This window comes from Psittacula echo (genome assembly GCF_963264785.1).
Source record: "Psittacula echo genome assembly, chromosome: 2".
NCBI lineage: Eukaryota > Metazoa > Chordata > Aves > Psittaciformes > Psittacidae > Psittacula > Psittacula echo.
Genome location: NC_137737.1, coordinates 42,589,509 through 42,733,687, shown reverse-complemented (window position 1 = coordinate 42,733,687; position 144,179 = coordinate 42,589,509). Strand labels below are relative to the sequence as shown.

The following is a 144,179-nucleotide window of genomic DNA, read 5'->3' as shown; positions in this document are numbered from 1 at the left end:
TATGGAAGAGACTGATAACTTAAATCCTGTATTATGCACACATTGCTGGTACCTGCATTTATATGCGCCATTATTAAAGAATGAAGAAACTACCATGGAGGTACAAGTGAGCATTACTACAGCTAAGAGAGGTTTCAGAGAATGAATTTTTCAGCGTAGTAAATCTTCGCAGAGGATTCTGGGGAGAGTGCCTGTAATTACCTTTAAATTCAGAGTAGATTTTTAGATGCACAGTATTTTGCATCCATCTGGTGGTGATAATGCAGGTAATGCATCTAATGCTGTTTCGCTAATGTCATCTGTGAAAAGGTATTCACATAATTAAAAAAGGTCTATTAAATATGTAGTAATTGCAACTTACAGCAACTGTAGCCTTATTTCAAGCAAGAAAAGGCTGATCATTTGAGCCTCTTCTACGTCTCTCCCTTTTGGAAAATCAAAAAAGCCTGAATCTATGGTTCAGGCCACTCACTGACCTTGGTTGTAGCAACATGCATTTGGAGGGAGTGTGTTGAAGTCAGTGTGGATTTATGATAGCCTAATTAACGTCATAGTTTGTAGCCTTTGTGTCTATGAAAATGATATATATTGCCTCATACCATGCAACATTGAGTGGTGCACTATGATCCTAAATGAGATAAAGTTCAAGAGGAATCATATAATGTACAATGAAAGCTACTTTTATGGCACTTATCCCATTTACAGTAATAAATTGCATGTTTTATTGACAGGTATATCTTACTAATTATATTTACAACTTTTGAACTTCTGTATTTTTTTAATATGTTTTCTTTCTATTAGCACAATATAGTACTGTGAAGTATGGAATTAATTTAAAAACTTTCATTTTGTATCTTTTGATACCATCTTCATGAATATGGTTAAAATAGCTGGAGACAGTCTCTGCAGTCCTTTCTGCCAGACAGTGTTTCCAATTGAGGTATTCATCAAGTAATAGAGTAGGTATGAGGCTGGCAGAATCTAACTGTACAGAGAGTTTAAGTTAGTAAGTACATCCAAGAAGGCAGGTGGTTGTTTCACTAATGTTATGCACATAATAGGAAACAGGTTGTTCTAGAAAACTTGACCATTACAGAAGGAAAATAATTTAGGTTGTATAGTACTGCTCATGCAACAGGAAAAAGGATTTGGCTTACGAAAACCTGCATTGTTTTGTATCGTGAAACGTTTTGCAAATTCAAAGATTTTACCTGGGTGTTTTCTGTTACCTATGCAAATTTTTTATGCTATGAAGTCAAAAATGGGCAGAATATGTTAAGTCTGTTCTCATATTGTGGATGCTTCCTCTGTTCTGTGGTCTCTGCAGATTGCAGTGCACTGTGAAAACTACACTAGTTTCAAGTGGTGCTTTTTTATGAAATTTCCTACTTTGAAATATTACCTTGTTTTAAAAACATTATTCTTAATTTGCCTCTGTTAATATTATATTGTAATATGTTTTAAATAACGACTGAAATAAATAAAGCAATAAGTCTTCATTGGTGTTTTTGTTCCGTTTTGAGTAAGACTAATTGTGGCTCTTGTGATTTTTTCCACTGGCTTCCCTGGGGCCAGGATTTCACAGTTGTTATCTGAATTAGTTACCTGTGTTTGCTGAAGGGGCAAACTAAGCAAGAACGGTAATAGTACACCTTTCTAGAGCTCATCTAGTCTATCTGTTTTCTGTTCCTGTAGTTATAACTGTAGATCTGAGAAAATAGAAATTGCATTTAATGCTACTATACTAATAAATACTTGGGTCAAAAGAGCAGTACAGTTTATCTTAGTTGCTACCACCCTAGTAATACAGAGAAGAAAAATGAGAATACATTTGCTTAAAAGAAGAAATTTGTCCTGCTTTGGTGCTTCATAAAGCCTCTGCTGTAGGTGGAAATTCTGATGTTGTTGTTGTGGATACTGATCAGACCTTTGCAGTAGCACAGCTATGCTTTTGTCAGGGTTTGTGCAAGTTAAAGATCATGTGCTCTCAGTAGATAATTTTTGATTATTTTTAGTTATAAAACTGTTTCTTTTTTTCAGAGATGTTATTGTTCTTTGTATCTGAATGAAAGAAAGGTGCTGTCAAATGACCTCCATTTAGAAATAATTTTGAAATGGATTCCTCCAAAAACCAAAATGAGACCAAATTGGTTTTACTTCAGCCTTTTTCATTGAAAGCAAAAAAGAGAAATTTCATTCGATACCTTTTTCATCAATTGCGTTTGTACTGATTCGAAAGGCTCAAATGAATAATTACTGTAAGAAGGGGATTACAGATGTCATTAACATAGCCTAAATTAGCCAAGGAAGGTCAGAGGAAGGTCAGGAGAAGTATTGGTGAAATACCTGTGAAAACAATAGCATTGTCCTTGGATGGGCCTGGTTGCCCTTCTTCAGCTTGGAGGGTCTGCCTTAAAATAAGGCTCCAAACATAGTAACTGTGGTAGTGGCACTGCCTGTGCTAGTGTGATAGCAGAAAAATAGGTAGGGGGTGGGTTCTAAAATAGCTCTATACATGTCTTTCACTGTCTGGCTGTGGATGAAGGAAAGCCAAATGTCTGCAAAAGGGGGATCCAAGAAACTTGTTTGCATTAAGTAATTGAATTGTTATTGCTAAAACAGTTTCTTGGCCAGTTGCAGTTTGTGTAGTTTTCTTCAGACCTTCTTTGGAGCTCTGCGAGCATATGTGACCTGCAGGATTGTATCATTTGTTTTTAGGCTCTTCAGAAGAGAAACTAGCTGCTCTCCAGACAGTCTAGTGCAATCTTGTTAAATGGCATTGCTTGAAAGTAGCCTTAAAAGGCTGGATGTAATTTCCTTGCTAGAAGGGTGTTAATGCCTAGCTTTTGAAGAAGCTTGAAGTAAAAGCCTGTCAAAAATATATATATATATAACCTTGGGTTAAATAGCATTTTTTCTAAAAGGAGAACTGTAGAAAAAGGATTTTCGAAAGTTTTCACATATTTTTTTGAAGACAATTTCTCTGCCTTTCCTATTTGCCATTTTTCTACTGGAAAGGTAAAGGAAAAGAGGAACATAAGAAAGCGAAGGTAGGGGGAATGGATGTAGAAGGGGAAAAAGGCAGGAGAAGGAAAAAGCAATCTCTAGTGTTTCAGTAATTTAATGTATGAGATTTTAAGCTAGTTTTCTGCAGAAATTTCTGAAAGAAATTCTTGGAGGTTTTTTTCTAACCAGTTGTAATTGTAAATTTGTTCAACTGAAAATAATGTCTGTTGGATTTGGCTTCATTTCTATGTCTTCATCAAAGCGCTTCCCATCCACCAACTTCTGTAAACTTCAGTAACATTAGAGTGTCCTGAATATGCTTAAGTATTTTGTTGAACTGCAACATTAAGTTGGATAATTGGGTTAATTAAGTGCCAACTTATATCAGGAAACCTCTTATACTTGTGAGTTCTGGCATGCAAACCTCAGTTTTCATCATTGCCTCTTAACTATGTTTATTTTGGGAACTGCTTCTCATTAGATAAATGAGCCTTCTCGGAGCTCCAAGTCAGCACTTGACTGCTAACGGTACCTTAACATTGCTCGTTTAAGTCTCCTTTGGGTATTTTTCTATTATACTGCAGTCAATAATGTAGATATGTACTGAGTGTCTTCCGGACCTCTGTATATGTGGGATGTTGACAGAATGTTCTTGTCACAGTTAGTTTTTCCTCACTTGCTTCATTGTTTTAAATTGTAGGTTGAAATTGGTTCAGGAATCCATCTGATACTGGCTTTCAAAGCAAATGTGACCTGGTGAGTGATTTAGACTAGTAATCACATCTGAGTTGCATGATTGCGGCCTTCTCTTGCAGAGTATAAAAACTTCTGAGAATATTCATAGATTAAATGCAGGTGTCTCAAGTAAAGAGCTGGAGATGTTTTGCATCAAACTCAAATAAAAGCCTCATACTCTACTCAGAAGGTCAAAAAAGTAAAAAGATTTAGTATATACTGTAAAATATGCTGTTCGTTGAAGAAGTGTGTTTGTTGGTTTTATTAGGAGAGGAGAATGAAAATGTGTGCCTTATGCCAAGCAGACAAGACAAATTGCTTAAGATGCCTTCATGCCTCAAAATGCTCTGTACTTCACTTTTCCTTGAACACGTACTTAGATTTGTTTAAACCTTTGCTTCAAACTGCTGCCATATCAATGACTTACTGCAGTCTTGATTTGTGCTAAAACCTCTTCGAACCACCTATATGCCAGGTGAACACAATACACTTTGAGTACATCTGATTAATGCTTGGACAACAGTGTACAATACTGCAAGTCTCCTGAGAGGCTTGCACGCTGTGGTCCTGGCTGAGGCAGCAAGCTGTTATCCTCAACTGCTTCAGCCTCCTGAAGCCTTTGTCCTAAGGTGATCAGGCTTTCCCCTACCTTTTGGTATGCTAGAGGGGTGCACTGACAGTTGTCTTCCTGGGAAGCTGCAAATATTTGTTTTGGATTTGCCATGAATGACTTTTTCCCCCCAGTTTTTGTCTTTCTGCCTTCCACTCTCCTTTCATGGTTAGCCATGAGGCTGAGAATCCACTGTTCCCACATCTTTACCCCTGATGTGCACCTTTACTTCTGCTCTCTCATGTTTTGGTGTGTGACTGTGATTTGAATTGTTGTTTTGTTTGCTGTAGGCTTCCCTCTCATGCTAATCCGTGAAGGACCACATACGCTTAAGCGCCAGATTCCTTTGAGAGGCTTAGACACGTGCACAGCCAGAGATGTTTTGTCCCATTTGGACCTGCCTACATCCTTGGGAGACTAGAGTAGTGACATTCTGCAGGAATGGTGGGAGTCATAACAACAGCATTTGTGAAGAGCACAAGATAGTTAAAGAGTGTAACACCCGTCCTCCAGTCAAGACTGGGTTTTGAGATTCTGTATTTTGACTGTGCTCAGGAGTTTCTTTCTTTTGTTGAAAAAGGAGATAAAAGCTCTGATAATTCTGAGAATAAATATGTTTTGTGTGGTTGGTTTGGGTTTTTTTTGTTTTTTTTTTTTTTCATGCCCACCTTTTCTCCCTGTTACTTGTGTGTTTCAAGCTAAGGCAGCAAACAGCCTGCTTGCCTTTTGTAGAGTGTCATTGTGCTTCATGCTGCAAGCTTTGAGAACAAGTCTCTTTTTGAGAACAACTTTGACAAGTCCGATCCTGCCAGTCTGCTGTGTGCCTTGAAGGAATACTTCATAGCCAGAATAAGTAAGCCAGAGCCCAAAGTGAAATGGATGAAAATCAAGTGCACAATTTCAGGTTATCCATCAGCAGCATACAACTTTGCTCCTAAGAATAGTAACTCCTTATGAAAACACCATAAAGATCAATCCAGAGCCTACAATGCACTTGCTACCGTGACAAGTACACAGTCATTTCTGTTCCATAGCTTGGGCTAAGATTCAGGGTGGACTTGGTGCACCATTCACCCATAGGCCCTGTTCTCAGCAGAGGTTTTAATTTCCTCAGTTCCCACTTCTGGAAATAGATAAATTCACTTACAAATTCCTATAATTCTGCTTTTCATACCTAGCAATCACCTGTTTCTGTAACAGTGCTCTTGCAGCATTTTACACCTCTTGGTCTAGGTAAGGCTGTTGAAACACCAAAAGCTTCTTTCAGATCTGTGTGTATGCACGTGCACTTGAGAATTCACTTATGTACTGGGGAAGATGGAATACCTCTCTTTCAATTGCTCCCAAAGTCAGCTGTATAGAAAAGATCTACTTTCATCCAGTTTTCCTGGTACTTGATTTCTGGAGACTAAAATACAAAGCAGTGTGTTTCCTATTCTGCATATAACATATTGATAAGTAGCTACAATGTTATTGGTGTGCTACTGATAAAATCTATTTCAGAACTGATAATCTTAAACTTCAAGGTAATCCAAATCATCAGATGCTTCAGCTGCTTTAATTATGACTATAAGGTTAATACTCCAAATGTTCTACTACTAATGTTAATGTTCTGACTAATAAGAAACTTAAGTTCTTTAAGAACCATGGCAGGGGGTTTGGAACTAGATGATCTTAAGGTCCTTTCCAACCCTAACTGTTCTACGATTCTATGATTCTAAGATTTGCCATACTTGGCTGGGGAAATAGATGTTTTAGGTCGTGGTCACAAACATTTTTTATTAAAGTTATTTTGGTGAAGACTATCATAAAGCTGCTTTTTCTCCCAACCCCACTTATTTAGATGTGGTCTCTTGGGTTATGGCAGCTACAACATGTAGAACATTTTATGGCCTTTTTGAAGTTACGCCAGAAGCCATTTTATTTCCAGTTGCTCTTAGGGCCATAAAAGAGCACAATTGGATTAAAATTTTCCTTCTACCAAGCTGCTCTGCTCCACACAGCTCATCTGGTATAGATCTGGCAGCACTATCAGGTTCTGAATTGGATTTATAAACATTTAGATTGCCAGTGGGCAAAATAAATGGAACAGTCCTTCATACCTGGTAACAGTGGTTGGATAGTTATTTCACATGAAATATTCCTCAGCAAAGTCCCTTCAAGTGAGCTTTATATGATGAAGAAAATATTAAATGCATACCTTGATGCTGCAAGGAGTTTATTTGTATAAAAGGTGTGTGTAAGTGTAAAAGTCTAAGTCCTAGAAGTAACTGGCATACTCACGTGTGCAATAAATGTGGCTGATGGTTAGGATCTGGAGAACTTGAGCAGTACATGTTAGCATTTTATTTACTTAAGGCAGATGTGGGAGGTATATGATGCTCAGTGACTGGTGTGTGACCTTTGATCTGCTGGCTTGACACTGTTGTTTGCTAAAAGGCACCAAAGTGTTAAAGCTCCTTCTGTAACTTTGCCCATGGACACAAGGGATAGTGAGTTTGCTCAGCTCTTCAGCCAGTACTTAAATCACAAGGCAGTATCAAATTCTTTCAAGTTTTGTTTCTATTTAATCTGGGCACAATATTTTTTGACCAGAAGCAGGTCAGAAAGCCTCCAGGATACGCTAAGCTTTCGATATGGTTGGGGGGTGTTTTGGGCTATTTTGCTGTTGTAACATTTTTGTTGCTGACTGCTATACTCCTAAGGGCAAATAATGCTTTACTTGGAAGGTTGCCCATATTCAGTGCTGTATCTAACTGCAACTTGAAGAGAAATTTGTCCCAGGAGCCCAACCTGGTTTGAATATCTGAGCAAAATGCCTAAAAATTAAGATGCTGTAGCACAGAGATCTTGCTGAAGTGGGATGAGTTTTCACAAGTCAGTAGGGACACAGGGCACATCACTTGACAACAGGGAGACTTAGTCTGGAACTCTAACATATACACTTAATTTTTGTACTGTAAAAAATGCCACTGGCAGGTTCAGCGTGGCATGTTAAACTATGCAAGTATCCAGTCTGAGGTCTGTATTAGAGACTAATACAGAGCTAATTAGGGACTAATACAGAGACTAATACTTATTGGGGGTAATGTTGTGGGTAGTCCTTGATCAAGAAATAAAAAGTGGTTCTGATGTAACTCAAAGAAGACCATTAATTCTGTCTGTGCTGTAGTTCACCACATCTGTAGCGTGTGCTACATACCACAGTACCTCTGAGGAAATCAGCAGATATAAATTCACTGGACTTGACTCTGATGGCAAAGTGTTGAGGGCTCCTAGTCACATGCAAATCACATGCATCTAAACTTACGGAGTAAAACTTATGCATTTTCTTCTGCAATCATTGTTTCCAGCTATCTAAAAGATCCACATAGATCTGCTCTCTTCTAATAACTAACCACTTTGAAATAGGTATTTGAATTGCAGTATTTTTGGTAAATTGAAAATCCTTACTTCAGTAGCATTGCTGTTATTAACTGAGCAGCTACATCACTGAGGTCTGGATCCTTGCTTCAGGTGACAGCTACTCAATCCATATTCAAGGTTTCAGTCCAGACTTCAAAACTAAAATGTGCGGTGCCCCCACTAAAAGCAGAAACTCACACACCTGACACCAGAATTTCCTCTGCCCCAGCCGGTGTGCAGAAACATCTCTCCAGACTTCATGTCCTTGCAGCCAGCCATGCGGAGGAGGAAGCCAAGCTGGGCACTGCCCACTGCAGCATGTTGCCATGCAGTGTGGTTCCCTGTCAGCCAGGGAAGGCTGTGGATGGGGGGCTGAAGCAGCCTGTTGTAAAACAGAGCCAGGAAAGAAGTCTTCTGTTTTCAGGGCTGCTAAGTGCTGATGGCGCTTCTGTGCCCACCAAGGCTGCCAGCAGCACATTTGACTATGTCGTGGTTTAAGCTAGGGAAGATTTTGTTTCATTACAGTGAAAAGCTCTGAGCAGGGGAAGGTATTATTTATCACCGCCTTGTCTTAGCAGTCATAAAAGTGGCAATAATAGTTAGCTGATAAGTACAGTAAAAAGGCAGGTCTTCAGCCTTGGAGAAGGTTTTGACAAATGGCTGCTCTCTAGGTTGGAGTTGTTGCTGGCCTGGAGACAAATGGGCTCATCAGATGAATGTAGGTAATGCAACAGGTAAATGATAGAGAAATTACTGTAGGCATACTTGAGGTAGTTAGAACAATCTCTTTATCTACTGTTGGCATCTTTTGCCTTCATAGTTACCCATTTTTCTTTTAAAGAGACCTTCAGAGACCGGAGAGTGAGGGATGAGTGAGCTCTTTTCTCACAAAGAAAAGGATGTCTTTTGCTTTTGGTGCCATACATTAAACAGCTGTGTTTGCAACAAGTCTTCGCCTCAAATTGTTTTGTTACAAGTTACATGGGCTTTTGATTTTTAATCAGTTCATGATGTATTTTCATTTTGGTCTTTGCTCTTACAATTTTTTTCTTTTCTGCTTCCTAATGTGTATCACAATATACATCAGCTGATATTCACTGTGACCATTTGTTATAAATTTCTGTACAGGCTGAGATAAGTAGTAATTGGATGTTAAAGCCCATGCACATTTTCAAAATGGGAAGGAATATGCAGTCTGCAGCTTGCCTTGTACAATGCTTTGAGCAATACAGATTTTGTTATATTTCTCCTTGCATCTTTCTGAATGATCAAATCATTGTAAAAATTATGCATTGTAAATGTTATGCTTCAGGTAGCTTTTCTCTTGGGCTTGAGTCTGTTTCTGAATGTGAACATCCATGATGACTGGCTTTGGGTGCCCTGAGATCAGCAATGAAGTCTTCAAAGACTGGATTAATCTGATATAAGAAAATACTCAGATACAGAGGATGTAAGAATGAAAACAGAGGAGGTCACAGTCACTTCATTCCCTCAATTTCTATAGATTCCAACTAAACACTTAACTCATTTGATACAACAGGATGTGTTGGCCTGCTTTATTAGAAAGAAAAAGGGTGTGTGGGCTAAGAAATCTGGGTATTTCTACATCACAGGCCTTGAAACCCTTTTGAGGCTTAAACTTTTATGGCAGAAGTACATAAGAGTGTTTCTAAAGGCAAATTAGATAGGATCCTGTATACTCTTGACACTCATTTTTATTTGTCTTTTTGCAGCTTGTTCATATTTTAAATTTGGAAAAATATCTGAAAAAAAAAATTCTCATGGGCAGATGTTCCTTAAGTTCCTTAAACAAAAGTAGACAGTAGACATCTTCAAAGATGGTTTTAGGACACAGGTATTTTCACTTTGTGAGGACTACTGAAGTCAGGTTCAGGTCTGTATTAAGAATGTCAAAAGTGAATTAATAGTTACCTATTTGTCCAGATAAGACAGTCTAAAAGGAAACAGTACTTTTGACAAACTAAGCAAAGACAGGCAGAAAGGACATGCCATTCCTCTTTTCCATAGCTCACGTTCTGAGACTTGAGCCACAGCTTAGAGAACTCCTCTGTTTTGAAGAAAGGATGTTGCCAAGCTTTTGAAGCAGGTTTTCAGAACAGGCTCTGACACACAGAGCTCATAACAGCGACTCTGAACCAGATGTACATCCTGAAATCGCTATGGACTTCTCTATTCACTGAGGACCATTTTTCTGGTGCTCTTGTTACTTATCTCTAGATTTCTTAAAAGGGCCTGAACGCCTGTTACCATGGCCTGTGTTTTCAGCGCTATCGCCTGTCAGCCACAGCTTACCCTGAGAGCCCTGCACTGTTCCTTCTTCACTAGGAATCTAAAAAATGCATGTCTCAGCATACCAATTGCTATTATATGAATAATGAGAAATAATGATTGCTTTAATTGTTTCTTTGTTCTAATAAGAACAAAGTTTGCTGGGCATGTGATAGACTGAAAAATAAAATTAAAGTGTAAGGAAAATGCAGCCTGAACATTGGGTAGCATATCAGATGCTCTAATTGCCTATGACTGGGGCTTTACCTTCATCCTCCCTAAATAGGGAAGCCTTCCCACCCCTTCTTCTCTTTCAAGCTTACAGGCAGTTGATGCTGGTTTGAAAGCAGAACTGAATGCAGCATGATAAATGTTGGAATTTGATGGGTAATGTCTGCTCATTGCCATATCTCCAGCTTTCCTTTGATATGTTAAATACATTTACCAGTATGTTTATGAAAAGAGATTTTTCCTCCACCTTTATGTGGTTCTGAAGTACAGAGCCCCAAACCATACCCATGTTCCCATGCTTCATTCCAGGAAGAAAGCGTCACAAATCTTTGGAAATGAATTTGGCACCATTGGCAATGGTCTGATGGCCGGTATGAGGAGGTGGATTTTTGCTATCTTTGTGTTCTTTCTTAGTAATTTACTGTTGGCCCATATCAAAGTCATGACACTGGCTGGATCACGGGTACAATTGCTGTGTTCTTGTTTAGATTTTGGAGGCCTGGGCTGAAATATGCTGGTATGTGGTGGTATGACTGGGCAGCTGGCTCTGTCTATTTGCTTTTGTTCCTTTAACATAGGATAAACTGTCACTATACTACAGGGGTGTTACAAGGGTAAAATTCATTATTAAGGACTGTGAGGTATTCAGATGCAGTGCTAATGAGGCTATATGAATGTCTGGAGTATGTGCTTCACTGCACATCTGAAGCAAAACATGTCTGTTTCCTTGACAACCCCTCTGCATCTGTGCTGTTGTAGCTGCTCTCCACCGTATGTGCAAATATCAAGCATCATTACTAAAGCTTGCTCACATTTTGCTCCATCCATATTCAGCTATCAAAAGAAAATCTCTTTGTTGCGTTGGCAGTGTGCTGCTCTGAATGGTGCAGGTCCATTCCTCCCTGTTGCTTCCTGTTTTCCTCCCTCTGCCTTCCTAGTAGTGCAGACCTCACCCTCTTTCTTTGCCATCAGAATCCATCCTCACCCCTTCAGGAGGTTGATTCAGTTCAGTTGACTTATGCAAAAATGAAATAAAGGAATAGTTTTCTGCTCAGCTGCGTATCACCAGGGTCAGCCCAGCATTTGGTGCTGTGGGGATAGCAGGGGCCAAGCAAGAGCAAAGAGAGGCAAGAGAGAGGGGAGCCATGAGAGCTCATTTAACCCTCTTGTCTGCTTACAGCAGAAGCCTCAGGGTCACCCCACCAAAGGTGGGAACCAGCAGCACTTCTCTAAGTGGTGCACAAATGTGGTAATATAGAAACACATCATGTACATGTCCATGCATCACCCTTGAAAAAATTAAAACAAAATGAACTTTCTGAACAACAATTAGTGCTGCCATCTGTTACTGTCAGCAGATGTATGTGATAACCCTGTGTTCATTTCCTTGGGAAAAGCTGTATGCGTTTCACTTGTGTTATCCGTAAGTGTTTTCCTTACAGCAATGTAGAGATACGTGATATTATCTAACAGTTTTATCTTGACATATGTCATGGTTATATGAATGCCTTTACACAAAACCAAATGTCAAAGTGATCTGCAGTTCTGAGCTGCCTACGAAAACTGTTAATAGATAGGTGAGAGTTTATAGGCCTAAGAACTGCTCATGTGAGAAAGTGCTCACTACAGCACGGAAACTTTGTGCAGCCTCATCCTCCTAATGCAGCCAGTGTCTGTGTCCTCCTTTGAACTCCTGTGTGTTAAGATGATTTGTGGCACCTAAGTGAACTTCTGACACTCTGATTGTCCCCAGCACCTATGTTTCTCTAGCATGATTCCGCAGGGGTTCATTGCACCGACCGGTACTTCACTTGCTTGCACCTCTGTTCATGAACAGGTTTGCAGCTCTGTGCATTTGCACTGGATGATGTCCCAGAAAAAAAGTGCCAAAGGAGAAGGTCAAGGTGCTGAAAAACTGAACATGAAAATCTATTTCTGGTTAAGAAACACTTTTTAAAGGAAAAGGGAGCACAGAACGCGGGCCATAAATTCTTGCCCTGTAAATCTTCCCATTCATTCAGTATTTATGTATGTATGAAATTATCACAATCAAATTTTTAGTGCAAGTGAAACCTCCACCATTATGTAAAGCCTGGAATGTGAAAGATGGAAAAAAAGGAGAAAGTTGTTTATTTTGGGCTAGCACAGGAGGCAGTTAGAGGAGACTTTTTACATGAGATCTAGAAAGATTAACCTAACAGTTCCTCCTTACAGTGTAAGTTCTGACTCTTTCAAGTTTATACATCTTATTTTGCCTAAAATAGGTTAGTCCCTGCTAAGACCCATTTCTTAGAGTAGCACTTGTAGCAAATTAAGACGTAAGGAATTGCTCTACGGTACCCTGGGAGACCATTTTCCATTTTAAAATCAATGCTAATTAAGTGTACATACTTTAATGTTAACATAAATCAGTACCAAATTTACATGTTACCAATACTTTACCAGACAGTTTTCTTTGATTCTAATGAGGTCTTCTCTCGGTGTGGGTTTTTTTTTTTCACTCGAGTTAATTAAGCACCTTTGTTTTTACATAAACATAAACACACAGAGGCACACATATAGTATCTACACATGAAATTGATGGGGATTTAGCTTTTTTTTGGCAGATTTGGTAGAAATTCCACTTGGGTATAGGACCCCACTGAAACCAAATCTTCTAAAAGATCCTAAGTAGGCTGTTGGGAGAAATGACAAATCTTATATGTGTTTGTGAGAAAGCACTGACACAGATGTCTAATTCCAGGGCAGGGCTCATGGTTGCAGAACCAAACCGAAAATAGTCACCTTCTACGGCATTCACGTAGGAATTAAAATGCTTGTAAGAGATGGAACTTCTCCCTGTATCTTGCTGACTGTTTCATTCAAATCCCCAGTCTCCAGGGATACTAACTTTTGTTAGGAATGTTCAATTTCTCGGAAAGTTATGAACGGACTTGAGCATTTTCATGCCCAGCAGGTATTTTATACAGCTGAGCATGGGCACAGCAGCAGAGCTGCTCTATAGGAAGCATACAGAGAATGGCAGAATGTTCTTTGCAATTGACATACATACCAAGAAAACCTTGGCTACATGAGAGAGAGATCTTATGGTACACATGTTTACTTTAATGAAGGGCAGGGTAGGAGAACATATATATGCATGTCTACAGGCAAAAATATACTCCAGAAATGTGGAAGCCATATGAGGAAACACAGCAATTCCCTGTACTGGGAAAAAGATTCAAATGTGACAGACCTCAGTGAAAATGAACTTCAGGATTCAGTAGATGCTTCTGCAAGGGATTAATGAAGCAAACGTGGCCTTGCCTTTAACAAGAAACAGAGTCCTAACTTCAATGCAGACCAATTAGCCCATTGCATTTGGGTCATGGCAAAACTGTGAGAAGCAGGGAAGTGCACTCTCCTTCATATTATAGATTGCTGTAGGTGTGCATCACGTTTCACACTGACTGGACTTCTAGATTGCGCCCAATCAGTAAAAAGCCCAAGACTCGCACTTTGCAGTGCCTAATGGATGGTATTTCTGTAGGGAATCAAGTCAAGCCCGTGTGCTCACTCCAGGTGGAAGCTGGTTTAAGAAGCTACTTCTCTTCTGCATAACAGCCATGAACAAGTGTTGCAATGCTATGCTGAAATTTACTGCCTCTAAGTTGTGAAGTTATGGCTAGTTTTGAGGCCATGGTGTAAAACAGGTCACTGAAATGTTTAAAATAGTCACCAGAGGCTCCAGGGCAGATACTTCAGAAGCCAACTTTGGCATCAGAGCCAGCACTGCATAATCACACAGTAATTGTCATAGCTGAGTGCAAGTCCATGGAAGAAGCATGGAAATCCTTGAAAGAACATGAAGAATGAAAAATGCAGCCTACCTGTGCCTGCCAGTCATACGATAAACAGCTACTGGCCACAGCGGCAAAAAGGAAATGGAGCAGCATCCAGACCGTGGTTTAGTTATTTACTGCACATCTGATCACATCACATTATTGGCAGCTACAGATTTGTTAGAATCTGCAGTTGTTTCACAATTTTGTCTTGACTGCTGGTGGGAAAACCCCTACATGATTATCCTCAGGATGCTCTTTTTCTGGCTATTCCTGAATGAAATGGTTTCATTTTATTAAAATTGATTATTTCGATTTATTCAAAATTAAGAAGAACCAGAAACCTTAAAATGCCCCTGCATATAAAAAGGTGTTTCATTTCATCCCAGCTCATCCCCACCCTTCTGCTGATAAACTTTCAAAACTATTTGGAGAAAGAGGGGCTTAAAAACAGATGTAAAATCCCTCTTGTATAGAGATCAATTCTCTTTCTTTCAGAAAGCTGCCTTCTTGCAAAACTAGCAGTGATCCTTAATACATTGGCTTACACTTCTGACCTATGATTTCAGGATCTCCTAAATAATAAATCTGGAATAGCAACCTTGTTGGCTGACTTCAAATGCTTCTGTAGGATTAAGGAGTAAGGAATGTAGTCATAGTGTCCACAGGTCTGATTTTGCAGGCAAATCTGCCAAACTCCTAGAAATGTACTGGAGGCAGCTCTGGGGCACTCTCATTTGAGTTTCTGTCTCTACAAGCAGATCTGGAGGAGCACAAAAGTAATAAACCTTGATCATCCTTCAGAGTAGGAATCAGCACAAATTTAGTGTGGATATGCCGTAAGACATAACCTCTGGAAATGGACATTACATTGAACCAGAATGGGCTGCTTGATACAAAGGATATGAGGATGTTGTGTTGCTCACTAGCTGTCCACAAAACTCTACATCTCAGACAACTCTTGATCTGCTTTAATTTATATGAACTGTATGAATAGTCCATGACAGCTCAGTGTTAGAAGGCTGCAGAGGTGACTTAAATCTCATATGCCTGCCATGCTTGGTGGTTAATGATTAGAATTACTTTAAATACATGCAATCATACAGTGATAACACAAGTCCTTTGCTGCTGCTGGGGCTTTCATGTCTCAAAGAGATTTTAGTGGGTATGATGGAAGCAAGGTATGGGATGTTTAGGTCACTTTCCATGAGTGTGCCCAATTACAATGTTGGGTCATCACAGATGCTGAGAATGGAAATTTAATCATGTACCAAGAGGTATTGCCTTCAGGTTATGTTTTCCTTAATTTCCTATTCTTTTAAAGTGACTGTCAAGGGTAATAATCCATTAACTTGAAAAATATTACTCTTTTGAGTCTATCTTTAAAGAGGACTCATCCATTCCAGCAGGCTGAAAGAGTTTACCATTGTCAGCTGCTCTATTTCTGGATCACTATGTATGTATAATTGCCTGGAATCCCAGGCTTTCCCATCTGTTTTCACTAAAGGACAGCACTTTTCTGCCTTAAAGAGATTAAAACCAGACCTTCTAGTTTTTTGGGCTGTGACCATCAGGCATCAGAAGGAGATGACACTAAAATTTTGTTTGAAACAAATTAAGTGTAACAGGAGCTATCTTAGGAAGAACTGCAGTGTCTGTATGTATTTAATATGAAAATGATGCTTTATGCTTCACCAAAGCCAGAAATATCCATAGTATTTGCAGTGTTTGAAAATGTCTCTGAAGGGATACTCTAAAAACTGGGGGGATGGCCTACATCTTCATTTTCTAGTTTAAGGATAAAGACAGAGCTTTCTTGGGGACAAGTCTAAAAATATACAGTTATGAAATTCGGAAGCATTTCTGTTAGGGTGTTTCTTCAATTCACTTGTCTAAAATCAGCATTGAGTAATAACGAGGCTAAATGCCCAGTCAGGTAGAGTCTGTACCAATACAGGACATGATGTTTTGCAGGCACACACTGAGCCCTTAAGTAGTAACAGGAAAGAAAGCAAAACACATGTAGCAAGTACTTGCTGAATCACTTGGTGCACCACTAGAAGATGTTCAGATTCTTTGTATTATAGGAATACACAGAAAACAACACATGATTGTAACTTTTCTGGTTTTCATAACAGAAGTTACATTTTCTCATTTTATAGGTTTGAGTTTATCCTCTGTAATCTAATTCTTCTTGACTTAACATCGAAGCAACCGTGTTCACTTGCCCAAAGAGCAACTGCATTAGGGCACATATAATACATAGATGAATTATTGAAATCTCTGAGCCTGAAGACTTGTATTGTGGACCAGTCCAGCTTTTCCATCTGTCTGCTTCTGGTTGGTCCTTTTCAGTCTAACCTCCAGAAGTTTCACATGCCTCAGAGACCCAGCTGTGTGTTTCCCACCATTCTCCTTCCACTTGCATTTTCTGCTTCCTAAAGCAGCCTCAGGGTATCTTTGTAAAACAGTGGTGATATTCATGACAGCAATAGTTGCATAGATTTTTCAAATATTGTGATGAAAGGTTTGGGTTTGTGGAAAAAAGATTTTCTTGGTCTTCAACAAGCTTTGAGAGAGGTGCTGACACAAATTGATAGCTTAGTCATTCACAGATAAGATTGTGCAACACATAAAAGCTTGATTCTGCTTCCGACAGAATCAGTGATGAAGTCCCCATTAAACTGACTGGGGTAGAATCTGGTTTTGGGTACTTGATCTTGCGTCTTATAAAGGCAAGAAGTTTTGTACTGAATACAACAAACACACAAATAGCCACTAGAGTAACTTTACAACTTTCAAGAACTAAGAAATTCAATAATCCTTGTACTTAGTTAAAGAACTAACAAGAAAAAATTTAGACGTCGTTTGCTCTGCTTAAAATAAATCAGATTTGTGTTTTCTTCAAGATTTTTTCTTTTTTAAATAACGATTTAAATATCATTATTCAATGGAATTTTAAACATTAATGATCTACATTTTTAATGCAACATTTTGGCCTCCCCTTGGAGCACACCTACCATGGAACAGCTCTGGTATTTGGCAGGAACACTGCCGAGAGCACGGTGTAGCAGCCACCTCTTTTATAACACTGTTCACAATGTAATATTTTTATATTGGTTATATTCAAGCATATAGTACTGATGTAAAATCAATACTGCTGCTATTTCTATTTGTTGTGCTGCAAAGGGTGACGTGGGTAAGCAAATTTGAGAATGCTGTCAATACATTTATATATTCAATACAGTGCAAGCTATATGTGCAGATTGTGTATAGATAGATAACGTGGTATATACATACATTAAAATAACATCTGAATGAAAAGACAAGGCCTTAGTTTTATAGGCATGTGTGAATTATTTTTAGGAAATATGCACAGTCATACTAATCACTTTGAGTTAGAGGAAATGTGTGTTACCCTCAAATAAATACACGTTTCTGGAGCGAGATTCACTTACCATCTTTTCCTGAAAATCTACACATTTTTATCATCAATAAAAAACCAAAAAGAACAGTCCAACAAAAAGCACCTTACAATAATTTATAGCACAAAGTACTTTTCCTTGAGGTGTGAGATTAAAGCTGTTCAAGCAATGAAATATCATTGTCCCATCTCTGACCATAAAGGACAGAGCAGCGTCTCCATGGGTATGTGCTGAACCCCATCTAGTTTTTGTACATGAGGGAAATCTGCAGAAGGAGTCTATGGAATAAGATGGGACAAATCCAGTTTGTAGTCTAGAAATACACTGAGTTGGACACACACCTGATTAGCTACACCGCTGTATTATATACATCAAGTGTAGGTCTTTAAAGAAATTATTTTCTGGACACCACTTAATAGGCTTCTACAGACTGACCATAGTGAGAATGTGTGCCTCAAAATTTCTTATGTTTCAAGGTGAGGTTGCAGATTTTGAGGCTTTAGTAAGTGATTAGATCTAGTTGATTTTGTCCCATGTTTCAGTCCAAAATAAGCCTCTAGCTTGCAATGCTCATTGGCCACAGAAGTATTTCTGCTAACCAATCTACACATTAGGGATCACACTGATGTTCTGAGATCATATATTTCAAATGCTAATTGTTGTTACAACCATAAAGTGTACAAATATCACTGTCACTTTTTCACAAAAAAACCCCACTGCTTAAAGCTCATATCATGCCATAAATATCTGGGTATGAGAAGTTCTGCTTTATAAACAGGAAGAACAATATGGTTCTGCAGTGATGACCCAAGATGCCTTCTTGAAGGAAAGCACTGATCAAGCAGCTATTGATGGCAGGATTGTGCCTACCTCGCTGACATACAGAGCCCCTGGAAAGCCACCTGAATAAGGGTAGCTTAATACAGCTTCTAAAGTGCAGTTTTTTATGTTGTCCTTTCTCATTACCTTTTCTTACTGTACATTCTTTTTACAGGTGAGAATTTGTTGGTGCCCCTATGACTCCATCCTTCTGTTGAAGCAGCACAGGAATGTAAGCAGCGATGCCCTCCTTACATGCACCTATAACAACTTACAAGATGAAAAATCCCAGCCCAAAATATCATTTTCGTAATAGTGTAATTTAGAAGGATTTGCAATGAATAGTCACCTTGGAGTTTTGTATAGTTTTGGACTGATTTTTTAATGAAGTGAAATTTGCTACTTGCAAAATTTTCTAAAACACAAACCATCATATTTTTCCCACCTAATTCTTCTTGTTGGTAGAAATATATCATTACCTTTGGCAGAGCCTGAGTGTGTTCACACTTGCGTTTGCACAGCTAGCTACTTGAGCTTTCCACAGCAATAGCAGGTAAGATGAGGGTCAGTAACCAGAAATTGGGGTCAGTTTTTCAGATATCGCATTACATATCTCAATCACTAGCTCTTTCTGGAATGTTTCATCTAAAGACATTAAAATTTAGCTGCCTTTTAAAGCAAGGTCATTCAGTTTTTCCCAATTAAATCACCATCCTTTGGCTTTTTAAACAAAGACCCAAATAAGATCTGCTCACAGCTGTTTCTTACCATATGAGTGGGCTCAGTTTGCTGGGAAGCAATTTGAATATTGACAGAAGGCTGAAACAATGCTGAGTTAGTGCTCCAGTCCAGTGCCTTCTTAATTTAAAGGAAATGGAATTGAACCTGAAGAAAAGCCACACTATCACAGCACTATTTCAGCTGTGGGAATTTTGCATACAAGTCACAATAAATGTGTGCAATTCAGAAAACAGAATTTCCTGCTGTCACATTGGAGGGATCAGTGCATGAAGTAATTGGATTATGAATAGAGCAACAGCAATGAAACACTTGTTCACAGTGTGTGAAACTGCGGGGAGAACAGAAGTTTCCCTGCTGTGCTGTAATGTTTGACTTTCCCACTGGGAAAATCCCTAGCCTCAGCCCCTGGTCCCCACAGAGGAGCACAGAAGGCTCCATAGGGAGCTGCTGCGCAGGGAGCTGCTGCAGCCAGCCAGGAGTGAAGGGCACAGGCAAAGGCAGGGATGAAATATCTGACATGACTCAGAGGAGACTCATGTAGCCAGCTCCTGTTTGTTTGCATGCCAGTCCTCAAACTAGTTGGTATTTTTCACAAAAGTTATATGATGACAAAGCCTTGAAATATAGTAATTTGGTGACATCAGAGCAGTGAGATATGGCTCCTCGCAATTGCTGTCCAGATGATTTGTGCTTTTCATTACAGCAATATGATAATAAAATCAGGGCCCGGAGAAGGAAAATGACAGACAAAATCGGATGCTTGCCAGTAGCATGGTATAACAATGTCTCTTGCTCTGTCTGGAAATATAAGCCTTTTACATCTGTAGAAAGCTATTTAGTTCATTCTCATTAAATTTATTGGTAGGGTGACTTTTTATAGGTTTGACACAATGATTTGGTGAAGCTGGCCACTGCATTTTTTTAGTGTCTTTTTTTTCAAACACTGAAATGGCCCATCAAGCATTAAACCTGGCTTTAGAGAGAAAATGGTCAGAAGATGCTGAGGTTTGTAAAGTGATTCCTTTGCCTATTTTTAATCACAGCTTTCTGGAGAGACACTGAAAATCTGAGAACATGCTACCAAAGAATTCAAGCTCCAACACTCCTCTCTGTATGTGTTAGCAGCTGTACTAGGGAAAAAAACCCCAAAATGTTGCATAATCAAATGGTTTGGATGAAGTAGGAAGGCTTGACCTTAAAGCAGAATAGTAAAAAATTTAAATTAAAAAAGGGTCAATCTTTTTTCAGTGGAAAAAAGCTGATGCCCAGCTCACAGCAACCTGTCACATTCTTTTGCAGCAAAGATACAGGAATTAAAATCATCATAGGGGTAAAACTGCAAGGAAGATCAGATAGTGCTTGAGAGAGATGCTTAGTGAAAGGGAGCATCTTTAGAGGCAGAAACAGAAGATAAGCTCCTTGGGTAAACATTTGTAATACAATGACATGGTAATTGGGGCCCAGAAGTTTGCCAGGGCCAGAGTGACAGAAGTTTTATGTTACACATGATGGAAACACATCTTAGAACAGCATGAGGATGAGTTATGTAGGGTAGAGCTGTCTGCCTTTGTTCTATATCTCCTGTGGCTTTGTTAAGTGGACTGTAGCAGATTCTCCCTCCACAAGGGAACCCCCAGGGGGTGGGGACCCAAACCCTTGGTACAGAGGAGGAAACAAGACCGTGCCTTACTGCTGCTCTAGCCTCGTGGTGCTCCAGACCCAGAAGGATCATGCTCCAGAGAGTAGTGGGATGGTCCAGCCTCACCTCTCTCCAGCCCTTGGTTCTTACCTCATAGTACTTTTCTTGCTCACTAGTCCATGTCTGTGCCCAGACCTTGAGGGACTGAGCCTGCAATACATCTATCTCTCAGTAGGGCCTGACTTTTCAAAGAACTGTCAAACTGGTATTTTTAGCTCCACATCTGTCACTACACTGTATTTTAGTTGACATGGCATTTTTCAGACTGATTTCAGTAGCTGCCTGAAATTATGAGCATTTGTTTCAACAGGAAAGCCTGCACTTGTGAGAAGAAATAGCTTTTCTGATTGGTATCCTGAAAAGAGCAATAGGGCTGATGATGGTGCTGGCTGAGAAAGGAAACGCACACCTGAGCATGGGCCACAGTGAGATCCTTTAGAGCTCCCAGAGATAATCCAGGAGTATCCAGAATAACCTCCAGGATACTCAAAAGCAGTAAGTGAGCTGAGTTAATGCTGGACAATATTAAAATGTCCCACTTAATTGGATGTTCAGTGTGTTGTTGTTTTAATGTTTGGCAAAGGAAAGCTGGGAAAAGTACTCACAGTGTTTTGCTGTAAGGTGGGTTATGTTACCGATTTAATTTAAACAGCCATTTGTACCTTAAGGAAAGCAAAGATCATCTACTTCCTATTTGTAGGAGAATATCAAAGACCATCAAGCACCAGATAGAAAATGAGGGCTGGTGAGCATTCCTAACATGTTAAGCATTATAGGAAAAATTGCTGTACATGCTGTGCCTGCACACTTGCTGTGGGCGTCAATTATATGCATAGAGTATCTATCCTCAGTAGTCAATTGTGGTAAATAAGTGTCCATTTGACTACACTGATGGCCACATGGTTGCTCAAGTGTTGAGTTTTGCAAGCAGATTTTGCTTCTGGCTCTTTATCCAAATAAGGAGGACAAAAAATATACAGTAGGCTTTTGTTGTAAAATAGGGGATGAATCTGAAAATAACTATATCTCATGCACCATTTCTCAATACTTTAATTTACGAAGCAGATTAAACAACCTGAAATCTATTAAAAATCCCCAAAAATACGTCTGAGACAGTAATTTCCCTTACTAAAATCAGACTAATGCAACAGTTTCCATTTAAAGCTATATATGCAGCCAAATTCTCATATTTTTCTTAGAATTCTACAAACTAACTCATGACCACTTCAGAAATATCCTTGTCTTCACTGTGTTTACAGAAGTGATTTCTTTGTAGTCTTAGCAGCTCATAAAGACAAAGAAATGTATAGTGTATTTGAAAGTATTTTCCAAGTTATGTCTATAAAGTTATAGAAAAAGTAGCAGGTTAGTCACTAGCCATGAAATGCAGCTGACTTAATGGAGTTTGTGTAAATGCTAACAAGCATTAATGCCTGTTGAATAATAAGTCATACATCTGTAATCTACTCATTTTGTGTCCAGAAAGGCAGAGAGGTCCAAGGTTTTCCTCATCCTATTTAATCTTGTTTTGACTCGTGTTCTTCTGCTAAAAAAGTCCCAGACGCATTCCCCCTAAAGCTCTTCTAATAGGAAACATCAGCTTAGGATAAAGACTATGATAGAATTACTTTACTTTCATTTTTCAACAAATCCTTGATTTCCATATATATTTTGTGTATCTATATCTTAGACTCCGAGCAGAGCTGATACCCATTCATGATACGTTTTCAGAACTCTTCTGTTATTCCTTGCAGTATGGAATTTTGTAGAAAGCAAACCAGGCTTCAGAATTAACAGAGAATGTAATCCTGCCACGGAGGTCTGTAGTATGCTTCAAAAAACATGTGCAAGCCCTTGCACTCTCCTTTGAATGTTCCAGTATCTATTTATTTATACAGCAATGCAGTGCTTCTGTATACTGTATTTGCCAAGTTTTCCAAATACCTTTTCAAACAGTATAGAGTCATCATTTTATAAGTATTTTAAAGCCATTGCATGCATTCTGCTCATATTCAGATGAAACACCTTGCTTAATTTTTAACAAAGAGTTGTTTTGTCATCCCACGGTCCACCCAGAATAAGGGACAACAACTCACTGTGGTGTCCAGGAGCTAGATAAACTTACATAGTTTAAATTCTTCTTTCTCCTTTATTTCCTTGGGGTGCAAATCAGCATGCATGTTTTTGGAGGGTGACTGGCAGCTCTCTCTCACCCTTAGTCCTGGACGATGGACCCCCAGTCTGCCTATCTCTGTGCTAGCCTTCAGTTTTCTGCCCATCACTCTGCCTGGAAGCAGCAATTTGGAAGCAGCTGATTTTACAATCTCAGATCCTCAGCCCAGGGTGGCTTTACAGTTTAGCTGTAAAAAGGCTAAATTGTCTATCTGTGCCAGTCTTGTCTTGAGAAGCGCAGGGTCTGGAGAGGGTACCACCTTACCTATGGTGAAATGCAGTCCCTCTGTCACTGTGGCTTGTCATCACACAAAAAATCACCGTCAAACCCAACCACCTCTGGTGGGAGCAGCAAAGACGGCCAGTGTGTTCCTGGGACCACTGGAGTCAGCAGTGCTTTTATCTCTGACTTCAGAATGGTCAGGATTTTAGGCACCAACTGAAATTAGGCAGGTTGTAGGAACTGGAATTAGCTCAGAAGCACCTCCAGTACTAGCAACTTCTTTTATAACATAAACTTCTGACATACACTCTCTTGATCTAGAGGAAAGCATTACCCCAATGCTCAGCTTTGTGGTGTGCTTTGCTGCACATGGTACTTGCAACAGCAGACTTGGCTGGAGGTGGTAAGACAGCATTCAGACATCATCCCCTCATCTGAGCACAGCATCCTCACATCTACTTGTTTTGACTTTTAAAAAACCTTCCCAGGGTTAATTTGTATTGAAGCAGAATTGTGAAATAAAAGCACCAGGAAGCTCTCTGCTCTTTATTAGTGCTCACCAAAATCAACCCTCCCATGCTTCAGCTGTTCCTTCTTAGTGGCCAGTGAATGCCTGAAATGTGAAAGCATCTGTGCCTTGCTGTATCACAGTATCACAGTATGCTAGAGATTGGAGGGAACCTCAAAAGATCATCTAGTCCAATCCCCCTGCCAGAGCAGGAACACCTAGATGAGGTTACACAGGAATGTGTCCAGGCGGGTTTTGAATGTCTCCAGAGAAGGAGACTCCACAACCCCCCTGGGCAGCCTGTTCCAGTGTTCCGTCACCCTCACTGAGAAGAAGTTTCTTCTCAAGTTTAAGTGGAACCTCTTGTGTTCCAGTTTGTACCCATTACCCCTTGTCCTATCATTGTTTGCCACTGAGAAGAGCCTGGCTCCATCCTCGTGACACTCCCCCTTTATATATTTATATACACTAATAAGGTCCCCCCGCAGTCTCCTCTTCTCCAAACTATAGAGACCCAGCTCCCTCAGCCTTTCCTCATAAGGGAGATGCTCCACTCCCTTAATCATCTTTGTCGCCCTGCGCTGGACTCTCTCCAGCAGGTCCCTGTCCTTCTTGAACTGAGGGGCCCAGAACTGGACACAATATTCCAGGTGCGGTCTCACCAGGGCAGAGTAGAGGGGAAGGAGGACCTCTCTCGACCTACTGACCACCCCCCTTCTAATACACCCTAGGATGCCATTGGCCTTCTTGGCCACAAGGGCACAGTGCTGGCTCATGGTCATCCTGCCATCCACTAGGACCCCCAGGTCCCTCTCCCCTACACTACTCTCTAACAGGTCGTTCCCCAACCTATACTGGAACCTGGGGTTGTTCCTGCCCAGATGCAGGACTCTACACTTTCCCTTGTTATATTTCATCAAGTTTCTCCCTGCCCAACTCTCCAGCCTGTCCAGCCTGTAATCTCCCTGACTCACTCTTCCCCAAACCAGTTGAGGTACCTTTGCTTTAAGCTTCTCTCTTTTAAGCTACATTATGTGAAATATCCTCTACAGAAAAGTAAATGTTACTGGGCAGAAAGTTAACTACATACAAAGTACAACTAAGGTTTCTTTTATTCACAGCTTAGTAGGTTTAATTCCACGCTGCTATTCATCTCCAATGTGTGCCTCATTGATAAAAACATTATCTTTATAGACATATGGCGGTAAAATTTGGATTAAGACAAAGTATGCTATAGGTATAAACATGAGAGGAAAAAGAAATAAAAGAAAATTAGGTACTGAGGAGAGACACAGATTCATGCATTAGAAACACATAAGAAAATAAGATAAGAGGAAGTTTCATCTAATGAATTTATAAAGGTTGGTTATCAAAATACCTAGCTGAAAAATATGTGACTAGGAAAAAAATTAGGAATCGCTGTAATTTTATATAAAACACTGTTTAATTGTACCAGCAGCTTTCTCCAGATACCAATGTATTATTAGTCTGTTTACAGATTGAACAACTTAATTGCACAGTCCTGATTCAGCTTGTCTCTTTCTAAAAATAATGACATCCAAGGTGAGAATGAAACAAAACATTTCAGGCTGTTAAATTAGTCACCAGGGGAAAAACTATAAGGTCTCCTGAATACAGCTGAGGGACAGAGAAATTACAGGAACACTAACAAAGAAATCCATCTACTTAATGATGACAGTCACATGCACATGAAATGGCCTCCCTGCAAGGGTACCAGTGTGTCAGGTAAATCCTTCAGCTCTTCTAGGTTAGTGGAGCTCTGCGTTATTGCTATCTGATGTCTACAGCAGCTTTCTGTCCCTTCCTCTGTCAAATTCAGGTTTCCATTAAGCAGTCAAACCTGCTGCTCACTGGAGGTCTGATTCTTGTAAGAACAACCAGATTGCAAATGTGTGATGTAGAAAATTAAGTGCCTACTCTAGAAACATCATCCTTTTTACAGAGAAAACCCAATCAAGTTCAGAATGCTGCAAGGATATCAGAGAAATCCCACAATCCTTATAATAGATGGGAGTTTCACTGCTGGCTGCTGCAAGGCTGAGGTTTCATCTAGCATCTGGACTGCAGAATCCCTTCCCATAGCAAGGGTGCTACAACTTGGAATATTGTAATTTCTCATGTAAAAGACAGCTCTTAGCTTGGCATCTCTTTCCTCCCCTTCTAAATTAAATCTCTTGCAGTCTATAAGAATTGCTCATTTTCTGTGTCACAGAGCTTCAATTTATATGTTTAAAGTATCCAGTCTACTGTAAGGGCTGCACCTTCACTCTTCCTGTACAAATGTAAGTTGTCCTTGGCTGCAGGAAAGCTGAAAATTTACACTTGTATGAAATACCTTTCTGTGTACCTAACTCTTCTCTGTCCCTCTAACGTGGCTCCCAGTCTGAAGCAAGAGGGTCTTTCCTGAGGCCTTGAAGAGGCACCTACCTTTCTTCATGAGTTATAAGAGCAACTTGGGCACTTAGGGAGTAAAATTAAAAAAAGCTGGAATTGTTACATCAGAGTGGTCAAACCACATGGCTGTTTGGTATTTTGCTGTTCTACCCTGAAAACACTGCTTGCAGGCAGAAGACTCTTAGAAGGCATTAGATATATGGCTGGGATAGGGCATCTGGCTCCAAATTAATGACCCTGTGCTCTTTCTCATGCTACTCAGAAGCAGAGACAGCATCGCACTGGCTTCTTCACTGTTTCACAGCACTGTGAGGGGGGGAAAATGTCCCCAGAAAGACAACTGCTGGACTCCATAGCATGGGGTAGGCATCTCAGCCAGCTGAAGAGGCTATCACAAGCCCCAATGTGATGTGAAAAACAGGCCAGCTCTGAAACACAGGCACTTGCCAAAGCATGTATCACGTTTTATTTCCTTCCACACCCAAGTGCTGCAAACACCCTCACATGGCAATTGCTATCATTTGTCCCAGTACACAGTTTAAAACTACTTTACAGTCTGCATTGTGAGGGGAGAATGTTTTCCTTGGTAAATGAGTGTTCTCAACATAATGTGGCATTGCAGCATTTTTTATGTGATATGAGCTCTTCCTCCTTCTACTTCTTTGATCAAATTCTTGAAAACACTCCCAGTGGAAGACGCTTGAAGAAAATCATAAACTTCTCCCACCTGCCCTTTTCCCCATTTAGTAGAAAAAAAAAAGTAAAGTTAAGAACAAATTAACAAGCAACAGTACCCACAGGAGCATCTGCTGCCCTTCGAGCCACTCTGTCTTCTGCCAGTGGCTGTGTCTGTGCTGTGCATTTCAGCTTTTACCTCTGATCTCTTACACTGTCTGATAAGTTTTTGACATTAACCAGCAGCATTTTGTTAGTTTCCTCTCATTTGTTTTCAGCCTCAAAGGGCTGGGTCCAGTACCCAGTGATCTGAGCGGAGAGAAGGCTGCATGGTCATGCGATGCTTCAGTGGTTCACAAAATCCACCATTTCATGTGGGAGGCAGCCAGGCTGCCTCCACCTCTACAAATACACCTTTGAAGCAAGGCAATTGCTTCAAGAAACAGATTTATGACTTGGTGAGAGTGGAAGGAGTGAATTTACACACACGGTAACTCTGCTTTGGTGGAAGTTTATATTGAAGGCCCATGTCTCCAGACTGAGGGCATGCATGAGGAAAATCCATATCTGGTACTGAGTACTCCAGACCCATTCCTCGTCACTGTGCGGTGCGTGGTTGATTTTAAGCTGCTTCTTCTCACCACACCTTTGCCCTTACCTTACCATCACAGGCAATATGATACAGAGAGAGTTGATTCATTTACTGTAATTAACGCACAAATATGGTCCTGTCGGGAGGTAGTGCAAGGCCACATCTGTCACCAGCCACTTCATGGTGGGCTTGGTAACTCCACCTCCCAAGGGCTTGGTAACTGTGTGCGGTGAAGCAAAAACTCCTCCAGAAATGAAGTGAGGTCTGGGGAGAAAAAGGGGCCAGGTGGGCTTCAAATGTAAGTTGGATCAAACCAGTCTTGATCAATCACTCAGTTACTCTGGCCAGAAGTGTAGTTAACAGTTTGAACATGTTTGAAGTACGCAAGTTCTGCATTTTTAAGCAGAAAATGAGACATTAATTTTGAAATAACATTTTTTTTGTTGAAAACCTCACCTGTGTTGAAAAATATATCAAGTTTAAAAGGCTAAATTATCCCCAAAGGGAGCATGAGATTGGTTTTAACATCATTTGGTAGACCAGAAATTAAACTGTGGAGAGGAACACATGTATTTTTTTCTACAACAAAAATTCATTTCAGGTTAACTTGAATAGATTTTTTAAGAAATCTTTTTTTACCACTGATCTGAAAAATCCATTATTCCTCCTCCAAGTCTCTTAGTTCATATTTCTTAATTTTTCCCTTTTAATTTTTTAAGGTAAATATGCTTTCTTAGCTGGATTTCCTGAGTATAATAGCTGTTATCCAGTTTCACAGAATCACAGAATCCCAAGGGTTGGAAGGGACCTCAAAAGATCATCTAGTCCAACCCCCCTGCAAGAGCAGGGTAACCTAGAGTACATTACACAGGAACTTGTCCAGCCGGGCCTTGAATATCTCCAACGTAGGAGACTCCACAGCCCCCCTGGGCAACCTGTTCCAGCGCTCTGTCACTCTCACAGTAAAGAAGTTTTTCCTGATGTTCACATGGAACCTCTTATGCTCCAGTTTACACCCATTACCCCTTGTCCTATCACTGGACATCACTGAGAAAAGCCTAGCTCCATCATCCTGACACTCACCCTTTACACATTTGTAAACATTGATGAGGTCACCCCTCAGTTTCTGGTGCCTGTTACAATTCCCTCACACATACAAACTGAATATTTACCTCCAAAAATATGTGCAGGTCAGGAACCAGGTAGTTTTCATCCTGTAGACCTTTGTGATGGTTTGGCAACACGTCATATGTCCTGAAAGCAGATGAACACCCATCACTGGCCACTGCCTGTGAAGGGGCACAGAGACCCATCGGGGCAATGTGAAGATGGGCAATCAGCTGCTTCCTCCCATTCCAGTTGACCCTAAAGGCACATTCAATTGCTTGGGTAATGCCTCGGCTGAGGTTGGAGAGCAAGTGAGTGAGCACTGTGCCAGGGAAGGCTCCCTGAGAAATGGCTATGTCCGAGGAGCTGCTTTGCAGTTGCAGTGACAATCCAGGTTTCCATTTCCTGTGACATGCCGTGCCTCGCCCCGGCCTCAACCGATTTGTTAGGTGTCGTAAATGGCATTGAAACAGACGGACACCAGTTCAGGCAGCCAAGACATCCTGTAAATTATGTGGCTCATAAACTCGGTCCAAGTCCATTTGCAGTCAGTGGGAATTTTGTCACGAACTCAGGCAGGGGCTAGATCAAACTCAGCTTATGTGGATGTAGAGGAGTGGGATTTATGGCTACCTTCCTCCAACACATATCTGTCAGTAACTAAGGATACAGGGATATTTTATCACCTACTCACCACTGCACTAGGTTAATTTTCAAGGCGAGTCAGGGTGAGAGAGTATCCAAGATCACCCAGCTGGAAAGATGAATTAAAGAGGAGTCACCACCAGCTGGATCTAGTTTCTGCATTTCATCTGGGACTAGACTACAACAGTCCTGTGATGTGCAGCATCAGCACCTGTCGTCCTTCTCCAGACCCCAGGGAAGGTCAGCCACCTTGCAACTACACCCATCTCTCCCTTCTCCTTCCCTGTGCCCTGAAGGCATAGCCCAGTGTAGGAGGGCTGTCAGTTTATTTACTTCAAATCTTGTAATATCTGTATAAACAAATGGTTAATATGCCAGTGCATAGTGAGGTGAGAATGCACAGGCAAAACAAGCTGACAAGTTTGAAACAAATGCAGAAAACTGAGTTTGTTTCCTCCCTGATCCTGATTGTAAGGAGTCAAGATGAGCACCCAGACTGCTCCTCCAGCAGAGCTGGTGAGAGCAAATCTGAACTCATCCCTTCTCTCTCTCTGTGTGTTTTTACTTTGTTAGGTTCAAAACCCAGTCACAAGAGTCACCTGGGTTTCTTGTTCTGCCTCTCTTACAGTGTGCAGATTTGAGAATATTTTAAAGGAATTTTCTGATGTGTTTTGCAACAGTTAATAGTTTAGGAGAAGACAACTAACTCCTATCCTGTAGGATAGCAGCAGTCTAGGGAGCTGGCAGCTCAGAAGGTTTTGCCAGAGGAGGATGATCAGTACAGTTTTTACATCTGTTATGACACTGATTGCCTGAGAGCTCTAAAGTTCTCCTGCAACAGTGGATTTCCTAGAAATTAACTCCATGCTGATCCACAGCACTGACATGGTCTTGAAAAGTGTCATTGAAAAGAGCTACAGATCGTCTCAGCTTAATCCATGGCTGCTGCCCTGAGTCACAGAAAAATACAGCAGGAAGGACCTAAGGAGGGTCCCTGGTCCATCCCTTTGCTGAATGCAGGATCAGCTGCTCCTTGCTTAACATTCATCCACTCTGCTCTATAGACCTCCAGCATCCTATGTCTCCCAAGGTAAGCTGTTTTGAAGCTTTATTAACTTTATCACTGGAAAGCTTTTTCTAGTATTAAATTGAATCTCTTCCGCTGGAGTTTGAACACATTATTTTTTTGTCTGAGCTTTCCTTACCCCAGAGAAAAAGAAAATCCTTTCCTCTCTATAGCAAACTTTTAGGTATTAGAGGACTTTCATCATAAATTTTGACATGTTTTTTAGGCAGACAGTTCAGCTTTCAGTATTTCCTTGTAGACTGCATGTTTTTAGATCACTAATAGTTATTGTTGCTGTCATCTTAACGTCTTCCTGGAAACATGATGCCTAAAACTGAGTATTATGTCCCCATTAAGGCTGTACTTGTCATCGCTGGTGACCAGATTAGAGGGATGACTCAGCTTGTGATGCAGGCCATTTTACCAGCCATATATCCCAGAATGACTAAATCCTTTTTCTCTGTTAGGGCATTGTTCACTAATAATTGAGCCCCTTTCTTGAAAGGCTGCTGCATAACCCACCCCTCCAATCTGTGACTGTGATCAGTCCTGCTTGAAATGACACCCTTCACTTGCCTTTACTGAACATTAACTTATTTTTTTTCAAACTATTTTTCCAGGTTGTCAGGATGGATTTGAATTCAGCCATCGTCCTTCCCCTGTTCTTTCCAGACTTCAGCACCTCCTTGCACCATACCATCTAGGCACTTGATAGACATAATCTGTATTTCACTGTCCAGATCATTTGTGAGAAGCTGAACACAATCAGGTCTGGGACAGGCTCCTACAGAACCACTCTCTGTGTAACCCACAAAAAACTCTCTGGGCACATTTATTACGCAGTTTTGTACCAAACCCATCATAGCTTCATCCAGACCACATGTCAGCAGAAGGGATTAAGAGCATTTCTTGCCCCTATAAACACCAATGAGCGTTTTGTTGGAGTGTGCTGGTGTGGATTCAGATCCTGTTAGAAAAAATTAGTTTGAACCTGAGACTTCATGGTTTGTTTTTGAAGGTCCCAACCACCGAATCACTGAACAGGATGGGAAGCCTCCTCTTCTCTGAGTCTATCTTGATCTTCAGCCTATTTCATCTGCTGCTTGTTGCCCTTCCTGTGCAAGTCCTTCAAGTTTGAGTTAGTTCACGTTCAATGACTATGTAGTAATACAGCAAAGCATGATGGACAACAGCAGCTAACAGCTCGTGCATGGTCTTGGACATTGAAGCTAGGGATGGGTGGCCAGAAATGAGGATCCTCCCTTTGTTTTCTAAACTTCTGCTTATGGAACTACTGTGGACAGTAAGGGGCTCAAGGGACGGTTGTATCAGGTGAAGCAATAACAGAGGTCTTTGCCTCCTCACTGTTACTTACTGTGTAATACTCTATAACACAGTTGTTTCTGTTTGATTATTTTACGGCGCTGATCTAAATCCTTCAGCCAATGACTGTATACATCCATCTTCCTACATAAGGGGCAAAAGACAACAAAGAATCAAAGTTCTGGAGTTCTTGCTCTATGGAGAAGTTCTGCCTTAAGCAGCAACACAGTAGTCTTGTAAGAAATACGCTACCAGTGAGAGCCCTTCAGAGAGGCCATTGCTACCCCGAGGACAATTCATTCCCCATTTTTGAGGATCTTCTTCCTGTTAGTCCCAAGACAGCCAGAGATAAAATCAAAACACTCACCATCTTACTGTAGTAGTACCTTTTTGGATACACTCGAACAAAGATATCCTGGCATATCCTAACCCCTGCTATGTGGTGTTTTTCTGGAGCGCTCAGATTCCTTTAATGCATTGATCCCATCACTATGCCTGTCATACCTCTGTGGATTGACCCCAAAGACTCCCTGAGTCAGCTGGATACGCTGATTTGTATCAACCCTGCTGAGGGCCAGCATGTTGCCTGCATCCACATTGCACAGCACTTTGACCAGGTCTCTTCAGGGTACCATAGGGTAGTCCTGAGCCATAATTATTACTTTTTTATCACTTGAAAGATGTGTAAATATCAGTTAGGGAAATAGTTTAGTGGTGGACTTGGCAGTGTTAGGTTTACAGTTGGGCTCAATGATATTAAATGTCTTTTCCAACCAAAAGGATTCTGTGATTGTATGAGTTCTTAGATTGCTCTGTTACAGCCTGCAGAATGATGTCTTTATGCATGACACTAGGGTATTTTTTGTGTCCTTGAGAGAGAGCAGGGATATTTCTGAAATTGCAACGTCCCCTATGATGCAGAAGTTAAACTTGGTGAGGTCTGCATCTATGCTGTCTGCTTGGATCAGACCCTGTGTTGACCTATCCTGTCAAATGTGCCCAGTTTCCTGTAGTAAAGGATTAGTTAGTTCACTCTAAAAACAAGCCTGGGAGCAAGTGAGGCTGCCTAAAATGTGAAAAAATAGCCAGACTTTCTGAGTGAAAATATGAAAGCAAGTGATCAATAGCTACAATTTAGTTGAGATTCCTACCAAAGTTACTGCAAGAAAATTGCTTCCAAGAACTGTAATACATCAGTAATTTCAGCTGCATTGCAATTGAGGCATCTACAATCAGATCCAATCACTGGAAGGTTTTGAGTTCGATTATTTTTATCTCTTTTTTTCATAGTGACTGTAGACGAACTAGCAGAAGAAAAGGAGAAAAGTGACTGCAAGTTGTCATCTGTAGAAGACAAAGTCTATCACAGTGGTAGATAAAAGGCTCACTATTTCAGAAGCAGTGGCAAAGTAGTGAGATGATCCGTGCACACCTCTTGGGTTGCCAGTGTCATATCAACAATACGTGCTTTGCTTGTAGATTTTCCTGCGGCACCAGCTCATAAAAACATGACACTGTGAATTAAGAGAAATGGCAAAGAGAGAAATGAATCAACACAAATTGAACCATATTATGCACAAACAGGGCACTGAGTGTGTGCATCAGCTGACATTTTTGAGCACTACTGTTAATTGTACGTATTTTGTATTTCACTCTAATGTGATTATTTTTTCAACTACTGACATCTACTGAAATTTTAGTAAATGTGACATGTAAATAGGCAGATCTCTGTTCAGTTAAGCATGGAAAACACGTCTGTAGTAAACAGTATCGCAACTCATTTATATTGAAGGTAAAAGGACAGAGTGAGATATAGAGACACTTGCACTACTTTATAACCCTGCCATTTATCATTCTCCTGTTGGATACTAATTCCAGAGGCATCTTGTTGGGTCTGTAGACTGCAAGCAGGAAATAATTATATTTTTTATCCAAAGTTATTACAGGAAAAAACCTAACAATAATCTTGCTGTCTAAAAATTTGTATTGAAGCATCTATTCAGAACTGACACAAATCTCATTGAGTAGAAGGAGCTTACTTGAGGCACTCTGCATTTTATTAATATCACCATTGCCAACTGTCACTGATATCGTTATTAATGGAGTTTAATTCTCTATCTCCCAAATTTAATATGGACAGGCTTGTCTGGAGTAGCAGCCCAAACTGCTGATGCAAGAGCCGAAGCCACAGAATAAGGGATGGTAAATGTATGTGGAAATGAATCTATTGCAGGAGATTCATAACTCATCTAGATGTGTTCTGCTCCTGGGTGGGACCTTGGTGCCTGCTGCAGGAGGAAGGTGCACTATCACACCTCCCCCAGCAAGGACAGCTTTATTGGCCCACTCTGTGGGAGTCTTTGCCGGCACTGTGCGGAGGTGTTGTCCTGGTTTCTTTGAGCTTTCTGCAGCCAGAAGGATTTATCAAACATGCTGTTGGAAGTCATGCATCTGAGAACTGCTGAAAGGAAATGGAGCAGCTCTGAATACCCTGTGTCCCACAGTCAAGTCCATTGAAAGATGAATCCAAACAGAATTGCCTGAAAGCTTCATATTTTATTTCCACGGTCTCTCTTGATCATAAAGAGAGATAAATAAAAGAGAAAAATCATCATGTCAGACAAAGTCCTCAGGCAAGCTCTGTGCACCAAGTCTCTTCCATGCTTTCAGATCTCGAGCTGACAGTGTTACAGCTTTTACTGCTACAAGGCTTGGGCTTCAGCTGGTTGCCAACGTAATATAAACAGCAGTGGCTCATCTGAATGAGGAAATCAGCTAGATTAGTGTTAGCTGAGTAAGCTGTTTGGCAGGGACTGTTGCGGAGTCGTTTCCCATGGTGGGCATTGCCTCTCAGCACAGGAGCACCTGGGGAGCTCTGCCTGGCAGTCCTGGCATGTGTGCTGTCCTCAACCACACTGCCTCATCACTCTTTATAGACCATCTTTAAAAAGCTGCAATCTGTAGCTAACTATTTTAACACAAGACATTTCCTTTTAGTTTTTCAGAGCAGCAAAAACATGTTTACATCAAATCCCAAACATCTGTTCTTTCTTCCAGAACCACTTTCATTACCAGCACAGAGGAGGATGTGTAGGAAACCAGAAGTCCATCATGCAGGCAGTGCAGAAGTGTGAGAAAATGGAAATTTACTGATACAGAATTGTAAAAAATAAAGTTTCTAGGATAAAGGGGCAAATTCTATATACCTGTTTATTTGCTGTCCTGTGTGTTAGTTTAATGCTTGTGCAGAGCATATCTTTTGACTGATATGTAATTAAAATCTTGTATGACTGTAGTGCCCTGCGCTGGTCAGATGCCAGCGGTACGCTAGACCTTGTTACTTGTAATGCAAAATGAAGTGGTTCAGAAAAAAATGTTGCTGAGTTGTTTTCCAGCTCTTTTGAGTTGTGAGCCTCTACAATCTGCCCTTGGAAGGTGAAGACCCCTTTAGAAAATTCACGTAATGTGGAGCAGTGACTGGTCACAGACCTCTGGGAAATTATCCTTAGGGATTTATGGGTCACAGGCTGAAAGAAAGGAGTCTAGAGGACTGGGATTAAGCAATCTGAGTTCACATCATGGAAGTTAAGTACCAAAATGCCTTTGGAAAACTCAGCACCATGGGTCAGCTGGAGCAAAAACACACAGAGGGGCAGCTCTTGCAGAGCAGTGAGAGGTTTCCACCCTTTCTTGGCTTATGACTTTTCTGTGCCCTGACAAAATAGCCTTTGCTCTGTTCATGCAATGTGAATTTATAGAACAGGTTTTCTCATTTCTTTGTAATGCAATGATTCTGCAGCAACACACATAGGCTTTTATTCTCATATGAAAAAGGTGCATATTCCATTGACTCTAATCTCAGAGTCTGTACTGCTCTGAAGTACAGTGTCACATCTCTAAACCCACATCCTACAGTGCTGTCATGAACAGCCCCAATGACATGCAGCCGTTCTGTCTTCTCAGTGAAGAGCAAAATCAGGTCTGTAATTCTTCCAGCTGCAGCACTTGGCTTTCACTTAATGACTGAATTACTCCCTTTAGTTAGACTGGTCAGGTAGAAAGCTGATAGTTCAGACATTATAAATCCAAGACATTAGCACATTAAAGACAGTATCCTGTGGCTTTCTATGGGTCCTGCTTTCTACCTAGAAGGATTTTCCACTTGGCAGATAGCCTGGTGTGACAGTTTAAGCCCAGCTGGCAACTAAGTACTTTGCAGCTGCACACTCCCCCTCCCACTCCCCCCACCCCCCAGTGGGATGGAGAGGAGAATCGGAAAAAAAGGTAAAAACTCGTGGGTTGATATAACAGCAGTTTAATAATGGAAACAAAAGCAAAATATAATAGGAATAGGAAATAGAGAGGGAGAGGAAGGAATAAATCCCACCCACTAAAACCCCCAAGAGATGCAGAGTACGATTGCTCACCACCTGCTGACCAGTACCCAGCCTGACCAGAGCAGCAGTTTGCCCTTCTGGGAGTTTGTATACTGGGCATGACATGCTGTGATATGGAATACCCTTTTGTCTAGTTTGGGTTAGGTGTCCTGTCTCTGCGTCCTCCAGGCTTCTTGTGCCCCTCCTCACTGACAGAGCATGAGAGACTGAAAAGTTCTTGATCAGAGTAAGTATTACTGAGCAACAACTAAACCATCAGTGTGTTATCAGTATTGTTCTCAGACTAAAGCTGAAACGCAGTGCTGCACCAGCTACCAGGAAGAAAATTAACTCTATCTCAGTCAAAACTAGGACAGCTGGCTGAGTTAGATAAAAGATGTGCATTTCCTTGAGCTCTGTCTTGCTTTGTTCCTTCCTTAACCAAGTTGGAACATGAGTTTAATACAACTATCTTGATATTTCAACTTGCTATGGGAGCAACTTGCATGGAGCTATGGGCTGTAGTATAGGTGAGGGCTTCTCTCTCGATCTCTGCTGGAGGCCATTTGCAGAGAAGCAAGCAGCATCCTTGAATAGCCAAAATGGTTGAGACCCAGCCACCTCATCAGCCATGTCTTTGGGTGGTACAATTTGTGTTGTCAGGCCAGTTGGCCTGAGAACTTCTGCTGCCTCTCATCTGCCCCTAAGCTGCTCCGATGCTCTGACCAACATGGCCCCAGGGAAGAGGATTTGCAAAAGCTGCAGAAGAGCACAGCTACACTGTTGCTTCTGCATTAACCACCTCAACAGCTATTAACTACTCAGTATCAAGGCAAACGTCATGTCAAGAAATTGCTTTTACATATTGTCCTGCTGTTTCTTATAGCTATGGACTTCAAAATCATGTGCCATTGTTTGTTGTCCTTCCTACTCCCCCAGAAAATCCAAACCAACCCCCCCAGGGTTTATGTAATTTGAGATGTGGCTTGTTTTGGTGCAAACACAGTTCTCAAGTTTCAATTCTGCTGTAGTTGGATAGTGCCAGAATTAGCTGTTTCAAAAGCTGAATCTGTTTCCTGGTTTCTCATAGCACATAGGCATCATCAGTAAAATATTCTTCTGCATTTTATTAACGTTATACAGTTTTGCACTCTGTCCACTTCCCAACACAGCATCCATTTAGGTAAGAATGGATATCTGCAGTAGTGGGAGCAGTGTGTCTCTGGGTGAAATTATGCACCACTGAGTGAAATCCCAGAGGATGCCATATGCCGGTATGTCAAAGCTGCACAAAGCCATGTGCAGGCACTGTTACTTTTGCTCATTCAGCCATTCTCTGCTTTATAGAACTTGGTTTATCTAAGCTTTATTAAACCATATTTTATTAAATCCAGATATAAGAAGTGAACTGTGAAACAATTTATCAAGAGCACTAACCACAATTGGTGGATTGTGGTCAGTTGGGATGGCTCCAGGCAGGTTTTGAGACCTCCCTGTGGGGGTCTTCCTTGGCACTCTGCCTCATTTTGCAGCAGACCAACCTGAGGATGGGGTTATCCATTGATACTGTGCTTCTCATGGGGTTAGCTTGGACCATGATAAAGGAAAGAACGTGAGCTTGCCATGCTGGTATGCTGCTGCAACAAATGATGTAATCTCCTCTAGATTCACTACTGCACCTGTGCAGGGTGTTTTTTAGGGGTTTTGTGGTAAAGAGCAGAGAAAGCAAACCAGAGCTTTTGTTCTCCTAGGACTATGCCAAAGGAGCCAGCCCTTGTGAAAAGCAGACGCTCGGGCTGCTGTGCGAACTCCCTCTAGCTTGGCAATTTTATTTTGCCTTCTTTGAGCACAGCCAGAACGCTGTGCTCAACTCAGTTAGGCAAATCCATTCCGGCCCCCCATCTCTCATGGAGACTCCATGCAGCTCTGGGTGCAGCACGTCTTCAGCAAAGCCCAAGCTTCATGTGCTCCCATGGGGCTAATACTCCAAAATGCTAAACCAGTAGCTCTTTTCCGAGTGCCAAATGAAGACCTTTATTGGAGTGGGATAGTATCTTAATCCCCACATCTTCCCCCTCTCTGCAATTCCTTCCAGAGCTCCTCGCTGAGCTCTGTGCGGGTACTCGGCATAGGCATTCAGCTCCAATCTGTTGCAGACTTAAAGAAATGATACAGAAAATCTCACTTCAGGCATAAGCTTTCTGACCACTGCTGCTCCGATGGCATCATTTTTTTTTCTATCTCTGCTGCTGGCATCATGCTGGGTAGCACTTAAGAGGGTGGAAGGAAAATACAGTAGACAGGTGGCAGATTTTGGAGGAATGAGGCCCTGGACCAGGGGAGACATGAGGATTAAAACCTTTTTTGTATCAGCTGTTTTGTCTTTTTTACTTCATGACCTTTTCAAATTGTTGCCATCGTCTAGTCTGTGTTGTCCTGGAAAGTGCCCTGGCTGCTTTCACTGCTGTGCCAGAGGCTGTTTAGAGCCTATGGTTAATTTGAGGATAACTGCTTGTGGAATAAAAAGACGAAACAAAACATAAAAAAATATTGAGCCTGTATGAGGAGAATAAAGCAACTATATCTGTCTGTGAAGATAAGGTAAAGGAATACCAGATGGCAGATTTACACTTGTAAGCTGGTGCTGAACATTGCCTCAAAAAGGGTCTGGTGATGGAATTGATTTTTTTATGTTACAATAGTTAGCAGAATGCATCTCGCCATGAAAAAATCCAGCAGGAACGATAGAAAGTTACAATTAAACATTCTCTTTATTGAGGCCTTGCTCTGAAATGGCACAAGTGATAAATGCTCAAAGTGCCTATCAGTGCTGCTAATGAAAAGACCCAGAGTCATGTTTTACACTTTTATTTGGATTTAGATAAACACCACAGATAAGATATTTTGGTCAAACACAAGAACAGATTGCTATGCCGCTCTTTCCTGGCTGCAGTAAATACAGTAAGGTGGAAAAAAAGTGCTGGTTCTCCTGGAACACTGAATGTAAATCTTGGATTGGCACATACAGCTAATAAATGTTGTTTGCATTTAGCACTTTTAAATGGAATTGCACATGCAAGATGTAACCAGGCTACTGATCACTTCATCACTGTCCCTGTACTAGTTTTACTTTTTAAGCTCTTTGCTTGCCTTTTTCCCAGCAAGAAAAAAGGAATCTAATTTGTGGCTCTAAGAATTTCAGTGATTAGTCTGCTGATTTTGACACATTTAGCAAAGGTCACATGGAAGGCCTTCCTCATGGAATTGGTATCTCCTCTAGAGCTTGACTTGCAACACTAGGCATCGCAGGTAGCAATGGAAGTCCACCAAAGCGAGGTGAGAAGTCTACCCAAAAGCTGACGAGGAGAAGTTAATACCAAGCAAAGATATAGTAAAAGGACCGGCGTGAATGCAGTTCTTACGATATCAAGAGTCAATACTACTACCACACAAATAATGACATATCAATAATATATTGTACAAGCTTATACAGCAACACATGTTGATTTGCAACATTGTACAGTTTAAATCTAAAGTGCACAGCCTCAATCTGAGGTGACAAAACAGTACTATCAATATAATAAAGGCAACACAATTACAGACACGATTTATTTCCTCTTACTTCATGTCCTCTTGATATTACATTGACTCAATACTCCATTTATCTATTTTAAATGAAATTAAAACCACACTGCACTTCATTATTTTTTTTTCTTTTTTCTCTTCAAATATTTTAGAGACAGCAGAACAATATTGCTTTACAAACAAAAGTTGGCTGCTCAGGCAAAGTTAAAACCAAAACTTTAATAGGGTTATAAGTACACAGACCTGAGCTGCAGAACTCTTACCAACACTTCCAGATGTTAGAGGAAAGAGGATAAATTTCAGTTTTCATGCCAGAGACACCTCTAATATTAAAGAACGATGCAGCACATGAATTCTTAAGTAGCTGTGCCCATGGTTTCTGAAAAGGCTGTGAGGCTCCTCATGGGCAGTTTCAGGCAGATGCAGCCTTATCTCATTTTTTTTTGGCAATTTCAAAAGCCATTGCAGACAAGGACGGAGGCCAGCAGTGGGAAAAACCTTTGACAAAGCAGTTTGTTACTTAGACCCCATCCCTGTCACTCAGAGTAGTTACATTTAATTTAGGCCTTGTCTTGCAGACCTGTACATCTGTAAGAAGCCTTTGCCTTCTTAATGCAGCTGTGAGGTTTCATTAGTAAGAATCTATTTCTTTAGTAAGAATTTCAGCCAGTTTTAATTTTCAGTGTCATTTTGGACTGCTCATAGCAAAATGGCTATGAGGTGAGCATTAATTCAGACATATGACTTTTTTCTGAATAGGCTTTTTTATTACGGAACACAGAAACCATCCAAATACAACCTTATTTCAGTCTTGGTTAGCACTGTATATTGATTGTGTGTCTGCTTGTTAGGCCAAGTGGGAAACATAAGTAAGAATAATAGCATCCTATTATTGTACTGTAACTGATCTTATTAGGTGGTATTAACAGCTGCAGTACTCTTGAGGTTTTTCAGTAATCAACCCTGGAGATGTACAATCCATATGATATGAAGAAATGAGGTATTGGTACCTCTTAAGAATGTAGTATGTGGGCTTATATTTTAAAACAAACAGTAATAAATATTTGAGGCACCTCCATCAAAAAAAAAAAAATCCTAGTTAATTTTCAGTTTCTGTCCTCACAGTTTTATAACCCATATAAAATAAAAATATATAGTTTACAAAATAGGATTTTTATATATATATATATATTTCCTTTTGTAAAACTATACCTATTTAAATACATTTGAAATGCTGCTTTAGGTAAATTAGAAATTCTGTTCTAGTACTATGAAAAAGGCAAAACATTTTCACTTTTAAACACACAGAATTTATACTCTGCTTCTCACTGTCCCCTCCCACTTCCCCAATTTGATTTTGTCGTCATTTTGGGCAAATTTACATCATTCAGTCCAATTGCTTTTAATTTAAAGTAGTTGCTGTGTTAAAATTGGGAGAAAAAATTTCAGTATCTTCTGTTCTTCCTTATTTGTTTCAATGCAGCTTTTTATGTAGCTAATTATTAAGGAGGTTTTCTAAAATTCAGAAAAGGACTTTAAAGGAGCCATGTTTCTTGATTTTAAACTGTACTCTACTCCAACGCCACAATATAGAAATAGATTTACTTTGGAACAAACTACAAATACATTCGCACAGTTTGTGACAACTTAATTGTCTACTTGGAGGTCCAGGAACAGACTTTCACACCCAATTATTATAAATCTTGTCCCAGGCGTTCTATTTCATCAATCAGGAAATCAATGTCTTGGTGAGTTGCTGCAGGGTTTGAGATGACCATACGGAAGAAGTTCACTTTGTCTCCCAGGGGCTGATAGCTCACCATGGTTGTGCCATACTCCATCATCCTGGCTTTTATCACTGGTGCCACCTGCAGTGTAACAAAAAGCAGGGGCTTTTGACGATGTTTATTATTATTATTTTCATTATTACCATCATCCTTATTATTATTACAACAAAACACAGAGCATGTTTTCTTTTTTTTAAAAAAAAGATGAAGAGCTACAATAAGTAGTTAAAATGAAATTATTTCCAATATTGATAAAACCATCAAACTCCGTTACGGAATTAATGTCTCACTGAAAAGACATTTGGTTTATCCCGCTTCTTTGCCCTGCTCTTAAAATCACTGGGGAATTTACTCTCCTACTTTCTCAATATTGCTGACAGGGACACAGTGGCTCTTTTTTTCTAGTGCTCAAAACACCATTACAGTAATTTTCCATCTTCTTTTTGTATGTGAGATTACCATGGTATTACTAAGCTCTTGTTGCATTTGTTGGGTTTAGTGACCGCAGTTCACAGTAACTCCAGTAAATATACGCACAGCAAGTAAGTGCTCTACAGATGAGGCAAACCTGGGGAATACAAACTTTGAGATCAGAGTAAGATGGTGCCAGACTAACCTGCTGTAAAATGACCGCGGAGGTGTCATTTGCCAGAATATCATGAGGTGACCTTGCCCTGTGCCCTGGGAGATCATTTCAGGGGCTGCCTGCCTTCAAGGGTTTCACTGTTCCCTGCATGATGTCCTGGAGGATGCTGCTTACCTTCATAAGGCGGCTCATTCTTTCTTCATTGTCTTCCATACTGCGCAAACTGGGAGGTATGTACCAGAAGCAGACGTTTGTGTGCTGAGGCTAAAAACAGAATAATAATGGTTTACACTGTAAGAAATGCTCATAATATCTCAATTGCAATTAAGTTCATGCCTTCTTTCCCTCTCATACATCACGCTGTTGACAGCAGTCAATGGTTTTCATTATTGTGGTCCATTGAGAGTCATCATCATTATTAATGCAGGAAAAATAATTTTAGGCAATTTATTCCCAGGGCGTCAGATGCAGAAACAGATCACCCTGCTGAGCAAATGCATTTATGCCCTACTGCGAGGCATCTAGTTTTCATAGGTGCTGTCCCATCCAGAGACAGAAGAGATCGTGCAGCTAAGGCGACTGTCTCATTTAGAGGTAAGGACTGTGTCATTTGCTTTTATTACATGAGAGAAAAATACAGAATGTGGTGCTGTAAACAGGAGCCACAGGTGGTGCAAGAGACAGTCTAAGATTGTCTTGCATTGAATAAAATTTTTTACTTCTCAGTTTGATTCAGCTAGCTGCACTATTAATATGCATGCACCATAGCATCTTAGCTAGTTTAACTTACATGGGAGCACCAAGTAGGAAGGCATAAAACCTAGCTGACATTTTGTGTATTTTCGCAATGTCCCAACAGTTGCTTGCCTTGCTTTGTTCCTCTTTGCTGGATGCTAAATATATGAGCTACAGCAACCTCTGTTGCTGTTCTCTGCTGCCAGTTCCTTTACTCATCCTTAGACCCAGTGGACCAAATTCAGTGATGATGTGTGAGGCAAGGGAAATAAATCACATAGTGGCATACAGGTATGAATGAGCCTGTGATCTCTGTTTGAAGAAACCTAGTGACTTTATCCTTGTGCTGCAGAGCACTTAGGCATGCACTAAGTGATCGCTACCAGGGAGCAATGTTCTGAGTAACAAAACCTTCCAGGGCAAGTACAGAGAGCAAAAGCTGGCACAAGTACAAGGAAAAAAGCTAAAATGGGATCTTTTTTTTTCTGTTTTACAGCAAAACACCAGTTATCTTTGTAACAAAGGTCTCCACCAGGCCTGTCCCCACCCAGAGAGGGTTGCCCACAAAGAGATGGCCTAACACCAATCTGATGCAGTTCCCGGGTACAGCCATGCAACCCAGGCTGCACTACCTTGCCCTGGACACTGTGCTCCAGATGAGTACCTGGCACCTACGGTCCCATCTGAGCTTTCCACCCCACATTAAAAACACGCCTAGAGATATTTACACTCTCCACAGTGGTGTCACTTCTGCCATATGAGCCAGCCAGGCTTCCGAGCAACACTAGCCACTCTGCTGCATCCCATCACTGCAGGGACTGCAGTGCAAGTGGTCCCTACAGGTCACACCAGGTCCTTGCAGGTCCCCTGCAGCTGCCCAACTGGAGAAGGCTGATAAAAGCACTTCGCACAACTGTCCATTCAGAGTTGTGTGGGGCACTGTAACCCCCATTCATAACAGACTCTACTATTACGAACTGCAACTTCTATTCATTACTTAAGAGCTGGTTCCAATTGTGTGTGTGCTGTGTTAGCCTTGGATGCCAGTGTTCAGTTTCATCAGGGTGAAACTGAGCAAACTGAAAACGTGTGCACAGCTGCCTCAAATTCCTTGTCCCTGGATCACACAAGGCAGAGAGATGTGGAAATGGTGAGATTTGTTACAAGGGACACTGCTTTCTGTCATAAGCTATTTGGTTTGAGGTGTTGGTAGCATCCCAATAGGTTGGCTAAGGCAAGTGCTGTTGCCCAAACGGGAAAAAGAAGTTGCAATACGTACCTTTCCGTCAAACACCATTTCATACCCTTCTCTGTTCTTTATTTTATTGTATAGGTATTCAGCAAGTTCCAAGCACTTATCAATGTGTGCTTCAAATCCTGTGGTTCCCTTTAGAAAGAGAGGGAGAAAACAAAGCTGCATAACTGTTCTGTAAACCAAAAGAGTGAAAGCACCATGCAGCACTTGCAGAAGCATCAGCACAAGTCACCTGTCAGAAGTCCCTCTGGAACAGATGAAGGATCTGATTCTGTGAGATGAATGACTTTGCTAAGCAGAGCTCTTTTATCTCTGTCTCTTGCCACCGACTTCTCTATAGCCACCTCTACAAAACAAGCACCAGGTACTAGCTTGGTTCTTAGCAAAATATTACTGACACCTTCAATGAAGGGCATCCTTGGTAGATTTTGCAGAGAGCCTGAGCACAGTTTTGGATAGCCTGGACTGGCACAGAAGAGCGTGTCTAGAGGTGCTGAGTTTCAGACATGTGGAGTCTCCTGCTATTTTGAAAGTAAGGGATTTTAATCTTCCAGGGGTGATGTGCTGGGGGCTTTTCAAGAATAATGTTTCTTTCCCATTAAATGCAGAATGGGCAGATGGGCTTTTAAAGCCTGGCCTGATACCTCTGAAAATGCACATTTTGTTTAGATACTGCCTCTGTAATGTTTTGTCTCTCTTCTACTAAACTCAGAGGCTGTGGTTTTAAGATGTGCAGCAAATCTTGGGTTTTCTTCTCTGGCAGAAATCCATAATCCTTTCCCTGTAACATCATAATTGTTCCTGCAATCACAAGCTGTGATGCCACAAAGAAAGGCTCCAGCTTCATGAGGCAGGAAGGGGAATAAACAGCTGGAATAGACAAACTGTTTAAGAAAAACACATCCTATTTCGTATCATTAATATTACAAGCAGGGTGTGAGAAGAGAAAAAGCAGTACAAGGCATATTGAAAAATCAGGGTTTAGAAGAAGAAATGTCAGAATAATAGATGCACATCCCTGCTAAATCTGTTCTGGCAGTGCAGAACTGACTTAAAAGGCCACGTCATTATCCCTCTGTGTATTGAGATTCCAAAACAGGGTAAAGCCAGCACAGCCCCAGGAGAAAGGCTTGGAGTGAAGGAGAGACATGTGGCTAAAATTGGCTGCCTCTCTGGAGACCCCAGTTAGCACAACAGTTATCGAGACCACAGAAGCTTCCACCCTTCTTTACCCTTACACCCTCCAGCAACATTTGATGTCTGCCTCAGAGCTGCTTTCAGAGTTTTAATGAAGCAAATGAGGATCTTTCAGGCTTTCTGGAAATTAAAACAGTGATGTCATCTCCTCTGAAAAAACTTGAGGCAATTTGACATAACAGACTGGATAAATACACTGAAGAACTTATTTAGCAACATTCTACAAATACAGATGAATTAATCAGATTTCTCAGAACAGAATTTGATGAGTTTTCCTCCACTCCTTCAAAAGATGACTTTGTATCTTCTGCCTGCACTGAAATGGGTATTCCAGTCTTGATTTGCCATGTTTAATTTCTGAGTGTTGTTAAAAGAATCTTTTTATTTCCAGAATTTTTCATAGCAACATTCCTAGGTATATGATTTATGTTGTTAAGACTCCTATAGTTACACAAAGCAAATGCTGTGCAAAGCCATGGAGTTCAAGTTTCAAAATCGTGTGTGCTGCTTTGAAGCTAAATCGTTAAAAGTGAAATCCCAGAAAATAATAATGTTCTTTCTTTCATGTTATATATGGGAGATTCAGGTCAGATATTTTCTAAAATGGTGATTACAGAAAAAAACCCCTGTATCTGGTGTGCATTATTTTAATGCAAACAAATATACTGCAGGCAGTCCTACCTTTGCCCTCCACATCAACCATAGCTTGAAGACATCGACATGCCGTCCACACTGCAAAGCCTTGTCTCCAGTGTCATAAGACAGGTCGTAGTGCTTGTCTTGTTGAAAAAGGTAGGAAGCATGCATTTGATTGCAACTCTGCATCAATCCCTTGTAGAAACAAAGACACAAAAATGGGATGTTGGCACAGATGTGACTACTGTTTTTAGAATTGCTTTGAGCAAGAGATTACAAACACCCAAATTCAGTGGAATATGTGTCCAATGCAAAAGGAAGACCAAAAAAAAAGAACAAAAAGCAGACTTAGTTGGTCAGTACTGGACTAAGTTTGTCACATCCCATTCAGGGCCCAGGACATTTCGGTAATGTGTAATGCAGTCCCAGAGCCAAGACATTTTTTTTATTAAAAAGCTGGACACGGTGCTTCTTAACGTCATTACACATTAGTTTATTTTTGGATCTTGCCTTTATTCTTTTCCTCCTCCTTTCCTCGGAAGGCATCTTTTCTGGTTGAGTCAGACAAAGCCAATTTGGTGACTAATCTAAGTAGTATTACACTACTTTTCTAATTGCTTTGGACTCTGAAATTCTGATTTTCATTGTTTCCTTTCTTTGTAGGCACAGCTCTTTTCTGCAAAGCCCTCAGCTGCAGATTGGATGCTTAAGTGGTATAGAAAGCTTTGAACAGACCGAAGAGCATATGGACTTTAAACAGCCAGCTAGAGCTATTTCTGGGTTTCAAGACGCCATTCTGAGAGGCAGCTTTGTGGGAGGGCCAAAGCCAACAAGGTGAAGAAACCTGGCTCAGGACAGCATGAGGTTTCCTTTTTAGCTTTTTAAGTGAAATGCAGAGAGCCACATTCTGGCTCTAGTTTAACCAAGTTTAAGGTGTACCTTAGAGCTGTTGCCTAAAACTGCAGTTTCCAGTCCAAGAAGAATCAAAATATGGCCGTTTATCGTCAACTCTAACCTTTATGTGTAACTCAAAACTGAGATAGCAAAATTAGAGGGGAAAAAAATTGACTTTCTCCTAATCTGAGCCATGTGTTCTCACTAGAGGTCAAGGATGGTACTTACTTCAACCAGGCTGGATTTGTCTTGGGGAACTGACCCAGAGGGCAAACAAAAGCCAGCTTCTCTCTTCCTAAGTGCAATCACTTTGTGTACAATCTGTTGTACAGCTGTTAGCAAAAAAGCAACCAGCTTTTTGATAGCCGGTCTAGTAAGTGATGGTTGTATAGCAGCTGTCCCAGTAACTGATGGTTAATATGAGGATTACAAGCTTGGAGAGTAATTTGAATTCAAGTACTAAATGAAATGTCTACTTTTTATTCCAAATGAACTTAGTGTTCCATTTTTACTTCCACGTGCCCCAAAGTGGATATCTGGATCAGAGCTGGGCAGAAATATCTATCATAAAAGTCTAGAAAGTGTAATGATGCCTAAATCCTGAACCAAATGTTCTGCACATATACCGTACCATTCACCCCAAGAGGACTTGAATTTGCCTACAGTTACATTTTATGTTACACAGCAACTAGTGGGGTTACCCAGCAACTAGTGGGGTTACACAGTTATGCACTCAGTATTTAACTATGGACATTTTGAACGGAAAGCCACAAAACTCTGTAAAGGTTTTGCCATGGATTAGGTCTATTATTTCTGGTAGACAGCTGCTTTAATTCCTTTTGCAGTCATAGCCTGAGTACTAGAAGCCTATTTCTCAGTTTCTTTCATAACCCTCCTCGCATTAGCTAATATTAGCTATGGCACAGTTATGAAGAAAACATCCAGGATATTTAGAAGTAAAAAGTCAGAAAAGATCAGAGAAGCAGGGATCCTGGGACATACCTCTTCTCTTACTAGCAAGGCTGAACACTGCAGCGGGACGCCCATCATCTTGTGAGGGTTCCAGGTCACTGAATTGGCCCTGGGAGAGTAAACCACATGAAACTCAGACACTGTACTATGGTTGTGAAATTATGGAGACATTTAGAAATAATTAGAATAATAATGAACAATGTGCACCTTTATCCGAGCAAGCAAAGCTGAAAATAATCATGGCTGATTATTAGGAAAGCAATGCCTTCATAAGGGACCTAATCCACATCAGTTGGTTTTTGGATGACAAACCTGGCAACTTACCACAGGGTAATTGCTCTGTTCACTGAACTTAATCAGTATTAAACTTTCTGGGGAGTCACCTATACTTTATAAACATTGGGCAAACTTCCTGAAAACACCCACTTGACTGATGGAATTTCTGAAGTCACACAGCTGATTAAAGATGCAGATAAGAAGCTGGCAAACGAGCAGATTCATGTTGGTTCCAGTTTCAGCACGATTTTAGTAAGTAGCTGACATAGGCATTTTTTAAAATGCCTTTAAACGCTTCTGTGTGTGTCTAAGTCTCTGTGTAACTCAGAAAACCTGGCCCAAAGTAATTTTTATCATTGCTCTGCTGATGGTAAACTTTCACAGCTGCTCAATTTTAGCTTGGCTATGGTAATTCACACAATGGGAGGACTGGGTCCAAAATTACCACAGTAATAAACATAGAATTGATCCACCCTTTCACAAGAGTCTGATCCTGCCTCCCTTCAGGACACATTCATTTCAAAAAGAGCTGTCAGCCTAGGTTTTGTGAACAAACAGGGTGCTGTTGCAACATAGCCTAGGGAAGAGATATTAGGGACTGTGGCAAGGGCTGAATGGAAGATTGTCCAGTTGTTTATTATTTTAGTTTTGTGTTATGCTTGACTGGCTGTTTTTAAATTACTATTATTACATATGATGATTAGCTGATAGATGTATACATTTGCATCCTATTTGGCAGGCTGTCAAGGATTCATAGTACACAGGATTTCATGTAGTGCAGTTTTGATCATGTAAGTTGGTATAAATCAGTCAACTGGTACATAAAAAAACTTAAAGGACCAGGATACACTTGCAGGTAACATTTATGTGAACAGAGTTGAGCATGTTAGAATCTGGCAGTATTTTCCTTTGTAGGACTTGGAAACAGTGCTGTAGGTTTATGCATATCTTTATCATTTCCTGCCAAATTGTTTCCACTCCTTCAAAGCAAGCAACTCCAATATTCACATAGACAGCGGGCAGCACTTCTGTGTTTTCTTCTTTGCTATTTAAATGGAACTGTGCAAGTGCCTGATGCAAACTCTGTAGGGAACCATCTTCCACAGGCAACATCTGGACACTTGGCTCCGCTTTTCGAGTATTTGGCAGCTTTTAATCAGCTCAGAGTCAGTCATCTGATTACAACACCAAAGCTAACGATTCCGAACATGCATCCAGGTCTGTGAATTTCCTTTGATATGTTACTGTTTAATTTTTATCTGTGCCAATGCAGAATCAGGCAGAAAATCTTTTAAGACTTCTAGGTAATAGTCGTGGTATGGGTTTTCTCAAGTAAAAGGATTATCAACAGCAACCAGATGTTAATTATCTGCCTAAAACATTTGATTTACCCTCAGGTCGCTCATTTCCCCAATTACATCCCAAATGCACACAGGAAAAAGAAAAACTAAAATAAAAATCCACCATTTTTCATTTGTTATCACCTATTCTGGGCTTCAATCATCACAAATTGCTGACTGAGACAAACAGTGAAGTAAAAAATTACAGGGATCTACAGATGGTTTTTTTTAAAGCATCTCATGTACTAAAGCGTGCTTGGTACTAAATAACTGAGCACCAAGTTTCTGTGTGATTTTCTGGCTGTGGGTCACAGAAAATAAAGAAGAAATTTTTTTCCTTTAGAGATTTCAAATGGATGAAGGAGAGATTCATGACTGGCCTCATACATCATTAAAACCAGACTGAGATGCATTCACTGACCAGCTGCAGCCCCAGGAAGGCTTCCCAGAGCCTGCATGGGACCACTCATTCAGCTGCAGACATGCTTTTCTCAGGTAGCTGTCATACCCTGCCTGCGACTCTCAGAGACTCGCAGAGAGGGACACCGGACTGAAACCCCTGATGGTGGCCAGACCTATCTGCTGCACAAACCAGGGAACGTGCTTCCTTCAAGGTGGCTTGGAGCAGCTTGAAATCTGCTCCGTGGGGACTCCAGAGCACAGAAAGAATGGTTCTGCAACTCCTCCTGCCTTTTATAGGAGTATTTTTGCTGGACTGCCTGTTACCAGAAGGATGTAAGTACTTCTGAGCACAGAGCGTTCCATTTTATGATCTCTCCTTGTACCTTGCTTCCCTATCAAACACAAGTACCGGCTCCAGTTCTCTTCTATTCCCATCTGTAATGACTGGGTTGTACTTGAATATCTACCATGAAACAGGAATGTCCATAAAAGTTGTTAGTCTTGTTCTTGTTAGTTTGCTCTAAAGGTATCCACATTTGAGATTTGGACAAACTGAAACAAGCCGTGTCCATCAAGCAGAGGAACAGCACTGGAAATGACAAATTTCATTAATTCATTGCCAAACATATGGAGATGGTGCCTATCAAAACACTAGATAAAATCCAGTGGAATTCTGGGTCTAAAGCATATTATTTGGAAAATCCTCCAATACAGATTCAACCTGAACTTCTCATTCCAGCAGCACAGCAATTTGGGAGGCAAACTTTTGTTCTCATACTCTGTGCTCATCGGCAACTGGGTAAATTTTTTAACTTGCTGGGTATTCTGATGTCCTTTTAATGCACAATATGTAAGTTTTGAGTGTTGGAGGCAGTCTTAATTATATCATATTCATAGAACCATTGGCTGCTTTCCAGATTTTGCATGTGAGATGTATGAGAAAGGAGCTGAATTATCAAGGTATCCTCATAATCTTCAGGAATAGGATAAGGAAGTTGTTATTTTAATTGGCAAGGAACAGCAGTTCATTTTAGAGATAAAAAAGGCAGAAGGGAGTAATAATTTACTCTCAAACAGCATGAGCTTTGGAAAACACACAAATGTGAGAGTGACTCCATCTAGCCCAGTATACTGTCTCTAGCAAGTGGCCTAAATAGGTGCTTTGGAAGAATACAAAACAGGGCAAGCACATGCAAGCTTTCTCTAAATACTCTCCGAGCTCCCACTTATTTGTGGCTCACAGAATTCCTGAATGTTTTTTTTTTCTGTTTCTCCTAAATCTTAACATCCTACAGCAAAGAGTTCTACATCTTAACTGAAAGTGTCTGAATAAGCAGCTGGTTTTAAGATTAAGATAAGTCCTTCCAGACTTTGAACTGGATTGCCATAATTTCTGTTCATCTGTGGCAGTGCTAGGTTAACATTGGACTTTCTGATCTTAAAGGTGTTTTCCAACCTAAACGATTCTATGATTCTATATCACGTTCATGAGCTCATGACTACAACTGTGTATATATCCAGGCACACATTTACTGAGAAGATGTCATGTACAGCTTGGAGAGGGGGTATTCTCTCCAGATATGCCAGAGTAGTGGTCACTGACTGCCAGGACACTTATCCAAACTGCATCCACCTTTATACTTAAGACCACCATATGAAACCTCTAAGATTAATTTCTTAGAGAAATGCAGTTGCTAATTCATGCTGGATGCTGAATCAGAGAACGTTGCAGAAACCACTCTGGGCCTGCGAACAGATCCTGGAAGGAATAGAAAAGCAAACAAGAAATGTCTCCTGTTTTTACTATAAAACAGCTTGGTAGCTGCACTACTGTAGCACTGAACAAAGGCATTCAGCAATGCTCCTTCAACTGGAAGGACAGTTTGCATAATTTCTTCATACTGTATCTTGGAGATAACATTGATTTTTGTTTTTATTTATAGACATTGCTATGGTAATCACAAGTGGGTTAAAATGCACTTAATAAAAGTGTTTAATTAACATTAATAAATCATACCTTTCAACACCATTTAACTTCCATTTGTGTTTTCTTGACATCAGGAGCCCACCTCCCCATGCTCCCTAGAAGGCAAGACACATTATCTTAATGAGAACTCTGCTTTTCTCCATGATGACATCTGTGTGTTCAGATCAGTTTGGGCTCCTTTCCTTTTTCTTGCTGATGTGGGATGTTCCAAAATGATGAGGCAAATGGGGCCTGAGACATTAACTGTGCTAACAATTTTCTTCCAGTAGCTTGGAAGCAGCAGTTTATAGCCCATAATCTGAGTGCCCATCCTTATCATCCTGCTATTCCCTACCTCACCACCTCCTCTGACTCACACACACACACACTGGGCTTCCCCACATTGCAATTAATGATGTGCAGAGCTGCCCCAGGGTGAGCTGCTTTTTCTCCTTTAGTGACGAAGTGATGATAACAAACCAGACTGGGATTTCAGCAGCTCTGGTGAGTTTTCATCGCACTTCTGACCACTACTGCTTACTGCTTGCCTCTTACTCATTTGCTTTTGCTCACACAGATCTGAGACAAACAGGCCTTTCACATGACTCAAAGTAATTTAAAGTACATACAAATTCTTCTTTTGAATTGGACTGATTTTGGCTGAGACAGTAATCCAAAAGCAAGATGCTCAGCCCTATGGAAATTCAATTACCAAGCCGTTTTTGGGAGAGAATTTGCAAAAATGACACAAAAGCCATTAGAGGACTGAAAGATGATCCTTCAGAAAGATTTATTGGCAAGAGCTCAGATGAAGCTAAGTAGCCATCTGATAAATTTCTCTAGCATTTGCATTAACCTGTTCAGCAATTTGTGGTACTTTATTCCAGACAAATGTAGGCTTTTCTTATGTATTTATTTTGCAGCTGCTGCAGAAATGGAGCCAGTGGTCAGTATGTTTCTTATGTATTTCTTGTACTAATAGCATTTAGAGGTAAAGCTGAAGGCCAAAACCATTCAAACTTGGTCATCTTCAGTGTCCCAGTTGCTTAAAAGTACTGCACAGCCACAGCTCCTAAAATGTCCCCATGCTCTGAGCCTTTCTGAGTGGGAAGTCAGTGCTTGGGTGTTAGGCTTAATTACAGAAACCAAATACAACTGATTTTGTACAAGCTAACACTGTCCAAAATGCAAATTAATTAATTAATGCTAATACACCTTGTAATCCAGCCCCCCTCATAAAATGATACTTACATCCACATGCATCCAGATTTTGTACTTCTTGCAGATGTCTGCAATAGCTATGAGAGGATCAAATGCCCCATACACTGTTGTCCCAGCTGTGGCACTCACCAGAAAAGGAACAAATCCCTGCAAGAAAGCGCAGAGGCATTTGGTAAAGTCAGAGTGCTGCACTCTCCTCAGTCTGCAGTAGCCCCAGCTCCTGCGTGCTGTCTCCACAGTGAGCCCACAAGTGTCTCCTAGAGGACATCCCTGCTACAATTACACTGGTCTACTCTGACTTTAGCTGCTGGTGGTACTACAGTTTCTACCTTAAGGTGGCAGCAAACCTCCAAACCAGCATCCTTCATTTGTTACGGCGCATGAGACAGATAAGGGCTTAGAACAATTCTGCTCCACACCACCCGCCTGAAACAAACAGGTCTGCTCTTCATGATGTCGCGTAAAACAAACCTCACCCAAGCACCACAGTGCAAGAAGTATCTCTGATGGACTGTGTGCTGGGCTGCATTATTAGCTATCCCAGCGAGTGTCTGAACACATGGCAGTCCAGTCCTGTCAGTGGGAGCACCATGTCTAGGGGAAGCACCCAGGGGAGGTGTGGAGCTCACCTCTAGCTCCATTCCTTGTGCAGAGAAAGGAGACAGATCTTTTTGAAGAGAAGATAGCAAGCTCTGTGAGGGCCAGGAACCATGTCTTGCATTCTCTCTGCTAAAGCCTGTGTCTCACAGAGGAGCACTCACTGGTTTTGCACTATGATGTCTTTGGTCTGCCATTTTTATACCAGTGTTTCATTCTAAATTCCTTTGTACTTATATTGATTTCATAAACAGTACTCTGAGCAACAAAGGTGAAGTGTTTAGGATTTAAACTATCAAAATGTCTAAACTTCCTTCTGTGACTGTCAGAAGGTTTGAGTGGCACTCGTCATTTTGCCTTATTTTTTATCGACTGTATTGCCTTTCTTAGAAAGAGCTTTTAATGAAGATTTGTGTTATTAATTTGGTAAGTCTATGAGCAATATTTTTCATGTGTTAAAATATATACAAATTCCTCAGACGATTACTCTGGTCTTGTCAATAGCTGAGTAACTGCGTCACAGGCTAATATAAAACAGGAAGATGTTATGCAGAACAACATATTTAAATAAAGCCAAATAGCTCATGGAGATTATAAAGAGGCTCTAAACCTATTTTCTCAGCAATGCTTGCCTCACTAATTGCCAGTCTATGTTAATAGACAAGCCGGTGTTATTTTACCAGGGAAAACAAAACAACTAGCTGTATCATTCATGCTTGGTTTTGTTTGTTTGATTTTTAATTTTTTGGAAGCAGAAAAGCCAGTAAACTTACTTTTTGTTTGGCTTCAAGAATTCTTCTTTCAAGGTCTGATGGGATCATTTTCCCTCTGGAGCAAGAGAGAGTTGTATTAATAATTTGATCTTGAAATCAGCTCTTGCTGTTACTTCTTCACTTAATAGGAAGCTCAGATAGAAACAAAGTGACTTTTTTGCCCAAAGGTTATATGGGTTTGAAGGGCACAGAAAGACTCTGTGCGTTAGTTTCTACCCTAATTATTTTGTCAATTAATTTGCATCAATAGGTGATGGTAACTGAGAGAAGTTATCTTGTGGCCACCCCCATTAAAGACTGATGTTACTCCATGGAACCTCCTGTTCCTGAAACTACAGTCCCATGAATATGCTCCAGGCTCCTAAGGAGAGGCTGAGCCCAAGAAGCTCACTGGGTGTCAAATCCCATAGTTCCCTTCCAGCAGGCACAGAAAATGCCAACTGAGTTGCATGGCCTTGAGCAGTGCAACTCAGCTTTGGTGTAAGCAGTCACCTCTGTGTTTCCATCCCGGGGATGAACTAGTTTCAGGCAACTATTCCACATTTTGGTGCATTACATCTTCGCATTTGCTTGCACCAGGATAGGAGAAGAAGCCACGAGTACAGATGCATTAAATGCACTGTCTGGCCCGTTATATTGACTGTATTTGCAACACCTTTATTATGAACCATTTACCTGAGATTCAGACTCAGTGGTATAAGGCTTGAAGGCTAATTTATGAACTCCTGTAAATGGATTAGGTGCAAGATAGAACAGTGCTGATACTGAATATGGAGGTTAATATTTTCTTTGCTTTAGCCACAAGCAAGACTATTTAAGAAGAGAGTATGTGTAATGGCAATACAAACATTACAGCTGCCAACATTCGAGCATTAATGTCTTCACTGGTTTGGATGTTGTCCATTTAGATTAACACTATTTTTTTAAAGACTTGTTCAGATTTTTTTTTCACTAAGCATTGATTTCCTATTGCTATAAAAAAAGAGCAATCTGTACTAAAACTCAAAATAGTAGTTTCAGGGAAAGTAATAAAAACCCATTAGTTTTCATTTTGATTTTGTATAAAAAAACCTGAAATGTTTTCATGACATTTGGATGGATGGAAATTAAAAAAAAGAAAAAAAATTCTTGTAATAATAAAATTGTATACAATAAATACATATTATTATATACAATATTATATATAATACATATTAGTATATGTATAATACATATATGTATATACCTATATATACATAATACATATATATAATACATATTATTATATACAATAAATACATACTATTTATTGTAATAATAATAAAAAAATTCTTGTAATAAAACCTAGCAGTTTTTCTAAGTGTTCATCCTTACACAGCTCACAGTAAGGCAGTAATATTTTGGTAGAAATAATAGGTTTGTACTGCTGAGTTTTCTGCAAAATCTGTTCTGCATTTCACTTATTCAAAATACTAAAGAATATCTGAAAATATTCTGAAAATATAATAAACTTTTAGAGAAGCTCTGAAAGCCTAGAAATCCCTAATTTTTCTTGCAGAAGTTCAAGGAAGGTCTAAAGACTATTCAGCTCATTGTGAGTTTCCCCCAGTTAGTTACATGCACATGTTCAGAGAAAAGCAGCAGTTGTCTTATAATCGAAAACTGTTTCTGGCATCATTAGAGGAATAAAAAAAACCCCAACAAACAACAAGCAAAACACAAACAAACAAAAATATGAAACAACAAAACAACCAAAAACCCACCAAAAAAGAAAAAAACCAAAAAAACAACAACAACAAAAAAAAACCAAAACCAAAAAAAACCCAACAAAAACAAAACCTCAAAAGGAAGGCAACGGGCTCTTCCTCCAAACACAGATGTTGGTCTTTTAGCAGTTTCTAATTGATTGAGCTTGTGCATAGAAAAACAAGGTGCTGGGCAGATCCCTCCATTGCCCAAATTGTCACCAAGATAAGTGATTATAGAATCACAGAATAGTTAGAGTTGGAAAGGACCTTAAGATCATCTAGTTCCAACCCCCCTGCCATGGGCAGGGACACCTCACACTAAACCATGCCACCCAAGGCCTCATCCAACCTGGCCTTGAACACCTCCAAGGATGGAGCATTCACAACCTCCCTGGGCAACCCATTCCAGTGCCTCACCACCCTCACAGTAAAGAATTTCTTCCTTATATCCAATCTAAACTTCCCCTGTTTAAGTTTGAACCCGTTACCCTTTGTTCTGTCACTACAGTCCCTGATGAAGAGTCCATCCCCAGCATCCTTATAGGCCCCCTTCAGATACTGGAAGGCTGCTATGAGGTCTCCACGCAGCCTTCTCTTCTCCAGGCTGAACAGCCCCAACTTTCTCAGCCTGTCTTCATACAGGAGGTGCTCCAGTGCCCTGATCATCCTCGTGGCCCTCCTCTGGACTTGTTCCAACAGTTCCATGTCCTTTTTCTGTTGAGGACACCAGAACTGCACACAGTACTCCAAGTGAGGTCTCACGAGAGCAGAGTAGAGGGGCAGGATCACCTCCTTCAACCTGCTGGTCACACTCCTCTTGATGCAGCCCAGGATACGGTTGGCTTTCTGGGCTGCGAGCACACACTGAAGCCAGCTCATGTTCATTTTCTCATTGACCAACACCCCCAAGTCCTTCTCCGCAGGGCTGCTCTGAATCTCTTCTCTGCCCAACCTGTAGCTGTGCCTGGGATTGCTCCGACCCAGGTGCAGGACCTTGCACTTGGCATGGTTAAACTTCATAAGGTTGACATCAGCCCACCTCACAAGTGTGTTGAGGTCCCTCTGGATGGCAAACCCTTCCCTCTGGTGTATCAACCGAACCACACAGCTTGGTGTCATCCAGCCCTTGGTCACATTGAGCATGTGCAGAAATTCATAGCCAGAAGAGTACCATGTCCAACCAGCATCAAGCTTTATCAAGGAGCAAGCAGTAGGTTGGCTTTGAGTATAGTTCAAACACATGCTGCAGCACACAACACCCTCCGGCTCCAAATCTAGCAAGCTAGCCAACAGCATTGCTTACTTGCACAGCATTTTCATGTGTTATCACCTGAGCTCAGATGACCTGCAACGCTTAAAATACACTGCAAAATAATAGGTTTGTCCTTTCATGAATCTTACCCAGACAATGTGGCAGGGAGTTGCATGAGATGTGCTAGATGGTAAATGTTTAGAGGCAGGAGGGCTACTGGGTGAGGCAGAAGAGGTTCAGAAGCAAAAGGATGCTGAGGACAGAATGAGTGTTGGTGTCAAGGTGTTCTATTATCCACGTATGTACACACTCTTCACTGCTGCCACACCAGACTGAAGTGTTTTGACCCTTCCCAGCTTTCCAATATCGGAAGGGGGCCTGCAAGGATGCTGGAGAGGGACTCTTCATCAGGGACTGTAGTGACAAGACAAGGGATAATGGGTTCAAACTGAAACAGGGGAAGTTTAAGTTAGATAAAAGGAAGAAGTTCTTTACTGTGAGGGTGGTGAGGCACTGGAACAGGTTGCCCAAAGAAGTGACCTCATAGCAGCCTTCCAGTACCTGAAAGGGGGCCTACAAGGATGCTGGGGAGGGGCTATTCATCAGGGACTGTAGTGACAGGACAAGGGGTAACGGGTTAAAACTTGAACAGGGGAAGTTTAGATTGGATATAAGAAAGAAATTCTTTACTGTGAGGGTGCTGAGGCACTGGAATGGGTTGCCCAGGGAGGTTGTGAATGCTCCATCCTTGGCGGTGTTCAAGGCCAGGTTGGATGAGGCCTTGGGTGACATGGTTTAGTGTGGGGTGTCCCTGCCCATGGCAGAGGGGTTGGAGCTGGATGATCTTAAGGTCCTTTCCAACCCTAACTATTCTGTGATTCTATGATTCTATGTAGTAAATGCTCCATCCCTGGCAGTGTTCAAGTCCAGGCTGGATGTGGCCTTGAGCAACCTGGTCTAGTGGGAGGTGTTCCTGCGCAAGGCAACAGGGTTGGAACTAGATGACCTTAAAGTCCTTTACAACACAAACCATTCTGTGATTCTACGATTCTATGACCCCAAAGCTGCAGGTAATGCACTATTGCTACCAGTATGTCTCCATGGTAGTAAAAGAGGGAACAGAAATGCATGATTGTCCAGCCTGGGGTATGAGCAAGAATATGATTTTCTGCACATTTTTCTGGCTTAAAATTCATCACACATTTACACTATACAGCAAAACCAGGCAAATTTTGTGGGTGCAGGTCAGGATGAGGAAGAGCCAACAGGAAGCATTCCTGGTTGTGCTGGAAACATCAAAACGATGTAATGGTGCTCCTTCACTCTCCCGCAGGTCCGTATCTTCATGGAGGGTTGTCTCCACCACACCAGCTCAGTATCCTGTGCAAACAGCCTTTGTCCTGGTGACATCTGTTGGGATTTTGTGAGACATGCAGTAATCCTGCTGTTTACTTCAGGGTGGGCAGGGTAAGCATTGTGGTCTTCAAAGAAAATCATCATATTGAATTTGCACAAGAAGAAAAGGAAGATACCACTTCATTGATCCATGTCTGTCTTTAGTGAATAGAAACAACTGGATGTTTATTTTGATGTGTGTTGGTTGTATTGATGCTGTCATTAATTCCTCTTCACGGTGTGCTTAGTCTTTTGTTAATAAATAAGTCAATATGCAGACACAACGCTTAGCACTGTGAATTGCTTAGTTGGTGCTCTTCTTTTAATGTGGGAGAAGAATATTTTGATAGCAGTAAAATCTTCCATTATGCTAAAACCATAGATAATTCAGTGCCTTATAACAGTGATACTTAGCATTTTGTATTGAAAATATTCTCAGTATAATCAATAAAGATTCATTCTATTAATTTTTGTCCCATAGAAAGTTTTTCCCTAAAACTGAAATTCTTCATCATAACATGATTTTGTTAATATATCCTTGTTTTCTCAAAATGGGTTTTCACAGTGAATCAAAACTTTTTAGTCAGGTGAGTTAAGCAAGAAGTTATCTACCACTGATTTTGTAGAGCCTATGGGACCTGTAGGTTAGGTGCCTGCTGCACTACTCCTTTACATGGGCCATCATCCTCCTCTTGACCACAATGCTGCCAAGACACTTCTTTCTACATCCCATCACAAGGGTGTCTCCTTCAAGGGCAATGCAGGAAATGTTGTCCAGCTGAGTAAGATGGTGGGGGCATGAATTAATAGAATTACATTTGCCCCTCAATATTTGACTCCTATAAAAGGCCCATTTCAACTCATTTTAATGGATCAAAATGTGAGAAATTCTAAACACTCTAGTTTGACCAAAACGTGGTTCTTCCTGGTTTCTTAGCTGAACATGTGAGGAATGATTTCTAGTTTGGTATTTTGTTTCATTTCAGGATGAAAGAAAAAGAAGTATCAGAAATCCCTGAGGAAGGCAACTTTTTTGATGAGATCCAAAACCTGACTTGTAAAGAAGCTACTGACAGAGCCGGTTCCTCAAATGAGGTTCGTCAGTTTAAGGTTGGTGGAGATGACAGTGCTACAATGAATTATACCAACTGCTGACCGCATCCTATATGCTCTCTTTGAGCTGAGCATCTGATGATCCTCTTCCAATAAAATGAGATGTATCTGGCGTCCCTACTTACCTTTCATCACATCTAATCAAAATCACACTATCTGTACCAATACCCAAGGCCGCAGCTCCTTTCTTCACAGAAAAGTGACTCTGAAAAAGAACATTTATTATTATGTATAATTTTTGCTATTATTTCCTGTCTCATTTAATATGAAACACTACAGTCTTGCAAGCCCTTCAGCAACTAGCCCCACACAGGCAGTAATTCTATTCATATTCATTTTGGAAACCTATCACTGTAATTTGAGGCTTCATATCATGTCACTACAGTCAATTAGAGAAACAGCAACCACTCTATAATCTAGATTTACTCCTGGAATATTAAATCCGTAACTGTGACTGATAATGGACTCAGATTCTGTCCTTGATGCATACCTGCAGCTTCTATTGCTTGTATGGATTCAGCTATGAGCTTGATTTACTGAAACAAAAAATTCTTCCCTTGGGACATCATTTAGTTTGTGACATCCAGAGTGATGTGCTTCTGCTGTGTAACTTCTGGCCAAATAATATACTCAGAGAAATTAAAATAGGAAGCCTAATTGTGATCTCATGCCAGTGAAACCTAGTTAAACTCCAATTAATAAACAGAGCTACAGCAGTTTAAAGCCAGAACTGGGCTATTAGTAAGACTATTAGTTAATCTGCATGTACCAAATAAAATGTGGACATCATATGCTGGAGTACAAGTCAGCCTAATTTTCTCTAGCTCATAGGACTTAACTCCTGAGCCAGCCCCAGTTTGTAATTTTAAACCCTAGGGATTATGATAATTAAATAGTTTTAGATCAAATTATACCTGCAAGAATCTGATTTTGCATTAACTTTTTCCCAGTTGTAACAATATTGTCCAAAGTAATTTTAGCTACAGATTATTAAACTTTAAAAAAATGGCAGTTCTTTACGTGTACTATAGTACCATCAGCTTAGGATGTAACACTATTAAAAAGATCACTGAGATAAAAATCTAACAGGGCTTTTTAGGTGCCCATGACATTAAAGAAGAAAGGAAGACGTACTCTGCAGAAGACCACAAAGCAGAGAAGTAACCACTATTGCTTTGCTAAGGGAGTATTTGGCTTCAACGGTAATGTGAGCAGCAGAGAGTTGTAGAGAGAGATGGACGTGATGATTACATGTCTGCTTCACCTTAAGGCTTTCCCTTAAGAAGGGGATTTCAATGCATGCTAAAGGGCTCTGTACATAATGAACACTTTGAGAAATGAAAATCAATTCTGAGCCAACTTGATGAGAGAGGAAGAAGTCTCTTCCCAGCCGTATGGGTGTCCCCCTGAGCCCCACGATGCAGCAGTGCAGATTTATGAGAGCAGGGAGGAGAAGAGGCTACTGGCAGGAGAAGGTTTATAAAAAATTCTCAAGTTTAGGAAGATATCTTTGAACTCTGCAAAAACCAAAGAAGAGCTAGAATATTGCCACCATAAGGACCGTTCACTGATATGCCGTGTGAAGCTGGAATTGGATTTCTATACTTTAAAAAAATAAGGTTTTTTATTTGTGTATTACACAAACTGATGTGCACATACTATGTAGTGTAATATATAAATACAGATAGAGATGTAGGAATGAAGAATCACAGATACATTTCACTGGGTTTTGAGTCAATGACATTATACTGATTAATTTTGTTTCTTATTCCATATTAGTTAAAATAGATTTACTATTGTAATTTGTTTTTCTAATAGAAAATAGAACTACGTAAAGTGCCTTAAAAAAAAAATAAATACATATTTGAGTAGTTTACTATGAGAAAGAATATTAAGCCCATGTTCTCAAAGACATCATCCACTGGAATATGGCCAGGCTCAGCTGCCTCATTGAGAAGTCTCATGGCACTGCTAAAGCATCACTGAGGGAAAAAAGTTAATGTAATGCTGATAGCTTGGCTGCCTGGAGGCTTTTTATAGACTGAAGAGAATACAGCAGTCAGGAATCAAAACAGGCTTAGGGATAAATTGGGAAGAAAAATAGAAATCTGTGCACAGAAGGACAAATGCAATTACAATTTCTAAACAAACTTTGAACATGATATTGTCAATCTGTATATACAGTCACAGACATATGACTGCTGTTCTGTTTTTTATGTCTTAAGTTAACATCAGAGGAATTAGTCCAACTGCCTGAGAGGCTCTAAAAGAGCTAGGCTGAAGGTGAAAATGGAAAAGATATAGTTTTAAAAGCAAAGAAAACTTTGCTCATGATGATGAATGTTAAATTTTGGGTTAATATTCCTGGGATGGTGCTGGAAATCTGGTTGCCTGTGTAATATAAATGTAAACATAGAAAAATATTAAGGTCAAAGGGAAGGAAAGGTTTGCACAAATAAGCCTGATTAGGCAGAACTAACAGGGAAAGAAGACATTAATCTTGACCCCTTTGGGAATACAGGACTACAGACTGTTTGGTGACACAAGGAAGTGGGCTTGAGCACCATTTTTCACAATACAGCCCTGTAGGAGTTATGCAGGTCTGAAGTCTTCAAGTGGGAAAACCAGGGTCAAAGAGGGAGGATGGGTCAGACTGCCTGACGCTGGTCCTGAAGGAAAAACCAGCCTAGGAGAAGCTGGCAAGTCCAGGATTTCACCACTGTCCTGTGCTTGCCAGAGACAGGAGGACACGAGGTGGGACCAAGCTGTCACAGCATCTTTCTCCCTCCCTCCCTTCATGCACTGCAAAAGGGTGCATGGAAGACTAGAAATACAACCCCAATAGAGCGGGACCTCAATTTTTCTCTGAAAAGAAATATGGTTAAATTTCAGTGGTTCTCAGAAAATTCTCAGAAGGAGAATATATAAAGAATTAGCCAATATTACTGACAAAAACTTATTATTGATCAGAAAATAAACTGGTGATTTTGAGCCACTGGAATTTGCCCTTTGTCTAATATTTCAAATGCTGTTAAGAATAGGTCTGCTTGCCTGATAGTAATTTTTTTAATAGTTAGCTTTGTAAGTAAAAACACAAGGCTTTTTTACTTACAAAACACAGTGCAAATTTATTACAGGTGCAATAATGAATAGGCCTATTGGAAAAAGGAGGAACTAGAATAATTAAAAATGTTATGATGAAAATACTGCTTTTCTATCTTAAATGAATAATCCTTCAATAAACAGATGCTTCTATTTTTGTAGCTTGCTAAATTACTTGCTGATAACCTGGCATGGTTGAAGCTGTCAGGAAGAACCATCCTAATGCCACGAGCTGGTTTTTCAGATTGCTGTTTCTCCTTGCTCACATAAATCCGGAGTGGCACAAGTTTTGTGGAGGGCTTATGAGGGGCAGTAAGTTCCCAGACGCTGTTCAACCTGAGCCATCCAGCACCTGAATCCTCTGCTGGCAGCCTGATGCCTGGCAGACCTGGACCCCCAGTCTCACCCCGTCAGCCACTCACCAGCAAAGGAGGCGAGCACACTTCCTGCTCCACGTCTCCTAGGCTTTAAACAATGTGGGATCCCTGGGTGTGTAGGCTGAGCTCCTCCTATCTTAATTTTAATCATCTAAACATGTGTGGCTGGTCTAGGCTTGGTGTCAGGGCTCCTGCAATAGTGGGGAAGAAAAAGCACCTCCAGAAGGCACCTCATTCCCAAGGCTTTGGCACCCATTTTAGAGCAGGATGAGGTGTCTTCTGCAGATCTTGCTCTCTTTTTTGTCGGCTATAAAAAGTGTATAGACTAATTCAGATTAAATGTTTACACTTCAGGTGATTAAAGTTAAGTGACATGAGTCTTTAACATGTAATTGTAAGTTGTAGCTTTTCCTTCAATTATTTACAAAAAGAGTAGACTGTGTTCCATCACATTTTTAAACACATTGTAATGACATATGTTTCCTGTTGTTTCCTGTAGCTACCGCTATTCAGTTTTCAAAGCTATTGGCTAAAGTCAGGAGAGAAATGAATATATTAATGTTTCTGCACAACATACTAATACTTTGCATTTTTTAAATGTATGACTTCATCCTGCTTTTCTAACACACTTTTTTTTCCAGTAAGGGTAATTTTACAGCATTATCTGTGGATAAGAAATGTTGCACTGAGTTCAGGAGGATCCTGTAGCAGTGTAAAAGTCACAAGATATCGACCAGCTGAAGGATTAGACCGAAATGACTCCTTCAGGATAGGCTGCCCTAAAGCACTGTTTTTCTGGATGATGGTTTTAGTTTTATTTGAACAGTGTTATTTGAATTAAGTGGCTCCTCAAATACGACCAAATTTTCACTGTGTCCCCCTTGCTTCAAATATCAACAAAAATTACTTTTCTAGTTATTATGCGCTAGGTAATTCAAAGAAAGAATGTGTGTATCCATGAGTTTGATTCTTAGTTTCCTAGGGTGGAAACAAAACTACTTCCTACTTGCTCTGTATGCTCTGAAATATAACTTACAGCTTCATCATTTATGTTACCAAATGGAAAACATGATTTCCAGGCTTCTCAAATCCTTCCCTGGAAGCCCGGCCATACAGGTCATGCCTCAGGCTGCTTCTTTCATGTCGCAGTCCTGCAAACTCCCTCCTAAATTACCAGCCAGAGGGCAATGCTACCTGCCATGGAAGCAATGGGACTAGAGATCAGCTTTTCATTCTACGCAGAAACCTACCTAAAATCTTCTGTGGGCTGTGTGAAATGGAGGTCTATTGAGCTGTCTGATTTGAAACAGAAGTCACTCTTAATTTCCTTCTGCCTCAAGTGCCAAGAACCTCCACATTAGGTTTCAGAGACTGTTCAGACAACAACTTTTCCAAAGCCATTCTTCTCCCACAGCTATCAGTGTAGTTTGCTGTATTGCCTGCAAGTAATGGGGCTTATCCACAAGGGAAAATCAGCATGCACAAAGCTGAAGTGGTGATTTATTGCTGTCTCCTTTGATCTAGTTGCTGTGTAGATGCTGCGTGCACTATTGCTGTGAAGGTGCTCCCCTACCACCACGGACAAGCCACCTCACACAGGCGCTCCCTGTGCTCCCTGAGATGAGGTCTCTCCAAGTATGTGTGGCTGCATAGAATGTGACACCTTATACCTCAGCAGCCAACAGACCCTTCCTTCACATGGATACCGGAGCTGTACTCCCAGTGAACCTCAGGCAGGAACTAGGTCACCCCAAGAGCAGTGCAAAGGGGATGCCAGAAGCAGACAGAGCTTCTCTGTGTCCCCTTGGGTCTCTGAGTCCGTGAAGAGGTCCCTTATTGTCAGATCAGGCTCAATCACCTGCTAGTTCTTATTCTGCATTTTCTTTTCCAGGACTACAACAGGAGTTATATTGCTATTTCTTTGGTGAGCACCCAACCATGCATTCTTCCCCGGGGGAGTGCTAAAGGGTTGGGAAATAAGGAAAGCTGATGTGGACAACATAAGCACTATTGTAAGCCTTGCTGAGTTGGAGAACAGAGGAGATGAAGAAATTTCTCTGTCTTTCCAATTATGCCCAACTTTTTTCTCATTCTCCGAACTGTGGATTAAGTCTGTATAGCCTCTAATTAAATATCAAATCCGTGGAAAAACTGAAAGTTTCTTAAGCTACTTTTATACTATAAATAAAAAGACCAAAGGCTGATTAGCAACCTGACTTCTTCTCTACAGCTGAACTTTCCTTATCTACACCCATTTCCTTATCAGGGTAAGATGACTTTGTCCTTTTTGCCTGCTAGGGGTTATCCCTGCCCCATACTATTCCCAGCTACTGTTGGATTATTGTTGTTTGAGGGTGCTAGTTGGCCAGGTCAAAATCACAAGAGGGAATGGCTTAATGAATTCAGCAGGACTTAGCTTATAGACAAATGGATCAATAAAAATATTCTGAGAAGGCAGCTCTCCCTTTCAGCCACTTGCTCCACACTGATAAAGGGATGTGCTCAGCCGAACACACAACAACCTAAAGCTAATGTGCTGGGACACAGGAGGAGGCCTTCATGTTACAGTTTTCACTGTGTTTGAAACGATCGACAAAAGTAGGTTTTTATGACTGACATCCATCACTTTTACCCCTCTGAGTCAAGGTCTCTTCTATCATATGCAGTCCAGAACAGCTTCCCTGAAGGTCATCAATTTGCACCTGCACTGGTGCAGATCAAAGCAGTGCACTGATGATGCACTACAGAGGATTGAATTACGTCCTGAGCACAAGTGCATCTCAGTGAAATTATACGTGGGCCAAGACCAACCCAAGCAGTTCTGGTGTATTTCACTGTCACTGGTGAAACAAAACCAAACAGAATCAGAGCGACAGGTAAATCACAGTCCTACTGAACAGATCAGGGAAGATCTGCTTGCTGGGAGTGTACAGCGCTGGAATAGCCACATAACCTGATTTAGGTGCCTAATATAGGTTGAGTATATTAGGAGGCTGATCTCTGTGTGGTAAACACACAGAAGTAGGTGAACACCTCCCCACCCCACTCCCTCACCTCCCCGAAGGTGATCTAGAGCACCTAAATTAAGGAATGTTTAGTCTCCTAATTTGGATGCTCTGGGTTTCTCTCCAGAGATGCCTCTCTTTGCTGGTCGTGCAGAGAGTGAGGCTCCTAATTTAGGAACATGATGCGTTCCTAAATTAGGAAGGGAATTACTTAGGAGCTGTGAATTACTCCTCCCTTCCCTTCTCCCCCACTAGCAGCTGAACCTGTCGCGGTATCAGACTGAGGCCAGATTCTGATTACAGTAATACTGGCAGCAATTGTGGCATAACTTAATTCATTTATAATAACGGAAGCTCTAGACTGGTAGAAATGAAAATAAAGTCTGGTCTGTGATGCTGAAACTCTTATCTGAGGCCTGCTGATACCGAATCTTTGCTTCTGACTGAAAATTTTGAGAGCAAAATCTCCAGGTTTCAAAACACATGCAATAGCTTTAAGCTTTGTTTACTATCATGCCACATGTACAAAGCAAATGGGAATTGATAGTATCTCACTTACAGTCTGCTTGTTCCATGGCTATCATCTTACAAGAGCATGTAACTGTGACAGAAACCAAAATCAGGTTGGGGAGTCTAAACTTCACGTAGATTGTCAGCATGCTATGATAAATAAGATAAATGACATTCTCCTACCTTAGTGTCTATTCAGGTTCTACACTACATTTCCTATCTAAAATGGGACTGTACTTCTAGGCCTCTGCAATTCCTGTGAAAGAGCCTCTGCTGTTTTGAGGGTTAAATCCTGACCCTAAATCCTCTGGGCAATTAAGGGTTAAAGGGCTCTGTCTTCACATTGTGTGGTTTCTTAACTTTCCTAGAAGATGTGCCATTACATACTTTATAAAAAACTTGGTAGAAGAAAGGACAAACCTGTAATTTCAAGATACTTCTAAAATTTAACAATTTCAGATGCTGTTATATGGATTTTCCAGTATATTTGATTTTGGAATGTTTAATTTGCTAAGGGAACTGCTTCTTCCCTGGCATGAAAACACAACTATTAAAGCTCATTTCATTATTTTGAGACTGATAGCACAATTTGGTTCATTGTTTAACATTCCATCACTATGAACACAATGACATTCTCTAACGATTAATAGGATTTGTTATTTTAAATAATCATGCTGAACCTTATTTGCAAGACTTATTAGGTCTGTAACTTCCATATGAATAATGCATCTCTAGCTGTACAGCCAGCTTTGGAGAATTGCTACTCATCTGTAGAATACTCTTCTCTTTGACTGCTTTGGGGACAACTGTTCTGCAACACGGCGCCCGCAGTTGTGTTATTACATCTCATCCTAATGCCAGGAAAGGCATCCTCAAAGGGATTTCCTTTTAGATATTCCTGATTTTAGACTTCTTGGGACTCTTTGCTCTTCATACTTGCACGGAATGGAAACAGGTTCTCCGATAAGTCAAAAAAGGCAGCCAGGAGACTGTTGTTACCTCAGATGGAGAATATCCTGCTGAGCCTCAGCCATGGAAGAGTCCTTTCTGGCTGAGCTCTTACAGCTAGAGAGAAATTTTGAAAGGAACTATGAAGCCCGAAGAGAGCTCACCAGCCATCCTGGGAATAATCCTTCCTCTTCCTCTTCCCCTTCCCCTTGCACATGCATTCTCCACTCTAAGCTGCAAGGATTTTTATATGGTCATAGAGCCAAAATAAACTCCCCAATAAGTATGACTTCTGTATGGCTGTTCAAAGAGCAAAACACTTTGTACCTCTCCTTTATCAGACCACTCCAATATCTCTTTTGTCCACTTCCTCTCTCCGCTTGCACTGCCAGCTCTCATTAATGCCTGTGCTGAAGCTTTTGCTCACAGGCAGAAACCCACATCGAAGTCCAGTTCCCCACTGTACACCACAGCTGCTCTGCTGTACACACATAGAGCATTTCCATACTACTGTCTTCATGTATGTTATCACCTTCTCATTAAATAACACCAGGAGTGGTTTCAGCTAGAAACATTTTGACTCAAAGTGATTTTCTGTTCCCCCAGAGTGACCTGAACAAAAGACATTCCTTGCAAAAATTGCTGAAGCCCGACGATGAGCTCTCTTCCTCTAATGTGGTCCTTACCATTCACATTGATATTTATACAGGCACAAGTGAGAGCAAAAAATGACAGTGGTTTGTTCAGACACAGATAACAGCACAGATCATCCCTGTACATATAAAAAAGCCAGCCCCTTCCATTTTTTTATTCCCAGTGAAGGAATAACAGAAATGAGGACAGTCGGCTACAAATTCCCATTCAGTTATTAATCATAAATTAATACAAGCAGATGCAACAGATAGGAAAAAACAGAAACACATACATGTTCTGATGTGAAGGCAACCAGTCTGGGAATAGCTGCCATTCCTTTTTCTTTAACTTCTGGGAACATCTTGAAACGTGCAATCAACATAGCATACATGTTAGATATGGCACCACCTGGAGTCCACAGTAATATACTGTTACTTTTTCTATGCATTGTAATATCATTGCAGAACAAATGACAAGTCTTACTACAGATTTTCTAACTCTTATGCTAATGTTTCTGCTGCATGGCAGAAACATGGATTCCTCTTCCTGATGCTCCTCACAGCTGGGTTGCGCAATAACAGGATTTACTACTCCCAAATAGCAATTCAGGCAAAAATACTACTGCAAAAAAGTGACTGGGGCTTCCTTTCATCCTAACTTTTTCTGCCCTTTCTCTTTTAGTCCCTAATCTTATATTTTCATATGCCATGAACACATAGTCCCCACTCCATTCCACCTCCCAAGCAGATACTTTACAAGGCAACTTCCTAAGGGGCTTCCAAGTGAAACCTAATCTGAAACCCTCCCAAATCAGGGTTGCATTTCATGTCCTGGCTCTGAGGAAACCCACACAGTGAGTCCCAGTAGATAATCTTCTGGATAAGTGGAGTTTGGGGAGGGAAGAAAAAAGAAAAGGGTCATTCTAACACATACTTTTCTTTTTATTTGTCTTCTGATGGGAGCAAGGAAAAAAAGCTGGATGTCGTAACACCAGCCTTAAAATCTCTGGCATACATTCACTTAAAATGCCTATTTTAAGATGGATACTTTGCCCACTTCAAGATGGGTATTGGTTGACAGCTCTGCAATACTTTTTTCCCTTATTTCAATTGTCAGTGCATAAATCAGAAGTGAGCACTTTCCTTTTCCTTTAAGACACTTTTACAAACTTAGCCTTTGTGCCCACAGTGGAACAATGTTTGGTTATACATTAACGCTGCATGAGCACTATGGGAATATAATGCAGAACCTGAGGCAGACTCTGAGTACTTTTATGTATGTATGCACACAAACACACTCTCGCACATACACACACACACAAAATCCACCACTTTTATCCTGTATATATACTATATATATACAGAATGATTATATATTGATATGTTTATTTATATAAAGTAAAGGTGAACACTGATAGTGGTTTTAGGGTTTTAAATGAACAAGTCGGACTACAGCTGAGGTAGAATTCAACTAACCCAACTTTTAACTATCTAAAAATGGAGTAAAGAGCACAAGACATGCACTTTCAGAAGATGGCTCAACTCATCCTAAGGTAGCTGTTTGTGGTAGGTGGGATGACTCGCCCTGCGGACATATACACACCTCTCCCTTGAATACATGGCAGGAGTTGTAACAAGCCCTAGGTAGCCCTAGTGCTTGGATAGCCAAGTGAGATAAGAACAACTCCACCCTTCAAGCAGATCAACATAGCTCTGCTGAAAGCAGTGACATTACACAATGTTACACCAGCAGGTGCCGGGAAATTTAACACTGTTTTGATTTTTGTAAGATTTGTATTTATCCCACTGGAGATATATACTGTTCCACAGCCCAGAGCCCACTGTTTCTATTCAGTGTCCTAGCTCTGCTCTTGTAGTGAGGCTACCCCTGCTCTGGGCTTTCCCTGACCTCCCTGGCCCTCCTGTGAGAAGGAGGAGACCTCCTCCTAGTTTCTCATTTTCCAAGGGAAAACGCCACAAAGGGATGGCTTCGCTGGCATGGGGGTCAGTACGAATCAGGCTTTTTCTTCCTCTTTCAACTATCTTCAGAGGTATGAACATATCCTCACACCTCTTTTCACAAATGACAGAAGAAGAAAAGGAGAGATTAAGAGGAAATGCTTAGGTACCTGTCCCAAAAAAAATGCAGATGTCATGTAACGGCTGCTGTTGATGACTTAGGTGACTGAACTAAGGTGACCAAGTTGAAGAAATTTGGCCTAACTTGTCCAAAGTCATTGGCTCAGTGTCAAAAGAATCAAGACTGAATTGTTAAGTTTCCTCAGTAACAGGCTTTTCTATTAGTATTTATTACCTTGCTGTTTAACCTTAAGCATATTAATAAGCCTGCATTCTGCCTTTAATTTTGCAGCTGTGTTTACACCCACAGTTAATTGCAGGCAACAAAACACACCTACAGAATCTGGAGAACCTAATCAGGCCTTTAAGCTTTGCATGTATTGATACTGTATATTTCATTCCAGAGAAGGCAAAGACTGAGAATATTTTCAACAGTAAGGTCTTCACCTGAAGCCATGACAGCTTGAAATGAGAAGACTGCATAGAGATGATTTTGATTATTGCCTAAAAAAGCAGAACCTGAACACTGGGTACTCCTGAAGAGTGAATTAGAAATATGCACTTAGCACAAACCAGACATTACAGAGAAAGAAAGGATGAGAGGGGGCAGCACTGCAAACGCCAGCACAGGCACACACCTGCCAGAGAGCCCGAGCCCATGCAGGTTTCAGCTAGATGAAGTGAGCTCCCACATCTGACACTCTAATGACAACCTGGTCCCCCCCGTCAGGCAGGGACCTCTTGCAGACCTGGGAGGAATGGCAGTTCCTCCTGAGGCATATATCTTTCCTGACTCACACTATCCTGAGCACAGCTTGCCACACTTGGGCAGATCTGGTGCATGGACTGAGCCTCTCACCCTCCCTGCCACCCATACACGGCCCCTGCCCACCAGGTCTGGCTGAGCAGCATTGCTACTGCTCTGCTCTTTCCTCTTAGGTCCCTGACAAACCTGGCTGGGCTATTGCAGCCCAAGCCTGCACAGCAAGGAACTTGCGAGTTCCTTACAATTACAGCAAGACCAGCTGTACTGAGTCAGGCCAGGGACTACACAGTAACCAACCACTGTCTGGTTTCCAGAGGCTTTGACTTAGGTCCTGGGCTCGTGATACACATTTAGGTGCTGCCCTGTGTAATGGAGGCCACAGTTTTGGTCAGGAGCAAAGTAAAAGCTGTCAGAGCTTTTGCTCTCAGTGCTTTTTAAATAAGGACTCAACAAAAAGTAGTGTAAATTCTTCTCATCTTTTTCTCCACCTCTCTGCAAAGGCCCACAAAAAAACTCTTGCACCACTACCCACATGTGCATTCACATGCGAAAAGTTGAAGATTGAACCTTGCCCGATCCTCTGCACAGCATGAGCATTACCCTTCATGTCTTTGGAGAGCTAAACATACCATACCGTTATCAGTGAGGCTTTTCCTTTGCTCAACAGTCCAAACACTTCCCCTCTCCATAAGGTCAATGAACTTTCTTTCCAGAAGGGCTCCCTTCCCATCAGCTATCAGTCTGTTCTCTTTTGACAAGCCAACATTCTATGCCCAATGTCAGTTTTTTTAAATGTTTTGCAATTTGGTGAGATAGATAGGCCAAAATTTTTAGCAATGAAATTCCAGACTAAGACAGGAGGTGACAGAGTATAAATCAAAAAACTAAGTGGAATGATTGAAATAAAAACATGTCTTAACAATGTAGTGTTTATCAGAGTCAGTGATTTCTCTACAGTTAACCATGCTCATTTTTCGCCTCACTGACTTGCCCTGAAGGAACCAGTTTCAAGCCTTTAAGCACTCAGGTTAGCTAGCCACTTCCTGGCCTCAACAGGCCAGCTCACACATGGAAAGCTAACCACATACTGTAATGTTGGCAGGATCTTGCCGACCCCACTAAAATTACTCTGAAAGGGATGCTATGTCTTTCCCTCTTTGCTCTAATTTCCCCTGGAGAAATGGAGGGCATTCCTGTGTTTCTTCCCTCCATTATGAACACAATGGGTTTTCTATTTCATGTAATCCATAAAAAGTGGGGGCAAAGCAAAACTGCAAGGCAAATGTCTTTTCTGATTATGTTTCCCATGTGCCATTACAGCTGCTCATAATGCAGTGCAATTTGCTCAAACAGACCCTCATAATCACATCCCTGAAATTCATAAACATGCAATAACTTTATCTCAAAGAGGCCACTGGTGGTTATTAGCAAGTGTCCTCTCAAACATGCATATTTAATTATGTTTACTCTTTAACTACAGGGGATGTCACATAGCATAGTTTGAGAAATATAGAAAGCTTGAAATGTCATGTACCAGGTGAAAATATCCCATCGCCACAGCCCCCTGGCCAGCCAACCATCTCTCTCATTTTCCTTAGTGTGACATATTCCAAAAGTACAAACACTGGCGCAATTTCATAGGTGAACCTGAAATGTAGTAATGTCCATATTTAATGCTTCATCTACAATACTAATACATCTTTTTTCCAATATTACATTACATTATATCCATAATATACTCTATCTTGCACTGGTAGAGTTCTGTTTTACAATACTTCTGATAACCTTCCTTATGATTTGACGTCAAATGTCGAAAAGTAGAAATGCTGAGAGTGCTTTCCATTTCCACCCTTTTCAGTGAAACCAATCTGGTGCGGCTCTTCCAGGCTCACGGCTTTGTCCTATATTCAAGAGCTGCTGAGCAGTGCCAGACCTTTGCCTTGCAAAAACTTGTGTGCATGTCTAGAAGCATACACGTCAGCAGCCCTATTCATGACAAGGCACTGCATGAAGCTAAGCAAATGCACAAAAATGCTTCCTAGCCCCAAAGTGAAAAGAAACCCCACGCTTTAAATTCTGTACCTCTTTCTTACAAAAAGCAATGGCTCTAACTGCTCTGAGTAAGGATTGTACGTAACTCCTCTACATGAACGCAACTGTTCACTTAGCACGCCTTTCATTTTACATATTTATGCATGCAAAAAGCTAAAATATTTTTTCTGTATATTTTAGGGGGAGAGCAAAACCAACATCATATCAGTAGGATGAAATTTTATAAGAGACAGACTACAGGACAATGTTGAAAGTCTCCATGTAAATAGCTGTAGCAACCATTTAAAAAGCAGACAACTGTTTTTCCAGCAACCTTTCTTTCTTTCTTTCTTTCTTTCTTTCTTTCAGCTACAGCAGCCACTATTTTAGAGTATAGCTGTAAAATTATGTTAAATATTATTATGGAAAAAAAAAATCTGCTACTTACATATTAGTATTTGCTGTTGATGTCAGCCAGTCTGCTGCCAATCCAACCATGTCCAATCCAGTTGAAAGTTGATTAAAATATCTAGGGTGCCCTGCATAAGATGGAAATTGTTACTGAAGGGCTGATGATTCTGAATGAAACTATTCAGTGCCAAGCGGTGTATTTACCTCCTGATTTCTATAGAGAAGGAAGTGCTTTCAAGGTACGAAACAAAGCAAATAGCAATAAATACATTTCTTGGAAAAGGCAGGATTTCTCCTCTTTCTCATTGGAAACTCAGTAAAATCAGAATAATTACATTGAACACAGAATAATGAATTCCAACATTCCTTATTATCCTCTCAATATGCCTTGAAAATTAGCATAACGCTGCCTCACAAAAATAGCTGTTTGCTCCTGTTAGTGTGTCACATGTTGTCACTGGATGTGGTTTTGCCTGGCTAGGTTTGAAAGGCATGCACGAGACACCATCTGAAGAGGTTGCCAGTACATATAACATCAGTGATGAATGGCTAATGATTATAATAGACAGGGCGAAATGAGAAAATGGAACATTTTGGTGACTGCTTTGCACATGACTCAATGGCTGATGATCGTACAAAGATGGCAGGGAAGGTGAAGGTCCTTGTCATTTCTTCCCTGTCAGAGTGCAATTACAAATAGCCTGGCTGCTCGCAGTTGTGATTTTAAACAAACCCCATGAAAACCAGCACTGCTGCCTCAGCAGAATGATGCATAAGAATATACTCAATGAGCTGACAGTCCATTTACCTGGTTAATCTAATTGGCTCCTAATTTTTTTCTAAAATTCTGCTAGAGATTTTTCTTAAAAATGTGCCTGGACCCATTAAACCCAGGCACCATCAAAGCTGTGCTTTTACTGGTTGCTCCACAAGCCGCTGTTAAGTGGCGTAATTATCAGTACAAATTACGGATGATTCACAATTACTTAAACACCATCCGACTCAAAGGAAGGCAGACTCTGCTTGGAAAACACCTGTCCTGACCCACAGACAACATGCTGTATTGCCATCACAGAAAACAAAAGATAGAGCAAGATGATCGACGAAATGCAGACCCAGCACCAAGAGAGAACTTATCTTCGGTCTCCAGTGGCCTCTTATCAGGCACGGACACATGGCTGGCAGAACAGCGTAGGGAATTGCTCCCCAGCTCCCACCTTGCAGCACACAAAGGCAGAGTAATTGGGCTGCGTGGGCAGACCAGAGCAGAGGATAAGGACTGGGGGTGCACATATGCAAAATACAGTTCCCTTTGCCCTTAACCTGAGATGAGCCTCATGCCATTGCCATCCAGCCTGACTGTGCTCTGCACCGAGCCCTCCCCACCAGAGATACGAACTGCCACCTTCCCCTGGTCCACACAGCCCAGGACAGGTGGCCAAAGTCCCTCAGGTACAGAGGGACTATCCCAAGATCCAGCAGGATGAACAGGATCTGGCCCCTGCTCTCCATGCTCTCTAGTGGAGTAGGTGGCCCTGGGGCACATGTGCACCCTATCACCACCACCAAAGCCACAGCAATCCCAGGGGCTCTGCCTGCAGAGGACTGCATCTCCCCTGATGATGGGATTTTGAGAGAGATTTCAATATTTGCAGCTCAGGTTCAGTCTCTCAGCCAGACTCTAAGCAGGGTCCCAGATTCTAACAGAAAGCAACAGAAAATTAGAAGCTGAAAATCTTCGGTGAATCTGCGCCACAGGAAAGCTTAAAGATGCCAGAAAAACTCCTGCTTTGGAAATAAATCCACACTGAAAAACTGGGGAATAGCAGAATCCATATTTGCAGCTGCAGTGTCTCAGCAGCTCTCCGTCAGCTCTGTACCCAGCCCCAGGCGACAGCCCTGTTGTCACTGCTTGTTTCTTCAAGGAACCTCACAGCACACCTCTTGCTTTGGGAACTGCGGGAGGAACAGGGCTGGCTGCACACAGGGGTCAGGGCAGCTGCACCCTGGAGCAAGCGAGGTGGGGGGAACAGCACTGTGCTCATAAATTCAGGGTGAGCAGGAGCTGCTTCTGCTGGCAGAGCTGCTGGCAGAGCCCCCTGCGCCTACACCTGTAACACGGTCCCCTCCACTCAGCATCGCTCCCTTCTGCAGCATGGCTTTAACATGCAATGGCAGAAAACACAATGCCTCAATCTGACCCCAGCCTCAGCCGAAAGGGTTTGTCCATTCATGTGACACCCTAATATATAAGCGAGCTCTTTTCCCTTGGCTAGATGGCCACAGAAAATTGTGGCTTTCCATTAAAATACAGGCTCCACTGCCAGGTAAGTAGAATTTGTGAGAGATGCTCAAAAACTGCTACTCGGGTGCTGTCTGCCTGAAATGCACATCCTTTGTCATGGCTGTCACTGAACAAAGAGGTGCCTGGAAAAGAGACCAACAGGGTGTGAGGAAAGGGATGAGACGTGAAAATAGGCAATTACTGCTTACTGATTGGTTTAGCAGTACACAGTGTATTTACAGATAATCCAGAGTAAATGGGCAGATGATGGGCATGAAGCAGAGCTGAGGCACTGGGGCACCCAGAGCTGCACTCCCCATGCCAAGGTTGTTGCTTTGCACTACGCACCCGCTCTCAAATATGCTTCTGCCTACGCTTGATTTCAGGCACAGACATCTTCTAGCATGAAGATGAAGCCTCCACAGCCTCAACAAGGAAGAAATGAGAAGGTCTGGGCACAGCTGGACAGCATGGATAAAGGTATGGCCAGCAGCACTGTCTTTGGCCTTGTTCACAGCCCCCCTGTGCATGGCCTTCTGCCAGCATCAGGGCTTGCCAGGGATCAAGGCTGGACCAGCACGGGTTCCTCTCACCCTTCCCGGGGTTTCCAGGCCATGGTTAAATGCTCACATTTCAATTCCCCTGCTGAGCATCACACAGGAACTGAATTCCACATCCATCTTTCCCTGCATTTGTAAACTGCCTTTTACATTCTCACAGACAAAATTCTTGCTGGGGATGGATGCTGGTAGTTGGTAAGGGGCAGAAAGCCCTGTGTGACCCCCCCTTCCCCCCCCCCAGAACCCCACTGAGCCGTGGCACACAGGCAGCACCTGGAAGCATCCCACATCTGCCCCTTGGCCAAAAAATCAGCCAGCCAGTTCCTCCAGTCCCAACCAGGGATTGGTGCTTGGACTTGGGGATCCAGCTGTGAGGCTCTAATTTAAGCAATGCAATTTATTTTCCAATCAGCCTCCCGGGTCCCTTCAGCCAAACACAGCCCAGGCTTCCCCCCAGCTCAGGAGGGGCCATGTCTGAATGGCTCCCGCAAGCAGGAGCTGAGGCAGAACCTTGCCACCAGAAACCTAAGTGCGCTGCCCTTCCTCTGAGGGCAAAAGTGAAAGGGCTTTGGGTGTAAATCCCGAGGATGCTGAGGAGCAGCGGCAGCCAAATGATGTGGCTCTGCACCCCTCAGCTGAACCCCACCACACCACCACGTCTCACACACACCCCCCTCAGCATCATTCCTTGGACTCTGAATACATTATTTTCATTAAAACAAATTCAAAAAATGCCAAGAAGAGAAAGCCTCACATGTTTTCAGGGAGGGAGACAAATTGTAACGTTCTTTTAAAGGGTCTGCTTTGGATGCACAAAATGAAATGGGTCTATTACGTGAAACAGTCTTTAACAAAAAACGATTAACGAAAATCACTGAAGAAACCCTATTGTTTGATTTCCCAGATCCACAGATCCTGTGTTTCACAGCATTCCGTGAAAATACCTTTCCTATGCCCTGCCCAGACATATCACATGGATCACTGGACTGATCGACTTTGTTCCAGTGGACATCATTTATCTAACTATTTATTCCAATATTTTACAGGCGTTTTGACAGCACCTAACTCCTACATCCAAAACATTCAGCTAGACATTTCCACATCTAAACAGGAAGGATTATACAGATCCCCCACAACCTTTACTGAGATCAGTCTGTTCTGTCCCCAGAAGTGACAAAACCTGTTTCCTGTTTCCCCTAAACCTCCATTCACAAATCAGCCTTTTGCCTGCTTCAGTAATTGCTACACATTTATTTCTAAGCAATTTCTCAGTAATTAAAATCCCCACTAAGAGCTCCCCTCTCTCCACATTATTTCTCAATCATAGCTACGAGTTTTGTCCGCTCTGCCACAGTTTATTTTAGGTGGCCTCGGGTACTGAGACGGGGGGAGACCCCTGCTGACCCCCCCCTCCGCTACGAAGCCCACACGGCAGCACAGCTGAACGGGAGATGAGGGGGCCCAGAAAGCAGGAATCAGCCCAGCCTTGCCCCCTCAGAGAAAATATACACCAACAAAAGGCTATTAAACCATTTCGGGCTTTGTTTATATTGCTTCAGCCTAAAGGGGGGGAGGGGGGGAGGGGGAAGCCCTCAATACCCTTGTGCACAGTTTCGCCAAATTCTCCTATTTTTATGTCCTGCAGGTAACGGGAGACACACGGCAAATGGCCGCTGCGAGCTCCCGTTTACAGGATGTTTATTGCGATTTTGGCTGTTAAATGGGCCGGTCCCTGCTGCCCCCCTGCAGGTACACACACACACCTCTCACACCCTCACCGCCAGTTCCCGCTGCCTCTGGGCTCCGATCTGCAGGGAGCGAGAGGCAAGCCCCGGGCTATCGCACGTCAGATGGGTGCAAAGGGAAGGAGGAAAGTAGCAAAGGCAGTGAAAAGGCGGCTCTGTGTCACACGCGGCAACTCCGTCTCACAGACGCATTAATTTTAAACGAGAAAGGGTGCGCGGAGCTGCACGGCCAGCAACCGAGATTCCATCACCCGGGAAAACCACTCCTGCCTCTGCTAGGAATTGCTTGGAAGTGACAAAACACAGTCGCTGCTTCAGTCTCTAACGTTTAAAGAGAAAATGAAATGACACCTTTAAACAATGCAGGAGACCACAGAAGGTAGAAAACGAGAGTGGCCATTACCTGTTTTAATTGCGTACTTCAGAGTTGTTCTGCAATTCAATAAAATCTCTTCCAAGGTTTGTGGCTGGTCTGCCAGTTCCCAGTTATACTCCTGGAGCAGCTCATTTGGGTAATGGAAATCAATAACTTTCGTTGATCTATCAAAACTTTTCACCACATACTGAAGTAAAATGTCCACAACGTCTTGTAGGAAAGACATAGTTGTTATTTCTCCATCACATGCTGGCAAAAGATCTGGGAAAGGAGAAATTAAAAGTTAACTTCGTTTTACAACCTTATACACAGGTTTTGGACAAGGGCTTCTCCAGTTTGTGTTTAGAAAATCGTTTAATCGTGTTGAATACAGAGAGACTTTGTTTTCATTTAATAAGCCAATTGGTAAGACTATTTTAAGGAGTGTCCTGAGAGATGATGTCTAGGTTTTAATATCCTACCTAAAATAGCAGTTTTCCCACACAGTATATTTCAGATCAATTTTTTATACAATGGGAATGGGAAACAAGAAAAAAAAAGGGAAAACGAATCTCAGGAAAAATAAGTATTGGGAAACAAACGCTACGAGAAGCCCTCTAAAACCTGCCATCTGCCTTACAATAAAACACCTCCACTGTGACTCTCCGATGCGAGTAACTTGTTGATAATTTAAAGCCTTTTTCTGAGGCGATGTTGCACGGTGTCTCGGTGAGAACACCGACATCTTTTGTTTAAGTGCAATGGCTCAGGCGGAGCCGAGCTGTGGCAGAACCCCACCATTTGGGTATCCCGGGAACGCTGGGGCTCAGCGGCAGCAGCACGGGGTTTGCAGCCGCCCTCCCTCCCCTCTTCTCTCCCTGCTCAGCGGGGCCGGTCGCCCGCGCTGCCCTGCTCCGCCGTGCGAACGGGAACGTTCCTGGACAGCGGGTTTCCGCTCGGAGCAGGCGTCTGTGTAGTAGCGGGGACGCTACCTCTAAGGTCAGGAAAGATGAAACGCAAAAATAATTTTTTGAATTAAATCACCAAGAGAGCGCTCTTTCTCCCCCCTTCCCTCAAACCTTAATTACAGGGGACTTCAGCGAGAAGGTCGCTGCTGTTAGCACTCCATAGAAAGAGCAACCTGCAGGCTCCAGCGCGACGGGATTTTATTGCCCTTTTATTTCTTTCCCCGGAATCTTTTGTCTTTTGACTTATTTTTCGGCGGGTTTGGGAACTGCCCAGCTCCCGCGGAGGCGCAGGAACGGGCCCGGTCGGGGGCGCGGAGCCCCGCGGAGCAGCCGCCGCGCACCGTCGGACTCTCCTCAGACCTCCGAGCACGGCGGGAGGAGGCGATTTCCCTACCGAACCGCTGTTTTAATTTGTTAGTTTTAGAGATGCAGCGTGGCCAGGGAGCGCTGTTACCTGTTGAGTGCAGAAAGGCGTAATTCACCTCCGCTTTCTGGCAGCCGCAGGGCTTTTTGTCGCAGGTACAGGCCGGCCGCGTCTCCGCTGCCCCCGGGGCTGCCCTGGCTCCGGTTTCCACAGGCTTCTCGGCATCTCCGTAGAGCAGGGCTTGACAGCGACACGAACACATGGCCTCAGCCCTGAGGCCTCACCCCTGCCCAGTCCCCTCGCCCCCCCGCCCCGGGTCAGGGCCCTCAGGCGCTCCGCGGGCACGCAGCCGGGGCTCCGCCGCGGGCTGCCGGGGCCTCTCTCCCCTTACCGCAGAGTTTGTTTCCGATCCCTCCCGTGAACTTCTGGGCGACCTGACACCAGGCTCTGGCTGCAAGAGAAAATGGAGCGGAGGGTCCGTGGGGACGGGCGCGGGCCGAGGGCATCTCGCTCGACACCCGGCACTGCCCCCCAAGAACCCCCTGCCTCGCCGAGCCTAGCCGCTCAGAGCCCGGCTAGAGCCGCTGCCGGTTCCCGCCGCTCCGTCCCGCCGGTCCAGCTGCCACAAAGGGGTCTCCCGTGACCGGGCAGCGCTGCCGCGGCGGCTCCGCGGCTCCGTCGGGCCGGTCCCTCCCGGCTGCTCGGCGCTCCCCTACCTGTGCCGGGGCTCTCTGAGGCGGCGGAGCCCTCCTCGGCCCCGAAGGGCCAGAAGCCGGAGCCGGGGCTTGCCATGGCGGAGGCGAACCGGCGGGGCGGGCGCGGAGCGGCGAACTGCAGCCCCGGCGGCCCGAGCGACTGCGCGTGAGCGCGGCGGGCGGGTGGGTAAGTGCGCGCGTCTGCGCCGGGCGGCGGCAGGAGGGGCGGGGGCGCCCCGGGCACGAGTGGGTGGGAGCGTCTCCCGTGGGCGCCCCCGGGGTGCGCTCCGTTGCGCTGCCGCCGCGCTCTGCCCCCCGACCGCGACGGGGCGGGCGGCGCAGCGAAGGATCCCCCGCGCCCTGCGCCTAGGGGGACGCTCGGAGCAGAGCCGAGCCATGGAGGCAGCGTGATGTGGGGCTGCAGCTGTCACAGCCGGGGTGGAGGGGAGCGAGGTGCCCTGTGCCGCCTCCAACACAACGACTGTCCTGCGGTCCCTGCGGCCGCAGCCCGGCGGGGTGGGAGTGGGGAGCCGAGACCCCCTCGGCGCCGCCGAGCTCTGAGTGGAGGGGAAGAGTGATTTTCTGGGCCTTAGCGCGGTAGATAGCGACGATCCAGCCCGGTGCCCCGAGGGGAGGGCTGGGACACGGATCACTGGGGCAACGGGGAAGCCACCGCAACCCTGTGAGCTACAAAGCACAGAGAAATGCCCCCCTCTCTCCCAACCCTTCACTCCCTGCACGGGGGCATACCCGCGGCTGCGAGCAGGGGACTCCCGGGCAGCAGCGCAGAGGCGGGGGAGTCCCGGGGCGGGGAAGGGACAACCTCCCGCGTCCCTGCCGCCCCCCTGACTCGTCGGCCCTGGCTGCTGCGGGGAAGGCGCAGGTGGAGAGGCGTGTGCGGGGCTGGGAAGACTCCGTTCCTCGCTCTTGCCCCTGAACTGGACAGAGGGGTCCCTGCTGCGCTCCCGCGGAGGTGGCGGGTAGAGCCCAGCGCGATGCCGTGTGCCTGGGCAGGTTCCTGAGTCCTCCACCTGCCCACAGGGCACCGCTCCCGGCGTCCCCAGGCTGCTCCCAGGGTCTCCCCGCAATCCCCGGGGATGGGTAGCCCGGCAGAGCTCTGTCTCGGAAGCGAGACTGGAAGAGAAGGAAAACCGCTCCCTTTCCCTCCCCGACGTCGTTTCTGAGGGCAACCAAACCTCTCCTTCCACCCAGACGGTTCCCCACTCCGTGCGACCCCGAAGCACTTCCTTGCCGGGACTGCCTCTCCTGCAGCACAGGAAGGCTTTTAAGCCCTAACCCTTGAAGGGAGGCATGCCAGGATTCGGCCCTGCCGGGAGCCCTTGTGAGGCAGCCCCCCGGGTCCTCACAGCCGAGCCCGGGGGCTCCCAGGCTGTGGTCAGCCGAGGGAATCTCTCTTAGCACGCACCCACATGGTTGTCCCCCTGTGAGAGCTCACTGAAATGTTTTGATGCTTTAAACCAGCATCCTGATGGGAAGGTAAAACGAAACCAGCCTGGGCATCTCTATGTGAAATTACAGGTATATTCCAGTTTCCGAATCACATCAGCTTTAAGCTGAAATAGAGGGCAACTCTGGCTTTCCATGGCAAGAGGCTGCTGTCAGGTCTTCCCGCCTTGGCTTGCTCATGCCCCAGTCCACAGTGTTTCGTTAGCTCGGGGTGTAATTCAGACACAGCCAACCATATCACTGCTTTGTGCATTTTTTATTTACTTTACTATTTTACTAGTACATGAGAAAGCAACTTTAAAACAGATGTTGATATTTAAACAGTTTGCCACAAATTTTACATTGCAGCAATTTTTAATCCAGCACCTAGCCTTATAACTAGTTAGAGACGAGGAAGCAATGATTACCTGTCTCTAGGGAAAGAAAGGGCCAAGTGTGTGTGGGGAACAGACAAAGCCCAGCCCCTGTGGCTGGCTGCTGCTGCCAATTGTGGGATTTAGGAGAGCTAAGCTAGGGAGCAGGATCAGGCCTGTATCCTGGCATCCTGAAATTTGCTGTCACTTGCTTTGCAGCTGGGAACACGCAATTATGAATCCTGAAAGGAAGCACAGCAATTATCTGTGTGGTTTCTGTGAAACAAGGTCTTTTGAATAAGGAATCGGGGGGGGGGGAAATTTGAACACGGTGGCTATCGCTTTTATTTCCACTTTATTTCCAGCGGAACTGATTAAGAATGATCATTAAATTTTGACAGCAATCAACCAGAGAGTGTATTTCTATTCCTTCTATTCCTCTCTTGGCACCCCAGAGATTAAGATTTGTAAAAATCTAATGCAAAGGAGAACAAAGCAAACACGATTTAAAAGTTCATCACTTAGTCACAAAGCTCAGAGGCAGAGGAGAGGGCTGGACACACTCCCCATAAATGGACATTGCCAACATAAAGATTATACACACAATATTGACCTTTAAAACTGGCTACTAGCTTTACAGTAAAGTCAATAATGAAATAAACTGACATAATATGCTATCCAATTAATCATTTATATTTATTTTCATTAAAGGGATGCTTGCCACAAACAGTTCATCCCAAAACTCAGGCATGGTAAACCTAAAATGAGCAGAAATTCCCCTATGGTGTTCTTGTCATTTCCCCCCGCCCTGTAAAACAATTTATTAGAAACAATAACTAAGGTTTTTTGAAGGTGCATGTGGGAATTTGAAAGCTTAACTAGGGAACTAAATAAACTAAATGATCTACTTTAATTGGATGAGACTGATGAAATGCCAAAAAGAACTACACATTGAGGAATGTAAACTAGATTTAAGCTGCTTAATGTCTAATAATTTTAAGATGTAGCAGTCATATCCGAAAGAAAGACGATTTTTATATTAGTTTTTTTTAAAAGGATATGATGCGACTGACAGTGTCCCTTTGCAATGGTGTGGGGCTGTAAACCACAGTAATTCACATTCACATGAACACACATGTTGTAAACTTGAAACATTGGAGATTTAAAAAAAAAGAAAAAAATAAGGAAGCACATGGTATAAAATGATAAAAAAGATTATGCTAATAAAAGCCAAATGGCAGCAGGAACAGCAGCAGCAGCTAGAACTGCTGGATAAGGCGCCGGCGCTGTGAGGTCTTCCGCAGCAGTCGTCTGTAGTCATAGGGATTATCTTCGGTTTTACTCTCTTCCAGGGGGCTTTCTGCAACCCTCGACCTAGGAATTCAGTACAGAAGTGGTTTAGAAATTGAAGTCAAAACATTTACCTTGGCAAACACTCCTAATCGACTGCTTCACCTCCTCCCTCAGAAGGTAGAAATAAAAGGAGAACGAAAAAAACCAACTGACTTTGCTAGGCCTCTTCCTGTGCTGCATAAAGCAGGCACCTCGGAACAAACACGCTATAGACTAAAAGCAGATGAACACAGAAGAACAACATGTTCTTCTACAAAGGGGACATAATAAAAGGACACAAAACCCTTGAGAACACAGGGGTGCTTTGCAGTAGCGTTTGCCTGATGGTTATGGAATCAGATTTTCAGTCAATTTGTTTGCTCTGTTTCTAACCTGCCTGTGGAGCACAATGTAAATGTCCATCTCATCCTATTTATTTGGTTTTTTCAGACGGCAAGATGCACCTTGGAAGCCGCCTCTGACAGGCTGGAATGGTGACCTGGCACCAGGTGTTACCGTGAAGCAAGATTAAAAATAAAACCCCATTATTTTGCAAGGTATTACTTTGAAATAATTACAAACATTTCTAGTGTTCTACATTAGAGGTGTACCCCATCAGTGGTCCTACAACAGCATCGGAGCTAAACTGCCAAAAAAAAAAAAAATACCTAGTGCTTCACTTCTGTAGTCTGAAAAGATTGTGTTGTCTTTAGATATAGGTAACCTCATTTGAGAGATGCTGAAGGGCAGAAGTATTTATTAATTGCATTCATCTGCTCTCAGAGATAACAGTGTAAATTTAAAAGCTACATAGATATTTTCACTGTGGGTAATTAGGATGCAGCCAGAGCAGCACCTGGTAAAAGGTAAGAAATTCCTTTTAGTAAGCTCAGTGGCAAAATTCTCATTCATCTAAACCAAACCCCAAGGTAACAGATTTGATGTATTTAAGCACCTTAGAAATGCAACATTTTCCAAGGGATGTAAGTTATATGGTAACTCCCTGATATTGTTATTTGTAATTCCATGCCTCCATAATACCTTTCTAAAACTAATTTAGATTCTACCTGAAAAAATCTACACTCCCCCCCAAAAAAAAAAAAAAAAAAAAAAAAAAAGGAAGTGGCACAACATCTTCTATAAACATTTTCTTTATTACTATAGGTACATTTTCAAATTCATTGATCATCCCAGGTTTACTGTTTCCCTTAAGCTTTTGACCTTTATACTTCCCAAGTTTTTCTTCTATATCTGAAGATGCAAGAAGATATAAATATATCAAAACATATAAATATGTGTTTGAATGTGCAATGTGTGTGGGTACATTGGCCAGAGTCAGAATACGAATTCCCTTAGCCCAGCAGAGGTCACCCTCTATGAAGTCTATGTGGGAAGAGAGGAGGTAGAGTAAACCCTCCCTTTAGGGTTCCCCTCCTGGCTGTCCACCTTGGTGGAGTCCACCATAGGCTAGAAACATGAGTGCTGCTATAGAACAGTAGGAAAAGGAGGCAGTCAAGCTGGTGTCTTATCTGTAGAAAGCAGGCAGAAAGTTGGCACGCATCCACCCTATTTAAAACCTAGATCAGAAATACAACTTTGAGGTTTTCCTTCAGTTTAATCTGATTTCAGAACAGATATACAGCAGGTTGTCTGGCCATCTCATCTGGCACTTGGGAAGCCAAAAACTAGCAGGTAGGCTGAACACCAATCATACCACCATTTGTCCTTGCTGCATAAAGATGGGAATTTTTCAGCTACACATTTTACAAGTTAATTTGGCAAGATTGTGTGAATAAAAACATAGGTTTGAAAGCCTATCTTTCTTTTTGTGAATCTTTTGAATACCTCAACAAGGTTATACAACACTTATTTTTTTCCTACGATTATTTTGTCTGAATTACCTTTCAGCGGCTCTTAATATTGAAGTCTTGCGCTCAGCTGGGTGTCTCTTCTTTCTTGTGGTAGAACTGCTGTCCTTTGAGGTGGGATCAGTAGATGAAATTTCTTGGTAGTAGATATCTAAATCTAGCACTTTGCTCAGACTGTCAATAAATAAGTACACTAGGTTAACAGTTAAACTTTTGGATATTACATTCAACATTCAAAACCAAGGCAACCAAATATCATGAGTTGTGTTAATCCACTGAGGTTCTAAGGAAAAGCATATGTAAGGGCCATAAATGACTCTCTGAAATATGACTACTGTATGACGCAGATAGATACTGAGAAGTTTGAAATACTAAATACTTTTATATGTTCATAAAGCAGACATATATGACTGAAATTGTTTGGGTTTGCCATTATACTCAATGGAGAGGCATTTTTAGGGTATAGTTCATCTGACCTATTTTAGATATCTCTTTGAGGAACAGATGAATTATATTGCTGAAAATGACCATTTTTGTCTCTCAGTACAAGAAGAGAGTCTAAGGCAACTAGTTCAGATATCAGTGTCAATAATGCAGATGTCTCATATTTTGTTAGATGAATGCTATCCAAGGTATCATATGTACAGAAAAAAACAATCCCAACATTCAGCTTAGAATGACCAGGGAAAAAATAATCTCCTAAAAGCAACCTGAAAAAAGAAGTTCAGAGTTCAATTCTCACATTGGTAGCAACCAGAAATAACTCATTGATTTCGGTTGCTATTGTTCTACTAATACAGAGTCAGCACATGAAAGAAGATGCAGTCATGGAACTGATTTAAGATGGAACTAGATTTAAGATGAGTAAATCCTAACTAAGGTCAAACGAGAGAAAACACTAGATTTGGATTTATTTTATTTTTTTTTTGTTTTGGCTGGCTAAGCAGAAGACAATAACAGGTGTGATTTTTTTTCTTTCCTTTTTTATTTTTTTTTTTTTTTTTTTTCCCCTGCGATGCAACTGACATCAGAAAAAGAGCTGTAACAGACCAGGCATGGGGGACACGGACAGTAAGTGGATCCTTTAAGCAGTGGCATAATCAAGTGAAATTTAAACTGTGACTAAATGAAGCTAGATGCTCTGAGCACATATTGTGCGCATGTAATGCCATTTAGCTTCCTTTAAGGTATGTATTTTAGATACGGAGTTTGTATTCCGCAACTTCAGCCAAGGATAGTGCTAAAAGCTCATTTGTCTTGCATGTGTGACCTGGCTACCATAGCAAACATACTGTGGTACCACAGCAGTGTCACTGGGGAGCAGCAGAAAAGTACAGAAACACCAATAAAATAAAGCTATGATATATGTCAAATGCTGTGAACCATGTCTACAACACACATAAGGATCTAAGATACAGAAAGGCAGAATATATCTGTTGCTTGCTTTATTTCTGCAGAGCTCCATCAAAATGGGTTAGTTACACTGTAAAGACTTCTAGTTGAAATTTCAAGGACTATTCTTCTTTACCTTTTATTAATAATTATTGTTTTATTTTTTTATGATCTATTTCCAGTCACATATTTTTAGGTGAGAATTTTAAGAGTCTTTGTATTTTTGCTAACAAAAAAGAACTGGTTGCTCATTTGCTTTGACTGGAATTTTAAGCACCTTCAATTATTTTCTGTGTCAGAACTATCTTTGATGTGGACCTTATCTTAACTTATTATTATGCTTGTGTTGCCATGGTAAAGGGCCATGCTGTGGTAAAAACTGAACGACTGAATTGTATAATGGGTTTTTGTGGCTGAAAATTGCCTATTTTAACTTTGTATATGATGTCGTTCCTGTGAATCACCAAATTACCACGCTTTTTTTTTTCATGCTTTATTCTCCTGGTTGAAGTACAGCTAAGAACTGTTCTAGAGTACTAAAATGACAATAGCGAGATAATGAAAAAGATTACCTTTCTTTCCTTGGTTTCCGTTTTTCGTCTTGTATGGATTTCTAAGAAAATACAAAATAATTTAAACAATACTAAAAGAAAAGTTTATGCAAAGATAAAATTCATCAGCATGTTAGGTAGGAGGGTGTTGTACATCAGAAGAAAAAGGATATCAAAAACTTTCAAGTATCTATAGTTGTTTCAATGAATGTTTTAATGACAACACTGTCTCACTGAGAGTGATCAGTGTCTCACTGTGATGCCATGATAATTTCCATGAATACAGGCAACTCAGTGGAAGCAGGCATAATCCTGTTCTCATTAATGTCCGTGCAGTCTTGTCACTTCTTGTGGCACATCAGGTTTTAGTAAAATAAAATGGACACAGGCCTCATTTAAAACGCAGGTGGCAAGAGTGCCCTTTAGGATACAAGACATCTCAAAATGCAGAGAAGATTCATAGGGAATGTGAGTAATTTCTTGCCTCTAATAGATTTCTGTCCCTACAGGAAAAACAATGCTATATTGCAGCATCTAATGCACCACTCTTCAAAGCAGTATTTTTAAGTGCAGATGGTCTTAATTTTGGTCTTGTGCTTCTTACAAATGAGTGAAAACTCACTAGGATTAGTAACTGTAAAGTCACTGAGAATCAGAAAACCTGATGGACTTCAGAATGCAGGCAAATTGACAAGACATCTAATTTCAAAATGATAGGCTGATTTAAAGAAATATACCACAAAATAAACTTCTAGTGCCTTGTATGAACAATATTGTCAGGCTTCATTTGTACCTGTGTATCCTTTTAGCTCATTTGATATGCAAGGAAATGAGTGAGAATGGAAGGTGTCGAATTAATATCTGTGACATGATGTGAGACAAATTCTGTTTTTCACAGAAGATAGAGAAAAAATGTCAAAAAATGCCCTCATATTGTGCGCTTCCACTTTCATGTGATCTGGACTTGATAATCATCTGGGAATACCTGCAGGTCACAGTGAATTTAATAAGGTAAAAAATTCATGATAGCTGGAAAAGCTGACTACCCTCAAGGACCTCAGGTTACAGCTCAATGACTTACCCAAGGTCTACAGATTTAAGAACTAGTAAGTCCCCTTTCTAAGCTTCAGTGTACAGATGTTTATGCTGAACCTTTCCCTTACCAGTGAACTTTCGGTCAAGAAGATGGGATTCTCTTTTTCACACCTTCTTGAAAAATATGACTAATTATAGGTAATACTGATTAATACCTTGAAAAACTGCTGCTAAAAATTAGTTTAAAAGTTCCATAGTGCTACTGCAGGTTTTGTTTGCACTGTTGCGATGGCTGTTTTCTGATATGGAGCTGGCTGTGTAACAAATCACCTCTCAGAAAATACTATATTCCTGACTGTATAGTATCGTTTTTCTAAATATGCATTTACTTCAGAATTCCTCTTCTCCTCAGAAATTTCCTAATACAGAATTCAGTGTCATGCCTTTCATTTCAGTCCTTTAAGTCACCAGTCTTGCTTTCACAAACCAAAATCTTATTCTTACGTGTGATTTTATTCTTAAGAATATAATTTCTTTTCAGAATATCACTGTTCCAAAGCCGTGCTATTTCAAAGCCCCCATAAAAAAATATAGTCGTATTTGCCCTTTTTGGTATGCCAGACACAACTATCCCTAAAGGCCCTGGTGACACCTTCTGTTGAAAGGAGAAGCAATTGCTACGGTTAGTTTATTAGCTGGGCTCTCACCGGCTGTTAAAATAGGTCACTAAGATACAGGCACCTCGAGCAAATGAGTTTAATTGCTTTTTTGTTGGAACTGCTTTCTGAGCTGCTTTTCCATTTTCTCTCCTGCTTACTTTCTTGCCTTTTTTTCTATATTTAAGGGCACTGGAGTCAAGAGTGGAAAGCAGCGCTTCGTATCTGAACTTGGACCAAAGGCTATATATAGAGACACTCAAATCCATTAGTCTCCTGAGCTGCTGGTGTTTGCCAATTCCTTCATAATCACAATCTGACACATTTGTAAAGGAAGTTACAGTGTGCATACTAATACAGCCTGTTTTAATATTTCCTCTCTCTGCAAGATCAAGCGCTAATTTAGATGCTCAAAATAGCTCTCCAAACAAACCCCTTTCTCTCCCATGACTTACAAAGAAACTATGGAGACTGGGCACTTAATTTGGGTCTTGAAAGTGCAAATGCTGCTTATGCATATAATGGATGTACGTACATTTAAGTACATACAAAAAAATTGGTCTGACTTAGGTCCCCCCAGTCAGGGTAAGTGAAACTCAATTTCAAATCTAGTTTGAAACATGAAGTTTGTGGCCTGCCTCCTTTCAGCAGGACACAGCTTTAATGCTGCATTAGAAAGGAATACAGGGAGTTGGGTGATTAGAAAAGAAGTTTAGGTGGGAATTATCTGGCAGTTTTAGCCCACAAAAGCTTGCTAAACTCACATGTATTAGAGTGTAGTAGGTGGAGTCTTCTGGATTATTTAATGTCTTGGGCTTCCGTGGCCTCCTTGGGGGTCTCTTCATCGGGCGAGAGTCTTCTACTTTGGCTGCAACTGCAAAAAAGCAGAAGATTGCAATGATTATTTCTTCACAGAATGGGAGGCTTTTATGAAAAAGGGGGAATTTCACTGGAGAGAAAAAAAAAATCCATATAGCCACTTTTACTGCTTGCAGTAATTCAAGAAAGCAACTGTTTCAGGCATTTCCATCACTAGCCTGGAAATAAGAATGCTTTTACCCATTTGAGTCCTGATTACCCACAGGGACCCATACCATGTAACAAATGTCAGGCTGAGGAAGCTCAGCAGCCTACCTGGCACAGGCTTCTCCTTCTGAAAAGGGCTGATGCTCCACATTGAGAAAAGTGTAATGATGAAAAAATGGGAAAAGATGGGTAATGGCTACTGGAAGGCTACCATCTTGTAGCAGGATCTGGGTGGTGTGGATGCTATTTTTTTCAGGCCCAAGTTGATCATTAAGGTGCTGAATCAGAGCAGTAGCATCAGACCTCTGATTCAGAGGTTGGTCCTTTACATTATCATGGTGTAGATTTTCCTCAAGGTCTCCTGCTGAGGCTATTCGTTTCAAGCCAAATCATGTACCACTGGGCAACACAGCGTGACCATGCCCATTGCATCCAGTGTAACCTAGTTTAGTGTACTCAACTTCTGGTCTTTATATCTACAAAAACTTTCTGCAAACATGCAAAAAATGCTTTCGTTCTAATGGAAACAAAATTAAGATTTTTAACACAAAATGGAACTGCTGTTCTCTGGCAGTTTCCAAACTCAGAGTTGGACACTGACTTGCGGATTCCATTGGCTGGCACATAAGAAACCAGAAAAATCTCCTGGATGTTTACTTGTTTAAATTTTATACGCAATTCTGGCAGTGCTAAGATGTATGACTGATATGGATTCATAGCCTGTTTGTCACAGAGCCAACAGAGATTGCAGGCTTCCTGCAGAACTGACTCTGGGAGGCTGAGACCACAGAACTGACTCTGGGGGGCTGAGGGACCACAAATGTACAGCATGGTGAGCATGATCACCTTACAGTTGGCTTCAGCTACAGGAAAAGTTAATAGGAGGCTATAGCAATTCCTTCATGGTGAAGGGGGTTGCACGGCAGCAGAACACTGATGCTAGAGGTGGATCATTGGAACACACACAGAAGGATGAATGATGTCACGGCACAAGGTCTAGGCACTGAACTGTGTGTCCAGGTATATTGCATTATCCAGTGAGGTTTTATATTGTCCTTGTCCCATCACAGAAGTATTCAGGGGACAGTCCATGACAGAAAACATCTCCTTAGAAATGAACATGGTGTGAGGGTGGAATGAAGATTCAGCTCCCAATGAATTACTGAATTGTGTTTTGCTGATCTAATCCTCCTTCACATGAAGCAACTTTAAATCTCTAACCCAGATGTGCTAAATACATGTGATTGAGACTTGGAAGAAAGAATGTATTTTCTTCTCTAATTACCATAAGAAACCTTTTACATGATAAAAATAAAAACTCTTGCATGTACATCAGGCAACTTTTTAATTAGGAGGTAGCACAATCATTTAAAATGAGAAATGATCAGTGATACATCAGTGTTGACTCCTACAAAATTAGCTGTGTAAGTTTTTTGTTCTGTGTGATAAATAAAGGCTTGTAAAGGTCACAGATATACGCAGGAGCCAGAATGAATAATGTTAATTTAAATTGTAGTTGGATAATGATTACATTTATTGTTTTAGTTTCTTATCTGAAATGCAGACTGCTTCTCATGTAATGAATGAACAAGTATCTTTTAACATTTTGCACTTAAGAAAACAACGGTGTTTTTCTAAGCCAGGGTACAGATAATTCATGTTAAACAATGAAATTTAGATGCAATAAATTCAATTCACTAATCTGTGTTAAATATAAATTACATTCTTTGATTCGAATAGGTATAGTAGCCCTGGCTGTGCTCTTACGTGGCCCGTTGTTACCTTGCTGCATTTCAAATGGGCACCTGGAGTTATGCGAGTTTCCATTTGTGAGAGAGTAGAGGCATATCTTCCCTATTTTATTTTTAAACATGTCAGGAGCCTGAACTGGAAACAATATCTTAAAAAAAAGAAACAACAATCAAACTTAAATTTCAGTGTAGTTGAATAGAAACACCCAACCCTTTGTCTGTAGGATGTTTTCAAGAATTGTGTCAAAGATCATAGCTGCACGAAAATCTAGAAAAAGAAAATGAAGCCAAACTGGGGCTTTAGGAAAATCCCAAGAAAAGAGCTCTCATAACACCTAAAGATTTTTTATTGTTCCCTAAGAATTCATCACTATGTATGCTGTTACATTCTTTAATTCATCACTGTCAAACACATAAAGCATTATCCTATTCTAGATTACAATTATTCCAACCGAAATTACTTGTATACTTCTTCTGTATGTGCTCTGCAAAGAAGACTCCTATTACACTGAAAACCCAGCATCTGGCAATGCTAAAGGTTTCAGTAAAAAATAGCTTTTCATCTCTGCTTATGTGTTGTACGTATGTATGAGCTATGCAAAAACTGAACAGAAATATTATGTTGGGTTAGGCAGGCTTTGAAGCTTGGACCTCCATCGTTTCTATTTAGAATTACATACACAACTGAAAATGCAATTCTGAGTTTTGTCTCCAAATTACACAGTAAGTAAGTAAAACCTAGTTTGATGGGTTTAGCTTGCTTTGCTTCACCAGAAAGTGAACTTACGATTTCCTTCCAGACTTAGATTTGTGTGTTCACTGCTACTGAAATAAGCTGATGTGATAGTTGTTTGTACTGGACAACTCACTTCACAAAGCAAAACTTGTTTTTTTATTAGTTGCCAATAATTCCAGAGATCATTTAATTAGAGTTAAAGGTGGAACGGAAATTAAATACCCAAGCCTGACACATGGTGAGTTGGATGCACTTGTTTTTCAGATGGCCTATACTTTTCCTGCATTAGGCGATGAAACAGAAAGGAGGGGTAAAATAATTAATTTATTACTAGGCCAATTATGTTGCTTCTAGAATCCATGACAAATAAAAGGTTTTATTGAAGCCCACTCTCTCCATAGTAAAATACCTTATATCCTATTTTTCCTTAAGACTTCAAGTATCCCCAGCTAGATCTGGCTGTGTGCTTTGTATGTAAAAGGAAAATTGAAGCTTTCTATCTAACGAACATTTAAATACATCCGTTACAACATTGATAAGGAAACCATTCACAACAGGAGCAGTCAAAGCACTTTGGAAATATCAGGTTGGTGCTATCATTTCTATTTTACTAACAGGGTAAATAAGATGCACAAAGCAAGATACATTAAGACTTGCTTAGGGTTTATGTCCCAGTTAGTCATTAACACAACTAAAGGCTGGACCAAAGGACTGTGCTGAGACTCCTGTCTCTGCAGCCAGCCCATACCCTGTTATTATATCGACCTGAACACGTGCTGTCAGTTCCACAATACATGCCTTGTAAGCAATGTATAGGAGAAACTGACTCCCCCTCACCACATTTGATGCTACACAGACATTCCTTTGTAAAGGTTTTACCAAGGGGAAGACAGGTCAAACAAGTTGAAAAGAAGGATTTTCTTCAAACTGCCCAAATGCATACAGTCAGTACTCAGTCGAAATAAAGAGGTTTCGCTCTTGTGACCTGGATGTTTTGCTTTTGAACATCAAGATCGAATGTTAGCTATGCTAACATGTCCAGGAAGTTAAATCTCTCTCTTGCTCAAAACTGATGCAGTCTGTCAAAACATACATCTGATCAAGTGGTGATGGAAAGCTAAATAAAAATTAAGGTTATTCTCCATCAGAATGAATGAAATATAGAGTTAAGGGTCAGTGAAGGCATATGAACAGTGTGGCTGCCAGGTAACATTGAAGAAAGTTTAGCAAATCTAAGAAAAAATCCTTATTCCTATCAGTATCTCAGCTAGCTCATTTAACACTACCTCAAAGGTTTCCACTTAAGTTGCATGCATACTCTTAATTCTATGGTGTTTAGTTACAAGGTATTACTACTTTCATACTCAGCCCTCACTGAAAGCTCAAGATACACTGAAGCAATAAGAAAATTTAATTTCGGACCAGCTAATCTAATGTATGTGTATCCTGAACACCACCACAAACTATGGGAACTGTGGAGAGCTGCATGTGCTTGAAACATTCAAGTATGAGCAAGAAATGCTTGAATAAAGATGAGTCAGTATCAACAGCCCTTTAGGTTGAACTGTGTCTGCATATTCTGATATACAATGATAAGCCTGGAAGACAACAATCTCAAGGAATCAACATCCAAGGATGCTAACGTAAATTAACTTATGTCTTCCAGCTGATCTTATACTGAAGACTGAAGAAATAGTGTGGTTACAGCTGTGATAAGCATCTAAGTGTTGAAAGGTCTCTATTTATTAGGCCACCTGGAGAAACAGATAAACCTGTCTTTCGGTCATTTAAGTGAAACGTTACATGTTTGATTCAGTGCTGTTCCACATCTTATGGGGACAGAAGTATAAAGATAAGCTCAGAATAAAGGAGGAAGAAAACAAGAGTAAGAGCAGTAATGTCATGGGTTTTGTAGAGGAGCTTTGAGGAAATCAGAAAATGCAAATATAATAACTGGAATTCCAGGACTTGACAACAAGAAGTTAATAGGTATTACTGCTTACAACATTTATGTGCACACCTTTTTACTGTCCTAATTATACACAGAGTGAGGATATAATTACTCAAGTTCCAGATTTGCATATAGAAAAACACTGCTCTTTAGCATTCTGGTTAGTAGTTTTTAAGTATTGTTTATTCATAGGATGTTTACCAGGGCCAATTTGGAAATTACAGTTGATGGTGCAAGATTTTAGCAATCTGGAGAAAACCGAGAGATTATTCTGGCGCAGACCTAGAACTAGCAACTGCAAGAGATTGAGAACTTCACAATTGCAAATGCCTAAGTCCCACCACACCCACTGAGGGAAGTAGTTTTCATCTCTGGCTGACATTATATCATTTCTGAGAGTCTGGTAACCTGGGATTATTGCTATACAAAAGAGGATGTTTATGGAAAATGGCTGTATTCCACTTCCGTGATTTCCCCAATCTTACGCTCTGCCATGCATCTGGCCAACTCTCAAAACAGATTTTGTATGTCCTGGCTGCATAGCGCTCAAAGGACCACTCCGATAGCTGAGAACAACCAGACAGCAGAAGTGCTTGACTACCCTGCTTTTCTCAAGCCCTATGCCTTAGTGTTCCCTGGCTTGCAAAGAAGAAAGACTGGCCAGTGAAAACTACTGTCCTCTCCCAGTGCTACACAGACTCCCTTTTCCTTGCAAAGGCTGCCCATGAAACCCCTATAAATAGTGCTGCGGCAGACTACAGCAGTGGGAATCCTGGATTAAAATCCTGCCTGTCTCACTGCTTCATGTAGCTGAAAAGGTCCTCAGCTGCAGCAGAGCTACTTGTACCACGTGAATTTCATTCTAAATATAGAAAATTATCTTCCTGAGATTTTGTACTTGAACTGTCATTTAATACTTAGAAGGATGGGCACCATTAGTCATCTGGAGAAAAAAAAACAGAAAGAAATTGCTCCCATAATGATCAAATTCCCCTCACTTCAGGCTTTGACCTCAAAAAACTTGCAGTGGCCATTTGTGCATCTATTCTGACACCACAGTAACCCAAGGCTCACTAACAGTCCAAAGGTGCAGTCCTGGGATGGAGCCATTATGTTAAGCTGAAAGCATTTAGCAAGCAAATATAACCTACTCAGAAATTCAAGCCACAGGGAAAATTGTTTATTCCAGGAACTGTGTGCAGCTTGCTTTATGCATTTTTATAAATACAAATAAATTCACTTAAGAATAACTTAACCTTGTGGATTTAAGATTCATTTAACCTTTTTGCTCACATGTTCTTTAAACTGCAGGCTTTGCATTTTTATTAAAATAAGCAGTTTTGAAAATCTGAACATTTGTTAAACTGTGCCCTCCAGCTGTCCCACAGTTCCTCCCCTTCTGTGGGTAGCAATGTAATAAATGTTTTATCAAGCTGATCAATGGCCACCTACCCACAGATGAAGGCAGGCAGGTATTCCTACCTGGCATACAGCTATAAAATACAATTCATGTGTTATAGCTGTAAAATGACATATAAAACTAGTGAAGCTGAGGAAGAAGTGTAAATAAATGCAAAAGAACAAAGTAATTACAAATAGGTAAGTACCACATGATTTATAGAACAGCTAAAGCTCAACAATCCTTGCCTTTATAAGGGTAGGACAGCAAATGTAGTCCTAGAGGGAAACCTGCAGTAAAAGCCTATCTTTCTTCTGTAAATGTGTATGTACAAATTGTATTGTAACATATAGTTTAACCATGCCAAGTGCAAGGTTCTACACCTGGGTCGGAGCAATCCCAGGCACAGCTACAGGTTGGGCAGAGAAGAGATTCAGAGCAGCCCTGAAAAGAAGGACTTGGGAGTGTTGGTCGATGAGAAAATGAACACGAGCCGGCTTCAGTGTGCACTCACAGCCCAGAAAGCCAACCATATCCTGGGCTGCATCAAAAGGAGTGTGACCAGCAGGTCGAAGGAGGTGATCCTGCCCCTCTACTCTGCTCTCGTGAGACCCCACTTGGAGTATTGTGTGCAGTTCTGGTGTCCTCAACATAAAAAGGACATGGAACTGTTGGAACAAGTCCAGAGGAGGGCCACAAGGATGATCAGGGGACTGGAGCACCTCCCATATGGAGACAGGCTGAGAACGTTAGGGGCTGCTCAGCCTGGAGAAGAGAAGGCTGCGTGGAGACCTCATAGCAGCCTTCCAGTATCTGAAGGAAGCCTATAAGGATGCTGGGGATGGACTCTTCATTAGGGACTGTAGTGACAGGACAAGGGGTAACGGGTTGAAACTTAAACAGGGTAAGTTTAAAATGGATTTAAGGAAGAAATTCTTTACTGTGAGGGTGGTGAGGCACTGGAATGGGTTGCCCAGGGAGGCTGTGAATGCTCCATCCCTGGCAGTGTTTAAGGTTAGGTTGGATGAAGCCTTGGGTGGCATGGTTTAGTGTGAGGTGTCCCTGCCCATGGCAGGGGGGTTGGAACTAGATGATCCTAAGGTCCTTTCCAACCCTAACTATTCTATGATTCTACATAATATGGGCAAGAAAGAAGACAGGAAGGCTTCTCCCTGTTTAATAGACAGTGGATCACTCACCACATCTACCTGCTTCACTTTAGCATGACAGTATGCAGTATATTACCTCAAGTCTTTTTTTTATGTAGTCATCTTACTCTAATATCCTGTGCTTTGGTCATAGCTAGAAAGGAAACAGTTTTCCTGTTGTGTGGATTATGTTCAAAAGTGGAAAAAGAAAGTTCACATTCCACACCAAGAAAGGTCTTTCAGTGGGCCTGTTAGCTATTATAAATATGGCCACGGGGATGCGAGAAATCACGGCTCAGGTCCCTGCAGCCATCGCTCCATACCCTAGATGAGTGGCTGAGCCTAGTGTACACTGTCAAACCTGCTGTGTTGCGAGTGAAATGTCACATCATGGGCAGAAAGGCCAGCAGAAGGCAGTGCTTGACTAGAATCCAGCTGTCCTTTGTGCTTTTTTGAAGTTCAAGTCTGGTAAAAGACATGTTTGTTACACCTGTCATCGTTAGCCACAAAAGTTGTATGAAGTACTTGGGTCTGCAACAGAAAACAGTCCCGTTTACCGATGAAAATTCTGCTAACAGGAAGGTTTGACCTTACCTGACTGACAAACATGAGAAGGAAGTTGGCCATTAGCTTGCTTATCTTTGGGCAGCATGACAGGTCTCAGCTGATGTGACAGTATCATTTCATTCAATTTTTGCTGCAATGCTAAGTAGTCTTCAGATAATTTTGATATCTGATAAACATAACACAGGATTTTACATTATTATATGAATATGTATACATGTTCCAAGGTAATCAAAAGTAAAACAGTGGACTAGAGAATGAATTTAAATGGTATTGCTACACTTACTGCAGTGTAGACTCCTACCACATTTACCTCCCCATCCTCCTTAAAGAGTAAGAAGAAGAAAATGAAGAAGAAGACTCATAGAAAACTCCACATTGCCACCCAGTCCTGCAGCTACTTTATATTGGTTCACATATATGAGTAGATGATACCTTGCTGATGTAAATTAGCTTCTACAGCTGTAGGCATCGCTGCACATGTGTGAGTGACTGACACAGCAACTTTGAGTATCACTTACAGGATATTTTGCAAGTTTACTGATTTAAAGGCCTTGCCTGGTGAACGCACATTTCAACAAAGGCAAAGCTTCTGCATTTAACTTAAACCAGGTTAAGACTAACAACATTTTTTGCCAGTGCTCTTTGTCTTTTCTTCCTTCCTGAAAAGGGTATTGTTTCTTGCAGTCCAAAATATGCATTTTTATAGAACACTCATTACAAAATCTCAGTCTCAGTTTAGAGAGTAAAACCTTGGTGCCACTGAAGCCAGTAAAAGAACCTTGCCATTTTGTCACTGTTTGGAGTATTATGCTCAACATATGTAGCTTACAAGCTTCTTACCTGTCGTGAAAAGGCTGCCAAATCACAAGCCTCTTTCTCTGAGTCTCCCTTTGGTGTCTTAGGGTCTTCAGCCTCTGTATTAGTGGTTTCCCTATCTTTTGTTGTCTGGGGATTATTATTTTGAACATAGACTGCTTCTGTTGGCTCCTTTACAGTTTTCTCTTGACTTTTGCAAGGTAGTTTCCCTTCTTTTCTGAGTTGTCCCCTCCTTCTGTAACCCCGGTAAGTGCTCTGAATAACCACTGCTGCCTTCTCTTGGTCTTCAGAACTTTGGTTTTCTGCCTCAACTTGCTTCCATGAGCCTCTTAGTGACTCTTTTCTTACAATTCCTTTACATCCTGTAGGCATCACTGCTTCATGTTTCAGGTGGTTTCTTTCCACATCCCTGTCAGTCCTGGGCTGGACCACAGAAGACTTTTGATTTTGCCCATCTGCACTGAGTTTGTCTTGATTATCTTGCTCTTGCTGGGGGCTAGGTTCAGCTGTGATTTTGACAGATTTGTTGGACAACTCTTCCAAAGAGGCCTGTTCTTCACCTTCAACAACACGTTTTACTGCAGGGTTCTGCTTCACAGAAGCTCCCTCTCCTTCAGTAAAGATTGTCTGTTGGTCCTGTACATTCCCTGTGACACCAAATGCAGAGCACTCACTGTCACTAATAACATCAGCTTCATCTGGAGTCTCCTCATTTGCTGCTTCTTCCAGTATAGCATTTTCAGCTGGCTGCAGTTGTGCTTCAAGGAATTCCACAGCAGATAATTCTTCCTCTGCTATTTTTTTCCGCTGTTCCTTTAATTTTTTACAGACCCTGTAGCTTCTATAATAGCTCTGAACAATGACAGCTGCTTCTTCTTCTGTTTTAGGAAGGGCCCTCTTCACTCCAGCTGGACTTTCCTCATTATCTTGAAGTTTTTCATCTTTTTCACTAATGGATGCTGCATTTACAGTTTGTTTCTTTCTAAGTGATTCCCTGAATGGAATAGAGTTTAGGGCAAAAATTATAGCTGAAGGAGATGAAAGATAGTGACAACTTTACAACTATCTTTGGTGGTGATTGTGTACTAAATGGCAATTTGATACATTGAAGCATGGGAAAGATTTAGTGCATATAGCTGGAATTAAAGTTAGCAAGCTAATTGCTGTCTTTCTGTTTATTACTATTTCTTAAGCGAAAAGAGACATCCCTGTTAAACTCTTCACAGAAAATTGCTAGAGGATCAATCTAGGCTGCATGAGGGCTGATAAAACAGTAAAGAATTTATTTAAATGTTAACAAGAACATAAGGCATAAACTTTTTTGCACCTCAAATATGTGTAAATATACACAATCCTAAAAGTATTCATGAAAGAAAACTGCTTCAAGTCACACTCACACTAGAAATGCGAAAAAGAACAATCCTGGCCACAGGTTCAGGTCAAATTTAAAAGACCTATTCCCTAAACTGTCTCTGTTATGATCAATATCACTTCAGTGCCAGTTGAAACGCCACCCTATTCCTTCCCTCTGAAAGACTCTGGACTCCTTCACAGCTGTTTTTCACCTCCCTGGACTAGTCTTCACTTACTTAAAATCTATCACTGAAAAAACCGATGGTGATGAGCAAATGATGCTAGCTCCATTTCAGAAACTGATCCTACAACCACACTGCAGAGATATTCAGAACGTGATTCATCTCACCTGGCTTCTAGCTGTTTGATCTGAGCAAGACATCTGAATTCCTGCTGTCATCACCTACACTTATCTCAAACAGTGACCTAAGATGACAAGAACAGTTCCTTGCAGATACCTATTTCTTGCTCCTGTTCGAGTATTATTTATGATGAGCTACTTCCAAGAAGATACTAATCTACAGATTAGTAAGATTAGTAACATTAGAAGTAAGCACAATATTGTTGATCTTTCCTCTAACTATGCTTTTATTCCCTGGGCTTAAAAGTACGAGAATATTTGCTACTGACATTAAAAGTCTCCACATAAAGGTACATTACCTTTGCATCTATATGTATAATAATCCTAATTTGCTTTACTTTTAGCTTATATAGCTGCTCTTCAGCAGTGCAGTCACTGAAAGGAACATTTGAGTGACATAAGACAGAAAATAAATCTACCTTTTCTTTTTGAAGACCTTCCTCTCCTTATATCCCCTGTAGTGAGACTGAATTGTAACTGCTGCTTTGTTTCTTGCCTCAGTTAGTTCTTTTCTCTTCTTCCTGAGTAAGTATCCTCTGGCAACTGATACAAATTGTAATACAAAACAACCTTAGGCAACAAGCAATGGGTGTCCCAGACATTTCAGAGAGTCAAATGGTAACAGCATTAAGCAAAATACAGTAAGGAAATACAGACTGGGGTGGTTACTACAATTATGTTTCATCTGAAACTATTCTGGCCCACAAAACTTTTTGAGATTTCCCTTTTTACATGAGGATACAAACAAGCTCTTTCTTTGTGTTTTATTGGACTAAATTAAATACGGGAAGATGCAGAACGAAGAAGAAGCATAGTGCTATAGAAGTCCCTCTAGAACACAGTGTTGCCAGCTTCATGTATCTGTTTTGTCTGATTCAGGCAATTGATTTGACTCAGTCTTTCATTTCCTTGGGAAACGTGATTATCAGACTACGGAGATAACCAGGCTCTCTTCTGGCACTGCCTTGGAATTAGCTGAATATTCAATTGATCAATAAAAACCTGAAAATTTTATAGCTCATCAGTTACGGAAGTCTCAGCTTGTGCTTCTTTTGCAAAAATTAATTCAAAATGAAAAAGCTCAACATGAAAGATGTGCTAAGCTCCACAGTAACCAGGTACACCATGGCAAGGGTACTCGCCAGTTGTGCTTTGTGGGAGGCACAAGTTCAAGTTTCTGGTCTGAACCAAGATGAGTAATGACTCAAACAGGGGTCTTTCCTGAGACATGAAGGTGCTGCCTGCTTGATGCAGCTATCGTATGCAGGTATCGTGCAAGCTGAAGTGCCCCAGGATAGCCAAGGCATCTTCTGCATGGAGCTGGCAAAAAGAACAAGACAGACAGGACTTTCTGGAGAGACAAAGTCTGGTATACCACATGAAATAAAACTAGAGGCCAGATAACCTAGGGCATCTCAAATGATGCTGGATACCAATATGGGGGCAAATGAGCTGAGCATTTGGCAATTTCGAATAAAATTAATCAAACTCTAGGCTCTGCTGATTTTAGGAGGAGTTTATACACCTAGGTCACTTTCAGACATCTACACTGAAATGTTTTAATGAAAAACTGAATTGCATTCAGAATGCTGCTTCAAAAATTCCTGAACTTCCAAAAAAATTTCCTTATGGGAACTGGCACAGTCTCCACAGTACTGTGATTTGGACAAGTTTGCAGTTCCAGGGATTCAGCACAAATCTGCTAATCCCTGGCAAATTAAAAAGAGCATAGTGTTTTCTAAAAATATTTCTGTTGAACTCTAATTCCAAATGCAGTACCAAGGCTATGGGCATAGAGGATTCAGGTGATTTAAATACCCTGAGGAGATGGTAGATATGGGAGCTCTTACTTCAACTCTGCTGAAAGTGTTTTGTATCACACGAAAAGCCAAGCTCACTTAAGAAGGGGAAGGGAGCATAAACAGCCTATTCTAACACATCCATTTAACTTGGCACTTGGTTTTACTTGCTTTAGCATTCCCTACTCATAATTTAGAACATTTTGGGCTCCACTAGGTGCATTGGTTCAGTGTAATCAGCACTGTATAAAAAGGACATAAAACAGGGCAAAGAAACCCAAATATTTACTGGAAGTAGCACAACTGGGTTTTATACTGCAGTCTGACAGGGCCTTAGAAAAGCACTAATTGCAAATCACTTGGAATATTAGCTTCTTGGACTTCTGAGACAGCCCTCATTCCATTTTCATATAAAAGCAACTCAACATGAGTTGTTTTGAAATAAATCAGTTTATATTGTCAACAAACATGCCAATATAAGCTATGTTTGGTCTTTTTAGACTTATTCTGGTTCACTTTTGAAGTTTCCTGAGAACTATGTGATGAGATACTACCCGTTGAAGCTTTGTTTTCAAACTGGAAGAGTTCTGTATTGCTTTAGAAATAAATGGGGTGGGAGAAACAGCAAGCTAAGAAAATGGATATCCATTTTGTTCTGCCTTCTCATGCACTGAAAAAAGTTGAAATGAAACTGCACAGAGGACAGAGAAGGTGGACAAGAAGCACTGGAGAGATCAACAAACAGAGCAAAGTGGTAAATTCCTACTTTTGCATTTGTTAAATATCCTAGTATAACTGACAGCTTTCAGATGTGTAATTATCTTTCGCACATTACTGGATTTTATTCTGGTTTTAGGTTGTTTTCTACACTGATGAAGTTCTACCAACTGCAGTGAAGTGCTCTTCAGTTAATGCTAACATAGGCTCAGTGCAATTAACAGATATATCCGGCAACGATTAAAATCAGCACTGGTGTCAGTATATACTCATGAAGGCATATTTGAGGTAGTTTTAATCTAGATAGCCTTGGTACTGGCAGCATTAGCTTATATTTGCGGTTGCCACCTTTGTAATTACTAAAGTATTGTGCAGATATGTGCCAGCTGTTTTTAGACCAGTGCCCCTCTAGATGTACTCCTGCTGATTTCAGAGCATCTCTGCAGGGATCAGGGAGACAGAAACACAGGGAGGGAAAAGGGATGTCACATAGCATACATCTGATTATTTTATTAAGGTAATTATTGCTGCAGAAGAGAAAGAGTATTTTGCTAGGTTGGATTGAGCAATGACAAAAAAGAATCAGAGACATGGGTGAAATTACAGATTGTTGTCTACTCAAACATAATTGTTACTGGTACATAACAAAACATATTTCTAATAGGATAGCATGCATACACAGATTATATGCAGACAGTGTCATATGAAGCTTCAACAATACCAGGCAATACTTCAGGACATCAGACTAGGAGTGAAAAGGCTTGCTATGGCATTTAACCAGTCACAGCTGTGGAAAGTACCTTTAAGCCACTCTGAGGTACAGGTAACAGAATACACTGACTAGTTGCAACCACTGTATATAAATATATAATAGATAAATTATACCTTAGAATGTGTAAATGAGCACAGGCCATTCAGAGCGGCTAAGCAATAGCAAAGAATTTGGATCAACATATTATGCATGAAAAGCGCATTAAAAGCCAAGAAAGCAAACAATTCTTACTTGCTTGAAGCCTAGTAATATACTCTTCCACTTTTTTATTACGTTTTGCATTTTTGTATTCTTTACGAGCAACAAAACCCCTGTAAGCTGAAAAGAAATGTCAAAAATTAAATAACCCATTAGGTACACAAAAAGCTGCAAACATAAAAAAAGTCTGCAAGAGACCTCCATTAAAATATTCATAAATATTTTGCAGGCTTTACCTTTCAAAAATAAATGGCAAACGAGAACAAGCAGTAAATCTACATGAAAACTATGTTTACCCACCAAAAAAGTTATTATGATGTTTGAGATGTATTAAAAATTTCAGTTGATGTCTCCATCAACAGCGTAATTGGTCTTACTATCTAGGACAGTTAATACATTTTATTTTCATTATTATATTACCACAACCCTGTCAGAGCATGTCAGAATGCTATTAATAACGGTATCATCTGTGCAATCACGTCCTTCCATTGTTAAAGTTGTCTTTTAAATATAACATTGATAAATGTAACTTCAACAAAGAGTTTGTCATAACCTGGTTAAAAGAAATTTTTCTTCATAAGAAAGACATCACCAAGTATAAGATATTTTGTCAAATATAGCATCAGAAAAATGGCAAAATCCACATCTAGCACACACATCCATCTATCAACTGTACATGTGCACAAGCTTTAAGCAAAATGTTAAATGTTTTAAAGTAGTTACCTGACTGTATTTTAATAGCACTTTGTTCCCTTTGCTCCTTTATCTTTTTATATCTCCTTGAACCCAGCCACCCTCTGACACAAGCTTGAATCAAAATAATCATGTCAACTGTCTCCTTCCGCATTAAATTTAGCTGCTCCACGTGATAGTATTTGAGGAATACCTTAAAGAGTAGGCAGACAAGCAACAGTTTTAGTTACCTTTCCAGGCCCTGTATTCACTCAATCCATTAAACATCAACAAGAGTTACAAGTTGGTTTCAAATCATGAACAGACTCTTCAGCTGTGTGTGGTACCTAAAGGATCACTCTTGTTAAAGACAGCATTTTCATTACTTGGGGTATTAGTTTACCTTACTCTTGCTTTCAACATCTTTTGTCAGCCCCTGCTTATTCATGCTTTCATGGGAAGGTGTTTTAAAGTTCCATTGCAAACTTCAGTCTGTAACTATAAATCTGTTTTCAAAACTATGAGGCTGGCAGTTTTGCTAACCACACAAATCTGATGTATGCTACATAAACATGATCCAAATCTGAACTTCTCTGCTTTCCAATTTTGAATCTAAGGCATTGTTTATTTACTAAATTGCTTTTATCAAGCATGAAGCTCATACAATCCCTGAAAAACTAGTCCAGCACAATGGACACAAACACATCCCTGCTATATATTAGGATAAAATAAAATGTGTAGAAAACCTTTGTGCAATTAAGACAATATTTATGCTTATTTTGAAGAATTCACCTGATCTATGGTCACTCACTGGCACAGATAAAGGTTAAACCTAGTCAAAGTAAACGTAAGCTATAGATCTTGCATTTCAAGATATGCTTCCTTTGGCTGCATGTTCTCCATTATCTCACTAAGACAGCAGACGGAAATAAAGGCTGGGGAGGAGGTAACTTTATGGCTTCTGTCCGACCTATCAAGGAAGATGTCTGAGAAGGAGGACAGTTGTTTCTTCTACACTGAGACGATTTCAAATAGTTTAGGATCCATGTCTCTGTCCATATCCTTCCTGGGAACTTCTGTTGCATTAGCAAATAAAGAGACTTGGTACAGTACTTGTCTGATGCTTCTTTTCTGGCAGACCTCCTGAGATCTGTCAGTGAGGGGTGGGTGGGTGTCCCTCTCTGGCACACTGGGAAGACTAGTGACCTAGAACCAAAAGCAAGTATGGAAACAGACACGTGCTTCTCTTACAATAAAGTCTTATCTCACTTCACATACATGGGATCATTCTGCTATCTCTTCCCCCAGTGCTCAGCACAGTTTGCCTCAGAGGCCTCAGGCTGGAAAGCCAAAATCTCTTCCTCTCCCTCTGTGGGTCTGATTGCTCCATGGAAGAAGCATAACTTCTTTGCCTTAAGAAAGTTTGGACTAAGCACATTTGGATCCTTGTTACCTCATTTTTTTAAAGAAAATGCAAGCAGTGCTGTTGTCACATACTGTGACAACAGTGGCCTCACTAAAGCTCATCAGAACTTTAACACTTTACAGGCCAGGATCTTAGCCAGATATGAGGGAACAGCACCCAGCAAAGGTAATTTTTTTTTAAACCAACAGAGACCAAGAGCAACTCCAACTGAATCGGTAAGAAACCAAATTGCTTAATAAGTTAAGAATGACAGACTGCAATAATGTCAATACAGTATATTAGAAAATTACTTTAGTTTTTCCAAGAACCCAGTTGTCAAGGCGGGCTTTTTCCAAGATGGCAGCACAGGTTTCTGGACTGACTGGAGGATCATCATTTGTTTTGTAACAGATGAGGTAATACCTAAAGACAAATATATGACTCTTTATTCCATTAATAGTGAGCAATAGTTGCAAATACATTTAAACCATTTATTTAAATAATAAAACAGTCACATGAAAGAACACTGAAAAAACCCAAAACAGCACATGAAATAAATTGCTGTGATTTATATGCAGTACTGAGAAACTCAGTCAAAACTGGATGAATGACATATTGCACACCCTGGAGGGTTGATTAATTCTGTATCAACATCAGAAGGCGTTTAAAAAGTGTGCAGCCCAAGTACAGTGCACCAGTTCTATGCTGCGCTGGCTCTCAGCATTCTGTGAAAACGATTTCAGTGGCAAAATGAAAATATTTTAAAAGCTTTTCTGCATAAATTATCTCATTCATATCTACAAACATAATGGAGATTTCATAGGTTATATCATGTGCTAGACCATCTACCTTTGAGATAGTTAACAAGAGGTGAGATGCATCCCAGCTCTTGTTACCTCTTTGGATTTAGTTTTGCAGATCCTTTTGGAACATGCCATTATGCCAATATGTGCCATTATGCCACTTCATATATAAACATTTAACCTGGCAAACTCATAATTCAGAATTAATTCTGACTAGGCAAAGAGATTCAAGAATAAAAATTACCCATAACTGAATCAACTCAGCTGCTGGGTAGGAAAGTTCTTGAGTGTTCCAGGACTTTCCCAAATGTTCATTAACAAAATGAACAGCACCTATCTTGGCATTTTTCATTCAAGAAAATTACATGAATTATCTGTGCTTTGTGACAGTACATTCTGGTTTTTTTCTTGTTATTCAGCCTTCATACACAAAGCTTGAGTTGTACCAGCTTTACACAATGGTAAAATTTTTCTCATGGAATACTAAAAGAAGAGACAATGTTGATTCCTGCATTATCACCAATTCTTATAGCTCCTACTTTTTTTTTTTTTTTTTACTACACAATCAATTGGCTTATTTTTATTCAAACAAAATAATTTTGCCATTATCTCAGGTCTACCTGTAACTCTCAACTATTAAAGGAAAACAAAAAAGGACAAGGAGATAGATACTTAATAAAAATCCCTTTTTATCTGCAGGCCATATCCTCAGTGCCTCAGTGCTGCTGAGGCTGCTGCATACTCTCTGGAGATCTACCCTGTTATATTCACAGCGTTCCCCTCTTTTACCTGAACAGTAAATTTTTTTAATAAAAAGGAGTGACCAAAAGCCACAGACATCCTGGTCCAGGGATAACTGCCTTTTCCCGTGCAGCACTCTTCTGAAACAGTAACAATCCCAGGATTATTCTTTCCAGAAACAGTGCTTATAAAGATATCACTTTGACCTTCCTCTGTCTCCTTGTATGCCTGCAGCGGCACTCTGCTGCTAGCTCTTTATTTCTAGGGCACTACTACTAAGTGCTTCTGTTTGAAAGGGTGCTGCTTGCTTTTTCCCAGTTTTGACGTCCATTCCACAAATCTCAGTTCTGATTGAGGCAAATACTCAGGGTCTTTACTTGTGAGAGAAAAGTATAGATTAAATGGTCAGGATTAATTTTTTAGGGTGGAAGAAGATGAGAGTTAAAGGACTTATAAAATCATAGTGAGTTCATTACTTTTCTTCTTAACAAGTGACTAATACTTAGAAATAGTATTTTAAACAAAACTATGCACTTAGGAAACTTCTTAGTTCTAGATGAGCAATACGAAATTATCCACTCTGCACAGTGCTGAATGTCAGGAGCTAGAAAAACTGCAGTGCCCCTTGGATGCTAATGCTCCAAATTCTCAGTTTTAATTTGAAGCATTACACTTCTGAACCTCAAGCCTTGGAGGAAAACTTGCAGATTATAAGTAAGACAATTTTTACTCAAATGTGCAGGGGGCCTGAAACAATCATCCTGAGAGCATCATCTTCCCCTACCAGTCCAAAAGAGTTCACTAATCTTGTGCCTGAACTATTCTTTGTCACTCAGTTTGCAATTTTCTTTATCACAGAAAATGACTTTGTGTTTTTTCTTTAAAGACCATGCCAAAGATACTGCTGATGCTTAGCAAACACTGGGCAGCAACAATAGGAAAGGAAAAGGCTTCTTTGCATCAACGTTACCGTTTTATGAAGTTAGCAAACAGTATACGGTGTGAGTAACCCTGTCTTCGAATTCTTGCTGTCTCCAGAATTCCTGTGTAACGCAGCTGGACCAACACTTTTTCTTTATCAAACTTGTTTGCCTGCCGATCATTGTTTGGCTTGATGCACCTGACAAAATGAGGCTGGCCGACAACCATTTTGGACAACAAATCCATCAGAGAATACTGCAAGAAAGCAACAAGATATCTGCCACCAGTTACAAAACTTATACAAAGGTCAATTTGTAGCTGAAATTTCATTTCATATGATTAGAATCATGACCAAACCCATTTAAATTACAGTGACCTAGTACTTTAAGGGTAGATGAAGTAAATGACCCATCAACAATTCTAGCTTTGGTAAGATCTCTAAGTTACTAGCATAAACTACTTGAGTGAAACACTGATTCCAAAAGGATGTACCAAGCGCCCCAGAACATTCTCACAGGCTGCCATAATGCCTAACATATGATAAAAACTCTCCTTATGGTGATTTGTTTCTTTTGGAGCCTTGTTAGGTAATTACAGCCCATTTCTTTTTCCTGTAGTCACCTATTTGAAGATCCTTATTCACTCAGAGAGTAAATCATCAGTCTACGCGTGGGAAGCGGAAGAGCAGTAAGCCAATATATACTGCCATCCCTTTGTTAGACTGGAGGAAACTAAGGCCACCCCAGTAGAGGGGCTGCTTAAACTGCTCTAATCTAGCACGTCCTGTTAATTGTACTATAGCTGCCCTCCCAAGAGGAAACTTTTGAGGAGGGCAAAACTAGAATTACACAAAACCACAATTCCAAAGTTGCACTTTTTCCACCTCACCAGGGTAGCAGGCAGGTAGAGAGGATGTAGTTTGTAGCTCCCTATGCCTACTGAGGTGAATCTGGCTGTAAATAACTTTGACTGGTGTTTTGTAAAACTGCTTCATGGGAGGATCTTATTAAAACACAAATGAAGAGGCTCATTCCTCAAGATTCAACCTGACTCAACAGAAAGAGGCAGACAGGAGGTAATGCTGTTCAGCAGTAGGCTGGATACATGAAACTAGTCTAGGACGTCAATAGCCATATGTTTCCTATTAAAATGTGCAATTTCATTCTGGACAGATGCCACATCATGCAGCAAAGTGCTTAATTAGCTCCATTGCTAGTATGCCAATTGAGCACAAACAAGTGGGACACACTAATGGATTTTTTTTTCCTGCTCAGTATGAGGTGGTAGATGCTTTTCTCAACCACCCACAGTTTTCTTTGTATGAGTAAACCAGTGGGACTGAAGCAGAATATTCATTTAAGAGCATTAGCTAGCATGATGTGAGCAGGGATTTCCACTACAGAAAATAATAACAGAAAAGTGTAAATATAATTAACTCATTTGCAGCCTCTGACGCGAGATGTGCTGGTCATGCACTGAATCACAGACATTAGGTTTGAGTGAGATTCAATAAATTTTTCCATCTAGAACTTTAAAATACCATGCAGCTTTGGGCCACCATGATACTACCTGGGCTAAAATTATTCTTTGCAGTCCACAAAGCTGTGTAACTGTACCTACTAATCAGAGGTCTTGATGCTTCCTGTTCTCTGTCACAAATGTAAATGAACTCTTACAGGTCATGAACATCACCTCAGCCATCTTTATGTTTTTCATGGGAGAGATAATTAAGTAAGAGTTGGAAATTCAGAGCTGAGCCTAACTGCACCACTGGAAGAAAGTGCTCTTCACACTACTTTCTACTGCAGGACCAGCAGCACATCCAGTGCTTGGGAAAGTCAAGAGCATTTCTGAAGGAATCTCAAGGATGGACTCAGGACAGCCTCTGAGCAATGACCATGAAGATCTTTCTTCGGAGCTCCTGTTTCAATTTAACTTTCCCCTCTTGCTTCTTAAACTCCTAAAAAAATGCTATACCACTAATGTCTAACCTCCCTTTATCTCCCTTGGTAGAAAAACAATCAAGTGGGAGATTAGTATCAATCATCACACATCATCATGACAGAAATGTGGCTGTGTAATCAAGTACAATTAAAGATGAAACATCACAATCTCTAGATACTTGCACTGCACAGACCACTGTGCCATATATGAACTTCACAAATGCTAAATGGGTCACTGTTGACTCTAAGTCAACAGGTGCACTTCAAAAGGTGAAAGAATAAACATCGATTCTACTCTTGAAAAACTTATTAAAAGATCTGGTATCTTACTCTGAAATAAGAAGCGACCGTCTGTGTTTTCATGCTGGTTGTCTCTCTTGGATGATGTCCGGTATCTCCTGCTTCGTTCTATAAAGATGAAGAAAGAAAATGTCACTTTTTATCTCTGTGGAGTCTGTAGGGCCTTTTCCAATGCCACAATGAAGCAGCCCTCACAAAACACAATTAATTGAAAAAAGAAGTATTCTAAACAGAAAAAGTTACAGCATGATGACTAGCACAAATCAGTTACACCAGTACATTACATTACTTTGCTACACAATACACAAATGTTCACACACAGAGGACACAATTCGATAACAGAGCATCTAAATAACTGTCACAAATAACCTGACAGTGTCTGAGGTTTCGTCTGTTATTTCAACATCCCTATTATTTTGGTAGTTCTCTAAGGAACTTGGCTATACTCCACACCAATGTTTTACTTTTTCATTTTGCTACAATACAGCTGAGAAATAATATTTTTTCACTTGAAGTTGTCACAAAACTATAGCCAGAAAGAAGGGAAATGTTAGTTTTTTACCTCACGGAAGGAATATGAATTGCACAACACAAAGATATCCAGCTAAACAGAAAAGAAAATAGGGGAGAGAGAAAAATCAAGGAAGCGGTTACTCACTTACTTTTAGTACCAATCACAGTATTGCCTTTCTAGTTTAAAGTAAGATTTAATGCAGAATCACAAAATCCATTTTCTTACCTTTGTACGACTGATTGATTTCTGAGGGGTCCACATTTGGTAACTGATTGTAGTTTTGCTTTTCGTGTGTGCCAGGTTACCTATGGGAAAATGAAAGGAAGCAAGCAACCAAAATGCTTACATCTCAGCTAAACAAAAATCTATGCTGGACCACCTTATTCATGCCCCCAGTGTAACCATATGATTATAAAGGCCGTTGAGTTTTCTGGAGTATGTCCTCATTTCCCCCGTCACCCCTGGGGTGGAACAAGCTCTGAAGAAGTTGCATGAAGATTGAACATGGGCTGAATTTTTCTCCTTCAGCACTTATGTCACCTACTACAGTAAAAGAATAAATAAACAGACTGCTGCAGAATGTAAGAAAGATACATCTTGGAGCATCCATGTGGTTTTACCCTAATGACATTACTGTACTATTCTAGTTCTAAGGCTACATATATATTAGTTAAAAGCAACAGTAAGTGCTAGCACCCTTCTCTGACCCCGAGGGCGAGTGACATATCAGAACTCAAGTCTATACAGCTAAACTCTATACTTAACTACTCCTTTAACCTCCTGGTAAAAATAAGGTTCTATCTTTCCACAGAACTTGTTGGAAACCATTACTGGCCTGTGTCTTCTCTTGAAGTGTGCCTGTGTGTTTCTGGGAGACTGCTAGCTGACATGATCCAAAACTGTCCCAGGAAGGCATGCTATCAAATAGTCAGAATGGGCAATCCTGCGGGATTGTTTCACTGGCCCTGTTTGGTTTATTAGCATGGACCTAGTCTTATGACTCTAACCTTGGAATTCTTAATCAAGTAACACCTTTATTATGATGACTTAGAGGACTAGGTGCATTGGAGTGGCTTACACAGACACTGGTCTAAAGGAATAATGAAAATTTTGCTGAGCTTTCCATCATGTCATTCTATGTTGATAAACCCCAGCCATTGCTGCATGCTGCTACTGCTTCTGCTAATAACACAACACCCTTGGAATCTCACTGTCTTCTGTAATCTCTCTGTGCTCAGCTACCATCACTAAAAGTTGGATAAGAGTTGGATAAACAGCTGCAAATATACAGCATGCTGAGCTAATGTGTCATATATTATATAATGATATCACGTGCTAAACTTTCCTTGGGCTTAGCTGAATATCTCAGGGTGGGAAGAAAAGAGAGGATTATTCACGCCTAACTTCAGCTAACTTTAGCTATCTGAGGTGTCTACAGGATCTCTGTTGCATTCAGTAGAGAGAGGCACCTCCAGAGATTTATCCCATCCTAAGAAAAATCCCTGAGGTGGACGAGATGGGTTGGACTCTGGGTGAACCTCTAAATTTCCACTGATTCTAGATGAGTAAGTTAGATCAGAAATCTAACTTTTAATTTCTTATACCTGGATGGTTTGGGTCAGTTTTGAAAGGCTACACACAGTGCTTCACGATACCTAATAAGAAGACTAAAACATTACATAAGACTTGAAATCAGTTCTTGGGACCATTTGAGACCTGACGTTATCTCTACAGAAATGACAGTTTAGTATCCTAGCAGATATCAATAAGTGAAAAAGTTCAGGCAAGGACATTAAGTTTAGTGTTTTCCCAGGAACACTGACTTTAAGTAGACCTTCAAGACCAAATCTTCATTCCTCCAGCAAAGCTCCTTTTGTGAAGAACAGGAGCCTTGCCTAAACCTCAGATTCTGTAAGCTACAATAACATTTTAGAGAAATTTGCATTAGGCTTTTCCAATTCAGCTTTTCTGTTCTGCTGCAAGTACATCTCCCATGTAGTTGCACAAGAAAGTAATGTTGTAAGGTACTTATTGTATGGCATCTGTGCCATCACACAGGGAGTAATACAAAAGAACATCAAACTGGTTGTAAGGAGACTTACCCATCATCCTAAAATGGCAGGTAGGACACTGTGCAAAGGCCTGGTTCGATTTAGGTGCAACTTAGAAGAAATTTCTGCAGAGCCAGTCATATTCCTGCACCCCAATTTATGAACTCCTTGAGGAATTGCTCACTACTAGGACTGCATCAGTTAAACTATTGTAAAGGCCTAAAACACTGGGGAAACAGAGGAGTGTCTCTTCACTCTCTGAAGCAGATATTAGGAGCACCAACCTTGGTTCTCTACTGCTTTAGAGAAAACCAGGCAATTTATACATGCCCTGCACAAAAATGGCCAGTGACTTACCTGATCCTTTCTGTCCAGTCCTCAACTCAAGGGATGCACTCGATTCCCTGTCTTGCTTCCCTACCCTGAAGAGAGGACCCTGAAAGAAGCCTCTACCACTTCCTTGGCACTTGACCAGACCAATCCCTCCCCTGCAGCTTGAGATGGCTGGGGCTCCATTCTGTATAGATTCTAGGGTTGGAAAGTTAAGCCACAAAGTGTATAATGTCATCAACAAGTGGTCATATGAAACCTAATGGTGGTCATCATGAAGGTTAGAGAAGAATAAAAAGATTACTCCAATAGCAATACCTGTTTTTGTAAGAGGATGGGTTACCAGCTGTCGTGTCAGATTGTTTTCAGACGATCGCAGTAGCAGCACAATATCAGCTGGCAGAGTATCTCTGTTTTTGGCTAGGAATCCGCTTGCATTATATAGAACCTGTTTAAAAAGTGCATTTATGCATCTTCTGGGCTTTTGAAAAGTAATTGCAAATTTAAGCACTAAGCATGCTTAATGGAATATGGCTTTTAATAGTATTTGAATATTTAATGTTCTTTAAATATTTTCATAATCTCTGAATAAATCAAGACACACAAATAGTTTTTTGGCCATCAGGCTTTCTCTTGCTTACAGTCTTCCTTTTGATCACTGTAAGTTCTAACTTTTCAATACTGAGAACTGTTATGATGCAGATCACTAAAAACAAATACAGCATTTTGAAGTAGCTTGAGACATTTATTTTCCCTAATGAAGATACCTTGATATTAGTTTTAGCCAGTGTGGATTTATCACTAGGACAAGTGTACTGTAGTCCTCCTTTACACCAGTACATATATAAATGCACAATTAGCAATGCACTTGATTTCAATCATACCACACAGGATTAGCCATGTGACTGTGTGCAATTTTTCTGTCCCATTCAAACCATGCTGTACTGGACTTAGGACCTGCCACTTTTCCTAGAGATCTCTGTATTAATTTTACAGGCAGTCTGCAAAATCACAAACTGCATGTTGAAACTGGAAATCTCTAAAAATTTCAGGAATGGTGCACCTCACTCAAAATGTACCTTTAGGGCTTTATCTCAATGATGCTGTAAAGGATCCACAAGAAAACCTGGCTTGCAAAGAAGGGTAGAAGATACTGACATATTTAATTTAGGAAAAACCTCACAAAACAACAAAGTTTGTAAAGGAAGAGAAAACAAATGGCTCTCCAGCTCCACAGTAAACAGGATTAGGAGTAATGAACTTACATCACAGAAATGGAGATACAAGCTAGACAGTAGGAGAAACTCCCTAATGAAAAACCTTGTTGAACACTGGAAAGGTCTGATCGGGCACAGGTGGAATCTTCCTGTATCAGGACTAGTACAGGGAGAGCTGGCTCTCCACTCCTCAGCAGTAAGTATGCGATACTGGTTATGTGTAATTCAGCTGGAGATGAAGTTCAGAGGAGCTACTGCAGACCTTTTGTAGCTGGCTGTCTTACACAAACAGCAAGTTATCTTCCGTCAGCTGATGGGCAGTATGTTGCCTCTTTCTAGGCCAGCTGCTCCAGCACTGTTTCCTAGGAGACAGCAAAGCTCACTCTATACCCTTTGAAAGAGCTCAAGAGGAGGTGGGACATCTTGCTTTCACAAGGCAAGGTTTAGGCAACCTGTGGCATCTTGCTGCAGAACAACAGCAACTCCCTGAGTCTGAAAAGCATGTGCAGCAAGTCACCTTGTACAGGAGGGCAAGATGCTCCTCATGAAATTAAGCAGAAAGCAGGGCCTGAGCTATCTATCTGGCTGATTACAAAGTACAAAACTAAGTAAGGATGACGGGGTAGTAGAAAGAATGGAGCTGGATCCTGATTTGAAGCAGTGGGAAAAGTTGAGGGAAGATCAATTGAGTTGCATAATGGTTATGTTTTGGTTCTTCTATAATACAGTCATTTACCTGGTGACATTTAAGAAAAATACACTCCTGCTATTACTTTTTTTTTTTTTTTTAATGAGGGAAAATAACTTTTCGATTTACTTTTAATGTGTAAGACACCGCCAACATTTCCATGTCGGGTCTGAATAGATGAAGGCTGAGAACCAATCCAGCTGACATCTATTTCCTAACAGCTCTACCGTTTCACAATCTCCAACTAATATCATTAGGTATCTTACCTTTCCTGCATAATGATAAATTCCAAAGGTTAGATCTACTCTTTTGGGTCTCCAAAAATATTTTGACTTCAAATTATCTTCAAATTTTTCTGAAAGGAAACACATATCTTACTGGAGTTACGGCACAATAATTGTCTTCTAAAGCTGTATCTCTCTAAGGATATTGCCTGACTTCTCAGACAACGTGGAGGCACAAAGCAGTGTCTGATGTTTTTAAACACAAAGGTATCATAATAGTCTTGTAACAAAAGGTACTGGGTAGAGAATATGGGAGCTCTTGGATCAGTTACTTCCTTTGTACCAATTGAAATAATGTAGTAATTCTTCCGAAGGATTCCTTGGGGAATTGTAAGGAAACATTTACCAACTGATTAATCTGTACTCTAGACTAAAATGTATGAGGATAGAAGGATAACAAGCTCATATAATTGTTTTAGTATGGGCATTGCTACTAGGCTATTGTTATTAGGTTTTGTGATTGAGTGCTGGTTAAAACTCTCATCTGACACTTTGCAGATTCAAAAATGAGTAAAACAAGGATTTATGTGCACAGAAACCCCACTGAAACAACTACATCAACTGTAACTGCAATTACTCAGCAGCATTGAAATATTCAGGATCTGAATTAAAACATATTCAGGAGTTTTAATTTCTGAATTAAAAAACCAGAAAACATAATTTGCTGAAACACAATGAGGCAGGTTTGCAGTCACTACCCTTAAAAGTACTAAAATTCTTGTTCGGATCCAGGTCATCAAAAGTCTCAGAGCTGAACATGACTCAACATTGAAAACAGTGGTCTTGGCATATGAACCTAGAGTTTTAACTCAGTTTGACCTTTATCTTTCACGCCTTGAAGCTAAGAATTCTTAAAGGCAGAAGAACTAAAAACCTGGGTCAGCAGCCTAGGTTCATTTGTACTCTGGGTGTTTCTCTATCTACTTCAAAGACACATCTATTCATGAATGCATGCTTCTCACAAACATACTGTGAAAATGGAATGTGGGCCTGCTAAAAACATAATTAGCATATCGCCTAAACTGGACACATCAAACAGAAATCTGGCAGGGAGACATCCTGCAGAACTACGACATAAACCATGAACTTACCTACAAGTGTCTGATCTGTTGCTTGCGGGAATCGACTTTCCTCATCCAGCAGGGACAATAAACCCATTGGTTTCTGCAGGAACATATCCAAGAGGGGCCTGTTGTCCTCATATTCTATAACTCTTGCATCAACACCTTCATACAGGTATTCATTCTGTAACAGCCAACAGAAGGCATGCTTTGTTTATGATACAGAGTCGCTTCAGAAAATAATTCACAGTCTGTCAATTGCAGCAAACTAAAACTATATTGAAAAAGTATTCCCTGTGGCTAAAGACATCAAGGTTTTGCAGGAACAAATGTCAGCTGGGATGTATCACACTGTCAGGCTATAGATTTTAATTTGCCTTTGCATATGCAGGTGCTTCCTATGGCATATTTGATAAAGCAAGATACTTTCCAGGAATATGCAAGAATCAAAGAAACAGAATTGAAGAAGATGAAGTATAGTGTTTGCACTATTTACTTCCCTCAGCTGCAATGTAAAAAATATTTCTTAATCATTTAGAGCTACATTTACATTCCCAGTTCATTGCTCAGATCTATATGATGTACAATGGCCAAGATTTACAAAAGTGACTACAGATTATAGGGGCCTCACTTGTTTGATCTCCCTCTTCAGACACCTGGAAAAGGTGGAGAAGAATGGTGCACATGCTTTCTAATAACTAAAGAATGATGTACATACTTTCTAAAAATGAAATAAATAGTCTCAGGTTGGCCTCTACAACATTTTCACTCCTTTTAAGGAACCAAGGAAAGGCATTCAGTAAGGTTAAAAAGCAGCAGAAAAGCTGGTGAGTGTTTTTGGTGGGTTTTCTGTTTGGTTGCTTGGGTTGCTTTTTTTCCTCCTGAAGACTGCAATATCTTTGAATTCCTACTAGGCTGAGAAAAGCCTGGTAACAAATGCTGCGTCCACGGTGTGTTGCAATGGTTTTATCTTTAAAACAACTGAAGTTATAGCTGAAGAATACAAGAATGACTTTCTTTAATCGTTCAGCAAGGCCAAGGACAGCTATAGATTTACCAAGAGAAGGATGCCCTAGGGACTGCTACCCCTCCATTATTTTTGCCTGTATCACATAGTGCAATAGCAGTTATCCTCCGCAAAGCGCTCCCATAGATACCAGGGCTGCCTTCAGTCCTCTGCAGGCTATAATATGAAACAATTAAGCCTTTTGATCTCTTCAAAAATAATCCCTCTTCCAAAGGATAGGACTTTATGAAAGTACTATATTAATGTATAGTGCAAACATCACAGTTGTTCTATCTTGAATTCATTGTGAGAAGTGTCATAAACATGAATGATGGCTAATATTAATGGGTTCAAAGACCTCTAACCCTGAAAGACCTCTCTGTATGTGTCATTCACTCGTGTTTGTATGAGTGAAGAAGGAGTTTCCAAAAGGAGTTAACTGCCTTATACAACAGAAAAGCACGTTATTAGACTTCATACCTCTTAATCTCTAAGCCAGAAAGAAACAGCAAAATTAATAAAATCCATAGCACTGTCCTGTAAATACAAGCTCAATAAATAAATCTGCTGATCCACTTGAAAAAGAACATATAGAGAGAATATATACCTAAACCCTCCCAGTATCTACCAGTATTCAGATAGTCTTTTTGTCAATTGTCCAGGATAAAGCGGAGGACCTTAAAAAGGCTAGGAGGATTGGCCAGATTAATAAATGGTTAGAATGGTGGTGCCATAGTCAGCGGTTTGGGTATCTAGAACATGGGCCTCAATTTAGTAGGCCAGGTCTACTGGGGGCTGGTGGGGCTGGTCTGACAACAAAGGGGAAGAGTGGGGTAGGAGGCTTGCCAGACTGGTCAAGGAAGCTTTAAACTAGATGTGTTGGGGGAGGGGGGCATCGTTTCATCCCAACACACCCAGTCAGTTGCCAGCACCTACAATAAATGCTCAGAGCAATGTAGAAATATTCCAGCCACTCCAGCCAATGAGCTGGCTTCATTTGGAGCTCGGCTTAGATGCCTCTATACAAACGCCCGTAGCATGGGGAACAAACAAGAAGAATTAGAGATGTGTGCATGACTAAGGGGGTATGATGTAATAGACATCAGAGAAACATGGTGGGATGGCTCCTACGACTGGAGTGTTGGAATGGAAGGTTACAGGCTCTTTAGAAAAGACAGGCCCAGCAAATGGGGAGGGGGAGTTGCTATTTATGTTAGGGATAGGCTGGAGAGTATGGCACTCCGTCTGGGGACAGGTGAGCAGTTGACAGAGAGTTTGTGGGTCAGGCTTAAAGGGAGAACAGCAATGGGGGACATTACTGTGGGGATCTGTTACAGACCACCTGATCAAGAGGACTCTGTGGATGAAGCACTCTATAGACAGATAGGAACAGCCTCACGCTCACAGGCCCTTGTTCTCATGGGGAACTTCAGCCACCCTGATATTTGTTGGAGGGATGGTACAGCCTGGCACAAGCAATCCAGGAGGTTCCTCGATTGTGTGGAAGACAACTTCCTTCTGCAAGTAATAGAGGAGCCGACAAGGAGAGGTGCCATGCTTGACCTCGTGCTCACCAACAGGGAAGGGCTGGTGGGAAATGTGATGCTCCAGGGCAGCCTTGGTTGCAGTGATCATGACATGGTTGAATTCGAGATCCTCAGGGCAGTGAGAAGACTGTGCAGCAAGCTCACTGCCCTGGACTTCAAGAGAGCAGACTTTGGCCTCTTCAGGAACCTGCTTAGTAAGGTTCCATGGGATACAGCCCTAGAGGGCAGGGGGGCCCAAGACTGCTGGTTGTTATTCAAGGATCACCTGCTCCAAGCTCAGGAGTGTTGCATCCCAACTAGAAGGAAGTGCAGCAGGAGGGCCAGGAGACCTCCTTGGATGGATAAGGAGCTGCTCAGGAAAATTCAAAGGAAAAAAGAGGCTTATAAAAGGTGGAAGCAAGGACAGGCGGCCTGGGAAGAATACAGGGATGTTGTCCGAGAAGCTAGGGACCAGGTTAGGAAAGCCAAGGCACAGCTAAAATTGAACTTGGCTAGGGATGCGAAAGGTAACAGGAAGGGATTCTATGGGCACATTGCAAACGAAATATAGACTAGGGACAACATGGGCCCTCTCTGGAAGCTATCAGGAGAACTGGCTACCCAGGATTTGGAGAAGGCTGAGGTTCTTAATGACTTCTTTGCCTCAGTCTTCACTGGCAAAGGCTCTGACCGCACCACCCAAGTCTTGGAAGGCAGACGTAGGGATTGTAAGAATGAAGACCTTAGACCCACTGTAGGAGACGATCTGGTTCGAGACCATCTTAAGAACCTGAATGTGCACAAGTCCACAGGACCTGATGAAATCCATCCGCAGGTCCTGAAGGAGCTGGTGAATAAAGTTGCTAAGCCACTGGCCATCATATTTGAAAAATCATGGCACTCAGGTGAAGTTCCCGATGACTGGAAAAAGGGAAATATAACCCCCATTTTCAAGAAGGGGAAAATGGATGACCCAGGGAATTACAGACCAGTCAGTCTCACCTCTGTGCCTGGCAAAATCTTGGAGCAGATTCTCCTGGAAGGCATGCTAAGGCACATGAAAAACAAGGAGGTGCTTGGTGACAGCCAGCATGGATTCACTAAGGGGAAATCCTGCCCGACCAATTTGGTGGCCTTCTATGATGGGGCTACGGAACTGATGGACAGGGGCAGAGCAGTTGATGTCATCTACCTGGATTTCGCAAAGCCTTCAACACTGTCCCACACGACATCCTTGTTTCTAAATTGGAGAGACATCAATTTGATGGGTGGACCACTCGGTGGATAAAGAACTGGCTGGATGGCCGCACACAAAGAGTTGTGGTCAATGGCTTGATGCCCAGCTGGAGACCAGTAATGAGTGCTGTCTCTCAGGGATTGGTGTTGGGACTGGTCTTGTTCAACATCTTTGTCGGTGACATGGACAGTGGGATTGAGTGCGCTCTCAGCAAGTTTGCCGATAACACCAAGCTGTGTGGTTCAGTTGATACGCTGGAGGGAAGGGATGCCATCCAGAGGGACCTTGACACACTTGTGAGGTGGGCTGATGCCAACCTTAGGAAGTTTAACCATGCCAAGTGCAAGGTCCTGCACCTGGGTTGGAGCAATCCCAGGCACAGCTACAGGTTGGGTAGAGAAGAGATTCAGAGCAGCCCTGCAGAGAAGGACCTGGGGGTGTTGGTCGATGAGAAATTTAACATGAGCCGGCTTCAGTGTGCGCTCGCAGCCCAGAAAGCCAACCGTATCCTGGGCTGCATCACGAGAAGTGTGACCAGCAGGTCGAAGGAGGTGATCCTGCCCCTCTACTCTGCTATTGTGAGACCTCACTTGGAGTATTGTGTGCAGTTCTGGTGTCCTCAACATAAAAAGGACATGGAACTGTTGGAACAAGTCCAGAGGAGGGCCACGAGGATGATCAGGGGACTGGTGCACCTCCCATATGGAGACAGGCTGAGAAATTGGGGCTGCTCAGCCTGGAGAAGAGAAGGCTGCGTGGAGACCTCATAGCAGCCTTCCAGTATCTGAAGGAAGCCTATAAGGATGCTGGGGAGGGACTATTCATTAGGGACTGTAGTGACAGGACAAGGGGTAATGGGTTAAAACTTACACGGGGAAGTTTAGATTGGATATGAGGAAGAAGTTCTTTAGTGTAAGGGTGGTGAGGCACTGGAATGGGTTGCCCAGGGAGGTTGTGAATACTCCATCCCTGGCAGTGTTCAAGGCCAGGCTGGACAGAGCATTGGGTGGCATGGTTTAGTGTGAGGTGTCCCTGCCCATGGCAGGGGGGTTGGAACTAGATGATCCTAAGGTCCTTTCCAACCTTAACTATTCTATGATTCTATGATCCAGATTAGTCTAATTTCCAAGGACACTCTTCACTCCAAGGATAGGTTATAGTTCAGTTTGTATGCCTGTACAAGTGTTTAGGCAGTAAGAAGCCATGAGGGCTCCTCATCTCAGACATGTAACATTAACTTCATTCATGTCTCCCCTGGAGCAGCGGACACGTGGAGTTTCGCTTTTTATTTTAATCAATAACCCAAGTAGCAGAACAAGACAGGAGAGTAATAAATGTATCACTGATATAGGCAAGAAGTAAATTATGCACCTGTAGGAGCTAGTGGCAGGAAGTGAATGAGCCCGTGTTATCTCCCAAACATAACACTGGAGTAGGGGCAGTTTACCTGAGGGCTATGGCTGTACTGACACACAGATGTTATGCTCATGAAATCAGCTGTTACTGTTTAGGATTATCAAGAGAACACTTACAAAGTGGGAAAAGGGAAGAGATTGCTCAGAATCAATCTATCAGAGAAGAGTGTTTCTGTGACACTCAGATATCCTCAAAAACCCTCTTACAGACAACCTATTTAATGATTAACTTTTTCCAACTTCAAATGCATGTGAGAGAGGCTGGTTTAGAGAGCTGATAAAAGAGTTCTTCTCTTTGAAACTGAAAGGAGGCATGCAATAGCTGTACTACCACACCATAGCAGCAACATCTGCTCCCCTCCCTGCTCAGAATGTGCTGCCCAGCAGGCCCTGACCTCCAAGCCTGCAGCGTATGTGGCCATTCAGTCTTTTGTGTCTGCACCTCGACAACTGAATGAGTGCCAGTGCTGATGAGAATGGTCCTGCTGCTGTCTGCCCAGTAGGATATGGAAAGAGTTTAGTCCATCACTTCCCACGGGCTCCTGGAGGATGGCGGATAACTACGTCTTCCAGCCACCCGTGTAACAGATGGCTCAGAAATAAGATACCATATTACATTGTCTTATGCAATGCTGGTCTTCAAACATATTATTAGGATACAAGCAGTCTTAATGATGCACATCATAAACATGCAACGAAATAGATCTTATTTGAATTAATAAGCTGAATCAGCTAAAGGATTCTATAATCCCCCATGATGTTTTATGACAAGAAAGCCCCTTAAAATAGCAGATGCTCATTGAAATTCTAAAGCATAATCCACTATAAAGTATTTTTATGGATGGGATGTCAAATAGAATGACTGAGTTACACTAATACTTGAGCTCCTATCTCATCTCAGTATTGCATGGTATCTTTTCTGTGATCAAAACTAGGCAATAGCTTGTGCAACTTGGTTTCACTTAATAACAAAAGAATTATTAAATGCCTTAGGAAATGGTCTTCATGTTTAATAAAAATTAAGGAATGACATTTTGTTGAGAGCACGGTATGATGATGCTTTGGTTTAAATGGGAACACCAGAGACTTACTCAGAAGAAACATCTTCTAGCTTAAAGTAAAAGATTAAACTGTCATATGAATGCAAAATAAATATTACATATATTTAATGCAAAAAGTAGCGTCATTTCAACTGACAGTAAACTTGCTACTTTCCAAAATGATTCAGGTATTTGACATTATACCTTTTATTTTCTACAGAAGACTCACAAACGAGAAAGAAGTAGGAAATCTATCTTGCTGGACAATGTTACCTGCAGATCATGGAGTAAGGAAAACACCCTGAAGGATAGAACTGAAGGTGCTTTGCTTAATATTAACAAAAAAAAAAGCTTGTGCCACCATTTATTCCACTTAACTACAGACTAAGGGATTAAGTTGGGGGCCCACATTTCTTCCCCAGTCAGCGGAGATCTATTTGTCCCCACTGATTATTGGGGATCTAAACTATCCTTATTTTAAACAAAACTCCCCGCTTCAGCCTTTCTGTTAAATTAGGGAAAGGAAGTTGCATTCAGGCCTAGAAGCCTTTATTCTTTGATGCAAAGTTTAAGTCAACAATAAAGAATAAATTCCCTTAATTTGAGTTCTCCATGTTGGTATGCAGACACCCTGAGCCACTGGTGGTGATAGTATCACTGTTCCTTCCCATAATTCCTATCACTTCTGAGGCCTTATTTTTGTAGGTCACACTTCAGAGAAAAGCAAAACTGTGAACACTTGTCAGATTCAGATACACAACACAAACCACTGGCTGCTAAAAACACATCACACAACACTGAAAGTACAATTCAGCCTTATGAGTTCATTTACTATTTGCCTTTATTGCTCATGTTGCCAAAAAATTATTCACCTCTCTTAGTTACATGATCACTCATTAGGTTGACATGGGTTAATTGAGAACTAGACTATCATCAACAGATTTAGGTCTTGACTTCCCAATAAATATGTCAAATTTCATCTAATTGTATGTAGCATGAAATTGAATAGGCTAAAATGGAAAAAAAATAGAAGAAATATTGTACCTATAAGTTTTACTTTGCTTGAGGGAAGTGTGAAATAAATTAAATTCTGCAGTCTTTCTTGGGTAGATCTACAGGGGCAATGCAGCGTCATGTTAGAGATTTCTGAGATTGCACAGAGCACACCAACATGTCTGTCTGGCATTGCACAGGGCTGTGGAGAGATACTAGCCCATGCCTTTGAGTTGTAATGCAGAATAATGCATTCATCATTTCTTGGCTCCAAAATGGGGTGATTTACACCCACACTTGCATGAAGTTAATCTACATAGCTCATTCTGCACTGCTGCAGTACTATCTTTGGAGACTGCTACAAGATAATAACATGAAGATTGATATAGTCTGGTGAAGCAGTATCATGTAAATTAGACATCTTAGTTGGTTTACAGGCAGGATGTGGACATTCGTAAAAGGAAATATTAGGACTAGTGTAAATGAAGTATGAATGGAAATGTGCATGTAAGCACCAGAAGATAGAGTCTTAGAAGAATGGCCTATGATTTCAATGAAGAACATTTGTTCACAGCAATAAAATTGAGGAAAGTATTGTTTACTTCAAGACCAGAAGGTCTTCACTCACACAAAAACACAGCGCAGCCAGCCAGTGAGTGGAACACCCTCTAAATCTGGCAACAAGAGGATGGCTGCAAGGTTACAGCATATCCCATAACACCTTCCCTTTTCCTACAAACCTACCAAGGAAACAGACTGTAAGCATAAAGATGCATATATTCCAAACAAGTAAAATCAGATAATGACCTTGCCTAAAGATTATGGAGGCTAACATAAATAAGGTTCTGAGGCAAAGAACTAATGATTGCTAAATGGTGTAAAAGATCTGCCCAACAACTATATCGGCAAGAACCTAAGAGACATGATGAAGACTTGCAAGCTGGAGTCCTTTATTCTCTGTGTCACTCACAAATCATCCTGGTCAGATCACCTGAACACACACATCCTAGTGCTTTCTACGTGGGTGTGAGTCAATGAAATCTATGACAGAATGAGTGGGAGTGGCCAAAACTGAAATATGTCAGATCATCTTCTTCAAGGATCATCTTCCCCTTGCATAAGATCTGTAATGTCATACTGATTTCCTACAGGGAGAAAGGGGCAAACTCTATGTTGTGAAAATCAGAAGTTCCTTTTTTCCTCATCTGCTCAGCAGCAAAATAACCACTCTGACTTCACTGCAGTAGGACATGTGCAGGAAGCAAACTGTTCCTACTAGATGATGACATCACAAACTTCTGCATTAATTGCATGCAATAGAATGCAATAATTCTACAATAACTTCTGGCCAAAATGTCCTCTATTAGGATATCTAGAAACAAGTAAAGGCAGACACAATGAACAAGATGGAAGTCCGATTAAAAAAGATAAGGAATATTAAGACAAAATTTGGGAGCACAGGGATAGGGTTAGGAAAGCCAAGCCAAGTCCATCAGCTACAAAAAGGCAATTAGAGAAATGGCGTGCCAGTTGCTGAATGCAAGGATGCCACAGAAAAGAGAAGGCTGCATGGAGACCTCATAGCAGCCTTCCAGTATCTGAATGAGGCCTACAAGGATGCTGGAGAGGGACTCTTCATCAGGGACTGTAGTGATAGGGCAAGGGGTATTGGGTTTAAACTTATATAGGGGAGATTCAGGTTAGATGTAAGGAAGAAGTTCTTTGTGAGGGTGTTGAGGCACTGGAATGGGTTGCCCAAAGAAGTGGTAAATGCTTCATCCCTGGCAGTGCCCAAGGCCAGGTTGGACAGAGCCTTAGGAAACATGGTCTAGGCTGATGTGTTCCAGCCCATGGCAGGGGATTGGAACTAGATGATCTTAAGGTCCTTTCCAACCCTAACTATTATGTGATTCAATGATTCTATGATACTCGATGCATTCTTTACTCTGGTGTTGACTGATATCAGGTCCCTGAGACCAGAGGGAAAGTCTCGAACAAGGAAGATCTACCCTCCATGGGGGAGGATCAAGTTACGGATCATTTGAGCGAAGTCGACATATGAAAGTCCATGGGACCTGGTCAGTGCCTGGATTTGACAGGAATAAATAACAGTGCTGCAGTCTGTACTATTTCCATTATCCAGTTGTTAGAAAAAGCAGTAGCAAGGTGCTCTTTTTGTGTGAATTTATGCACTTTGGAAAGAAGATATCTAAGTAATTATAGTAGTTCAGGCTAATTTCTCTCTGACTTTTCGATGGCATCAAAGAGAAGGAAATAAGTGTGACTGAGAATCTTCCAGATAAACCTATAAAAACTATTACAAGATCTTAGACTGCAAGACAGCATTTCCTGAAGTAATTGGAAACAGAATAAAACATTGATCCATATAAAAAAAATTATTTGTTTTACAAACAGCTGTATACACCTCTAGACTGACACATGCACGTGCACACCTCCATACACAGACATATTCCAAACTTGTATCTGACTGGCCCTTAATACATGCAGTGATTAACACTAACAAAATACTTATTTTCTACTAATAATTAAATTAATAATTAGAATTAGTATTTTCACCTATGTATCAAAACTCTCAATAATTTTAATAAAATAGGAAGTTTGAATGCTGACTGTTCAGCTCATTCAGAATTCTGGAATATTTCTATTTTCAGCAAGATTTTACTTTTTTTTTCCCGAACGTGCTATTTCTTCAAATAACAATATTGAATAATAACTTAAAATTGGTTAATTTAATTCTCATGGAATTATTTACAAAGCTAGGATTATCTTTTTTGAGGTTTTTCACTATCCTCTTGAATTTCATAAACTTTTATAATTACAACTCTATTCCTTTTCTCTGTTTTAAATAAAATTATTTACATTAAATCCACCATTATTTAGATTAGATGATCTAGTTCCTGAATAAGAACAAGATAATTGTGAGATTTTAATTTCTTAATAATGGAATTTCGGTGTTCATTAAGCTTGTTAGCAAGGTGTTATGAACACTGCACTTCAAAAATTATGTTACCACTAATTTTTTTATTGTAGAATCATACATTACATCACTCATGTTATTCCTCAAGAAAACAACATCACATTTGTTTCAAGTCAGCTATCACTGTGTTAATGTTGCTTAGCTACTGTAGATTTCAAGTTTAATGCAGTTTATGTAGGCATTTTACTTGCAAATAGCAAGCACTGCATCACAGAATACGTACTCAGAAAACAGTTGTTATAATCTGCAATTTATGGCCTATTATTGAGAAGGAATGATGTAGTTTCTTGAGACAAGGTTTTATATGTTCAGCAATATTAAAACCTTATCAAACTACCAACACATACCTGTTCCCAGGCAAAGACATGTTGATTGAAGTAGAACTGAATTTGTTCATTGGCAATGTTGATACAGAGTTGTTCAAAAGAATTTTTTTTGAAATTCTCAAAGCCAAAGATATCAAGAATTCCAATGTTCAAACCATCATCGTTTCCACTGAAAAGATTAAATAAACTTTCTATTGCTTTATCTTTATTTTACATTGACTAGCTCCTTTAGTATTTCACAAAAGGAAATAATGGGCCAAATCTGGAAGCCAGTTAAACAGGATAATTTTTGCTAGAATAGATACCTCTTAAAGTAACAATCATTTTTTGTTTGAAATAGAATAAATGCACACCAACTGAAAGATGACTGTATTTGCAGACCATATACACTGAATCATGTCTGAGTCAACGGACAGGTGCACAGCAGATTTACAATTTTACTTTTAAACTAATATTTGCTAGTTATTATTCTATTGTAGAAGCTGACTACAGCACTGAAACAACAGGCAGTTCTTTTTGTTTCTCATGTAATAACAGGCTTTACTCACCAGCATCTTCAAAATTAAAGATTGCTGTCATTAAATATTATTTCTCCCTATTATTTATTGGCAACAATTAAATCCACTTATTTCAACATTAAAGGTAAAAAAATGAAATGGCTAGACCTTTTATGCATCTAAATAACTACTTTAAGTTCTGGAGTGTGATATTAATTTAAATTACCAATTAAGTTCCAGAGAAGTACTACTAGTAAAAACATTGGTCTGAAATTTTAGCTAAGGTATTCTGAGAGATACATGGTCATTTCTGCAACTGGAAAAAAGTGCTAATTTTGTATTTATTTCCTGAAACAAAAAAATTAAGAGGACATAATTTTATATAAAACTGAAGCTGACATTAGTGTTTTCCCTAGCTAAACTAAAAAAATAAATCATAGTCTATCTATAAAACCCATTTGAGGGGCTATCTGTAAACAGTATTTCACTATTTTAAAAATAAAATAACAAGGAAACTAGATATGAAAAACCAGCCTCAAGATACTCATGAACAGCAGTTGAACCTTTTTGTGAAGTCCATCTCAAAAATGGAAGTGTTTAATTGTTGAGGGACCAAAAGTATTTGTGGATTTTGACCTGAATTTGGTTAGTATTTTATCTGCCTATAAATTACATTTTTGGTGAATACACTGCTGACATTTGTCTGTCTTGCTACTTCTCAGAGCTAATTGTATAAAGATAGAAAATACAAATTATTTTAATACCACAAAACCAAAGCAGATTTCTGGGTGGGGTTTTTTTTCTATAGTGACCATGTTAGATCAAACCTTCTTCCTCCTCATCAGCATAATAAGTATTCAATTGGAAAAAGTCTCTGTAACGGGTATGTGAGAGAGAGACACAGGAAGGAATTTTATCCTATCACTTATTGATTAAAGTTCTTTTTATTTATGCTCTGCTGTAACCAAATATTTTAAAGTTTAGACAAATTTTAGGATTGCAGCCTTGACTGCAAAACAAAGCTACTTATTATTGATAGTTCCCTTCAGGTAGTTGTAAGTTTGCCCATTTCCACTGCTACTAGCAGGCACAGAAGGCTCTGACCAATAGGATCTCCAACGCAAGCCACAAAATGTGTTATATTCTCATTCTCAACATCTTTCTTGTCTCTGTGTTTAAAGTGTCACCTTGTAAGGGTATAGAGTGGACATTAACCTCAGTAAATGTGTTTGGAAACTACTATCACTCATATAGGAAACCACACTCATAACAGCGACAGAAGCAATGGCATCATGCAAATAAGAGCAGAATTTCACCTAGGTAATCAACAGGTGAATGTCAAAAGTTGACCCTGAAAAAGTATAAATGAAAAAGTAGTTGGTATGTAATTTATGAAGGGTTAAATGAGTAAAGGTCAAACAGGAAAACACCAGATGCCTGTGTTATCCATATCTACTGTATTTTCACTACATAGTCTGAATAAGCTAAAACCTTTTTTTAACATGGTGGTGTTATAAACAAAAAGGTAACAGAGAAAAAGTGTATGAGAATACTAAATGCTCTAGTGTAGATATTATTGCCACAGAAAATCTCTCTTTATTCTTAAAAAACTTCTTTTACCTTAAATGTTTGTCAGGTTTGAGTAAAGTGTTGATGCGATTGACTATCCAGCTAAAGAGGCGCCCATACAGTGCTTTGGCCATGGCATCTCTGACATCAGTAGCTTTTTCCACAGTGTTGGGACGAATAATCGTTTCTCCTCGAGTCACTACACAGTGAGAGGTTAGCGCCTCTTGCAGTTCATCTGCCTGAATACACAGCAAGGATGCACCTAGAAAGGAAGGTCACAAGCATAGCTGAGAAGCAGATTTTTGAAGGAAAGATGAACATTTTTGCAATCAAAGCTGCAAGTTCAGTGTGCGATAAGAGCCAAATCAAAGTCGAACTATGACTAACAAGGATGCTCAAACAAGTGTCAGTATCTAATTTATTCACCCACCTTCCTAGCTTCCACTGCAGCCAATGAGTAAGTGATTCAAAGCAGAAGTCTTTAGGTTCTAAAGTGCTTTACCAAGAAGGCTATTTCTCCAAACTTTCCACAGAGAAATGATAGGGAACCTAGGTGACTATATCAAGAGTATGCAAGCTGTGAGGAGTGAATATCTCTCTCAGTTATAATCTATCTACATAAGCTACTGCTTTCCTCCTTTTGAGCCAAAAAAGGGGTACTTCTTTCCCATTTCTACAATATTTTTCTGCCTATTTTTCTGCAGGAAAACGTTTAAGAAGATACTGTGAAGACTTTGTTATCTCCCACCTATAATTACTGAGAAAGAGTAGCAACTTTCTTGAGAATCTTTGACCCTTTCCTTCCTCTGCCTCCTGGCAGCCTATAACATAAGGCATCCCTTCCAAAGAATTAGTGATCCATATTTCAACAGACACATGCGGGGAACAAATAATGAATAATGTGAGAAAGAAACTGGGAAAAAACTATTCAACATGTTAATGAGTTTCTCCATCAAATGTTCAAATAACCTTGGGAAAATTCTAAACATTTTATTTTCAGTCATTTGCAGTATTAGTCATGTTTCCTGAACGCCAGTGAACTGGTTAGTCAAATGAGGTGCATAACATGGAAAATTTATTCGTTTTGTATTTGCAATCATGTGATCTTGGAATTATCTATTTTCAGCCTTTAATTATTCTTGCAAAATTTCCCTGTGAATACAGTTTTCACTGATAACTCACTTGTAAGAAAAGTAATTTGCTATCAAAAGTAAAGGAAAATAATCTTAAATCAAGAAAAAATACTCACAATTCTCAAGGGCTACTGGATTGGAAATGTTGCTCTTGTCAATCATATGTTCAGATACTACTGCAGAAAATTCAATGTTACCCACATTTAAAATGGCAGCCAGGACACTGTACACACTTCCAAGTTCCTGAAAAGTGTATTAGAAAAGATGCAATACTTAATGGCCAGATAGATTTATCACTTTGGTTTGTGTGACGGGCATGCGTATGTGTTCTTCCTGTTGTCTGCCACACACCCACAACTTTTAGGAATACTTTCTCAGCAGATATATTTCTTTGCCTGTTCTGTACTCAGCATAGTCTTTCAAGTATAAGACACACAAAGGGGGCAGGACAAACTATAGCCTAATCTCTCTTCCACACTTGTCAACAGAACAGGATTGACATTGACTAGGGAAAGCACAAAACAGTGGTGAACACAATCCTTTTACACAGAAAGAATTCGGAGGTTATTTATATCAGCCCTTTACTGTGCCTGCAGACACAGCCACGTCTAAGAATATCATACCTAAATCAACAAAACCATAAAAAATTATGCATCTATGTTTCTTGGATCATAGAAACAAAGGCACCCTGAAAAATAGGTCTGCGATGGCTCCCACTGACATAATCAGAAAAAGTTTCACTGGTAGAAGAGTGAGATCTCACATCCCTGATTTGGCAAAGTACCTTACCCTTCAAAATGCCGGTTAGGAACTGTGTATTCACCAAAGAACTTAGGCACGGACTTAATTAAACGTATTTAAATTTCAAATGATTTAGTAGGTTCTGAAGAGGGACTTGAAACAAGACAAATATCCATCTGAACAGTGAAGTGATACATACAGTAAATTATCTTAAGTACTTATATGTGACAAATAAAATCAGATTTGCAAATAATGAAACAATGCTTTCATTGCAGGTTTGACTTAGATTTGAACTGTGAATTTTCATCTGTACTGTGAATGTTTCTCAGTATACTTGACGATCTCTTGAATATTTTCTACTCAGAAATGCTGAGTTCCTGTAAAGGAGGCTCTGTTTTAAGCTAAGAATCTCTGACACTATATATTTTGAGGTGTGCATTAATAGCATATTTTATATATAGCAGTTTTATAAGTTTCATAGTAGTTTTATATGAAGCAGTTTTTTAAAATATAATTGTTATTTTATAATGATGGACTTTTCACAGCATTTTATTCCTTATATTCAATAGTTTGCTGGTACCCTGTCAGGCATCATTTACTCAGATAAAATCCTTAATTGCTCCAGAATACTTGAGCTTGTTTTCAACACTTTCAGAAGTTAATCTAGCAGTTATTAAATTAATTATTCCTGTGACAGCAAGACAAACTAGATAAGCTCACTCTAAAACATTATGCTTAGGATAACTGGTATGCAGTTTACCTAGGTTTTAAGCAATCATTTTCATTTTAAGCTTAGGGACACAGGTGAAATGCAAAGAAATGGATAGCTTAACTTCTGCCATTATGCTGTACAGTGTGTATAACTGCTGACATTTTTGTGCCCTTTTCCAGAGTGTTTGAAATCTGGCTTGATCTGTCTCATACAGTGTGATTAGTGTTCACCTCAGGCAATCCTTTCCTATTAATTTTGCCTTGCAGCCTGAAATAAACCAGTGTGATTTTAAGACAGGGAGAACTGACAGCAGTTATTATTAAAGCCTGCCAGTCAGTTAAAAAGTTTTTCAAAGAAATCAAGCCCTGTTTAGGTCTCAGTTTTAATTGAAGTGCAGAAGATATTCTGTCCAAGGTATTCTGCTAACAAAACATGGAACATGCTTATACAGAACCTCCTCCTCTGTGCACTCGCATGAATGTCAAAACTGAAGGCTGCATTACCGAACAGTGAATTTAGAGAAGGAAATCATTGTCTTGCGGTATCTTTTTCTCACTGAAACTAAATTGTCTCTGCACATGTATCCTGTATCAGAACCTCAGTGGGGAAAGGTGACTTCTCTGTTCCTCCACTTGCAAACACAACCTCAGACATGCTAATTCACCCTGTGGAGAATGTAAGACAGGCTAGAATGGATGGGGCTCACATGTAACCACAGTTAGATTGCCTGTGGTACTCAACCTGCTTCTGAAACTGTGCGGGTTCTACAGGTGAGTAATTCTTTACAGATTCAGCTCGCGGTGGCTTGCTGAGTTAATCAAGTAAAGATCCATGCCAGAACTGCACAATGCAGCCAGTTCTAACTGGATCTTCAATATATAGGAAAGTCTCTTTTGGATGGTCAGGGTTATTGTTTCCATCCATCCAAGTGAACAAAAGAATTGGGAACAAAACCAGGCTTGCTGCTTTTCATGGTATAAATTAGGACTTATCAAGGTCTCCAGTGCTGTGACAAAACTGCTATCAGTGCTGAAATGTGCATCCTTCCGGATGCTGCTTCTGGAAAGGTGAAAGTACAGATATGAAAAGATGTGATAGTGCAGGTGTGAAATTACTAAGTGCAGTTGTGAATAACCATGTAAAGGAGAAAGAGACTGTGAACACCACTGCTACTACAACTTAATGCAAAATTAGTATGGAGGAACAGAATAGATGAATAAATCTGTTCTGCTAGCTACTCAAATATTTACATTGAGGGAAGCCAGAAATATTCTACTGGAGTAATTTTCTGTGAAAAGGTCCTTACAACACACAGTTTTGTCAAAGAAATTAAAACAGACATCCATTCTGCAGCACTAGTGCTGTGTTTCACAGGTCATACCCCTACTATCATTTGTGATAAATAAAGTCAGTGGTAACCTCTAGCTGTGATGCATCACTTTCTCTAAGAGATAACTAGGGTGCAGGATGGGGTTTCCTTCCCTTGCATTCTACTTTATAAATCCAGAGGCTTGTTTTTATTTTAATTATACCAAAGACAGCCTGAGGAGAGGAGCTTAATGGCCAGCAGAGCAATGATATGAGATAATAAAGAAAGAATGGGTTCGGTTAATGTTTAGTGATGAGATTCATTCTAAAGGGATGTAAAAACTTCATTCAACTTTACCCCTGGTGTTATGAAAATGTATTGAGTTCATCAAAACTCAGATCAACTCAATGAGTTTTTTAGAACTCACACCATGGATTTCATCTTAAAACAGAGATGAGACTCATATTCACAGGCCTAAAATTCTAGGCTAATAAATAGTTGCAGCATCATTTTGTATGCAATTAATTTGCAAAAGCCCTTTCTTCCTCAATTACTCAGCTGTGCTGTGTTCACTAATTTCAAAGTCTTGTTGACTAATACCCTTTTATTAGATTATCAATACCTTGAAACCTTAAAAATTTATATGTGGTAATATAACAGTAAGTTGACCATGCAATATCCTAAACAATAAAAACACCATTGCTAAAGGAAGAACATAACAAGGGAGATTATTTGAATGCTTTATGTAAGTTTTTCTTGATTAAGGTAGCTGTGAAAGTTCATCCCAAAAAGGGGTTATCACCACTCACCTCCAGTGTAAAACCTATGACTTTGAAGCACTGTTCAATTAATTCAAACTGCGACTTATAAAAGCTATTGTTCATGAAATCTTGCACTATTCTGAAATGATCGTTTTGCAGATATCTGAAAGAGTTGATGGATACAGAGTTAGAATATAAATGAGCTTAAGATTTCAACACTGCATTTCTTAGTAACCAATTTACAACTGCATTACCTGGGAGGTCTATATTCGGGCAGTTTATAATGTGCCAGTTTTTTCTTTTCTGCCAGACCAGCATAAATGTAATAAAAAATATGGAAATTTCTCTCGCCTCTGAAACAAGACAAACAACGAACTGGTTTAGTAAGGTACCCAGGTTACATTTACTGATGACATATATGCTATTATTAAACATTATTTTAATAATACGCAAGCCTCATGCAAACTGACAGAACACTCTGAAAGAAGCTTTATTACATAAATTCCTGTGAAGTGAACACCCTTTGTGTGCCTCTGTGTGTTTGTTCTGAAGCTGCCCAGGTGACTGCTCAGTGCTACAAACACCTAAATGCTGCTCTACCACTGATGCAATTGGCAGATGCTGGGTGAGATCTTGCAATTTGCTCACCCACAAGTATCAAATGGGCTGCTCAACCTCCAGCTATTTAATGAAAATCCTTTGACCATGGGAGAACTATACATTCCTGATTCACTGAACCCAGTGTGTTTGCTGTATCCTTTAGCCCTGAACCAAGAAAGCACAGAAGCAGACATTCAGCAAATGGCCTTATTACTTGTCATGTTTTGCCTAAAAATTAGGTGCCCAAACCCAGAAGAGAAGCTTTATTGCACATTCAAGGTTCCAGTGCATCTTATGAAGAAGAACTGGACGCTTAGGTGGAAAGTTGCTACCACCACTGAACCCTGAGATAGCCAAGTCAGTCACTATGAAACGGAAAAAAGGATTTTGTTCAAACCCCTGCTTTTTCCATGAGCTGATGCATGTGTCTCAGGAGCACTAATGCATGCTTCTGTGAAACAGGATCACAGCCCCATGCACTCCTGTCTGTGTGGGGTGCCTAGATCAGAGGCAGCTTAGTTTCTATATTTTACTGTGGACAGTCAGCAGTAGAAAACAAGATCAATTTAAGGGGTAGGAGCAGATCCCTTATCTTCCCCCTCAGTGTCAGTCCCTCAGTCCCCCCCTTATGGTTACATAAGTTTGCATAGCCATGCTTTGCACAATCTGAAACCTCACAATGTCCTGATGTTTTGTGTACTCTCTGGGAAAGGCAGGAGAACCTGTAGGTTCAAAATCTCTTGGCTTGAACTGAGTCTGGAACTTGAGTCTCCCATTTTCTGGGCAATCAGTCAGTGGGTTTTCTGCAAAAAGTCATTCCTAGCTCTCCATGTGAGTCTGGGACTCCTGCTCTCGCAGAAGGGCAGAAGAGGCACAAACAGCTTCAAGTGCCCTTGGAAGTTTATGCCACAAAATATAACCTCTTAGAGTGACTCTCATGCTGAACGCTTCAGTGGCATTTTCTTGTGATTTCAGGCATCTAAACACCTACCTAAATAGCATCTGAGGCATGTAAATGCTTTGCTGACTTCCTGTCTCAGCATGTGGCTAAATATAAATTGACAGCAAAAGAATAAACCCATGAAAATTTATGAAAACGGTGGTATTTTAAGGAAAAAGCTCATTTTATTCTGAAAAAGAAGTATCTGTGCTTATGTTCAACTGTGGGAAAACCCACCACTTCATAAAACTGCTTTTAACCTTAAATTGTTTGTTGAAACATTCCAAGTGATACTCTGATGTTCTTCGTGTCACAACTCTACAACAAGCAACAAGATCATGCAGAACTACAAAATGAGTAAAAATGAGTAAGTGATCAGCAAGGGGAAAAATTTTAATAACTGAAAACATTCTTTGTCTCAGACTTCGGTCTTTTCTATTATTATTATGGCAGAAATGGAGTTGCCAAAATATTTTTTATCTGGTTGTGCTATGTATTAGGATAGAAAATACATGTCAATAATTTAAATTAATTGGAAATACCATTTAATTTTTCTGACATTTTATATTATGAGATACACACACGGCAGAGATGGGTCTGTTCTGCTTTTGGTCCATAACCCTTAATAATCAGATCCTACTAGATGCCCAAAAATGGAAAATGAGCACTTTGCAAACAAAACTACAATACTAAAGGAAATGTAGAGGAATTAAATTCAAGTAATATACTTAACACATTACTCAAACTTCCACAAAGAAAGGTACAACTGAACTATTAGAAACCTTTTAGAATCATAGAATAGTTAGGGTTGGAAAGAACCTTAAGATTATCTAGCTCCAACCCTCCTGCCATGGGCAGGGACACCTCACACTAAACCATGTCACCCAAGGCCTCATCCAACCTGGCCTTGAACACCGCCAGGGATGGAGCATTCACAACTTCCCTGGGCAACCCGTTCCAGTGCCTCACTACCCTTGCAGTAAAGAACTTCCTCCTTATATCCAATCTAAACTTCCCCTGTTTAAGTTTTAACCCATTACCCCTTGTCCTGTCGCTACAGTCCCTGATGAAGAGTCCCTCCCCAGCATCCTTGTAGGCCTCCTTCAGATACTGGAAGGCTGCTATGAGGTCTCCACGCAGCCTTCTCTTCTCCTTTTAATTCTTCACACATTATGACACACTTTATATATCACATTTGCATTTTTATGAGATTGGCTTAAATAACCTAGGAGGCAGTGAAAAAATTAGAAGCAGTTTTCAGCTAGCTTACAGATTTATAAGCTATTCATGTATCATTTATAAGAAAAAATCCCAGTACCTTATTCATCTTCATGTTCTGATCCAAGATAATTTCCTACATTGCAGTCCTACTCTGTAGCTCCCAAATTAGGTCAAATAGAGTTTTTCTGTACCTCCCAAATTAGGTCAAATGTTTTTGTACTTACACTGCCTGGTGGACAACTCTGGATTTTTCAAGGAGATACTCTGAAATCTGAGCTCCTACTACAGTGCCACCACAAGTGAATTTCATTTCCAAATACTTTCCAAATCTGCTCGAGTTATCATTGATGATAGTGCCTGCATTCCCAAATGCTTCTACAAGGTTATTCACCTGGAGGATCTTCTCCTGTAGAGTCCTGTTATTAGCCTGGATATGGAAAAGACAATGCTTAAAATTATCAGTAATCATTCAAATACATTCATTCTTATTTCTTTCCTTTTCTAGTTGGTATTGTGAAGTGTGACATCACTGGGAAGCCCATTCCCATGTCAATTGTATGTAAATACAGGCATGCTTAAACCATGAAACCTGTCAGAATATAGCAATCTGCAGAACAAGGGGCTGGCTGGAAGAGATAACACACATAATGATAATGACAACACCCAGAAGTAATCAATTTCCGCGGCCCAGCGCTCTGAGATAGCTGGCCTGCTTTTAGGATCCTTGTTAGCAACTGCTTACTGCTGCATTGCACCATATCAATAGATCAGATTGCTTGCATCTCACCTGGGACATGCAAAAATGCCATTTTATTTAGAAAACTACGTGGTCAGTTCCCATAATGACCATGTTCCACTGACAGCAATCTGGTTGTGGAAAGAGGTGAAAAGCTAGAAGAGGGTTTTATTTAGTACAGTTTGGGTGATTTGAAGACACTCAGTTCAATAATAGCAGACTAAGTCACAGCCCTCACTGCAGTGGGTACTTCACTGAAGAATCCCCAACATATTTCCAAATGACCCTAGTTCAGGAGGGAGGAAGGGGTAGACAGATCTGCATCATGTTTCAATCTGAAGTCACAGAAGTTTTTTGCAAAATGTATTACAGTCTTGCCCCCTTACCAATGCCCTGTCCATAGGTTCAGACAATTAGTCCTAAGAGCAAAGCCTTACAGAGAAACCCCTTTTGAAACATACCTTGCCCAGGACAGTGAGCTGCTGAACCAGAAGATGGGCACTTTGTGTCTTGCCAGCTCCACTTTCTCCAGAAATAACAATACACTGAAGAGAACAAGAGCATGACTCTGAGCTCACTACATATCTCAGCTGAGCAAAGGATGTAATTAAAACAACTTCATCTATACCTGGTCAGAGTTGTACGTCACCATGGACTGATAACCTATGTCAGCAACAGCAAAAATATGAGGAGGGTTGGCAGTCCGTTTGGCTCCAATATACAGTTTGGAATGCTAAGTGTGGGAAAAATGAAAACATTATCAGCTGTCCCTTAACAACCTTTTGTTTTTTTTAAATCAGAGTTGAGTTTTCTTTTCAGATCAGTGTACAGCACGCTGAGGTTACCAACAGTGATGATTATGCTATGAAACTCAGATTATCAGAAGAAAATGTAACACTGCCAGACATCAAGGACCAAATTATAATTTAATTTTTTTTCTACTCCTCATCTGTTTAGTATTTCTGCATGATACAGATGTCAAAATTTAAGAACTTTCCTGCACCTACAGTATATGACAATTAATAATGCAAAATTCCTGTATGACCAGATAGTCATATCTGTCACCTTTTGTATAATGGACAGAAAAAGTCACAAAAAGTTAAAATTTTACAGGGCTGCTTCATAAACTGTCTGATCACTTAAATGGCTATGGTTTCCCCAGCTCTCTTGGGAGCAAATACCCCCAGCTCCTACCTTCAGTCAATTACAGTTCTCCAAGGGAAGTGGACTCCCTCCCACAGAGAGGAGTAAGATTCACATGGAAAAATGTACTTCTCTTTAGAGATACTACTTCTGAACTAGCTACTACGGGCAGCTAGCACCTTTACACTCCATGGGGTTCTAGTCAGCAAACCTCATGAAATTTAGCACAATTTACCTCATGCAAGAATGAATTTCGAAAGTCACTAGAAGAATAACAGTGTCAAAAATCTATTTCTATCCATTGATCAAAATGGATGACTTGCTCAAATATAGCTGTTTGCACTTCAGACTTGATATAGACATTATACTATAGATATAAAGATGTCAGAAATTAAGGGGTTTTTTGAGTTCCTCATTTCTTTGCTGAAATCCAGTATGTGATAAAGATGTGTGTCAACATGCACTTGAAGGAACAACTGTATTGGTAATTCTGGTTTTCAGAGTGAACTGAGGTAATCTCAAGAATGGTCTTACTTTATACTTAACACAAATATTCATACTTCAATGGAAATCAGTGCTAGTTTAAAAGAACCAAACCTAGATTTTCACACCTGTGAAGAATAAATATCTATGTTCCGAAATGGATTAACAGCAATGAGAATGTCCCCAACATAGGTGTAGATCTGATCCTTGGCATAACCCTTCTGCAACTGCTCTGTTACTGTGTTCTGATGGAGAAAAAACAGGAACATTGAATCACATGAGGAAAAAAAAAGAGTATTAGAAAAATGTATAAAATATACAGTCACAATAAGTAAGGATGGACAGGGAAGGTATTAATAGTCAGGAATACAGGTGATCATGATGAAAAACGAGTAACACTTTCAAACACATTGCCATTCCTAATTTCTTGCATTCAAACTCACTTTGAACAATATATACTTACAGATCCACAAGTGGCTGTATGAAAATGGGCTAATAAGTACTGCTGTAACTCGATTAATCAAAGGTTTCTCTAAGACAGTCCTGTCTTCATTTCTAACACTACAGCTTCATGTAATTCATTATGCGAGAGCCATATGCTTGAATTCATAACTGCCATTACAACTGGTCTAACATCACTTTCACTTATGTTAAGACACAGATTTGAACTGTTTGGACCTTTCTATATTAACAGTCATTCTCTGCTGTGATTGTTCTTTGCTGCTGCAGACCCAGTTCTCCCTGAACCAAGGAAAAAAAAAAAGAGCCATAGTGGCACACCCGATTTCTTGACATAATTTCCCTCAGATTCTTCTGCATAGAGCTGGGCACGTAATGTGCTTGATTAGGTTTCCAATCAAAACAAGACATAGAGCTGGATGAAGAAATTCAAACCAGCCTTGATACTGTTTTGAGGTACATGGAAAAATATTAGGCTCTATTCCCACTGGAACAGAATGACAAGGAGCAGAGGACTGCAGAAGGAATTGTTTTTTCTTCACATCTATCTGTTCACAGTGTTGTGCACTGTGTTCTGGTTAATAAAACTTAAAACCTGAATTCTCAACAGCTGAAGCGGTTACATTTCCTTTGAAGGAAAACACAAGGAGAAAACCTTGATTTACCATCGCCTTGATAAACTCTTCCCTTTTTGGTTTTGAATGCTATTTTGCTTTTGGTCATAACCAGATTCACATTGATACATATTTTTAAGGGGAACTTCTGCCCTTTTTACAATTATTTCTTGCACTGATAAAAGGTGTCCTGTTTTGCTGTTCTGATGGGCTACCTAAACTGGAAGAAAAGTTTGAATGGAAGGAAGGGGACAGTTTTGAGAAGCTGCCATTCATATGTGAAAGAGGTTTTAAACTGGATTTGATTCTGTAAATATCACGTAGTCAAATGATGCCTTTAGATGGGGGCTTCCTGAGAATGCTCAGCCTCAGAAGAGATGAGATACTGAGATACACTTCTAGCTCATCTGGTTTTTTGTGTCTTCTCTTTCACTCAGGTTATTTATATGCTTCATGCCAAAAGATAAAAAAGTATCACTAGCATATGGTTACTCTCAATACTAAAAAAAATGCTTAAATCTCAGCTTTGTGCAGTAGATGAAGTCTGGATTAGCTCTATTAATATTACCTAGACATTAAACTACTATAACCAAGCTCTTGAATGATGAAAGATAAGAGAATGTGAATTATAGTTTATGCACAGCCCAGTAGAGGAAGAATGGCAGTTTGTTTACAACCACTGATGGCCTCTAAGACCTGCAGATAATGTGCTGTAGCCTGGTTCTTCTTTCTGGTTTTGAAGCTTCAAGCACAAACACAACAGACTTCCTTCTCCCTTAAGCATGCTCCCCTGCTCCTAGTGGGCTCGTTTTCAAACCTTGACAAAACAGTGAGATCGGTATCAGTAATTTTGTCAAAAGTTCACAGGAAGGCATTGACAGGTCAGAGTGCCAGCTGACATAAATTGATCTCCACACCAAAGTCAGTGAGAACCCAGCATAGGGCAGTAAGCTAGTTTAAGACCACTCTAAATGTTGAAGCAACAGGGGAGAAGGTGCTTGTTCTTGGATCTGAACTAATTTCAGGTTAGCACATCATTGCAGACTAGATACTTAGCTGTAATAAAATCCAGCAATATAAACCCTGTTAAGCAAATAGTGCTACAATACTGCTCGGTCTTGGGCTGTAACTGCAGAGAGTATTTTAGCTTTGAGTTGGGACTATTCCTGCAAAATAGTAAATCTAAAATATCTGGCATAAACTGGTAAAATGCCATTGTTTACACTTACACACTTGACACAAGTGTGACAACATAGTTGAACTTGAAAATCAACAGCACATCATTGTGTTCTAATATGTAATCACCCCCCGTCAGGAAAATGTGAAAAAAGTGATTCTTACCTCATCCAGTACCTCCAAGGTTGCTAAATCATCTACCTCTTCCTGGTTTGAAACTAGTGACTTACTGTAGTTCCCTTTCTTTGTATGAATACGTTCAAATCTAGAAAAGAAGCAGACGCGATTTCTGGATGTAAGGAAACACAGAGCCGATCTTGCATCTGTAACCATCCTGAAAGCAATTCAACCAAAAAATTCTAGCTTTCCATTGTTCTGAGTTCAAACACACGAATATTTGAATGACAGGACAAGATATAACTTCTTAGTGCAGCACACCTGTAATTCACAACTCAAAATCTATGGTTTGATCACACAACTGATACTATGAAAAAATTTTTGACTGTAGAGATCCCTGCTTGATAACACCTGTACATCAGCTGCAAGACTGGAGGTAAAGACTGGGGAAAAAATAACATATTTTTAAAACACGTAACAGTCAAACTCTGGCACCTGCCTGCAAAAAGAAAAATAACCCAGATAAAAATCATGGACAGGACAAATCCAGGGGTGTATAATGAAATAGTAGGGCAAGGATGATGTAGACAAAGCACCCAGGATGGAAACACTTCTAGCTCAGCAATGACAAACATCTAAAACCTGGCTGAGGTGACCACATTATAGAGCAAAGTGCTACAGAACCAGATGTATCTGAAACACATCCTGACCAAGAAGAATTTTCTCAGGCTCTACAGGAAAAAAAAATCATAAAAAATAAGGAAACAAAATTTTAGCCCTTTTTCTTATCAGAGTTAAATTTCAACTAAATTTTTGTTTTAAAGTGAAATTTCTTTGCTCTTTTAATCAAACCAAAGAAAACTTTATTCAGTCTTCTAGATATAGGCAAGAAAATTCCCAGAGACTTGGATTAGTCTCTATCCAAGAGTAAAGGCATTGCTAATCAAAGTGAAAGCAGCAGAAAATGCAAGGTTTACAATTTACATTAGTTATACTTGCTTTATGAGATGGGTAAAATCAGGGAAAGATAAACTGGATAAGTAACAGCAGAGTTCACAAACTGAATCAAGCTCAGATGTGCAATATGGCACAAGCACAGAAAGACTATCAAGTAAATCTGATCTCCTTATATGACCTCACTCCCCTTAATACTATAGGTAGGAAGGCACTTCTCAAACACATGGAACATACACCTTGGCAAATTGAGACAGCAGGAAAACTGTGTTGTGTGAAACTCACTCACTTTTTACCTTGATTCCAGACATTTGGCTATACGGCATGAGTAAAAGCATGTTTTCTAGCCAGGCAAGTACTTTACTGTACAGTGAACAGAGGACAGCAGGAAGAGGGCAGCTGCACCAAGATGAAGAATAGGTAGAATGAATGAATATCACATTTTTGGGGCACACTGAGAGACTTCTGAACTCCTACAAGATTTTAAAAGATTTACTGCAGAGTTTAATGGGCTGCACCCATTCCATGAACACCACCTACTTCATGGGTGCCACTTCAGGTCATGCAGGCTACACAGAGATGTGTGATACAAGTTCAGAAAGTCAAGCAGGCACCCACTTGGCATCAGCTACTGATTGCCAGGACTGAAAACAGGCCAGAAGAAATGGGCAAATGATGCCCTCACAAACTGTGAATGCAATCAAGATGTGAATGATGGGGCTGCAGGCATGAATGCACTTCATCTAGCATTTCTTTTAATTTCTCTTGTCTCTAACTATTGCTTCTTGAGGGTACCAGAATAGCCTATCCTAATACACATGCCAGTAATGGGGCAGTTGACTCCTCCCTTACGCAGATGCCAGCTACCACTGGAGTCTTTCCCTTATCTATAATACAAAGGCAGGAGTTTCACACCACAGCTGACTAATTCTGCAACCTTAATATCAAGACATAAACATAAGACTTTATTATAAGAGCTAGCATAGTCTCTGTGCCAATATTGCTGCCCAAAACCCAGTGTGGAGGCCAAGTGATGAGGAAGCACAATGAACAGTATGGATCAACAGCACCTACATTGCCTGATGGAAGACAGGAACCAATTCCTGCCAGTTTTATACCCAACTATTTTGTAGACAACTCTCAAAAGGTTGTTAGCACCCTGAATCTGCATGAGAAAGCAACCCGCCTCCAAATGTTTTCTTGTTTTCTTTCTTTCAGTATTTACTACAGGCACAAAAAAGACTAGATACGGTTGCGAGGATGGTAGTGAGGCCCAATTACATGGAGGTGAAAAGCAACACATGGTCCTGTTACAACATAAGCAGTGCAAACAGACAAAAAGAGATGCAGGAGGAGTGTGTGTCTGTGTGGGGGAAGAAAGACAGCTTTTGCTGCAAGAGATCCAAATGGGCTGTAGTCTGGCATGTATTTAAATATGTTGAAGCAGAAAACACACAGGAATGCAAGTAGGCAGCATTGAAAGCGATGAGTCTGGTGCAAAGCAATCACAATTGTCCTAGGTCTGACCTCTTCTTCCCTTTCCTTTGTAGCCCATTTTTACAGTGAGATATCCTGGTAGTACTGTCCTTAAAATAACACTGTAGGACAATTTTTGGTTGCATGTACACCAGGTTGTATTAAAAAGGATGTGGTAATATTAAGATTTAAATTCACTCTTCAGCCTTTCATGGTCTGCTGCTGCTTGATTTGCATTTACCAGCTGAAGTATAGCATTGCATTCACAAGCCAGAGGTACAGGGAAAATCCTACCCTCTCCATGGAAATGTGCTCCCTCTATAGCCCAAGCTCCCATTGATACTTTTTTTAACAGTTTCAGTTGAAAATTTAAATTTGGACAGTTGAAACAATTT

At 40.8% G+C, this 144,179-nt stretch overlaps 2 protein-coding genes across 2 annotated transcripts; both read right to left on the bottom strand.

The window, feature by feature from the left end:
- Positions 1–41,162: 41,162 nt before the first annotated feature.
- On the bottom strand, positions 41,163–80,521 carry GAD2 (glutamate decarboxylase 2; the record flags this gene model as incomplete). The annotated part of the gene is made up of 16 exons (XM_080610647.1): positions 41,163–41,336; positions 42,016–42,105; positions 43,856–43,963; positions 45,710–45,859; positions 47,561–47,639; positions 51,566–51,630; positions 52,766–52,882; positions 54,106–54,160; positions 59,718–59,797; positions 68,460–68,575; positions 72,546–72,658; positions 73,491–73,581; positions 78,446–78,679; positions 79,820–79,969; positions 80,121–80,180; positions 80,446–80,521. 16 exons carry the CDS (start codon positions 80,519–80,521, stop codon positions 41,163–41,165), a joined length of 1,758 nt encoding a protein of 585 aa, XP_080466773.1.
- A 2,982-nt stretch (positions 80,522–83,503) lies between these two features.
- LOC308216919 (myosin-IIIa-like) lies at positions 83,504–141,570 on the bottom strand (the record flags this gene model as incomplete). The annotated part of the gene is made up of 27 exons (XM_080609623.1): positions 83,504–83,618; positions 85,478–85,618; positions 87,409–87,449; positions 89,843–89,952; positions 97,684–97,822; positions 97,940–97,978; positions 98,497–99,500; positions 103,706–103,792; positions 104,396–104,558; positions 106,061–106,172; positions 108,264–108,469; positions 110,488–110,565; positions 111,197–111,276; positions 113,380–113,550; positions 113,671–113,800; positions 115,524–115,612; positions 116,633–116,786; positions 127,165–127,312; positions 129,261–129,471; positions 130,459–130,585; positions 133,914–134,028; positions 134,120–134,218; positions 136,851–137,053; positions 137,824–137,907; positions 137,991–138,095; positions 139,117–139,233; positions 141,403–141,570. The coding sequence occupies 27 exons, from the start codon at positions 141,568–141,570 to the stop codon at positions 83,504–83,506; spliced, it is 4,236 nt and encodes a 1,411-aa protein (XP_080465749.1).
- Between the last annotated feature and the right edge of the window lie 2,609 nt (positions 141,571–144,179).